General features: G+C 46.6%; 20 protein-coding genes and 1 pseudogene across 29 annotated transcripts; 11 read left to right on the forward strand and 10 right to left on the reverse strand.

The window, feature by feature from the left end:
• The first annotated feature begins 4,901 nt into the window (after positions 1-4,901).
• LOC122613105 (solute carrier organic anion transporter family member 74D) lies at positions 4,902-8,630 on the forward strand. Its single transcript, XM_043787113.1, has 6 exons — positions 4,902-5,728; positions 5,810-6,039; positions 6,112-6,444; positions 6,924-7,786; positions 7,847-8,298; positions 8,355-8,630. Exons 1-6 carry the CDS (start codon positions 5,409-5,411, stop codon positions 8,527-8,529), a joined length of 2,373 nt encoding a protein of 790 aa, XP_043643048.1. The 5' UTR covers positions 4,902-5,408; the 3' UTR covers positions 8,530-8,630.
• Positions 8,631-8,847: 217 nt separating this feature from the next.
• On the forward strand, positions 8,848-11,161 carry LOC122613612 (solute carrier organic anion transporter family member 74D). Its single transcript, XM_043787855.1, is given in 6 exon segments — positions 8,848-9,014; positions 9,073-9,302; positions 9,363-9,674; positions 9,736-10,903; positions 10,960-10,976; positions 10,979-11,161. Coding segments are annotated over 6 exon segments (2,031 nt in total). The 5' UTR covers positions 8,848-8,874; the 3' UTR covers positions 11,143-11,161.
• A 286-nt stretch (positions 11,162-11,447) lies between these two features.
• LOC122613128 (solute carrier organic anion transporter family member 74D) lies at positions 11,448-13,876 on the forward strand. 2 transcript variants are annotated; one of them, XM_043787153.1, is made up of 6 exons: positions 11,448-11,660; positions 11,715-11,944; positions 12,001-12,315; positions 12,377-13,218; positions 13,273-13,583; positions 13,642-13,876. In XM_043787153.1, exons 1-6 carry the CDS (start codon positions 11,479-11,481, stop codon positions 13,817-13,819), a joined length of 2,058 nt encoding a protein of 685 aa, XP_043643088.1. In that variant the 5' UTR covers positions 11,448-11,478; the 3' UTR covers positions 13,820-13,876. The 2 variants fall into 2 exon arrangements, with proteins under 2 accessions (XP_043643088.1, XP_043643087.1); XM_043787152.1 differs by having other exon boundaries at positions 12,377-13,583.
• Positions 13,873-14,950, forward strand: LOC122613129. The gene is made up of 2 exons (XM_043787154.1): positions 13,873-14,299; positions 14,353-14,950. Exons 1-2 carry the CDS (start codon positions 13,940-13,942, stop codon positions 14,818-14,820), a joined length of 828 nt encoding a protein of 275 aa, XP_043643089.1. The 5' UTR covers positions 13,873-13,939; the 3' UTR covers positions 14,821-14,950.
• A 150-nt stretch (positions 14,951-15,100) lies between these two features.
• On the reverse strand, positions 15,101-19,709 carry LOC122612667 (potential E3 ubiquitin-protein ligase ariadne-2). The gene is made up of 3 exons (XM_043786419.1): positions 18,999-19,709; positions 16,199-17,508; positions 15,101-16,138 (listed from the first exon to the last, which is right to left on the reverse strand). The coding sequence occupies exons 1-3, from the start codon at positions 19,075-19,077 to the stop codon at positions 15,992-15,994; spliced, it is 1,536 nt and encodes a 511-aa protein (XP_043642354.1). The 5' UTR covers positions 19,078-19,709; the 3' UTR covers positions 15,101-15,991.
• A 192-nt stretch (positions 19,710-19,901) lies between these two features.
• Positions 19,902-21,194, reverse strand: LOC122614177 (glycerol-3-phosphate phosphatase). Its single transcript, XM_043788695.1, has 2 exons — positions 20,378-21,194; positions 19,902-20,323 (listed from the first exon to the last, which is right to left on the reverse strand). Exons 1-2 carry the CDS (start codon positions 21,118-21,120, stop codon positions 20,140-20,142), a joined length of 927 nt encoding a protein of 308 aa, XP_043644630.1. The 5' UTR covers positions 21,121-21,194; the 3' UTR covers positions 19,902-20,139.
• Positions 21,195-21,455: 261 nt separating this feature from the next.
• LOC122613822 (membrane-bound alkaline phosphatase) lies at positions 21,456-23,715 on the forward strand. 2 transcript variants are annotated; one of them, XM_043788212.1, is made up of 5 exons: positions 21,456-21,489; positions 21,616-21,829; positions 21,880-22,298; positions 22,362-23,052; positions 23,111-23,715. In XM_043788212.1, exons 2-5 carry the CDS (start codon positions 21,685-21,687, stop codon positions 23,611-23,613), a joined length of 1,758 nt encoding a protein of 585 aa, XP_043644147.1. In that variant the 5' UTR covers positions 21,456-21,489; positions 21,616-21,684; the 3' UTR covers positions 23,614-23,715. The 2 variants fall into 2 exon arrangements, with proteins under 2 accessions (XP_043644147.1, XP_043644148.1); XM_043788213.1 differs by having other exon boundaries at positions 21,616-22,298.
• A 1,052-nt stretch (positions 23,716-24,767) lies between these two features.
• On the forward strand, positions 24,768-26,693 carry LOC122613300 (annotated as a pseudogene).
• Positions 26,694-27,143: 450 nt separating this feature from the next.
• LOC122614206 (membrane-bound alkaline phosphatase) lies at positions 27,144-28,966 on the forward strand. Its single transcript, XM_043788731.1, has 4 exons — positions 27,144-27,216; positions 27,278-27,624; positions 27,689-28,709; positions 28,779-28,966. Exons 1-4 carry the CDS (start codon positions 27,144-27,146, stop codon positions 28,964-28,966), a joined length of 1,629 nt encoding a protein of 542 aa, XP_043644666.1.
• A 1,225-nt stretch (positions 28,967-30,191) lies between these two features.
• LOC122613961 (tubulointerstitial nephritis antigen-like) lies at positions 30,192-43,144 on the forward strand. Of its 2 annotated transcripts, none has more exons than XM_043788400.1 (4): positions 30,192-30,339; positions 41,067-41,260; positions 41,365-42,350; positions 42,428-43,144. In XM_043788400.1, the coding sequence occupies exons 2-4, from the start codon at positions 41,095-41,097 to the stop codon at positions 42,569-42,571; spliced, it is 1,296 nt and encodes a 431-aa protein (XP_043644335.1). In that variant the 5' UTR covers positions 30,192-30,339; positions 41,067-41,094; the 3' UTR covers positions 42,572-43,144. The 2 variants fall into 2 exon arrangements, with proteins under 2 accessions (XP_043644335.1, XP_043644334.1); XM_043788399.1 differs by lacking the exon at positions 30,192-30,339 and adding an exon at positions 39,706-39,847.
• Positions 43,145-43,205: 61 nt separating this feature from the next.
• On the reverse strand, positions 43,206-46,829 carry LOC122613957 (vacuolar protein sorting-associated protein 35). The gene is made up of 8 exons (XM_043788396.1): positions 46,673-46,829; positions 46,270-46,459; positions 45,476-46,209; positions 45,186-45,421; positions 44,781-45,119; positions 44,162-44,725; positions 43,918-44,101; positions 43,206-43,854 (listed from the first exon to the last, which is right to left on the reverse strand). Exons 1-8 carry the CDS (start codon positions 46,730-46,732, stop codon positions 43,693-43,695), a joined length of 2,469 nt encoding a protein of 822 aa, XP_043644331.1. The 5' UTR covers positions 46,733-46,829; the 3' UTR covers positions 43,206-43,692.
• Positions 46,830-47,212: 383 nt separating this feature from the next.
• Positions 47,213-49,883, reverse strand: LOC122613958 (mediator of RNA polymerase II transcription subunit 16). The gene has a single exon (XM_043788397.1). The coding sequence runs from the start codon at positions 49,774-49,776 to the stop codon at positions 47,314-47,316; it is 2,463 nt and encodes an 820-aa protein (XP_043644332.1). The 5' UTR covers positions 49,777-49,883; the 3' UTR covers positions 47,213-47,313.
• A 230-nt stretch (positions 49,884-50,113) lies between these two features.
• Positions 50,114-55,697, forward strand: LOC122613963. Of its 4 annotated transcripts, none has more exons than XM_043788403.1 (2): positions 50,114-50,244; positions 54,598-55,697. In XM_043788403.1, the coding sequence occupies exon 2, from the start codon at positions 54,607-54,609 to the stop codon at positions 55,642-55,644; it is 1,038 nt and encodes a 345-aa protein (XP_043644338.1). In that variant the 5' UTR covers positions 50,114-50,244; positions 54,598-54,606; the 3' UTR covers positions 55,645-55,697. The 4 variants fall into 4 exon arrangements, with proteins under 4 accessions (XP_043644338.1, XP_043644339.1, XP_043644341.1 ...); XM_043788404.1 differs by lacking the exon at positions 50,114-50,244 and adding an exon at positions 51,780-52,916; XM_043788406.1 differs by lacking the exon at positions 50,114-50,244 and adding an exon at positions 54,079-54,099.
• Positions 50,359-53,887, reverse strand: LOC122613962. Its single transcript, XM_043788402.1, has 2 exons — positions 53,017-53,887; positions 50,359-51,738 (listed from the first exon to the last, which is right to left on the reverse strand). Exon 2 carries the CDS (start codon positions 51,736-51,738, stop codon positions 50,485-50,487), a length of 1,254 nt encoding a protein of 417 aa, XP_043644337.1. The 5' UTR covers positions 53,017-53,887; the 3' UTR covers positions 50,359-50,484.
• On the reverse strand, positions 53,309-53,881 carry LOC122613964. Its single transcript, XM_043788407.1, has one exon. It carries the CDS (start codon positions 53,879-53,881, stop codon positions 53,309-53,311), a length of 573 nt encoding a protein of 190 aa, XP_043644342.1.
• A 1-nt stretch (position 55,698) lies between the features above and the next one.
• Positions 55,699-58,156, reverse strand: LOC122613960 (F-box only protein 42). Its single transcript, XM_043788398.1, has 3 exons — positions 57,764-58,156; positions 56,327-57,705; positions 55,699-56,269 (listed from the first exon to the last, which is right to left on the reverse strand). Exons 1-3 carry the CDS (start codon positions 57,942-57,944, stop codon positions 55,829-55,831), a joined length of 2,001 nt encoding a protein of 666 aa, XP_043644333.1. The 5' UTR covers positions 57,945-58,156; the 3' UTR covers positions 55,699-55,828.
• A 280-nt stretch (positions 58,157-58,436) lies between these two features.
• LOC122612716 (tRNA pseudouridine(38/39) synthase) lies at positions 58,437-72,430 on the forward strand. 2 transcript variants are annotated; one of them, XM_043786499.1, is made up of 6 exons: positions 58,437-58,793; positions 58,854-58,945; positions 59,002-59,484; positions 59,542-60,102; positions 60,161-60,285; positions 72,349-72,430. In XM_043786499.1, the coding sequence occupies exons 1-5, from the start codon at positions 58,513-58,515 to the stop codon at positions 60,235-60,237; spliced, it is 1,494 nt and encodes a 497-aa protein (XP_043642434.1). In that variant the 5' UTR covers positions 58,437-58,512; the 3' UTR covers positions 60,238-60,285; positions 72,349-72,430. The 2 variants fall into 2 exon arrangements, with proteins under 2 accessions (XP_043642434.1, XP_043642435.1); XM_043786500.1 differs by lacking the exon at positions 72,349-72,430 and having other exon boundaries at positions 60,161-60,381.
• On the reverse strand, positions 60,275-97,380 carry LOC122612715. Of its 3 annotated transcripts, none has more exons than XM_043786495.1 (10): positions 97,342-97,380; positions 96,018-96,271; positions 82,199-82,252; positions 69,504-70,330; positions 68,228-68,458; positions 62,383-63,853; positions 61,116-62,323; positions 60,849-61,019; positions 60,672-60,789; positions 60,275-60,608 (listed from the first exon to the last, which is right to left on the reverse strand). In XM_043786495.1, the coding sequence occupies exons 4-10, from the start codon at positions 70,306-70,308 to the stop codon at positions 60,578-60,580; spliced, it is 4,035 nt and encodes a 1,344-aa protein (XP_043642430.1). In that variant the 5' UTR covers positions 70,309-70,330; positions 82,199-82,252; positions 96,018-96,271; positions 97,342-97,380; the 3' UTR covers positions 60,275-60,577. The 3 variants fall into 3 exon arrangements, with proteins under 3 accessions (XP_043642430.1, XP_043642432.1, XP_043642431.1); XM_043786497.1 differs by having other exon boundaries at positions 97,142-97,373; XM_043786496.1 differs by having other exon boundaries at positions 97,069-97,373.
• On the forward strand, positions 68,642-69,466 carry LOC122612718. The gene has a single exon (XM_043786502.1). The coding sequence runs from the start codon at positions 68,642-68,644 to the stop codon at positions 69,464-69,466; it is 825 nt and encodes a 274-aa protein (XP_043642437.1).
• On the reverse strand, positions 92,887-94,244 carry LOC122612717 (histone-lysine N-methyltransferase, H3 lysine-79 specific). The gene is made up of 3 exons (XM_043786501.1): positions 94,055-94,244; positions 93,649-93,975; positions 92,887-93,599 (listed from the first exon to the last, which is right to left on the reverse strand). The coding sequence occupies exons 1-3, from the start codon at positions 94,098-94,100 to the stop codon at positions 93,049-93,051; spliced, it is 924 nt and encodes a 307-aa protein (XP_043642436.1). The 5' UTR covers positions 94,101-94,244; the 3' UTR covers positions 92,887-93,048.
• On the reverse strand, positions 95,017-95,410 carry LOC122612719 (ribonuclease kappa-B). The gene has a single exon (XM_043786503.1). It carries the CDS (start codon positions 95,354-95,356, stop codon positions 95,039-95,041), a length of 318 nt encoding a protein of 105 aa, XP_043642438.1. The 5' UTR covers positions 95,357-95,410; the 3' UTR covers positions 95,017-95,038.
• Positions 97,381-101,557: the final 4,177 nt, after the last annotated feature.

Raw genomic sequence — 101,557 nt, forward strand, 5'->3', positions numbered from 1 at the left:
TAAAACAGGATGTTTGTCGATGATAAAGAGACTTTGCTTGTCTTTCGGTTTGCCCGTCTCATTGGACACAGAATCTGGTGAGGTTTTCCCGGCTTGGGGTGGCTCGGAAAATATTTACAAACATAATCGCTGAAAAATTAAGTTTCTGAAATTGCTTTTTTTCTGCTTATTACAGCATATTGCCCGAAATTTATCAATGGCAGCCAAGCTTACTTCCAAAATGTTCTCTCCGGCTTATGCTAAGAAAATGTTTGAGACAAAAACGGCATGAAACACAATTAAAACCGAAGACAAAACGTGATCGAAAGAGGTCAAAACCCAGAGCAAGATTAAGCTGCGAGCTTAGCATACTTAAGTGGTCACGGTTCTGGGCTCAAAAAAAAAAGAAAACAACGCAGAAAAGAAAATACCGTGCCCGGTTAAGCTTGGTATCCCGAAAAAGGAGGGAAAAGGACTCTAATTGCGTAAACGCGAGCAGAAAAAAACCGAGGAATTAAAATCGGAAAAACGATAGATATAACGAAGCGCATACACACAATGGAAAAGGGGAAATTGCTGAGGCAGTGGTAGTGGTAGTTAGACAGCGGTTTGTTTTCCATTCCTAAGCTCATTTTCCAGAGCGGCTTTCGCCGAAGTGGCATAAGATGCATCAACAACGGGCCGAAAGGAATCAAAATATAAAAAGCAAAGGAATTAAAAATGTAAAAATGTGAATGGCTGTGGAGGCGGAAAACAATGGAAGTGGCAGCACTAAAAATGCTGGCCAGCTTTAGGACCTTAATCCTTTTTGGCAGCTCCACGAGCTCCAGCTCATTATGCACGCCCAGTGGCCGGGTCGCTTTTAATGACCCAAATCCGGCGAGTTTGTCGGCTGCCCCAAAAGCGGACAGCTTGAGCTTCCATTTTTTGATTAATTATGTGCCGAGAGTGAATGAGTGAGTTTGCAGCACCCGGGTAATTCAGGTAATCTGTGCATTGTCTATTTTGACATTTGCCGAGAGGGGTTTCCATTTCTTTCATTTTTCCCAAAAATTGCCCGCTCAAGGTGTGCCCCTCACCCGGCGGCTTATGGTAAATTTATCAAATGCGTAATGAGCGCACGTGAGCTGCATGCCATATGCCAATTTTCACCCACGACTCCCAATGTTCTTTCACTTTTTTTTTTTGGGGGGGGTTTTTCGGCCACTATTTGGTGAGCGGAGTAGCGAGGAAGGGAAGCAGGGGGAGCCGTCGGTCTGTTAATTACAACTTAAATTGACAGCAAAAATTGGACTGGAAAATTGTGGGTTTTCCATGCGGTCGGCATATTAAGCGCTTACTTCGCAGGAGTAGCATAATTTCGCCGGCCGGAGCAGACAAATGAAGACTTAAGACCTACTTAAGGCCAAGAGCACTGGGCCGTACTCCATTCAAAAACTCCTAAGCTGCCGGGAAAGCATTCCGCAACAAAAGCGACGCATAAAAATCCGAGCAAGAAACAACAAATTAGCTAAGAAGACAGGGGAAGAGATGGGTGGCTGGGTGGTTGGGCGGTTGGAGGGGGAAGCATTTAACCCTAATTTGACACACACGCAACCTTGACGAATGTAGAAGGGGTGTGGATGCTACCGGGGGTGCGGCGTCAGACGGCAAGTCACAAATAAATACATTTACGCTTATCAAGGGTTACAAGGAGCACACTAAAGCGAGTTGGCAATGATCTCGCGTGAAATATTCAACACCCTGTGATGCTCAGCTAAAATAAGAAGCAAATGATAAAGGAAAGTATTCAAAGAGTTTATAGTTCAAATCAGGAATCTTAATAAACTGTGATAAGTACAAAGTTAACTTATGGTTATTTGTTTATTCGTTCGTTTTCGTTTATATATTTGAATCCTGCTACAAGCAAAGTCCTTGCTACCCTTTGCCAGTTCAAGGATAATTCAATCGCAAGTGAAACGTATGCCAACTGCCGTTAAATGCGAATGCAAGGAAGACAACAATATCAATAAACACACACTCACACATGCCGCGAAGGGGTAAACACATATGAAGGATGGAGGGGGGGAGTGGCGAGGATGAGGCGACAGCGGAAACGGAAATCACAACAAAGTGCTGACATGTGCCGCGGTTGGCGGGTGGGGAGGGGCTGAAGTTGGGCCTATGCGGTTGCCCACACAGACACACTCACTCGCACACACACGCGGCCGTGTGGGTGTCAAGTTCCTTTTCACGCGCAAATTGAGTGCTTAAGCGGTTTAGTTGGCACGTCGCTCTCTGCCTCCTTCCCCTCACCTCCCCTCCCCTTCTCCCCACCATCGTTTTTGCCACCGGAAGCGGAAACTCCGCATGGGAATGTATTCGAGTTCGCATTTGGCGTGTTTGCCGCGGCGTCGCTAAGCCGTCTCAGCATTCATCTTTCAGTAGACTCGAGACTGGAGATTCCAGAACTGAGTGGCTGAGTTGGAGCAGCCCGCTTTCCATATCCTGGCGATAAGCAAGTTTCGCATTGGCGTTTATAATTCATGACGATTCACTTGGCGAAACAAAAAATTATTATTTATTGTCAACGCGAGCGGCTGCAGCTTCCGCTTGTTTATGTGTGGCCCAGCGATAAGAAAGGGGGGGCGGGGAAATGGCGAAAACGCGCTGGCAGGAGGGCGTGGCTGGAAGCGGGGGCGGGGGAGGGGGCAGTACACATTTGCATACGTTTTGGCCGGAAATAAAATCGCAAACGGAACGCGTGCCGACGGCATAAAGAAAGCAGCTCGAGTATATAGCATATATAGCATACTTATGGGCGGGCCGCAGCAACAAAGATAAAGATGCTGCATTGTGCGGTCGCTCTGTAATATCTGCCCTCCTCATTTGTTGTTATTTATGCTGAGCCCTTGTGGTATATGGAAATCCCACATAAGAGTCGCGGTCACATTTGCTGCCTTGCTTTCCTTTTTGCATACACACGCAGCTAAAAAATAGAGCGGAAAAGCGAGCGAGAAGAAGGCAGCTGGTGCTGGGAAAAATGGAAAATAATAATAATACAAAAATAATAATAAACATGCTTGGGCTGGCGTTTTATTGCCGCTCAATTGATATCATGAAATTATGCCTTTGATTTTTATTGCCCTCGCGAAACATATGATGTTCCGTTCCCTTTCGGGATATGTATAGTACGAGCACATGTATGTTGTGTTTTTCCGGAAGTGATGTCTTGGGATTATTTTTAAGCCACCATTGCTTGCCACATATGTGGTCGCCGTAATTGCACTTTGAGTTCAATTTAATGATGTTGGGCAAGACATTGGCATAGTGCAGCTTATAGCTGCTTACTGCTTATCGTTTACGATCTAAAAAATAAGTGGGAGCTTTCTCGGAAACCCGATACCCCCCACCCCCACACTGAACATCTTCATGTCTTGGGGGATGGATGGTGGCGCTGGCAACCGCAGGCCTCGGATATCTATATATAATGTAATGCCACAAATTGGCAACTGTTTAGCTGGAGCTGTCGATTTGCTTCCTCGTGAAAATGCTTCATAGAAAGCATGCTGCTCAGTTTTAGTTGATTTCTTGGCAGTGTTTAAATGGAAAGCCGAAATGCGTGGAGAAATGTAATTTTTTCTGTCGCTCTATTGATTTTTGGCTGCTCACTACGCAGCACCGAAAATGATGTGAATATGTAACGAATGCCCTTTGCAAATGCCCATAATTACTCAACGGTTTCACTTTCGTTCACTGTTATTCATTCATTCGTCGATTCAAATGCCAGTATGAGTGGCCAATTGAGGAGAGTGAATATTTAGCTACACAAAAACATTCGGATACATGGCATGGATGGATGGCAACTATTTCGACGGTGAATTGATGTCAGTGACACAGTCCAAATGCGAAGCTCAAGAACCCCATTCCGAACCCGAATCCAAATCCGAATCTGAATCCGAATCCGTATCCGAATCCAAGTCGAAGCCAAAGCCAAGCTTTCTGAGTGGGCTCGACAAATGGAATGAATACATGGGGGAAAATCTTCCTGAGATGAGCGAGCGTTTCGCGGAGCAACCACAACACGCTGCGTTTAGATTAGTTTAGTTTAGTTCGTTTACGGTCTTGTCCGAATTGAGATCGTCTTGCAGGCACACCGTGTCTTGGGAAAACCGAGAAGCGCGATCGAAACAAAACAAATCAAATTAATAGTGCCCCCACTCGTAAGTTATGCAAGGGCAAATAAATTACAGAAATTAGCCCAAACTGTGTGTGTGGTTCCAAATAGCGAATAAAGTTCAAGGGGCGAAGTTGTGGATAAAGTTGTGGAAATGCTATTCAAATCCGTTCCAAGAACAGCGCAATCAAGATAAAGTTCAAGTGATAAGCTGCGCATAAATTTAAATATGCTAAGTGAATTGTGGCGACACATAAGCTCCACACACACACACACCCACACACTCACACACACACACATGGGGGTACACATTAAATAATAGAGCACAAGTTGGGGGATCGCGACAGATTCGGCGGGGGTGTGAAGAAAACGACTGACAATAATAAACGAATTCGCTCTCCAGCTCTCTGACTAAACTAATTTGGCGCTCGGCAAAAGATAGCAATAGTCACTAAGTACATCACATTGATCCCCATCTCCCAGCTCTAAGCCGAAACCAAAACAATGAGCACGCAGATCCAGTGTTTGACCAGGGGGTATATGGCGCGCAGTTCCTTGAAAGTCTGAGGGAATGACTCTGCTGAGATTTACGTGCTCATCAATGTGCAAACCCAGCGAAGATAAGTGCCATCCGCCATCCGCCATCAGCAATCCGCTGCACATCTTCCGTCTGGAGCCGCCTTATCACACACTTTAGCTGTCTATTTTATAATTTTTACCACCCGAACTCAACCCGCAAACAAATTGTAAATTTCGCAGGCATCCACAGCGGCCACATCGTCCACAGAAGCAGCATGAGCGGACACCAACGTGCCTCGCCAGCCCACCAAGATTAGCTTAATGGCCCGAGGGGAGTGATAAGCGTGATAAGGAGTGACTTTGATAACATTTTGATAAAATATTTGCCACAAACTGTCGGAACGTCGCTACTTTTGGGACAAATCTTTCGAGCGTCTGTCTGGCTCTGGCTGTCCGTCGATACAGTTAAGATCAGCGGCTCCAGCGCCACATCATGCCACTCGATCCGCTCCCATCCACGTGCCAGGTCTTCTCTTAGATCTCCGGATACCCCCACGAAGCCAGCTAATTGCCCGCGAAAGATCTGGCGAAAATTAATAATAAAACATATTCCGAGAGACTCTGCTACAGTACTAGTGTGTGTGCGAGCGTGTGTGAGTGTGTGTGTGTTTGAGTGAGTGTGAGTTAGGCACTCGAAACCGGAAGAAACCAATGTGCCAAGTGTGATCGCAATCCGAGTCGATCCGCAACGAGCATGGTGCAGGGCGAGAATCCCAGCAGCCTGGGAGCCGAGAGGCTGGACATGGACCACGGCAGCCGGGAGTCCCGAGACGACTCCGACGTGGAGTCCAGGCTACTGGACAATGGCAAGACCTACGACAAGGAGAGGGAGGCGGGCATCAGCCTGGACGGCGAAGAGGACGCTCCGAAGGCGGGAAAATCCAAAAAGAAGAAACAGAAATCCGAGCAGGATCGCCTCATCACCGCGGAGATCAACAAGCTGCTGGCGGAATCCCCGCTGGAGAAGAATGTTACCTGCGGCTTCTGGATATTCAAGGGGACTTTTTACCAGAGGTGAGTTCAATAAAGGGGAAACTTTTATACTTTTAAAAGTGATTTAATATATATTTGAATGATTTATTTGCAACCCTGTAGATTTGCCAATCAAACTGCCTACGTTCTACTCTACGGAATCGTGGGCTGCATCTTTTCAATGACATACGCCTACTTCAATGGCACGATCACCACCATAGAGAAGCGCTTCAAGATACCTTCCAAGAACACAGGCATCATCTCGGTGGGCAATGATATCAGCCAGACCTTGGTGTCGGCGGTCTTGGCCTACTATGCGGGAAAGGGCCATCGGCCGAGATGGATTGGTTTTGGTAAGATCTATAGAAAGATATATATATGTTACCCAGAACTTTAGGTATAATGGTCACTTTATAACTGTGCAGGTCTTCTTACCATCGTCTTCTTCTGCATTCTGACCACCGCTCCGCACTTCCTCTACGGCCCCGGCGAGGATGCACTGGCTCTGACCTCGGAGTTTGGCGGGGTGCCCGACGAGAATGCCACCATGGAGGCCATCGAGGAGCAGCGATCCAAGACCCTTTGCCGCTTGAACGGAGGTGGAGCGGAGTGCGAGGTCGGCGAGGGGAACTTTGCGCCCCAACTGCTGCTGTTTGTGGCGCAGTTCATATCGGGCATTGGAGGATCCCTCTACTACACCCTGGGAGTGTCCTACATGGACGATAACACCAAGAAGTCCAAGACTCCGGCTTTGCTGAGTGAGTTTAACCAGTTTAAATCAACCGGAACAGAAACGTACAAAAGATGCGAGGACAGGCGGTTAATCTGAACAATATCTTAATAGTTTTAGCCTCTAAGTGTTTACTAAGATAAGTTAAAGATTTCCCGACTATCTGGGTTGACTCATGGCTTGTCAATGAAATGTTACGCATACTGAAGCAATATTTAGATTTATTTCGAAATTCAAACTTAATTTCTTCCTAGATACTCTGCATATCTCCAGAAGACTTCTATAGACTTTCTTACTTCAATATGTTCAACATCAGATAATGGAATAATCTTTTGACAGACTTTGAACATATTTTATTAGCGGCTAGGCAAACTAATGATGAGCATTTTGTATTTTTAACCTAAAAGATACGGCTATCTGTAAGCAGATAACCAAGCTTCAATCACATATGCAATCAAGTGCAGAAGAGGCTTTGAAAATTGCAATATACCCTACATATACTTTAAGGTCTGTCGTACTTCCTGCGAATGCTGGGTCCTGCCATCGGCTATGCGCTGGCATCCTTCTGCCTGCGCCTGTACATCGCACCGCAGATGCATCCGGTGATCAACAACAAGGATCCCCGCTGGCTGGGCGCCTGGTGGCTGGGCTGGCTGGTGATGGGCGGCCTGCTCTCCTGCTCCGGCGTCTTCCTCTCCATGTTTCCCAAGGAACTGCCCAGAGCCGTGGCCCGCCGGAAGGTGGAGGAGAATCGGCGCCGCGAAAAGGAGCGTCTGTCGGTGAAGAGCACGGAGAAGGAACGCCTCACTGCGGAGCTGGATCAGAAGAGTCCGGCGGAGGCGAAGGCCTCCTTCCAGGACATGCTGAAGACCTTCCGCCGCCTGATCACCAACAAGACCTACATGTGCAACACACTCTCGAGCATCTTCTACCTGGTGGGCTATACGCCGTACTGGATATTCACGCCCAAGTACATCGAGGTCCAGTACCGCCAGTCGGCGGCCACTTCATCCATGGTCACCGGCACCGTGGCCCTGGCCTTCTCCGCCGTGGGAGTGCTGCTCTCCGGTTTCATCATCTCCCGCTACAAGCCAAGAGCTCGCTACATGGCCGCCTGGAATGTGATTGTGGGCTTCCTCACGGTGGCCGGCATCCTGGCCTACGCCTTCATCGGCTGTCCGGGAAACGAGAGTTCCGTGATCGTGAATATTCACGACAGCTCCGTGGCGGGCAACACCACCACCTGCAACTCGGCCTGCTCCTGCGACTACGTCCGGTACTCCCCAGTTTGCGGGGAGAACCACATGACCTACATCTCCGCCTGCCATGCTGGCTGCAAGAAGCTGCTCGTCAACTCCGAAGGCAAAAAGGTAAGTGACTAGTTTACCTCGAATATTGTAGACAAATGTAGCAGGCAATTTCTCTGGCAGATCTTCTACGATTGCTCCTGCATTCCCAGCGACGAAAGTGGCAATTCCACGACCCAGTTTAAGCGCCTAACCAGCTTTGATTTGAGCAACGATGAGCTCAGCCAGAACACCTCGATTCATAGCCAGTTGGAGGCTCTGGCGAATGGCCAGGCGATGCCCGGAGCATGTCCCGTGAATTGCTGGACGCAATTCGTGGCCTTTCTGGCCGTGATGTGCTGCCTGAAGTTCGTGGGCGCCAGTGGCAGGGCCTCCAACTTCCTGGTCTCCGTGCGCTGTGTGCCGGAAAAGGACAAGACGGCGGCCATGGGATTCGGAATGACCCTGTGCTCCATGCTGGCCTTCATTCCCAGTCCCATATTCTTCGGCTGGGTCTTCGACAGGGTCTGTTTGGTGTGGGGCAAGACCTGCACCAACAAGGGAAACTGCTGGCTCTACGATCCACTTTCCATGAGGTGAGCTCCCGGGTTAAAGTTGCTGAATATCCATCCGTAAACCTCCTTTATTTTAGATACACACTAAACTTCACCGCAGCTGTCTTTATCGCGATTGGGGCCATTTTCGATCTGGGGGTCTGGTACTACGCCAAGGATCTGAAAATCTTCGACGAGGACGTCAAGGAGGTGGAGATGAAGATCGTGCAGCACGAGGAGGAGGCCAGCAACGAGAAGAATACAGAGATTTAGTCCTAAGTTATTATTACTCCTAAGTGCTGTGTGGGTGAGAGAGTCTTGGTGAGAGTCTTGATTTGTCAATATCCATGTGTGATTTCCAACGTAGAGTCCAGTACCATAATAAACGGTATTGCAACTGTAGAGCTGTGTGTACACATATGGTAATTGCTTGCAATTAACGCCCAGATCCCGATTACTAAGATAAAACTCAGACGGACTTAGTTGCAAACACGAAGGTCGCCGTCTGTTATCTGGAAGCTTATTTTGTTTACCCCGAAGAGGCAGGTTGATTGTATGCAGTTTGCCGCTGAGTTGGGCATTCAGTCTTTGATAGTAGTTCGACAGTGAACGACCAGCATGGCCAGTGAAGCGATCGAAACCTCCAAGTTTCTGAAGGATAAGGAAGCCGGCATAGATGTATCTGAAGCTGCGAAGAGGCAGCATTCTGCGGATACCACATGCGGTTTCTCCATTTTCAGGGGCCCCGCCTTGCAGAGGTATATCATTCGGCGCTCTTTCGAGTTTCTTTCGAGTTAATACCACCTAGATCTGTAGATTCGCGACTGCTCATATGTTCGTGATTGTGTACGGGATAGCCAGCTGCTTTCTGGCCATGGCCTTTACCTATTTCACCGGAACCATCACGACGATGGAGAAGCGCTTCAACATACCCACCAAGATATCGGGTCTCATCACGGTGGGTAATGATATTAGCACGGTGTTCTCCTCGGCCTTCTTGAGTTACTACGCGAGTCGAGGACATCGCCCACGCTGGGTGGCATTGGGTAACACCCCACTCAAATCTCCAAATAACCTTAGTTAGCCAGTCCCTTGCACTCCTTTAGGCCTCTTGATTATAGCCCTCTTCTGCCTGCTCATGTTGACTCCTCACTTCTTCTACGGACCCGGCGAAGAAGCTCTGCGACTCACAGAAGAATACGGATCCTTTGATGCAGCTCTAAATATCACCGAAAAGAACGACTCACTGTGCCACAAAAAGGACTCGAAGTGCATAGAAGGAGCTGGGGACTACACCCCCGTAGTGCTGTTCTTCGTCGCCCAGTTTATCGGTGGAATCGGGTGTTCGCTCTTCTACGCGCCAGGACTCTCCTACATGGATGACAACTCGGCGAGCTCCAAGACCCCAGCTATGCTAAGTATGGGATGAAAGGGGTATCCTTGGGTATCAGTCTCACTTCCATTGTATATTTCCTAAAGGCTGGAGCTCCTTTCTGCGTATGCTGGGTCCTGCCATGGGCTTCTCCATGGTGTCCTTGTGCCTGCGGCTGTACATCGATCCATTCAAGACGCCGCTGATCACCACCAGCGATCCGCGCTGGATGGGCGCTTGGTGGCTGGGTTGGATCCTGCTCACCATCATCCTGATGATCTCGGCAGTGTTTGTGGGCATGTTCCCCAAGGAAATGCCAAGTGCCAAGGCCAGGCGCCTGAAGGCGGACGGCGAGGAGGATATTCCGCTGGCGGAGCGCTCCTTTCAGGATATGCTGGACTCCCTAAAAAGACTAGCCTCGAACAAGGTGTATGTGTACAACATGATGGCCTCGATTCTGTACTTCTTTGGCTACATGCCGTACTGGATATTCACACCGAAATACATTGAGATCCAGTACAGACAATCGGCATCCACTTCCACCATGGCCACGGGTACCGTGGCGCTGGGATTCTCCGCCGCAGGAATTTTGATCTCTGGATATGTGATCTCCAAGTATAAGCCCAGTGCCCGGGCAATGGCAACCTGGAACTTCGTGGTGGATTACTTGACGGTGGCTGGAATGCTGTGCTATGTGCTCGTGGGCTGCGACGAGAGTGATCGGGCAAACTCCCAGTCCATCGTGCCCACCGGTGACAGCTGCAGTGCCTCATGTGACTGCGAGTACGTGTACTATGCTCCGGTTTGCAGTCCGGAAAATGTCACCTTCATATCTGCCTGCCACGCGGGATGCACCGAGAAGGCCATAGATGAGCTGGGAAAGGCATTCTACACAGGATGTCGTTGCATGGGCAACTTTTCCAGCCTGATCTCACTGTCTAATGTGACATCTCTGGCATCCCAGTCGCAGATCGCCATGGATGGAGCCTGTCCGGTGGACTGCGACAAACAGTTCCTCATCTTCCTGGCCGTCATGTGCTTCCTGAAGTTCGTGGGCGCCTCTGGGAGATCGAGTAATCTGCTACTAGCCCTGCGATGCGTTCCCTCGATGGATAAAACCTTCTCCTTGGGATTTAGTAGTATGGTGTACGCCGTGCTGACCTTCATTCCCAGTCCCATTGTGTTCGGTTGGATGCTGGACAGCTATTGTCTCGTTTGGGGCAAGACCTGTGGCTCCAAGGGCAACTGCTGGATATACGACACAAAGTCTCTGAGGTGAGTAGATCCCCAAGGGATAAGTGGACAACAAGTTAAAGCTGTCTTTCCATCAGATACACCATGAATCTCGTGTCGCCTCCCTGATTTTCCTGGGCAGCTTCTGGAACATTGGAGTTTGGTATCATGCGAAGGACATGAAAGTCTTTGATGAAGAGGATAAAACTGTGCACGCCAAGCAGATTGAAGAAATGGAGCTTAAGGAAAAGTCAAAAGAAGTTGTCACCAATAAAATATAAACGCTTTCAGAAACATGTACACTTTTTATCTATTTATTTATATATGCATAATGGGGGGTACGTGGCCCACAAGTGGTGAAATGATTGAGCCAGAATCTTAAACGTTTCCGAAAAAGATACGAAGGAATGATAAGGAATCCCCGTCAATTAAAGTTCTAAAAGTTTAATTTCCATACATAGTATATAAATGTCGCTGGTCTGATCCCCCTGTCTAATCTGACAGACTTGATAAGATCTAAAGCTGTTTGCCCCTTTAATGCAGTTGGGTATATTGTGGAGCGATCTGATTAAGATCGAGCCAGTTCGTTCGAGTTGTTCGGAGGTGAAAGTTGAGACATGACAGAGCAGCGGCGAAAGGACACCTTGGAGACAAGTGAAACACTGCCCTTTATCGAAAAGCCATTTGCAATATCGGATGAAGTAAAGAAAGCTGTTCCCAAAAATGAAACGGAAGTGGAAGATGGTGGCAAAGACACTCACTGTGGTTTCTGGATATTCAAGGGCCCCTCTATGCAAAGGTAACACCTTAGATATCCACCACTACTTCCGTTCCTAGTAATCCCCCTCTCCAGATTTGCCACTGAGAAGATGTACGTTATTCTATATGGACTAGCTGGCTGTGTGATGGCAACGACCTTTGCCTACTTTAATGGCACGATAACGACCTTGGAGAAGCGCTACAAGATACCCACAAAGGTTTCCGGTATTATCTCAGTGGGAAACGATATCAGCACCATGCTAACGGCCGCCATCCTGGGCTATTTTGCCGGCAATGGGCATCGACCTCGCTGGATGGGCATAGGTGAGTCGGGATCTGTGTCACCTGATTCCCAATACATGCGATAGTGTCCCATTTAGGGTTGCTCACCATCGTGGCCTTTTGCCTGCTTACAAGCTCCCTGCATTTCCTCTACGGAGCTGGCGAGGATGCCCTCAAGTTAACCCGAGAATTCGGCCAGGTGAACGAAACGTTGGCCAGTCAGGAGCGGGACAAGAAGTTGTGCCAACCCAGTGCAGGCGGTTGTGTCCAGGAGGAGGTGGGTCAGTGGGTGCCCCAAGTCTTTCTGTTCGCGGCCCAACTGATCTCGGGCGTGGGTCAGGCTCTGTTCTTTACCCTGGGCATAGCCTACATGGACGACAATGCCAGCAAGTCCAAGACACCCGCCATGCTGAGTGAGTAAAGCACGGTACTATATGTATTGGTAAAGGTATCCCATATGTACAACTCCACCAGGCATGTCCACCTTCCTGAGGATGCTGGGTCCAGCTATTGGCTACTCCTTGGCTGCTCTTTGCCTGCGCCTATACATTGAGCCCACATTGGAGCCACTGATTGGGCGGGAGGATCCCCGCTGGCTGGGCGCCTGGTGGCTGGGCTGGCTGGTCCTGGCGGCAATGACCTTGGTCTCGGCCATTCTGCTGTTCATGTTCCCCAAGGAGCTGCCCAGCTCGAAGAAGAGACGTCTGCAACTGAAGCAGACTGAACGAAAGCAGTCTCTGCCACTGAAAGAGCGATCCTTTGGTGACATGATGAAGACAGTCCGGAAACTGTCGAAGAACAAGGTGTACATCTACAACACCATGGCATCCATATTCTACTTCTTTGGCTACATGGCCTACTGGATATTCACGCCCAAGTACATCGAAACCCAGTACAGACAATCAGCGGCCATGGCGACGATGGCCACGGGAACCGTGGCTCTGGCATTCTCTGCCGCCGGCGTCCTCATCTCGGGATACGTGATCTCCAAGTACAGGCCGAGTGCCAGGGCAATGGCCTGCTGGAATGCCATCGTGGACTTTGTGACGGTGGCCGGCATCCTGTGCTATGTTGCAATCGGATGTGAGGGTAGTGACAGGTTGAACAGCCTGACCACCCTGTCCGCCGAGAGCAGCTGCAGTGCGTCCTGCCACTGCGACTACGTGCACTACGCTCCCGTCTGCAGTCCGGACAACATCACCTTCATCTCCGCCTGCCATGCGGGATGTACGGAGAGGACGAAGGATGCACTGGGAAGGACCTTTTACACAGGCTGCCAGTGCCTGGGCTCTTCAAGTTTGAACCCTCAACCAGAGGTTGGTGGCTCTAGTCATTGGTTATTCCGTTTTTATAAGATTCCTCACTTTCAGTCCCAATTTGCCGTGGATGGCACCTGTCCGGTCGACTGCTTTAATGAGTTCCTTATCTTTTTGGGCGTAATGTGCTTCCTGAAACTCATGGGCGCATCTAGTAAGTCGACGAACCTGCTCATCGCCCTGCGCTGCATGCCTCCCGAGGAGAAGACCTTCGCCCTGGGACTGGGCTCCATGGTGTGTTCTCTGCTGGGCTTCATTCCCAGTCCGGTGTTCTTCGGCTGGCTGATAGACAACTACTGCTTGGTGTGGGGCAAGACCTGCTCCAACAAGGGAAACTGTTGGCTCTATGACACGAAATCCCTGAGGTGCGCCCTCTTATTGACTCACATCTAAAACTTGTTAGTAATCCCATTTTCTTTACAGATATGCCTTAAATCTTACGGCTGCGGTTTTTATATTTTTGGGCGGCTTCTTGAATATTGCAGTGTGGTATCATGCGAAGGATCTTAAGATTTTCGACGATGAGCAGCCACCCAAAGGCAGTTTAAAGAACAAGGAGGTTGAAATGAAACCCATTGATTCGAAACCAGTGGATAATTAAAATGTAATTATTTGTTAAGCTAAATAAACGAGCTTTGAGTGAAGCTTCAATTTTTCATTGTTGTTTTGTGTCATTTCAAAATTACTCGTTTTCCGGCTAAAAAATTCGTTGTCCTTCAAAATGTCCGCCCCGGAGACCAGTTGTAGGCGGTGGATACAACAAAATTTTGTTCCAGGCCCGTGCAGGAAGTGCTTTGAGTCCACCTGCGGGCCATGCATCGACTACAGGGTATCAACGCCCACAGCAGCAGACGAGGCTCAGCCCCCGGTGGATGTGGTTAAAGCGGTCATCGAACCGGACGGACCAGTGCGTCAGGAGATCAACATCCGGGCGGAGTGCAGCAAGGGACGTCCGCTGCTCGAATCCGACAAGGACAAGCTGCGATGCTGCACCATGTGCGTGGCCCAGGAGCAGAATCTGCACCCTAATCTTTGCTCGGCGCAGTGCCGGCCGCTTAAAACCTATTTGCACCTGAATGAGGTAGGTGGAAAATGAAGGATAATAATTCCGGACTAATAAGCCTCATCCCGCAGTGGACCAAGCGACCCCTGCCCAAGCCCACATACAAACATTCCATTGTCCTGGACAATAACACCATTGTGGGTCGCTGCTTCCCCATGAAGTTCCAGCTGAGGCGTATGAAAAAGAATTGCCTGGACTGCGGAAATGAACTCTACTACCGGTATCCCATCACCAACAACAGCGACCTGCTGCTGATCAAGAACTGCTGCGAGGTGGAGGTCTATCCCGCCCACAAGGTGGACAACATGAACAACGTGCGGGTGACCAAGATATCGGGCGCGAAGAAGTTCGCCAACAGTGTGCTGAAGGAGCACTCCGAGTGCCGGCTGTTCACCCTGGCCAGTCAAGCGGCGAAGGAGAAACCATCTTTGATGTTCGATACCAGGAAGAGTACCAGAAAGAGCCGGAAGAGCACGAAGAGCCGCAAGAGCAGCAGAAAGAGCTCCTTGGGCGGCAAGAAAAAGAAGGGTTCCAACTAATAGCAACAACATCGATGACTGACCAAGCAGGATGAGTTTGAATATAGCACTCACTCACTAAAAGTAATATTCAAAGTAGTAAATAAGTATCGAAAAATTAGAAATAAACTCGACTCAAAAGCAAACCAAACATGCACTCAAGCTTGAGTGAAAGCTCAGCTTCAAAACACTCAGTCCAAGCTTGGCATAAGCTTTCGCTCAGCTTTAAGCACAAAGCCCACAGTAAGTCGCAAGCTTACAGCCCACAGTCCAATCAAAGGAAATCAGTTGAACAGTGTAGTTTGTATATCTAGTGTAAATTTAATTCAAATTCAGTCGCATAAGCATACATACATAGCGTAATCCTAGATTATAATTTATGATTCAGCTTACAACTTTAATCGAGAATCGAGTGAGAATCAAAAGGAACGGGATCGGGGACGGGGACGTGGAGTATCTAGCTTCGTTATTAATCACGACTTTGCGTTCGATTGATGTGCTGCGATTAGTGGCGAGATACAGATTGCGAATACTTGATGCTGTTTACGCGGGGCTAATACAAGATTTAAAACTTAGGGTCTAACCGATGAGCCGATCTGTTTAGGCGGTCTTTGATCTATAATTGCTTGACTTGCGGCGCTATACATTTAGAATTGTTTCAGTTTCAGTTGCTGTTGCTGTTTCTGCATTTCATCGGGTCGTTTGGGCTAGTTTTTGGAAAACTGTTGGAACACTTGGCCACTGAAATGCGTCTGGTTTGTCAGTTAAGTCAGTTGCTAGATTAAAATTTAATTTTATAGTTATGGTATAGCTACCGGTATCGTTAACGCTAGGGCATTAGCTATAGCTACTGTATATCGTTAACATTCTGCGCAAGGCGTTGTATTGCAGTTACACCGATCATTTTGAGTGATTTCGAATGTCACAACTATAGTTATTATACTTCGAGTAGTCGACTATGCTATATGCTACGTTCTCTAGTCTATATGCACTTGATTATTAGTTTAATTTAAAAATTAGCTACACGTCGTTGGGCCTACTGCTAGATGGATACATGTATGTGTATAATTTAATTTAAATAAGCGTCTCTATACTGTCGCGTCACGTCGACCTGTCAGCAGTCAATCAAAGAGTTTTTGTGCTAAACAAGACTGGCTGTCCGTTCTGGTGGCCCTGGAAGCACGACGGTTGCCTATGCGTCCACTGGGAAGAAGTCTTTCAGTAGCGTGGTGCGGCGCTTTTCGGCGATGTCCATTTGATTCTCGAGATCACCCAGGTCCGTTGTCTCGGCGCGCTCTATCTTCCACGACAGGTTCTCGATCTCGGCCTCCAGTTGTGCCTGCAAGGAATCATCACATTATTGGCCAACCAATTGAAGAATAGCCATGCTGCGACTCACCTGCTGGTACTCAAAGAGATTCTTCCGCGAACCGGCCTCCATGTAGTAGGCGTACGGATAGGTGTACTGCAGCGTGTATCGACACTTGGCCAGCAGTGCCGCCGCGTTGAAGAGGTATTGCCAGTCGATCCAGGTGCCGCTGCCGTTCATCACCTTCGAGTTGATCCGCTGGCGCAGCCGGTCGATCGTCTGCTGCTCGAGTTTCAGGGACTTGGAGTGGTTCTCCCAGCGCTCGTAGTAGTGCAGGTACTTCTTCAGCGCCTCGCGCGCCTGCACGTGCACCGACTCGTTGGCAATGTTGGGGTTGTCCTTGTAGCGGGAGCACTCGTAGTACTCCGAGCCATGTGTCTTCCAGTCGCCCAAGCACATCCAGCAGAAGTCGTGCTTGCAGTTGAAGCACTGCATGTGGTTGCAGCCGCCGTTCTTCTCGATGCAGATGTGACACTTGGGGCAGTCTTTGGTGTGGGCGCTGATGTAGTTGGCCGTTTCGCTGTCGTCGGCGCACTTGGTCAGCCACTTCTTGATCACCTGGCAGTCGGTGGGCGCGTGGTAGTCCATGCCGCACCGGAAGCAGAAGCCCGTGTGGCAAGCCTTGCAAATGGCACGTTTGGCGGAGATCTCCGATGATTGCACAATTATCTGGCAGTTGGGCCCGGGACAGAAGCGCAGTTCCGGGTGTGACTTCACATAGTCCTTGAACGCGAACTGCTGGTACTTGTCACGCATCACGGGTCGTGTGACCAGCGTCAGCACCAAGTCCTCGGGCACTCGAACATTGCACATCTGGGCCATGCAGCCGATCTGCGTGGAGATTCCCTGGAAGATCTGCGTCTCGAAGTATATGGTCCAGCAGTCCTTGCAAAACGAGTGCCCACACGCCAGGCTGTAGAACTTATCCCCCAGCTGCGAGCTGGCACAGACGGGGCACATCTGGCTGCGGTACTGTGGCGCCGTCGTTGCCGTCGTCTTGTACCCACTGCTCCCCAGTCGCAGCAGTTGGGCACTGGCCGCCGCCGCTGCTGCACTCGTGGATGCCGTATCCGTCACTGCCACCGAAGGCGGCTTGATGCGCGCCGTCACCAGCAGCGCATTGGCATCCTGGCGGTACTTGTCCGCGACGGCCACATTGTTCCACTCGTGCTCCAGCAGCAGCACCTTGGCCAGCGAGGGTGTGATCTGCAGGATGGTGTTCAGCTTCTCCACGCGCTCGTTCAGCAGCTTCTCGATGTCCTCGACGGTTAGGCACTCGTACTCAAAGTACTCCGGGTCGGCCCGCTTCGGATCCAGGCGCTCCACATCGCAGTCCTCGCCTGAAGAAGAACATGATATTAGTAAGGATATATACCCAAAATGGTAATACAAAGAAATAAGATATAAATAAATTCTATAACTTCTTTTAAGCATAAACTCTTATGCTTTGATAGCAAAGTTTTAATAGTTTAGGCCTCTTTTGGAGATTTAAGATATCTGATTGTATCTAAAACCAAAACCAGACTTTGCTTACTTGAATACTGCATAAGAGAGCAAGGGTGGATTTCTAGCGAACCTTGAGTTAGTGTAGCAGTTACATACAAAGGGGCACTTTTAATCCCTTATGGTGCAAAACTGGTTCCAGAGTTACAGAGGTTATGGACTTTTGTAAGTTAAGTAATGGCAGATTTACGTAGATCGGGAATGACGGCTTTTCAAACCTACGAGACATCATAAGCGATTATTTTGATCCGACATTTACGGATCAAAAGAGATTACAGTGCATGTAGCTGGTAATCACGTTTGCATTTTGTTAGTCACATTGGCTAATTTAGGAAAACAACCGCACCACAAGGCTGCCATAGAAATGCTCGACGTTGCGATGTTACCGATATGAGGTATCCGATTGAAGGTTGAGTTAGGGGGCGTCTTGGCCAGGTCGGAACAATAAGGGACAGGTCAAGAAGCGGAGACCGAGTTGACGGAACAGCGGCACACAACAGAATGCAACTGCGTACTTGAGCACGCACCTGAGATGGTGTGTGTGTCGTGTGTGTGGTGTGTGTTGTCTGTGTGCATGTGTGGGTTGTGGAGCTACGAAGAGCGTGAGCAGCGTGGCGGGTAATAATGAAGCCAGCCACAAAACACAAGCCTCGCAATCAGTCCCAGCAACTCGCAACTACCAATTGTACTTGCCCATGCACTGAGAGAAATCAAATCTAACGTAAAGTTTTGATTTCTTTAAAGGGTTAATTTATACCAAAACAATAACTAATAGCAGTTGATATCATACAATGCTTAGCTCATGCTCTTAGGAATTAAATTATGAAATTATACTTATGAGTATTTAATTGCTTTGGACAATGTTATAAGTTAATTTGCCCTAGTTGAGAAAACTTTTGAAACCACACTTTTTTAAATCGGACCGTATAATAGTATCATTTGCAAAACAGCTAACCCTTTTCTCGCCGTGCAGCTACGTGCGTGTGTGTTGGTTTCAAGTTCAATTCCATAATTTAAGCTCCATGGTCAGCGCGGAAGGGCGGAGATCGAATGGGGGGCGTGGGGCTTGGACGTGGACGTGGAACCCAAGGCGAATGTCAAGTGCTGAATGCAAATTCCCTGGTCTTGCGGGCCTCCTTCCAAAAAGGTGAATAACCAAACCGAGTGCCCGACGACATGTGTGTGTGTGAGTGCATGTGTGTGTGTGTGTACTTCCTCACAGATACACTCGTACCCCTAATTTGGCCTCAGTTAAATCGATGGCTGATTGTTGTCAGGGGGAATTGCCCCTCTAGATCAGGTAGTACTACTACTAGTTTCCACTCACCTGTGTTGTAGTAGTCGTAGTCGTCGTCGTACTCCCCGTCGTTGTCCGATTCCATATCCATTTCGATGTCCGAGTCCATTCCGGCGGATTGGCGCTTGAGATTTGGGCCTCAGATTCGGGATGTTTGGTTGGGAAATTCGAGTTTCTGGCGAGGACACTCTCTGCTTGTGTGTGTGCGTGTGTCTCTGTGATTGTGTGTGAGTGTGAGTGTGCGGGGTGTCTTCTCTCTTGCTCTTTTGTAACAGTTGTTGCAAGGGCGCTGGTGGTTGTTGGTGTTGTTGTTTTCCCAGGAGGTGGATGAAGGACCAAGGGAGCGGGAGGGGCGGTGGATGCGGATAATGGAAAGTGGCCGATTTAGCGCGATGCAGTGCCACCGATTCTGGGCAGGGTGATGAACTTTGCGGGGTGGCTATTCTTCGGCGGGGGGCGGTCCCTGGTTTTATTTTCGTTTATCCACATGCATGTGTACACACACGCACACGAGCGCACTCTCGCTCTCACGCACACACACTCGCACAGCCGTTGCACTCAACTCAAGGTGTTTTTCCTATTTCGCCTGCAGTTTATTTTCATTTTTCGCTATTTATAGAACAATCTTATGCACCACTGACAATGCACAAACTGCACTGACTTTTTGCGTTTTTAAACGAGCACAGCTTTTGCAGAGAACATTTTGTTCTTTGTCTTGTCCGAACCTATCGGGGTCTATCGTTCTTCGATAGTTCGATGTTTCACAAGTCTTCTTCTTTAAGTGCGACCATTTCGCTATCGAATCATATACCAAAAATATACCAACAACATGTACTTATCTATGTATTTATCCCATTTAATTAACTTATTTATCAGAGATTATTTATGGGATACTATTAGTTTCCACAGAAAACAGACCTTTTGCTTTACAGATAGAGATTAAAAATTTTTTAATTCAAAGTTTACAAAAATACTGGTAACACTGACTTACGACTTGTGCTAAAAGCCACTATCGATATATTTTAGCACACGGAAGAGCTGAGAAACATAACAGCTGTTTAGCTTTAGGCGCTAGACTTTGAATTTTGAATATGATCTAAATTAGTTTTTGCTCGCCTATGCATGTTTTTGGATTCTTGGGCTGCCTTTTCCTTTTCTTGTCCTATGTTACTTAGGTGCTTAAGTACTCCAAAAAAGGTGCAAGACTGGACAGAAAAGCATCTGGAACGAGTTTCATTTTCTTCTCATTTCCGTCTTTTTTAATTTTCTCGGCTTCTTCGAAGGCTCCGCTTTCGCAGCCCACTAATAATGATTGGAAGCCACATATACTTGCAAATAAAATATCCGTTTTTAGCCTAAAGGAAAGATCTTATAATATAATCACCAATCAAACTAATTAGTGAACTTACGAGTTTCCAATGACAAGGGTCTTTTCCGGCTTTATTTCGCCAGACTCCATCAACTTGCCTAAAATTCGAGGATTCGGTTTGCCCAAAACGGTAGGCTTGCGTTGTACAATTATCTCGATGGCATTAGCTAAAGATCCGGCATCTGGGATCCTCTTTTTCCCAAATGGCTGGAATCCATCCAAGCAAGTGGTAAGGAACAAGACTTTGGGATTTTGAAGATAGTTGCAGGCCACAAGCAACTCGTTTGCTATCATGTTGTCGTCCCTGGCCACCAAGACAGCTCCCACATCCGGATCGAGAGTTAAGGACCTGACAAAGTCGATTTTTTTCTTGTCATTTGGCTGCAGATCGTTCACCACGGAACAGAAGCCCGCCTCTTTCAGATCTTTGCGGATGCCCTCGCCACCCAATACGAGGACCTTCTTCGTGAACTTCCGGTCGCTAAGGTAGCTTGATATGGCACCCGATGAACTGAGGATGTCCTGCTGCTTGACATTGAAGCCCAGGCACTTGGCCTTCTGAAACAGATCCTTGTTTGTGAGGCAGCACTCGTTGGTGACAATGAGACATCGCTTTCCCTTTGAGTTCATGGCATTGATCACCTCTACGGACCCCTCAATGGGGGTATTCTCCTGCCACAGGACCCCATCCGTTCTGCATATGATGGTGTCGATCCCGGCCAGCCATTCGGTCACCTTCGTCTTTGGAAGCTTGTCCAGATGGCTTAGACTGCGCCTAAACATTATATAATTTTGATATAATTTAGAATGCGAAATACTAAAATTTGCAGTTGTTTATGACATTATTTTCAATGGCTGAAAATTCCATATTCACAACAGAGACGCCGAATGCAAAATATCATAAAAGAGGCAGGAGTATGAATAGGTTAATTTGGCAAAAGTAAACTGATAGCAATTAAAATTGTTTTCTTCCTAATAAAATCTTCCGCCACGAGATGCGTTCGAAAATACCTCCCACAGTGAAAAAGCACAAATGCTGTGATAAGTTAGCTACACGTTCTGCTAAGATTAGGATCATAGTACTCTTTTAGATCTTTATAACCCCAAACGTGACTGAACTGGTTCAGAAGACTGGCGAAATTCTTTGCACAGGTGAGTCTACCATTTTGGGGATCATGAGCTAGACAAATGGGCAACGTATTTCGAGCTTTTGACGTAACAAAGGTCAAATTACATATCTTAAGGAACCGAAAGATACTTTTTTTTAATAAGTTTCAGATTATGGAAAATGGTTATGTTATGTTGGAATAGCTGATACCCTTTCTTAGCCTGCCCCTTTCCAAGCAGATGGGCACCATGCTAGACAGAGCTGATGTTATGAAAGATACGGCACTCCAGCCGAGATATGCCCAGAGGTCCATAAACCTAAATTTAGGCAACTTTGTCTGGAGCCCAGTAATCCACAGCACACGAATTTCGGCAAGCTATAAAAGTCCGTACTCTTGGCTAAATTCGGTGTAGTTAGTGATATTTCATCAGCAGCACAGCAATTAGACATGGGCTCCTCCCAGCGGCAGTTAGCACTCCCGATGCTGCTCCTTCTGGCCCTGGCCGGAACAGCACTAAGTGGAGTAAAGGAGGTGCACAACGTCCTGGAGTTGACAGGACGGGCAGTGAACAAGCTAAGGTTTTCCACGGACGTGGCTACCGACAAGTACACTCCACCGGAGGAGATGGATCCCCAGTACTGGTACAACATCGCCGACGAGGAGATCACCAAGAGGCTGCAGCTACCACAACCCAACGCCCAGAAAGCGAAGAACATCATCATGTTCCTCGGAGATGGCATGCCACTCTCCACCGTGGCAGCTGCTCGCATCCTGAAAGGACAACGCCAAGGAAACACCGGTGAGGAGTCCTCGCTGAGCTTCGAGCGATTCCCCTACACCGGTTTGAGCAGGGTGAGTGGTGGTTAACTAGCTCTCAGCTAAAAAACCAGACAAAACGAAACATTATCCTTGCAGACCTACTGCACCAACGCCCAGGTGCCCGACTCCGCCTGCACTGCCACCGCGTACTTGTGCGGCGTGAAGACGAACATCGTCAATATCGGAGTAAGTGCAGCTGTGGAGTACAACAACTGCACCGCCAGCCAGGATCCCGCGAACCGTCTGACCTCCATCGCCGAGTGGGCCCAGGATGCCGGCAAGTCCACTGGCATTGTGACCACCACCACACTGACCCACGCCAGTCCATCGGGAGCATATGCCAAGACGGCCAACCGAATGTGGCAGAGCGACACGGATGTGACCAGCTATGGAGAGGATGCCAGCACCTGCATCGACATGGCCACCCAGCTGGTGACCCAGACGCCCGGCAAGAACTTCGATGTCATGTTCGGCGGCGGAATGGGCAAGTTCCTTCCCAACACCATCGTTGATCCGCACGGAAACCCCGGCGAGCGATCCGACGGAGTGAATCTGCTTTCCCGCTGGCAGGCACGCCACGATGGAGGCGTCTTGGTCACCAATCGCGATCAGCTGCTGAAACTGAACGTGTCGGCCGTGTCCAGTGTCATTGGGCTCTTCCAGACCGAGCTGATGAACTTCCACTTGGAGGCTGATGAAACCTACCAGCCCACCCTCTCCGAACTCACCGAGGTGACCATCAACAAGCTCAGCCAGAACGAGAACGGCTACTTTGCGTTCATTGAAGGTGCGTTTATCTCGAAATGATCTCCTCATGGAGTATATATAATCCTAAATACTTGTAGGTGGTCTCATTGACTATGGCAACCACTACACTAAAGCTGGCTATGCTCTGGACGAGGCTCTGGAGTTCGAGAAGGCCATTCAGTTGGCTCGCGACATGACCAACATCGAGGACACTTTGATTGTGGTGACCGCTGATCACGGACACGCCGTCAGCATTGCCGGATATCCTGGCCGAGGAACACCCATCCTGGGAATCAATCAACATGACACCGACATCAACGGAGTGAAGTACTCGGTGCTCAACTATGCGGCTGGACCCAATCAGTATCTGGATGAGACTGGCCAGCGCATTGCTCTGGACGACATCCTTGGCTCGGACGACGCCATCACCCCCAGCTACATTCCCAAGGATCAGGGCGTGCACTCCGGCGAGGACGTGGGCATATTCGCCTCCGGTCCGCAGAGTCATCTCTTCACCGGAATAATGCAGCAGAGCACCATTCCCCACCTGATGGCCTATGCGGCGTGCATTGGAAGCGGAAAGCAGGTGTGCGACAACTGAGATGGCAGCTATGGCATCTTTTCGCCAAAAGCCAAGGAAAAATCTGTTTTTAAAATTAGCCAACAACTTGTTTCTATAATAAACATGTGCCAAGCAATTTAACGAATATGTGTATGCATTTATATCACTTTTTAAGATATTAGGTAGATATTATAGGTAGACCATGGACACTTTACCTCAAGATATAACCTTGCGTTCGTTCAAACATTGGGCGTGGGTTCAAACATTAAAATATGGCAAAAGTTACCTAGGGCTTTTGAACTGGTAGCCAAGTCTAATGGCTAAATTACCCCTTATAATCATAAACCTTTATAAGGTAATTCCTAAAGATTGTTTAAATAGACTCTGAGATCTTTTGGAGACATTTAAGCTATATGGCCACAAAGAGGCGACAGTTAAGATTAAATTTATCTAATTTGGGTCTACAAAGAGACGCGTGTAAAGCGGTTGAAATAGCTAAATCGCTTCATGCTATCTGAACTATATCGAATATATAGAATAATAATGATATTTTGGAAAATTCCATGAACTGGTAACAAGGAGGTGCATGATATAATGAATCCTTTTGTTTGATTAAAAGAGCACAGGTTGCTGGCTATAGGTTGCAGCTTTGAGCTTCTGGCTTTGAGCTCCTTGCTCTGGGATTTTTCCTTTATACTCTTGGATTAGGAATCTTACCAGTTGGATGTAAGCTGTGTCCTTTTACATACATTCAACGAATCTAGTACACCCATATATCCTACCAGTTACGGATGCAAAAGTGCAAGCATTTAAACAACAATCAAGTCACGCGTCACGTTTCGTGTACATTAGGCTTAGAAGTCTTGAATCACGGCCAATATCTTTACGACCGCAAACGTGACTAAACTATTTCAGATAGCTGCAATAATCATTTGCACACGTGATACCATAATAAGCTAAGCAAACAGCCACACGAAAGCGGAGTGCTCTCAAAAGCTATTACTATTTCAATTGTAGTGGTTTTATAGAGGAATAGTGATGCAAGTTGCAGCTGATCTTCCCAGAAGTCGGGAGGACCAACAGAGATAAGTCCAGGGTGCATAAAGTGGGAATAAAGCTAATTTTAGGTAACCCTTGTTTTGAATGCAATAATCCGGTGCAGTGCATATAAGACCAGGAAATTAGACAACTTCGGTGTAGTTAGTTCGGTACCACTGCAGTTGTAAGATGCATTTCTCCCAGGGCCGCCGGCTGCATCCACTCCTTCTGTTCCTGCTAGCTTTTGTTGGCACCACACTCAGTAGAGTCCAGGAGGTGCACGATGTCTTGGAGTTGACGGGTCAGAAAGCCAGCAAGCTAAGGTTTTCCACGGACGTGGCCACCGGCAAATATACTCCGCCGGAGGAGATGGATCCTCAGTTCTGGTACAAGCTCGCCGACGAGGAGATCACCAAGAGGCTGCAGCTACCACAGCCCAACTCCCTTAAAGCCAAGAACGTGATTATGTTCCTCGGGGATGGAATGCCAATCAGCACGGTCACAGCTGCTCGCATCCTGAAGGGACAACGCCAGAACAAAACTGGAGAGGAGTCCTCGCTGAGCTTCGAGAAATTCCCCTATTCGGGACTGAGCAGAGTGAGTCTATCCATAGTATCAGTAATTATGATAGCAAAAACAAACCCTAACTATTCTCTTTATCATGATGAAGTTCAAAACGTGTGCCAGGACCATAAAATCCACCCAAGTGCTTTATTTAAACCAAAGTATTATCTTTACAGACCTACTGCGCCAACGCCCAAGTGCCCGACTCAGCCTGCACTGCCACCGCGTATCTGTGCGGCGTGAAAACCAACATCATTAATATCGGAGTAAGTGCAGCAGTAAACTATAACAACTGCACCGCCAGCCAGGATCCCGCCAACCGCCTGACCTCCATTGCCGAATGGTCCCAGAATGCGGGCAAGTCCACGGGCATTGTGACCACCACCACACTGACCCACGCCAGTCCGTCGGGAGCATATGCCAAGACGGCGAATCGAATGTGGCAGAGCGACACGGATGTGACCAGCTATGGAGTGGATGCCAGCACCTGCATCGACATGGCCACCCAGCTGGTGACCCAGACGCCCGGCAAGAACTTCGAGGTCATGTTCGGCGGCGGAATGGGCAAGTTCCTACCCAAAACCATGAAGGATAGTCACGGGACGGCTGGAGAGCGTTCCGATGGGGTGAATCTGCTGTCCCGCTGGCAGGCACTCCACGACAAGGGCGTCTTGGTCACCAATCGCAAGCAGCTGCTCAATGTGGACGTTTCTGCTGCCTCCAGCATAATTGGTACCTTCCAGTCGGGCTTGATGGACTTTCACATGGACGCTGATGCCACCTATCAGCCCACTCTCTCGGAACTCACCGAGGTGGCCATCAAGAAGCTCAGGCATAATGAAAACGGATACTTCGTGTTCATAGAGGGTAGGTTCTTTTTTAGTCATATACATATACCACTTACTACAAGTTGGAATGCCTTTCAGGTGGCCTCATTGACTATGGCAACCACTACACCCAGGCGGGCTACGCCTTGGATGAGGCCTTGGAGTTCGAGAAGGCCATCCAGCTGGCTCGCGACATGACCAACATCAGTGACACGTTGATTGTGGTGACCGCTGATCACGGACACGCCGTCAGCATAGCCGGCTATCCTGGCAGAGGTACTCCCATCCTGGGAATCAATCAACATGACACGGACATCAACGGAGTGAAGTACTCGGTGCTCAACTATGCGGCTGGACCCAATCAGTATCTGGATGAGACTGGCCAGCGCATTCCTCTGGACGATATCCTGGCCCCGCTGACGCCATTTCACCCAGCTACATCGCCAAGGAAATCGGAGTGCACTCTGGGGAGGATGTGGGTGTTTGGGCTTCCGGTCCGCAGAGTCACTTGTTCACCGGAGTGATGCAGCAGAGCACCATACCCCACCTGATGGCCTACGCCTCATGCGTGGGCAGTGGAAAGCAGGTGTGCAGTAAATAAAGGAGATTTGAAGTGATCCTAAAGACACCGCTTGTCCTTTCTTCAGTATTAAGCATATCACATTTTAATAAATCTTGTTCTAATACTAATACGCTTGAGATTCTTCTTCTACCCAAGAGTTATCACGATCTTGTCGGTAATCTTTATATCCTAAAACAGTCACAGTTATGGTCTTAAAAGCAGTCGGTGCCATTAGCTCACCTTGAATGTGGGAGAGGGTCAGTTCACATGGTTCAGGCTTTTGGTGCCGTGGCCACTTTTGGAAACCACGGGAATGTGTTCGCAAGCCATTGGTCTAGAGTTTTGGATGGCAGCGGGTCTATTGACTCAACGGCCCGTAAAATGCTCATAAACTCTAATGACCAAAAGACCAACTGAGATTTTTTGGGCGCGTTTTCGCCGCCGGGATTATGCCCGGAGATATGGAGATATGGCCAACTAGATAACAGCGATCGCCAAGGGTTAATAAATAGCCGTTTTCAAGAGCTTGGCGGCAGTAGTTCAATCGGTTGCCCTGGGCCAAGCTCATCTAACCGAAAATGAAGACTTACGCAGGCATTATCCTGGTGCTGGGCGCCCTGGTGGCCACCTCCTTGGCTGCTTCCATAGACGGTGAGTGCTGCAGTTGAAGCCAGAACCCGAGAGCTTACTCACCGCATTCCATCTCCCGTAGCCGAGATCCACAATCAGTTCCAGCTGGTGGGAGAATCGGTGAGCGCATCGAAAACCCGCGAAGCAAACCTCATCGACCCCAATGCCATGGCCAAGGGAAAGGCCGGACCGGAGGAGGAGAAGAACGCGCAGTTCTGGTACGATCTGGCCTACGAGGAGATCGCCACGCGCCTGGAACAGCCGCAGCTGGACAAGAGGAAGGCCAAGAATGTAATCCTGTTCCTGGGCGACGGCATGTCCCTGTCCACGGTGGCAGCCGCCCGCATCCACAAGGGCCAGCTGAAGGGCAATCCCGGCGAGGAGGACTCCCTGAGCTTCGAGAAGTTCCCCTACACCGGTCTCAGCAGGGTGAGTGCCATGCTCCGAAGTAGATTATGGCTGGGTTAACTCTTTTCATCCATCTTTTGCATAGACCTACTGCTCCAATGCCCAGGTGCCCGACTCCGCCTGCACAGCCACCGCTTACTTGTGCGGTGTGAAGACAAATATCGTGGCTTTAGGCATCACGGCGGCCGTGAACTTTAACAACTGCAGTGGCAGCGAGGATCCGGCCAACCGGGTGGAGTCCATCGCGGCCTGGGCTCAGGCGGCCGGAAAGTCCACTGGCATCGTGACCACCACCACGCTGACCCACGCCAGTCCATCGGGTGCGTATGCCAAGACCACCAACCGATTCTTCGAGAGCGACACGGATATTGTGACCTATGGCGAGGGACAGAACGATCCGGCCACCTGCACGGACATTGCCACCCAGCTGATCACCCAGGAACCTGGCAAGAACTTCGATGTGATGCTGGGCGGCGGCATTGGCAAGTTCCTGCCCAACACCATTACGGATCCGTTCAACAAGAAGGGCGAGCGTTCCGATGGAGTGAATCTGCTGTCCCGCTGGCAGGGACTGCATCCCGGCGGTGTTTTGGCCTACAATCGCAACCAGCTGCTGAGTGTGAATGTCTCGAAGATCACCAACCTCATTGGCACCTTCCGCTCGGGAGTGATGAGCTTCAATAAGCTGGCCGATCCCAAGGAGGAGCCCACACTGGCGGAAATGACGCGCAAAGCCATCGAGATGGTCAGCAAACGCGATGATGGCTACTTCCTCTTCGTCGAGGGTGGCCTCATCGATTATGGCAACCACTTCAACTCCCCAACCCATTCCCTCGCAGAGACGCTTCAGTTCGAGCAGGCGGTCCAGGAGGCTCTGGATCTAACCGATCCCGAGGAGACCCTGATTGTGGTCACCTCCGATCACGCTCATCCGCTGACCATCTCTGGCTATCCTGGCAGGGGAACACCCATCCTGGGACTCAATCAAGATGACACCGATGTGAATGGAGTCAAGTACGCCACGCTGAACTACGCAGTGGGAACCAACCAGTATCTGGATGAGCATGGCCAGCGCATCGATCTCACCGACCAGATTGGCGCGGAAGGTATGTGACTGTACTCTACTTTTGGGCGTCTCCATAAGTGATAAGCCAACCCATCTGCTTTCCTTCTAGACTTCATCCATCCCAGCTACATCCACGGCACCATTGGCGTCCATGCTGGCGATGATGTGGGAATCTTCGCCACCGGTCCGCAGAGTCATCTCTTCACCGGCGTCATGCAGCAGAGCACCATTCCCCATCTGATGGCCTATGCCTCCTGCATCGGCAACGGACCCACTCTCTGCGACAACGAGGACTAGAATTGTAGGGAATACATAATATAGAGTATTTGGAAAGCAACCTCCTCGCACTTTGATTTGTTTCTGGGGGAGCACTTGGGAGAGTAATCAATAATCAAATTGGACCGACTCGCGTAATTTATTGCATGAGTCTGCCGAATTGACTTCAATTTAAAACGCATCAGCGCATAGGCAGACACTCGCAGATGCAGATACAGATACAGATACAAAGATACAAAGATTTAGATAAATTCGTTGAGCGATCGCATCGATTTGTTGCCAGTGGATGGCTGTCACTTGTGGAGGGGTGGGGAATAAATATGAATTCGCTGAATGTCAGGTTCAAGCATTGGCATTGCCGGCACTTGGGGATACGCCGATATACAGATGGAGATATATAGATGCACAGATGTAGATATATTCGACACCCACACGCATCTGGAGCAGCTCCTTCACTCGCTTTGACTTTGACTTGCAATTGTTTGCTTGTTTATGGGCTGCTCGTTCAACAGAATTTATTTAAATGCGCTTGACATGAAGTGAGTCGCGATGAAGGCGCAGCTCCAGACAATTAAGCTTAATGTCTGCTCGTTTCTTACGCAATTAAGGATCGCTCTGGCCAAGGCGGTGTCCTCGCTCCCCAACGACTTCAATAACTCAATTAGTCTGCATGAACAGAAAACATTCGCATTCGCACATTGAAATATTGAAATTGCCAAAAGCGAGTAATTTAAATGTGTTTATGCTTGCATTCATGATGAAAGTCAATACGACTACAAATGATTACTTTTTTGAGCATTAAGTGGGTTATTTTTTGCTATACATGTGCTGAAGCTACCTATCCCACCTTTCTTTAAACAAACATTTTCAGTAAAGATGCTCGAAACTTAAAGTAAACTCATTCGAGCTCTTTTTCGCTCGTGCCTTGTCCTTGTTTCGGGTTACTAAGAGTCTTCATTTGGGGTCTTTTTTGTGTAAAAGTTCTGAAAAATTCGCTTGTTCAACGTTTTGCTGGCTCGACGAAAAGTGGAAGCCAGGCAGCCAGCGGCTCGTTTACGTATCTAAGTGTTGTGGTCGCAAAACGCGAATCGCTTGTCGGCTTTTAAAGTCGCGTCGTTTCCCCGTTCGCAGTCCTCTGATCGGAGCTCAGTTTGCAGCTCAGCTTGGTCTGCTAACTTGGCTCAGTCGCAGTCTCAGTCCCAGTCTCAGTCTCAGTTTGGGTTCCAAATCTGTCGCGTGCGGATCAGATCAGTCTTTACAGTTTAGGCCCGATTTGACGCTAATTTCAGCTGACTTTCGGCTGGCTAGCTAATAGTGTAGCTAATAGTGCGCGAGTGTATCTTTAGCATTTGAAACTCAGTTTGGGTGATTACCAACTGAACTGTGTGTGACAGGTGAGAATTTGAGGTAGATAAGCTTACAGATAAACCGAATCCAGTTCGCATTGCAACGCAGAGCAAGTGTTGAAATTGTAATTGAATGCGTGGCTCGGCGGGAAATCAATATCAGATGGATTGTCTCCGGATTTGCGGTTAACGAACAGATATTCGAGTCGGAAAACAACAACAGGAGGATCTCGTTCTATGCGCTATCAGTTGGCATGGCACTTGCTAATTAATCAGACTAAGCAAACAAGTTACGACCTTAAATATTTGCTCTACTTTGGGCATCCGTTTGGATAAAGAGCTCACCCACTTAGCCCAACTTTTACCCCTTTCGCCAGCTGGAAATTTGGAAGGCAAACACAAACATTTATCAGAAATCTGAGCAAACTTGCATTTTCCACGGGACGCAACGCTAGAAAGTCTGGAAGATGGAAGATGCTTGTGCCACTTTGGGCCAAGATCGGGTCTGGCCAAAAGCGCTGATGGCGGTTCGTGGGTGCAGAGCAGATGCAGATGCAGATGCATTCACCAGATACGGATGCAAAATCCGCCAGAGTCACGCTATTTATAACAGCAGTAAAAAAACAAAAAATAAACGAAATCTCCACCGACACGACTGCAATCGATCATCGCCGAGGAAAGCGGTGGGCTTTTGGCTCCGAATTCTTACCTAAAACCCAAATAGACAACCTGGGGATTGCGTCTTAATTTTCGATGTGCAGCTGGAATGCCTCCGGCGGTGTTTACTTTCGGCATTAGCTTTTGCTGCCGTCAGGCGAACATGTTATTCTAGTTCTGTGTATTTTGCTCCACTGACCGTGAACTTGAACAAATGGAATTCCGAATGCATCCCATGCAAACAGGCGAATGCACTATCTTTTGGATTTGGAGCAAAGTGCTTGATTCTTTGAGCTTGGAGTTGCGGCACGTAACCCCTCCGAAGGGTCAGGTATCACTTGGCAAAATGTGCCCAGTCAGCACTAATGCTAAACAGATATATGTACATATCTATGTAAATGAAGCAGGCTATGGCTAAGGTTAACCAGAATTCGGGCAGGAAGCGAATTGCTCGAGCAATCTGTAACGAAACACGATTAACAATAGAAAACCAGAGCAGCCAAATATTCGGTATTATATAGTATCGCAACTAATCCCATAAATTTGTTAGTTTTCATCTTTGAGCGGACAAAGCAAACACGCAATCCGGTCCAGTTCCGGCACCTCCCCCTCCGCAGCCCCTAAAAAAACAAAAAACAAACCGAAAGCAAACACACCTGACAAAGGTGAGTGAGCAAAAAGCCAGAGACATGGCTACTGGTCTTGTCCAGGTGATGTCATATTTATCTCTGTTCGCGGGATGGCTGGAGGTTTCAGAGGTTTGGGAGGTTTGGTAGGTTTCGGGGTTGGGGATCTTGAACTGTGAAGCATAATGGCAGCCACGTAACGAATTCCACCTCCCTGCCATACTTAAGATCTTTACGTCGCCGATCCAATTTGCATTTACATAATTCTCAGAGACTTTACGACTCGTTAAGTATTTGCCACAGCCCTCAGGCCTATTTGATTACCTCCGTTACCTGGGATTTGCATAATCAATGATTCGAATGGCTCGAAATCGAGCCGAGAAATGGGGGGGAATGGGTAGTGCTGTTAGTGGGTGCCCACTGTAGACATGGGGAACGTGACGGTGTCATTAGGCAAAGCGCCATTTAAATGGATTGGCCTGGGCAACACAGAACACAGAACACAGAGCACAGCTCAGCTCGAAAATCGGCAATTAAAATGTAAATTGCATCACAAGCAGTTTACATTCTGCCGTCAATTGCTCCGTCATCGTTTTGATATATGGCTCATACGCACCGTTGGCCGACTGCAGCGCGGCGGTTAAGGTTATTTCTGAGAATAGTGAGTGAAAAATATGTTAAATGCACACACATTTATTTATTCCATCGCAATTGACACGCTTCGGGTGTATCGCGTCCGATCTTAGCATATTCTCGTAATTGATTCGAATGGTTATTATGGTTATTACGATTACCACAATGTGGTTATGAGTCGCCCAAGGGGCTTGCAGGCGCTTAATGGACACCCACACCTCTCGGCACTCAACTTTAACCTTTCCCCGTTGATGGAATATGTACATCGGTATTTTTATTTATTTTACCTGCTAGTTTAATTCGCCATTTAACGAGAAGTACGATCTGGTGTTGTCACCGTGCTTGCCACCGCCGTCGAATTTGATTTACGGCACGTATCGACTCCCATTCAATCAGTGATTCAATGGCGCTAAATGCTAAATGGAAAATGCATTTAGCTATCACTTGGCTGTCAGCAGGTTGACAAATGACGTCACCGATGATTATCGTACGCTCCATTGCCAATTGCAAATACGGATCTACGTGACGTCACGGCCCACCTGCACTGCACAGCGCTGGGCATTTCGGCCCGGTTGTTATTTGGCCAAGAAACATGGCCTATTTGCTTTTCCCCGTCGATATTTGTGGCCCATTAGCAGTTCACACCTTGGCGAGCGCTAAAGTGGCGCCCTGCGATCGAAAACCGGGGACCTGTTGGCACTTTCAATTATGCAACCCGTGCTAATTGAACTTGGCCAAAGTGAAACCCCAGTCCAGAAAGTGACAGCCAGTCAGATCGAAAGATAGAGCGAATAAAGCCATATTAGTTTATGAATGAGTACTGGACGTCGCCTAAAGTGGGAATTGCCTATCTATGAGATACTTTCTAGCAAAGATACAGAACCAGAATGGTTGAATTCTGTCGAATTGTATGTATTATATATTCTGTTCAATTTTCTATCTAGTTGATAAAAATGCGGAAATTCTTTTAAGCAGAAATTAAATTACTATTTTTTTGCGACAATTAATTTATGAACTGTTTAGTTTGGGTACTCTTTTGTACATCAGTTTTTATTATTCGGTGGCAATTAATTTATGATGACATATCGCCCATAACCATCACACAAAGTTCTTGGACAAACTGCGCAAAATAATGGAATGGAATATGTAACTAAACAACAATTGGGGCGACATTGTGGGACAGTTGACGAGCGTGAAAGAGGTAGGGAAATATAATTTTTGGGGGTTCGGTTGGAGGCACGTCATATTCACAAATAGCGGAACACGTATCAAAATAGCTTTGCAATGATTCAGGCAAATAGCATTTTTTTTTTGGTCAACACAAAACACATTAAACACGCTGACCGAATGCGTTGTCATCTTCGTGCAGACATTGACACTGACTTCTGAGCTGAGTGCTGAGTGTCACTGACATTGGATGAGGCCGCAATAAAATACACACAGCTCGTACATGAGTCCGCAGACATATTCGGATATTCAGATACAGATACAAGTAGAGATAGAGCTGTATCTATCGCACGCCAAATGATTCGCACTTGGCATTGACAATGACTTTCTGGCCGTAACAATGGCACAAACATCCGCGAAAGCGACAATAGTCGCCAGCTCGCACGTCAAGTGGTCACTTTGGGTTTTGGGGGCTTGCGGATTTCGGTTAGCTCATTAACCCATTTAACCCGCTCAGGATTATGGGGCATGCTACACAGCGATCTAAAAATAGACACTCCAATTGATTCTATCTTTATATAACTTTATGTTTAAGCTGTTAAGTGAACTAAATGCTCATCTGTGAGATTTGCATCAAGAATGTTTAAGGGGTAATCAAAAGTCATTTAAATACCACTCACTCTTCATTGCAATATTTCTTTAAATGTATTATCCCCGTGTTTTTCTCGGATGCAGGCACTCAAAATTTCATTCCCTGTCGAAAAGTAAAAGTAATTGCACGACCACTCAAATTCAACCATCTGTTTGAAATTAAATTTTTGGCAGACCCCAAAGCATTCGGTTGTAGATGTTAGTTCACGGTTAGCCCAATATTTGGCATAGCATGCAAATAGGTAGAAATACATTTCGAGAGCGTAATTTCTAATGAATTCGCTTTAGGCCGTAATTTGCTACCTTTGCGCTTGATTGGCGTATAGAAGAAAGTGCCCAGAAAAGATTCGTCATGCGAATCAGAGGCAAAATCGCAATCAAGTCGGCTATGAATAGAACAGCGAGTGACACCAACGCTCCAGACAGACAAACCGCTTGTATAACATTCGGATTTGGATTCGGATTCGGGTTCAGATAGTGGCTCAGATATATATGTAAGCTATGCCAGGCAAATCGGAGGGCGGGGTCGCTGACGAGATCGCAGATACCAGACTTGTCCCACTGGCCTGCTCGAAGTGGAGACCCATGAGACCGTAGGCGTTGGAATATGGGACAAGCCGTATCGAAAGCACTACTCTCATATAATTAAAACATTTGTCGCGATCGCATATGCTTGGCAATTAATAATAAGTACGATTGAGCCACTGCAAATACCGAGTAATTGAGGGGAGTCGAACTCTGGAACTGGAGCTATCAGAATAGCACTCTTTATCGACATATGTTACTACAAGGGAGCCAAAAATTCCATCTACACTTGGTAATCAATGATTGACAGCTTACAAAAAATAAAAAAAATCAAAGTTTTTCACAATCATTAAAATTCTGTGAACCCAACTTCCTTTGCTTGAACCATACTACTTCTATAACACAATATTATTTTGACGAAAAATCAAAGCATTACTTGGGAAATTCGCTTAATTTCGATTATATAGTTTATACTAGCCCCAAAACTATTAGAACAGCTGACCTGTAAACATATCGTTTTGTCTATTTTGGCCGCCGTTTTATGAGCGCCACAGTTTATTTTTGATCCCTTGGCTGCAACAATCTAGAAATTTGATGGCAAGGCATTTAGCTTAAGTGCCAGCAGCACCGCAAAATTAAACGGCTGACAAAGCGACCGCTATAAACACAAAACTCAAGAAATCCACCCAGTTTCATAATAAAGGCGCCCATTAAAATTCCTCCAGTGGAGCTCAACAGAGCTGTTAGAATAACAGCGCCCCTTAACAGTGCTGTTGTGCTATCAACCAAAAATTCAGCCGCCACGCGGCGCCTACAATTCCCAAGCAGTTAAGGCGCTCGACAAACGGTACGACGCCAAGTTGTTGGGAATTACTTGCGAGAGGTGACGATTGGGTTCTAGCTCGCTATATAATGCTTGAGGGCCTTGTTCTCCCAACCAATATGTTACGACTTACGGGACAGCCTTGAAAACCTCTGATCTCGCCTTTGTTTCTGAATGCATATCTAATATACAACTGGGGAAGAATGATGGGTTTTGGGGGATATGATGTCGGATCTCGGAGATGATGATTGACAAACTGCCCAATTTGGTGGGGAGTAGCAGCTGAGTGACTGACACATTCGCAAATTACTAATCAGCTGCAAACATGCCAAAAAAAAAAGTAGCAACCGTGTTTTAAGTCGTGTGGGGGGCACTTGAGTGCAATTTCCGAGTGTACCTGTGGGTACACCTGCCCTGCGCTAATAATCTACGGGCATAACTCTAAATATAGAAGCTTACACACAGCCAACACCTCTTGAATTGCTTTCGATGAGCGAATTATTAATTATCAACAACAATTGAGGAAAACAAAAATCGATTTCAGTGTTCGTGTTTGGAGAACAGCAGAAGTATCCAGCCTTATTTGTTTTAATAATTTTGGAAGAGTAAACAGGGAAATGATTTTGCGCGATTTAGAAACAGGGGATTTGCAGGCTTTTCAACGACACAACTTAATATTTACGAAAATTCATTCAAGACCAAGGCATCTGAAGCAGCCATAAAGAAATCAAGTGGAAGGCCGATATGTTCTATTTTGAAATTTCCACCTAATCTTTTAGTCAGCGATTATCCAAAATATACGTAAATATTCTCCAGCCAGCCGTGAATAATCCAAACTCATTAAACAATGACGTCGGTCTAAAGTGTTTGCAAATGTTTTAAAATTAGCCGCTTGGCCGCTTCGATTGCTTTCCAATCTTGTGTGAAATAACTCGTATAAATAGCCAACTGCCCCACGATAAGCTGATATGATTTTGAGATAGCGCATCTGAATCAAATGGTAGATCGTAAAATCTAACTACAAGCTATGAAAATGCAAATCTGAGGTGGGGTGGGTAGTGTGTAGTGTAAACGTGTGGGGTTTTGCACCCGGAAACAATTTTGAAACCGTAGCCGATCAATAAATTGGCTTTCAAGCAGCTGGTCGGTAGAAATAATAAACCAATTGTCAAACTGTCAAATTCGCAACACTTTTTTCTGCACTCGCATAAATAAAATACTTTGGCGCACATACAATTGCCGCATTTAATATGCCTGACACCTCTGTCGCCGCATTTTTGTATCTTTTATTCCGTTTGCTTAATTGTTAACATAATAATTCTCTTTCAATGTCAGACAGGCGAACAGAAAGTATGTAAATTGCATAAAAGCAAGTAGAGTGCCCTGCACTCGATGCCCCACAAGTGGAGTGTAATTGAAACGAATCGACAATTTGAGACATTAAACACAAATATGCCAAAAGAAATAAAAAAAAAAAAGTGACCTCCATTGGGTCGTGTTCTCTTCTCGTTTGTGGCTGCCGACCGAGAAATGGACCCAATTGACAAATGAAATTAATTCAATTCGGTGGTATTTCGTCACTACTTGACCAGCATTCCACCCAAAATGGAACTGATGCGAATATTGCGTGCCAAACTGGGTGACCTCGATCTTGAAGACATTGAAGACATATGAAGGCGCAGTTCGATTTATTCGTACAAATTCCTGGCATACCTAGACGAAAGTTCTCGGAAACTGTAATCGCAATCGCAATTGTAATTGTGAAAGACGAAATCAAAACAAATATACCCACCCATACGCACTGCAATCATGCCGAAATTCTCCCCCAATCGATTCGCCCAAGGTTGCAGTTTCGCTTCCAGCTGGTGACCCCGAATGCCAAGGAGAAAGCCGAAATTCCTGTTGGTTTATACTTCATTAATTGCCTGATCAACAAGTTCAAAATGCCCATTCGCAATTGCACATAAACAAAGACAGACCGTTAAAGAGTTGAGCAAATAAATACTCTTTTTAATGATCAGTAAATTGAATATGGATGGTTGAAAATGCCTTGGCAACTCTCAATGAATTCGGGCAAATATTTATGCATTCTTTGTTGAATTTGCCTTGCCTTGCAATCCATTCGACTTGGCAACGATTAACCACAGTTATTAATTTCTGAAAATAGCCTGCTTCGCAGTCCGATAGAAATTTCTTCAAAAAAATATTTACGAATTCGAAAAAATTCCTTTCGATTTCGAGACAGTCATAGCTAATTTAAATTCCACTCACCACTTCCTAGACAATAAACAGGCATTCATTTGGGGGGGGGGACCCCCCTTTTATGACGCCAAGCCAAGCGAACTTATCAGTTGGCGCCATGACGAAATACCGCGAATCTGTCCACCAAATTGAACAATGTAAATCGCGACGATAACATCCGCGATAAGGAAGTTACATGACAGGTGGGATTGCCATTGGATTGGCTTGTTCTTGAACTAGTTTTGAGTATCGAGAATACGCCTCTTCCGCCTGTTACCACCTCAGGTACTTGTGTCCAACAATTTAGCACAGCATATTGTGACTTCAGCGCCATGGAATGCCACCAATCTATACGGCCGGAATACCAATAAAATGCCATAGCACCGCATAGCCAGCCACTCGAAATAATGCTAATCAGGCGGCCAATTAAATAATGGCATAATTATGTTTGTATAAATATCCGCTAATTGATTGCCCAGTTCTAGTCAGGCATTCGCGATGATAAGGCGATAAACTCAGTCGACGACACACTAATGACTTCATTTACCCGCCAGATTGTCATCAACTCCTCACGTTGATGCATAGTTCGCTTTAATTGCAATCCGAATTCGACGACGTTGTCGTGTTGTCACCGATTAGCAAACTTAGATACTTGTGCATCTATAGTAGATTCACCAATTACTCATGCCTTAAGAACATGTGAGCGGAAGTAAGTAGTGCATTTGCAATCAGATAGGTCAAGATAAAGTACTAAGTTTTATATAATCTGCCTTTGGTGTAGGCTCATCCATGTGGTGAATGAATGCACAGGGAGAAAGGAACAGATTCCCGCCTGCTTTTCGACTTGGCCATTAGGCAAATCATTCGCTCCGGTCTCCATTAAGCTCTTTGTGGTTTCTGGTCCGCTTTCGGCCACAGATCGTAATTTGGCCGGCAGTTTTCGGACAGATATCGCTCATAAAACCGAAGTTAATGTCATGCAAATCGCGTCGGGCGACAGGGCGACTTAATGTCGTCTGATGGCTTTATTTCACACATCGCAGTCTGATTTGTGTTGCCCATTCGGCGATGGAGACATGCTTTTAATTAGCTTTCCTATTTTTTTCAGATTGCTTAGTCTATTGAGAAGTTATTTATGATTCACTCTATCGTCTACAATCAAAAGGGAAATGCTTACAATATTATGGGTGATTCAAATTTTACTTCCGGCTAAGAGGAACTCATCGATGAGCAAATAAAGGTTGACGGCATAGTTGGTTTTGTTTTCGTCGTAAGGCGTAATTCGATCATCCCCTAGATGACGAAGCTCTGTTAACTGGAATGATGCGGTCTACTTGGCATTGCAAGTGCTCCCAATGATAATTACTCGTATGCAAAGAGCAGAAGTCCCAGATCGAAAATAAGTGAAATGGCAGACATATTGGCGATGATCGCATACCCCAAACGGCACAAAGTGAGATATAAATCTAAAAGATACAAGACTGCTCAAAAAAATATATTAGATGGTATGCAAATTTCGCACTGATTTGGCAAAAAAAGACATGGCCCAATTAAGTTTATTTGATTATTGGCCAAAGGCCTTGAACTCGAATTGGGTTCAATTATCACATATATGTGCAATATAGATATGTTATCAATTGCGGAACAAAGATAAGAGCAAACAAAAACAAACTAATATTAACTGCGCACAAAAATCCGCCGAGGAATTTGCACATAAAAATGGGACCGAATGATCTCTGACCTTAAAGGTGGGTTATCATACCCAATCCCATGTCACTTGCGTATGCCAAAGTCGGGCAAACATTTTGCCCACCGCCAAACCTTGGGATGCGCTCTGTTAACCCAGCAGATACAAATGACGTATACGCCAAAGTGGCAGTAACAGCAGGACGGCTGCCTCACTCGCCGCTCCCTCTCCCTCCCTCTTTAGCTTTGCCAACCACACCACCTACGCCATGCGATACAAGCTATAAGCTATATGCTATATAGCCAATAGGTCCCGAGATCGGGCGGCAGAGCAGCGCTGCCAGCAGCAACAATAACAGAAGCAGCAGCAGCAGCAACAGCAGCAGCAGCAACCTTATGTGGTGGCCCATAATTCTAACTGAATTCAGTCAGCAAGCAGCCGCGATCGGAGTAAGAACACCGCGCGACGAGGAAATCGAGTGTATATTACGCTTAAATCGGCCACAAAGTGCGGGCATTTGACTTGAATTGTGCAAACGTTCGAAATGTTAGTATTCCGTACGGTAACTGGAAGAGTAAATGGTGCCGCCTGCCCACTTTGTTTACCAGACTGCTGTGTCAGCAAAAGACGAGAGTGTTTGGAGTTCAATTTAATGCCTGGTATTCAGAATATCTGCGGCTCCATCGGGAATAAACATCGAAACGTCGAAATGTGTCAACAATGGGCAACGGCCCATCTGCAAAGAAGTTGATTATGCCCACTGTTTACTGGGCTTCTAATTATAGAGCCCTCGTCACGGCTCAAACTACAATACTACAATTCAATTTGATTCTTTTCGGCTTCGCATTTCGTGCCAAAACTTTATTGCCAATTGACTGGGTCATTAATTATCAACACGAACTTTCAAATTAATTATCACTAAATTAAAAACGGGTTCAGAATTAGCGTACAATCGATAAAAAAAAATCATATATATTCGTATACCATAGGGTGGGGTGTATGTTTGAACACCTTTAAAGACTTTTGTTTGGCAAGAAGCACTCGTGAATCAGAAGATTTCTAGATATATTAGACATTAGACGCTCGACAAAAATGCTTAGCCAGCAGGCGAAACAGGAAAATCTATTTGCAATTTGCATTTATTTATGAAACTTTGGGCCCGCGTCGTATTCTCAAAGATAAACGAGTTTAGTCTTCGTCTTCACCTCCAGAATTATCAGTGGAAGGGAAATATTTGAAAGCGCGAAAACAACATGAAATAAAGGGGCGCTTCGGCGAGTGACTTTGTTGGATTTTTCGATTGGTGTGCGCAAATTTGAATTCGCTGCCGAATCAAAGAGACCAAAACGGACCCAGCACAAAGTGGGGAAAAATAAACGTTTTTGTTTAGACCGCGGATCGCCAAACCAGCTGGCGTCATCAGAATATATTTAGTGGAGCTAACTGTTAACTGTTTGGCTATTTGGCTGTTTGACTGTGCGCGGCCAGCGAATTTCTGATGAGGAGCTACCCGTATCCAAGAGATACACTAATTAATTATCCCACCCAGACCGGACGGGACCGGGTTTCGCACTGCCTGACTAATTTTTGACTGCGTTCCACGGGTCGTATGCGCGATTTGCGAAATAGTCGTGTATTCGCTACGCTAATTGTTGACAAATTGCAAGACGTTTATCTGGCTGTTGATCTAAGCGATAAGATAGTATATTATATAGATATTAAATGGATATGCAAACTTACAAATTCCGCATATTTCCCCATTCAGTTGCAGATTAGAGGTCGTCCGAGGAGCCATGTCCATCAAGTGCGTCCACCTGGTGGGCCTTCTGGTCCTGCTAATGGGCGTGGCCAACGCCATTTTCGATCACACACTAAAGAGGGACTTTCCAGGTCCTTACTGCGCCCGGGAGAACACCTGCTGCAAGGATCGGCACGACGGCTGTTCGGTGCCCATCTCAAGTAAGTATAGATTCATAGAGTAGATTCATAGTATAGGTTCACAGAAATCAGTGATTAAAAGTATTGTATGCCGTGTGTATTTAATCATTGACCACATTTTACAGCCACTCTCTGCTACTGCGATGAGTTCTGCGATCGGGACGATTCCAGCGACTGCTGTCCCGACTACCGCTCCTTCTGCATGAGCGAGCCCGACCCCGTGGTCTCCTGCGAGCACAACGGCGTCTACTTCAGCAAGTACAACAGCACGTGGGACAACTGCAACGAGTGCCGCTGCCTGGATGGCGGCAGGACGCAGTGCGACGAGAATCTGTGCCTCACCGACGACGCCATCATACACAGCGTGAACTCCATCCAAAGACTGGGCTGGTCCGCCCGCAAATATGACCAGTGGTGGGGTCGCAAGTACTCCGAGGGACTGAAGCTGCGTCTGGGCACCAAGGAGCCCACGTACCGCGTGAAGGCGATGACCCGTCTAAAGAACCCCACCGATGGCCTGCCCAGCTCCTTCAACGCCCTGGACAAGTGGTCCAACTACATTTCCGAGGTGCCCGACCAGGGCTGGTGCGGTGCCTCCTGGGTGCTGTCCACCACCTCGGTGGCCAGCGATCGCTTCGCTATCCAGAGCAAGGGCAAGGAGGCCGTCCAGCTGTCCGCCCAGAACATCCTCTCCTGCACACGTCGCCAGCAGGGCTGCGAGGGCGGTCACTTGGACGCCGCCTGGCGCTACCTGCACAAGAAGGGCGTGGTCGACGAGAGCTGCTATCCGTACACCCAGCAACGCGACACCTGCAAGATCCGCCACAACAGCCGCTCGCTGAGGGCCAATGGCTGCCAAACACCATACAATGTGGACAGGGACACCTTCTACACGGTGGGTCCGGCCTACAGCTTGAACCGCGAAGCCGACATTATGGCCGAGATCTTCCACTCCGGTCCCGTACAGGCCACCATGCGGGTTAACAGGGACTTCTTCGCCTACTCAGGCGGCGTTTACCGCCAGACAGCAGCCAACCGAATGGCGCCCACTGGGTTCCACTCGGTGAAGTTGGTCGGCTGGGGAGAGGAGCACAATGGTGAAAAGTACTGGGTAAGTGTTGGCTTAACATCACTACTGCGCTAGCTACAGCCTTGCATGTTATTAATCCTTTTTTATTCCTTGAACAGATCGCAGCGAACTCGTGGGGACCTTGGTGGGGTGAGCGTGGCTACTTCCGCATCCTGCGAGGCTCCAACGAGTGCGGCATCGAGGAGTACGTGCTGGCCTCCTGGCCCTACGTCTACAACTACTACAACGTGAAGTCGGCTTAAGGGGGATTAAGGAGGGCCTACGCCTCGCACCGAGCAATCTCTAGCTATGCGGAAACGAAAACAAATTTATCTCATGCTTCAAAATTTTCCATTTGCTATATGGCACTCAAAGTGAATTAGGCGCTTCTATCTGTAATGTTTATGCTTAGAACCTAGTGACTAAAAATATTAGCTTTAAGTTGCGCAAACGCACCAAGTTAACTGCCCGCAGTACCAGGCCTGTCCCTAACCACTCTTCTCACTCACTTCCCACTCTCCACACTAACTGGTCTCGAAGCAACACGAAACTGCCACCAAACACCGCTCCATCCCCCGAAAACTGCCACACCAACCAGAGGAACCGAACCGAACCGAACCGAACCGGAAGAGCACGTACATCCAGCACCCTTGTAGCGCATGTGATTGATGGAAGGACGAATCGAGGAGCGAGATTCGATCGGCGAGAGTCTGTAGGATATGTACGAGTGCCAACTCATCGTGTATTGTAAATGGATGCTAAGTTAACTGATTGATAGACCGATGAAAGTTAGTCGGCTTATATATTTTTAATAAACGAATTACTTTACATGTTTATCGCTGACGAGTTTTGATTCACTGTAGTCCAGGCCACACATACATGCGAATTGCGAATTCGCGAAAACAATTTGGTCTTAACTTTATTTGTAATACATATTTATACGTAGCGCGTGGCGATTCGTGACCCAATCCAATAATGGTATGTAAGATTGTATAATTTTTGTTTAACAATATTTTCACATTACTTTTTTGGGAAGGATAGGAGATTAAATATGGTAAATTAAAAATTTTCTGGGCTAATTATACGCATATCTATCATACTAAATAAATCGGGGAAATAATCAAGAATGTTTTTACTTTGCACTTACGATTACGATCGAAATCAAATTGACAAATCAAAAGTTGGTCGAAGGCCCACAACTTTCCTAACCATGGAATTTCATTTCACACACAAGCAATTTGAATACTCTCGCAGAGCTTTGAATAAATCTAAACGGTCTACGAGCAAGCTGATAACTAGCTGTATAAAAACGGGCCTGGCCGGTCGTCCTGCAGGCCTTTAGCGCTTGGATGCTTGCTACGGGTATCAGAGTGGGTGCGCTGGGCTAATTGAGAGTTATGCCCGCAAAGGAGACTTCCAGCTCCGAGTCATTGGATTCCATGCGACTGCGGATGTGTGCCAGTGTGTTCTTGTAATGGCTCTCGATCTGTTTGGTCTCCTCGCTGGGCTCCAGGTTGGGCAGCTCCTCGTTCACCTTGGCAATTAGCTGTAATATGGAATTTCATTCCAGTTAAAGGGAATTTTTATTTTTTCAGTGAGCAATAGTAACCTGGTTGAGCATCGCCACAGTGATAAGTGAATTGCCGCGTTCGAAGTAAAAGAGATAGTGATTCAGCAGCTCCACATACAATTGAACTTGCACCCCGGTATCCAAGCACTGCGAAGCGATTCGAGCACCCTTCTTCAGGCAGTCCAGAGTTCGCTTCTCGTCACGCATCTGCTCGCCGTTTTGCCTGGTAGCGTATAAAGTCACATCAGTAAAATTTCAGTTAGGAAAGGGTTTTCTAACTTACTTTCCACTCCAGAAGAGCGCCGCACAGGCCACAACTCCGCGACATTGATCCGGTTTTTTCAGCAATTTCGATGCAGCCAGCGCACAATTCGTTCTGAGCGGCTCAGCGTTCTCTTCACCGAAGCAGGACATTTGTTCGAAAGTGGACATGATTAGCGTTATGGCTGCCAACTGGGCCTTGGAGTCGGATATCTCGTCTTCGTACAGGGAGAAGGCCTGAGTCATGAATTCGTATGCGACAGTTTCGTGATTCGTATAACCGATCTCCCCAATGACCAGGGCACCTTGCAGGTAAAGACGCAGAGCCAGGTCTGCGAGATCGGCTTTGGCCAGCGCACTGATGGTGCTGTGGCAGTACTGCACGATTTTCTGACACTTCTTGTCCCAGTTCTCATCCTGCTCGGCGATTGCCTTGTACTTGAAGGCTAGTTGGTAGGCGGCGAAGACAAGCGGAGGTAGGACATGCTTCAGTCTTTGGCCGCCCCCATTTCCCAGATGCTTTCGGGCGGTCTGCAGCATTTTATACTGCATGTCGGGTTCATCGGAGCGCATGAGGTGAATGAATCTAAAAAAAAGGGAAATAATTTATAAGCATGTCTGGAAAAGAAATTAAGACATACCGTGCCACAACCCCCTGCTCTTCGGCAAACTCCTCGACATCCGGACTCGTATTTCCTGCTGCCGCACCGTTCTCCTTGTTCGTGTCATCATCCTTAATCAACGGCGTAATGATGGTCAGCAGACTATCCGCCTGATCAGCTGTCGGAACTAGGGTCTCGTTGTCCAAGATATTCATAACTAGGTACAGGGCCAGCGATTTACGGGAAGTGTAATCAAACTTTTCAAGCAGCGGGCAAAAGTTATGAAGCTGAATAATGGTCAAGGCGTTGTTGTAAAAGTCGATGCAGATGCGCAGAAGGCGGGATAACTCCTGGTTCACAGATAGCAGATGGGAGATGCTGCAAAGAAAATGTGAAATGTGATGATATAGCAAGCTAGAAGTTTCCTTTTAGAGTTCAACCTACTTGTTCATGTTCATGCGCTGCAGAATTTGTGCGGTTGTGCCCAGCACCTTATCTACATAGTCTACTCGATCAGGATACACCTTCTGAGCCAGGCTCAGCAGAGCAACCTGCAACGATATGGTGTCCTCCAACGGCATGTCCATTCGGGTCTGCACGATGTTTGCCACTTGCACACTGAAAACTTCAAACAGTTCCACCTCGGCGGGTATGATGGCATCGATGGCATTGCCACTAGTCTAAAATAAAAGTAGTTTAGTCATTGTTAGCGATGAAGCGGCGGATGGGGTTACCTTGCCACTTCGCTGGTTATAGGCAGCCAGTCGTTCGATCAGCGAAATTATGATGTTCTTCACATTAACGCCGGTCTCCAGCTGAGCGCAGGACTTTAGGAAGGGGTCAAGTGTCTTTAGGTGAAACTCGTCGGGGAAGACCTGGATGATGCACTCCATCAGGTATTCCTGTGCAATTGCATCCCGACAGCTGACCACCTGCTCGAGAATGCCCGGTAGAATGAGCCGCTGGTAGGTCTCCAGAGTGGCCGACTCCAGCTGCGACAATCGCACTAGATTAGTGCCCACCAGGATCTTCAGCTCCTCTCGCTCCTTCTCGCGTCGCGTCTTTTCGCTGGAGTGCCCCTGGTGCTGCATGCGCACCCACAGCTTGTTCATCTCGGCGAAGTTGGTCAGCACGAAGTCGATGGCATCATAGACATTGCCCTCGTGCTCGTTCTCCTCCACCAACACATCGGGAAGGATGTTGCGGGTGCACTGCAGCAGGTAGTTGCGCAAGAAGAGACCTCGCAGCGGATGCTGGACACCACGGCACATCTCGACCAGATCCTTCAGAATGCTACGCTTCAGCGTAGGGTCATTCTTGATATACACAATGCCTACTGTTATGAGGAGGTACAACCGTGGCACAATAGTGTGCGAGTACTGAACGAGCTCGTACAAATCCGTTTTCTTGTCGATTTTCTCGCTGAGGTACAGCTCCAGGTGGCACAGTTCGTTGGTGACGGCCATGTCTGCGGTTCAATAAATGCAATGAGATCTGGAGGTGAAAATTACAATTTACTATTACTCACACAGCTCGTAGTAACTTTTTGGGGAGAGGACGGAGGTCCGCAGCTCACTCAGCATGGTGCTGGCGCATTTGAGCGAATCCAGCATTCGCTCTTTGTCCAGAAAGTGATTCATCTGGAAGGCCTGCTTCCTCGCCGCTCCAATAGCCTCGGCGAGCAGCTTCTCCTGGTCATCCAAACCATTCGGCATGGTCTGAAAGGACAGATGGTAGGCAATATTATTGGCTAAGGGATACATGGAATGTATTTTAAGCACGAGCAACAGAGACGGCATGAGATAAGCCCACTTTGCTCATTCCCGGATAAAGTCCGGAAGCTGAGCCGGAGGATTGCCCAAGTTGAAGATAAGTGGGTTAGAGATTACACATATCCAAGATTCGTAATCTGGGATTGGTGGAGTATTTACCCGGACGTTGGCGGCACTGGGAACCTGGCCGCCGTACGAGGAGGAGCTCCAGGGATACATGGACGTGGGTTTTGGACCGGGGGGCGTTGCTTCTCACCACAGGCAGCCTTTTATTGACGTCGACAGGGGCGCAGTCAGCTCTTGCTTTACCTCTACTTGTGGCACTCGGTTCTCTAGGAATCCCGACTACTGGCGACTACAGGATGCACCACGATGCACTTACCATTACTGCAGCGTTAGGGCGATGTAAAATTAGCCAATTATTCTGAAAATATCTATTTGCAGAGCAGATATCGATTGCCGACAGCCGACAGACAAATTGTACGTCCTGATATCGATTGGCATGCTAGTGATGCAAGTTGTGCAATATGTTGTTATTGTTGATATCGAACCGTTAGCGAATACACCAACCAGAGCTAACAAATCTTTTAAATTCAAAAACATTTCTTTTTAAAATTGTGATCATGACACTGATTACTTCTATGTGAGATTACTTCTCTGTAACGTTTTCGACGGTAAAAAATAAATACATATGTTGCATATTAAATTTCTGAATCTCTCTAAAGTTGTTAGCCATTATACACTTTTATTTGAAGCTTAAATTATACTTAAGAACTATGGTCATTGCTCATTTAGATTATCTAGTGAACCTGCTTCCAGAAGCCCCCGCAGTGACAGTGCAGCCACTTGCTGAACCACGCCTTGAGGGCCGACGTCTTGGCCACCTTGCTGGCGTTATTAACGAAGACGAATCCGCAGCGGGCGCACCTCCGGATGTTGCTGGGTCGGGCGCCCAGTTGGAGATTGCTTACGCCATCTTTTATGGAGCGGGCGAAGACCACTTCTTCCGTCTCCATGTCCTGCAAACAAGTTGGCTCCACCAGGGAGGTGAACTGCAGCTGTCCCGACTTTACGGCCGCGAATCCTTGGGCACTCAGCAGCGTGGTGGGGTTGAACTTTGTGGGCTGCGGAATCAGCAGCTGCTTGGACAGCAGGCTGCACTCGTCCAGAAGCATTTCGTCCGGCTCCGCAGGATTCTGGGCCAGGCGAGTCAGTAAACGAAACAGAATCACTAGCACATCGATGTTGTCCATTGTCTTGGTGTAGACGGGCAGGCACTGGGTGTTCAGCAGGCCCCAAATGCGGATCATAACCAGAAGCTCGCGCAGACTGCTGATGGCCACGATGTCTCTGCTGATGTCGTAGCTTGGCCGCTTCCCGGAGAGCTTGCTCTTCATAACTTCCTCGGGCAGACGGTGCAGCATGTTAAGCGCCAGGTCTGTGACCCACTGAATCAGTTGCTGTAGACTTTGCAGCATCACCGGCTCCACAGTGAAGTCCTTGGCGTCCAGGTTGAGCATCACGGTATCGACATCCGGAATGGATTCGGCCAGCTTTATGGCTAAGTTATCGGCAGGTCCTTTATCCTGGAAGCCCAGATCAGAGGGCCGCAGGAGGCTCTTGAATGTGGTGGATATTGCGTGTAGAATAATCAGATTGTCAAACTCCTGCTGCTGCACTCGGCATATGTTGGATTTGAGGGCCAGGAAATTGGCATAGTAAAAGTGCCGCACAAAGGACGGTTGCCGCGTAAAGTTGTCGGTTAGCTTTTCCACCAGAGCCTCCAGGTTTCCCAGATTAAGGAGTAGCACATCGCTGGCATCGCAACCTGTAACGATGCAATATTCCAGCAGCAGCAAACCCGATCCTCCTTGCTTCAGCAAAGGTGCTTGCATGGCGTGCAATTGCGCATGGCTATCAAAGATTAGAAGCATTTGGCTGCTGGGTGTCAAGTCGCCGCTAACGAACTTAACTCCACCACTGGCGTCGGATACCTTATCAAACTGGGTGTGATTAAGCTGCTTCATCGAGTTGGGTTCCAGCACCTGGACGCTGTTGTCTTGAAGAATGGCGTACACTTGGCAAGAGTCCGGCGCTGATACCGATAGTCGCGTTACGCTGATATCCGCCAAGGATGCATTTAGCTGTACCTTGCCAACCTGCTCCCAGCTTTCCGATTGCACGAACTCATTTGGCTTGTTGTTGGCACCTCCTCCGCCCTGGAGCAGGGCGTGGACACTTTGGTGCCGGCGTGTCAACGTCCACTGCTCCAGTTGACTGCCAGCACCATCCGGACAAGCGTAGGCTATGAAAATCACATCATCGTTGGCCACCCGTGTCCATTTTAGGTGACTGATCCGCCTCCCGTCAAGAGGACCTAGGAATATGCTGGTCTGGGACTCGGATTTAATGGCCAAGTGCTGCTCCAGACCCAGTTCGCCCTCCAAGGAAAGCGAGACCTTAAAGCATTGCACCAACTGTTGCTGCCAGCCACAGCTGAAAGCGATACTGAGGGCTCCCGTTGGACTTGGCGTCATGCTGCAGTGTTCGATGAAGCTGCGCGAAATGCCGATGCTGTGGAGCGTGGGTGTCAGCTCGACGACCTCGTGGGCCGGGCCCTCAGCTGCTCCTCCCCCGGGAGCTATCTTTTGGATTCCGGGCAGACTAAAGGCGGCCAGCAGGCCAGAGGAAGTGAGTAGCACGAATCCCTCGCTGGCCACTCCGCCGAATCCGCTGAGAGTGGGTCTCTGCTGCTCTATCCGCTCGAACTTTTCCGCATAGTAGGTGTGATCCTTCTTCAGCGCATTGAAGATTACGCCCTTGCCGTTGTGAAAGAACTGTGCCTCGATGATGTCCTCGCTGGGCACGGTGGCGTGGTACTGCAGCCCCCACAGGTTAATGGACTGGTTCCTCGGCCGCCAGATCTCGACGCGACCGCCGACGTATCCTAGCAGCAGCTGCTCGCCGTTGGGACTCCACTGGAGAACACTGATTAGCGACTTGGAGGAGCACACCTTGTAGTATTCCCACGGCGTCACGATGTCACACACGTACACGTGGCTGTTGCTAGCTCCTACGCCCAACCCCGCTCCTGGCAAGGATCCATCGCCTGCATCTCCTCCGTGGGACGCCGGAACAATGGCACTCTGCAGTGCGCTAAACGCAACGATATTCCGCGCGGAAACTGAGCAGAGGACGTTCTTGTGCGGAAATACACTGTCCTTGCTGAACTCCTTGCCCTCCACTTTGTATAAAATCGTCATTTTTGCAGCGTAAACAAAAACCAAAGCGGACTATTATTGTTTTGCACCCGGCGTCTGCCAACACTATTCTGTTCTGATCTTTACAGCACTGTAGCGCGGGTGTTTACGGTCACTGTTTCCACTGCATTTCTCATTCGATTTTTACAGTAAAATGTTTGGTTTTTTATGTTTAGGTTTTTAGGTAGTTCCTATAAATATCTTACTTCTAAGCAGCAAACATTATTGCTACAATGCTGCAATTGTAAATTCATTACTAAACATTGTGGGTTATAAAATAGCCAGTTTCCCACTGTTGATTAATTTGATGGTCGCCCTAATTAAACTTCAAAGTGTTAACCCACCTGGTCACACTGTCTTGTTCAATTTCGCTTTGTTTACATCTGATGAATATAATATAATTTATTATTTTTCCGATGTTTGCTGTTTATTCGTCGAAGCAGGTGTCTTGATCTGTGGCCGCAACAACAGGTGAGTTAAGTTCCCGTATTCGAAGTCGGAACGGCGTTCCTCAATCGAGTTCGACATTCGCCAAACAAAAGCGGCTGCAAACCGGCTTTTCCATTTATCAGCAGACGCCTTGTGTTTGAAGCGATCTTACTCACAGTTTATTGAACTCTGAGGCGGCGTACATTAACTTAGGGCAATAAATACATTCACGTCTTACGAACTAACTAATTTTGGGGGTATCGCGTATCGCGGCTGAAGCGCTTACACCAGATTGGCGTACCGCAGTCCCTTGACGAGACTTCCGCTAAAGCTGTCCTCGTCGATGAACCGGATTCCGTCCGCCTGGCAGGACTGCAGGCTGCACGGATACTCCGCCCCGTAAGCACTGCTGTCCCAGTGGATCTGCAGCTCATAGGTCAGCTCCGGATTCAGCACACAGGCCTCTTCGCGCCGCCAGCCAAGATGCAAATCGCAGTTGTACTTCGTGCTCTGCCCCTGGACAACATGGCTCCACACGGGCGCCGTGGCAGGGCCATCGCTTTCTGCGGGTACCTCGCATAGATCTAGGCGCAGCGATTCGCGGTACTCCAGCTGCTGGACGTGACCCAATCGGTTGGGGGTCAGCCTGCTGTTCAGGACCAAGCCCATTAGTGAGATAAACCTAGCGCACTTAAGACGCAGGCGAGACACCGGAGATTCGGCATCCACTGTGAAGGGCCGACAGGCCTTGTAATAGCAGCGCTCCACCGAAACCACCGGAGTTAGGGCAGGTGATTCCAAATCATTAGCACCCGCAGCCGCTGGCCAATCACTCGTCTTGCCACCCAAGTCGTGCACTACTAAGTCGGCATCACTGGGACCCAGACCCAGCTGCTCGCACTCCTGGCGCGTCCACTCGTAAACATACCAGATGAGCAGCTTGTGCGGCTCCTTACACGCCGCTATGATGGCCTTCACACACTCCTTGGACACGTGCACATAGTGCTCCTTAAGGTGGCTCATATACTGTCCATTATTAACACAGCATCGCATGAAAAAGGTCATGCACACCTCCAGCAGCCCGTCGAGGCCCATGCAAACACTTAGCTCCAGAGCGGGCAGGATGTTGGCGAAGCGCAGCTTGCGGGTGATGGCCATCAGCGTGTCGGCGATCAGCTCCTCCAGCAAATACTTCTCAGCCGCGTAGTACAGCTCGATGCAGGCCACCAGCTCCAGACCATTGTAGTCAACGACGCCCGTGTAGATGTACTCCACCAGCACCTTAAAGATGGCTGCACTTATGTCGGGGATTTCGATTTCCGGCTCGGGCTCGTGGTTTTGCATAGGACCAAAGAACATGGCCTCGAAAACGGGACTGGCGGAGCATAGGATGAGCTTGTGGCACTTCACCTGCTCCTCGCACACGTGGAACACACAATCTGTGTACTTGGCTCCATGGAGCAGCTGCCCATAACGCCTACCCAGAGCGTTGCCCACAGCAGCCTGCTCTTTGCGATCCACCGCTGAGATGCTCATCTGCGAATGGGGCAGAGAAAGGTGGTAATGTTAATGAGCCATTCGAGAACCCGTTTATAATTTGCCCGTGTCATGGGCGTCCATCAATCACTCGAGCATACAATAGAAACTATTCAGGCGCGGGCGAATAGAAAGCGATACGAAATGTAAAATTAAAAAAAACTGAAATGAGAGAGGCATCTGGGGAGATGTTTGGTCAAAACAGGTATTTGCTATGTTTAATGGGTTTTTAGTTTCCTATAGTTTATTCAGTTAGTAACTATTTTTAGTAAGTCTTAAAAGAGCTAGAAGAGTCGTAACACATGATATTTAAAACAAATCAAATTTCACACTTCCAATTTCGCTCGCCATTTTATGGGTATTAATTAAAAGGGCGTGTGCCATAAACCGTGAAGTTTAAAATGTCCGATAACGCAATCCCCTTGAAAACATAATCTGTGGAGTGAAGGAGCTTTGAGTGCCTACAGTGAACGTGACGCAATCGAATTGAATATTATCAATTACGCGACTTGCATTTGATTTCCTTAGTCATTGCCAAGATCGCGCTGAATCAAGATCGCTGAATGCAAATACTCGTATATAAACAAATATATACAGACGATCGCACACATGCCAGGCTTTTGTTTATCAATAAGCCGAAATAATAAAACTACGACGCGCCAGTTTGCCAGCCAGTTGGTGGCTTGGTTATTCATCTATTGCCGGCTCGGGTTCGCTATTTGTTTTCCCAGCGAGTACTATATATAACCGGTTTAAAGTGTTTTTACAGATTTTAGTTGGACAAGTGGGGCTCAGGCTAAGGCGACTTATATGGGGGCCTCTCGAAATCAGCGAGGAGCACATGTCGGTCTTATCTAACGTGTAATTTATGGGCAGCTAGCACGGTGGTTTCGGTGGTCGCCCCACAATTACTGCTAACTGCCAAGCCAAATAACACACAATTATATCTAACTATCTATATAGATTGTAGTACTATGATATGGGGTTTTGCCGAAAAAATACCTGGCCCGAAAATGAGAAGAGTGCTAATTCCCTGCTTTTGAAAATCTCAATCTCTGAGCTCATGCAAATATACACCGTAAATTGCAACGTCAATCAATAATCTGGGCTTCTGCTGCGCACATTGTTGACTCGCCTCGAATCGCGCTGTTCAGTTGCGCAAAGTGAACCTAACTCAGGTAATGAAGGGTTCTCGTGCGACCTTAGCGCTAATTTATGGCTTTTTAGCACATTGGAAAAGTTTACGATTTAAGTGGACATTTCCAAGAAGCAACACACCTTTTGGCACTGTGACAAATTCCTTTTCAAACAAGCGCACACGCGAGATTCGTAACAAAAGCGATCTGTGATCTGTGTTGTATATGAAAATCGAGTTCGGGAAATTTAAAAGTGAATTTCACGCGCCCTCACGGCGAGTCTAATTTGCTGATCGTAGCGTCTTCGTCGTCGTCTGAACTTGACCGATATCGCGTCTTTATGCGCCAGGCCAGACTAGCCAGCTGTTCCAAGAGTTCGGAGAACTTGAGCGAGAACCAGAATAGCGACAACCGTCGAGCGCAACGCGCCACCTTCAACTGATCTTAGTCGGTTTGGGGGAACGTTCTCCAAGCGATTTCGATTTCAGGTCTCTCCTCAGCTGCGTCTCCCAATCTCTTGGCGCTGTGCGTTCCGAGTTCTCAGCGATCTTGGCTCTTTTTTGGCACGCATACATTTGGTAGCCGATCTCATCAAGTTTCCTTCTATCCTGAAAGGTTTCCATCTCATGATGCCGAATACTTTCGGCCAGTTTTAGGTAGGGTCTCCGCTCCTCTTCATCCATGGAGTGCCATATGTGTTGCCCCGAAATTAGGCGGTGGGACTTCAACACATCCAAGTAGTTGAGACCCAGCAAGCCCACTTGCCGAATCCGCTGGGCGAGCAGGAAATTGAAGAAGGCATTTGTGGAGCCCAACTGTTCCAGTTCGTTGAGTTGTAGTTTTCGTATGGTGCTGCGGCTGAATCTCACACGGGATTTACGTTTGATGGACTGAGGTATCGGCGAAGTCGTGAGTGATGGTGCTGAGTCTTTAGTCGAGTCATCATGCTCGTTGTCGCCAAAGAGTGAGCACCAGAAATCCAACGTCTTCTCCCAGAGCCAGTCCATTCTGGGACACACTTAATTTTGAAGTATAAGGCAAGGCGAAAGGGACTGGGAGTGGAAGTGGAGGTCTTGCAGGATGCGACCGGTATCGCCATAATGGCTGCTCTCCCACCTTTGCAGAGATAACAAATTAAGCGTCTGCCTCGCTTCTTGCTCCCAGAGATTGATGGCCAACCTTGAACCCATTCAATTGGCTCTTCTTCAGAACCAAAGTTATTTCTGTAAGTTCCCTCGACGCCATACTCTACGGACCTTGAGGGCTTACCATTCTGGCATACACCCAAAGTTGGTGATAAATGCGATAATGGTATCATAATCTAATCTGCTATAATTATGACCAAGCTGAAGATCCTAAAATTAGAAAGAGCTTAAGGGGGAACTTAAAGATAGAATCTTAGCATTTTTTGTTGCTTTGAGGAACTAATGAACAAACAAATCTGAAAGTACTTTCATTAATTGAAATGTATGACTGCGCTGCTCAATAGCAAATGTAACCTAAGGTAGCGAAAGAGTATAGACGCTTCGTCAAGGTGGCACAGCCAGCTGCTTCTTTGGCTCGGTGCTTAGGTTCGCTTTTGGCGTGTAGCTGCCAAACAGGTAATGTGGTCAGTGGACTGGAGGCTGGGCCCTCACGCACATTTCTTTGGATACATACACGTGTGGCTTCTTCTGTTGTTTGGCAAGCCCCTTCATCCGTTTCCTCGTCTGTCTCTTTGCAGCTCCCTGTGATGCACCTGTCGCCCGGGCAACTGAAAGTGGTGCTCATTTTGGCCCTGCTGCAGGAGCTGCAGGTGAAGCCGCAGCGGGAGGTGTTCCAGGAGCTCTTCGAGAAGGATCTGCGCTTGTGTCCAGACTGTTTCTTCGGACAAAGTGAGATGTGTGGGGAAATCTTTCAGAGAATTGCAGAGCCCTCGGATTGGAGTAAACTTTGGAAAGCCATTTCCTTGCTCGTTGATCGTCGAGCGATTCATTTCCTAAGTCTTAAAAACCAGAATCAGGTGGTGGCCAAGAGAAAGATCATTGATGCGCAGATCGATCAGATCAAAAATGTGAAGAAAGCATTCTTCGAACTAGAGGAGCGACCTGGTGGCTTCCATCTCTGCCGAACTCCGGCAAGGAAACCCCGCTTCGTTTCGTACTTGGAGCAGCGTGGACATGCCTCCGCCAGTGTGTGGTTCTACATGATGCACTACGTCAGTCCGCTGCTCATGAAGGAACTGTATCTGCAAGGCTTTCCAGTGCCTACCACCTACGCCTCCTGCGGTCTCACACATTTCCAATCCTACGCAGGACGTACGTTGCCTAATTACTTCGAAGCCGAAGAAGGTCTGCGTGTGGAGCTGGCTCTCCAGTTGATCCAGCTCTCGCTCAAGCTGACTTTTGGCTTCTCGGACTTTCGCATTATTTTAACCGATTTCACCGGCGATAATTTCGCTTACGACGAACATACCAAAAAGGTGTACCTCATTGATTTGGACTCCGTGGTACTGGTGGACGCTTCAACCACAACAGGACAAGCCGAAAAATACGAGCCTCTGCCCGGCGAGGGATTTACATTCGATGTCTCGGCTTTTTGCTCCGGCCACCAGCTGGATGCCAATATCTACCAGGCGTGCCTTTTGCTAAGGGATTACTTGCTTAAGAATCTGGACAACGAAAGGCTGCAGCTGCTCCTGGAGCAGTGTGTGGCATGCCAAGATGACTTCTGTGATATGCGTTTCCAACATGCTTACGACCTAATAAAAGAGCTCGATAGCAAAAATTAGAGCCAATCGTTGGAGATCCACTAGTAAATAATCGTTTATAATCATAAAACATATTCATTACAATCAATTTAATGCCTAAATGAACCTCAAACGCCGAACTGTGAGGGGTTTTTGGGAGTGGGGTTACCAGCAACAGTCTGCTATCCGAGTAACTTTGGACTAGGACGGGGCGTCGGTTCAGAGCTTAGATAATATCACGTGGCACACTCAGGAAGTGTATGGAATTGGACACATGGTGTGTGATGTCCGTTAGTGTCTCCTTGTGCACGCCCCCAAAGAGGATGAGCTCGCCGTTGCCAGCAATGAGGCTCGACAGGATTAACCGATCCGGAGCACCCTTGAGCACTCCGAAGTTTTTGTATTCCACCCACTCGAGGGCGGGATCGCTGCTGTCCAAAATGCCGGAGATGTCACACACGAACAGGGATTGCACATTGCAGCGCAATCGTTTGGGAGAGGGTGCGCGAAGCGGTTGTGGTTCGACCTGGGCGGCCGCAGGTGCGCTGCGTCGCGAGTTGCGGATGGCGTTCATCTTCTCCTCCATGCGTCGGATTCGCTCGTTGTGATCCCGGGAGGCACTCCGCGATCGTGTGGGCACATTGAAGGCCGCCATTCGAAAGGGATCCTTTTAAAACAAAGAATAAGTACGAGTTCTGTAATAAAAGCGCTAAAAAACACTCACCTCATACAGCTCATCAAAGCGTTTTGGCAGCCTAGGTTCATTATCACGGCACCTTAGAGCTAAATTCCTTTGCAAGCGTTGTGCGGCATCCACATCGCCATCGGCGGGAGACGGTGGAGCATTTGGTCGCACAGGCGGGGATGGCGGAGAAGCAGCTGCAGCCGGAGCTGGCGGAGCATGGAGATCACTCAATCTTCCCGAGCGTGGTTGGTAATTATTGTTATTATTGTTCACATTACTGTTGTGCAGGAATTGCTGCGCTTGCTGCATGTGTTGGTTAAGAATTGCTCTTCGGTTAGCCAAATACTGCTCTTGAGGGCCCAGTGCAGCTGCTGCACCTCCTACACCAGGACGGATGTTTCCTCCACGATTTTGGCCAGGTCCACCCAATCCTCCGCCCAGCCGACGATCCGGAACTGGTATCCGGTATCCCCTGGGAGGTACATTTTGAAGAGGATTCGGCGGCGGAGGTCCTCGGCCTCCGACGACTGGGACTCTGCTCTGCTTCATCATCTGGAAGTCCTGCGGCATGTTGGGCGATGGTCCTACGACCACCAGGTAGTTGTTGACCTTGCAACCGGGATTGCACCACATGTGGACGGCTCCGAAACGCTTGTTGCGCACAGTAATGGACTTCCAGCTCCATACATCCCTGGTCATGTCCAGCAGCCAGGCATCAGTGTACACCCGATTGGCACCGCCACATCCTCCCACGATCAGCAGATGGTTCTTTCCCAACTCCACCTGGATTTGTCCGTATCGCGGACTGGGTCGCGTGTTGCCGACAAAGAGTGGTTGCCACCAGCGCTGCTCCGGCAGATCCAGTACCCATGTATCGTTTGAGTTCACATTGAAGTCGTCTTTGATCTGGTAACCGCCAAAAACTACCATTCGATCGCCATGAACAGTGGCCGAGTGTCCAGCCATTGGTGGTGGTGAGGATAGGGAGCTCCGTAGTAGCCAGCGGTTCTTTCCAAGATCGTAGTAGTGCAGCTCGTCAAACAAACACCAAGGTTGGTAAGGCGGATGTAGCGAGGGGTAGCGCCAGCCGCCAAATAGTATCAGCTGGTCTCGCCACGCCACCATTGAAGCACTTCCCTTGGGCGAGGGATAGGTACCAGTGGCCACTGGCCGCGCCCATCGCATGTGCGTCAAATCAAAGCGCCACAGATCGTTGAAGGTGGTGTCCGAGGAGGAACCGCCGCCGAACACGTACATGGAATTGCCTTGCCGCACAGCCGAGTGAGCAAATCGACCGGCAATGAAGGATAATGGTGCACCAGCACCGCCATTTACAGTCTGCTGGGAGAACACCTCCCAGCGCAGCCGAAAGTCGGTGAGGCCCTTCTCCAGATTTAGCTTGGAACGGCGCACAAGATCTGCAAAGGATTAGAAGATAGTTAAATGATATTACGATCGTAGTTCCCAGATACCCACTCTTCACAATGGCGTGCCATCGCTTGCACACCAGGCTGCAGTGCTCCAAGTCGCCGTACGGTGGCAGGTAGGTGAATATGAACTCCAGTATCTCATCGGGAAGGACATTCAGATTTACAGCGGCCAAGGTCGCCCCGCAATTGTCGTTCTCGCCGTCGACCTTGTGTCTGCTTGCGTCCATCCTTTGTGATGTCCTTGCTGCCTCCTTTCTTCGTGGCGTGCGTGGTGTCCCTCACCTTCAGATGCTGCACCACAGAAGCAGCAACAGGCAGCGAAAGATTGGAAGTCGCTTAACTAATATGCTGGCTTGCACTCCAGATGATTCTTGGTTTTTTAGACAACCAAAATAAATTATAACATAAACAGTAGCTGCGAACAGTGTGACCGTGCTGAAGTCAAGATATATACAACTGGTCACAATAAAAATACCAAAACTATAAGTATATTCTTGAAGAATATACTGCTATTCTACACCATTAACAAAATTGTTATTTCTGATCATTTTTTTAAAAGGCAGTATGATTTAATTGTTCTATTATTTCTAAACATGTGAAATCATGTAGTTTTGCCTGATTAATTGTTTAAATCGCAAGGCATTTAATTATGTACCAGATGCATAAATGACAGTGGATATGCGCTATTAGCAAAGCTTGCACAGCTCTGATGTGCGCGCTTCGCTGCAAATGGCAAAAGCCAAATAGAATTTCACGTGTTGCTTTTAAATTGTTTATTTCTTATTTACCGCGAAAATGAGTGCAACAAATGACAAGAAAATTGTGATAAATAAACGATTGAAAGGCATGCCCCGCGAGGCTCTGGAAAAATTAACCCAAACCGAGCTGATCGACAAGGTTGTCCAACTGGAGGCCTACAATTTTCAGTTGCGAAATCTGCTGCAGAAAAAGTTAACCGAGCAAGATAAACTTGGCGAATACTCTGTACTATTTGGCAACGAAGCGGAGGACAGAGTTACCCAGGTGCCTAAGACGTCCAGCAAAGTGCAGAAGCAACGTAAGTTCGATTGGAGCAGGTAAGTTGCTGAACCATTTCCAGCTGAGGTCAAGATCCATTTACTCATTCATCTTTTCAGTGCCCACAAGCGCCATGTCTTGCTAAAGATAACCTACTTCGGTTGGGATTATCAAGGATTTGCCTGCCAGGAGGATTCCAATGATACTATTGGTAGGTTCTTCACACAACGCTTACACATTTTTGCTGAACTTTTCATATTACCACAGAAGCCAACTTGTTTCGCGCTCTAACTCGCACCTGCCTCATCGAATCCCGCGCCACCTCCAATTATCACCGTTGTGGACGCACAGACAAGGAGGTGAGCGCCTTCTGCCAGGTGATCTCCATCGATCTGCGCAGCAAGCATCCACCCGAATCCCAACTGGATCCCACAGCGTTTTCCACAGAGATCGACTACTGTGGACTTCTAAATCGAGTGCTGCCAAAGAACATACAGTGCGTAGCCTGGATGCCACTGCGTAGTCCAGTTTATAGCGCTCGATTTGATTGCGTTTCCCGCAGCTATCGTTATTACTTTCCCAAAGGTGATCTGGATATTAATGCCATGAGTCAGGCCTGTGATCTCCTAGTGCGTCACGCAGACTTCCGGAATTTCTGCAAAATGGATGTTCACAACGGAGTGACCAACTACATGAGAAACTTGCAGTCAGCCAGGGTGGAAGCTTGTAATGAAAATCATAATAATTCAGGTTGGTTCCTTAAGTAGTGGCTCTAAATGTATAACATTCCAAAACAACATTCCGTAGGCTACGACATGTACTATCTGGAAATTCAAGCAAATGCTTTCCTCTGGCACCAAATACGTTGCATAATGGCGGTGCTATTGCTTGTTGGGCAGAAAAAAGAACAAACCCCCCCAATCAGTAAAATGCTTGATGTGGGGGCTAATCCATGCAAGCCTCAGTACACACCCGCCATTGGATTACCCTTAAATCTATTTCGTTGCGACTTTCGGGACCAGACAACAAGAAGTGTAAACCAACCAGGCAGCGGTGATGCAAATGAAGAGCCCATGGATACAGTCACCGAGGAAACAGATAACATTAATGCTCCCGAACACTCGGAGCGTGATCTGACAACGTGGATATACAATGAGGAAAACCTACAGAAGCTCATAGAAAACACCCAGTGCGAGTGGACGCAATTTAGTGTTAAAAGCACCATGATACGTAATGTTCTTCAACAACTGGAAGCCTTATTAGAAGAGAACTTTAAGCCAAAAGAGAAGGTGCAGGCTCAAGTAATCCTATTGCAGGATTCCGTCAAACCCCGTCAATATCAGCCCCTTCTAGAACGCAAACGATGTGGTAGGTCTTAAAAGTACCCTTTTTTTTTTAGTCTACTCTAATTAATCATTTTTTACAGAGAGTTTGGAGAACCGGATAGAGCATTTTGTAAAAAAGCAACGACTGATTGTGAAGAATGATACGGAAACAGTGTGATTTATTTTAATATAATTGAATTGAAACAAAACGTATATTGCTTTTCAGGTAAATATATTAAGGTTGTATGTAAATAGAACTTGTACAACGTTTCGAGCCTTAGCCTAGTCTAGAATGGGTAAATAATTTAAAATTGTAACTCCATACATTTCTTTACATGCTATTTGGGATTCTAGTTTCTAAATAGAGTCTGTGTATTAGTATAGTTCTTGCAAGGGGCTTTGTACGATTACAAAAAAGGCTTCACTTAATTAGCGAAGCTAACATTTAACTTGGTTAAACGATGTAGGTTGTCCATAATCATGTATTACCACGGGAATAAGTCAAATGTGGGTATACACTAACAACCCATTGATTTTGCCTTCTGCAATCTGCAAAGAAAAGTGGAACGTTAGTTTTAAATTCATACATGTGGCTTGCTTAGCTGAACTTACTTTCTTCTTAAGATCTTGAGCACAATGGTGCCCTCTCTTACGTTTTTAAAGAGTCCTATGGTTTCGGCATGACTCATGCCCTGCACAGAGTTTCCATTGATCTCCACAATCTCGTCGCCTGTTTGGAATGTGTTTTAGTTACGGCTGCTGATATCGAAATGCCTTTGAAAAACTTACCCGCCTGCAGTGTGCCATCATCGGCTGCCTGACCTGAGGGAAACACAGTCTTTACGAAGATACCCATGTTGCCCTTGGGCGAGTCTCGACCTCCCACTATGCTGAAGCCCAACGATTTCAGTCCGGGTCCCTTGAAGAAGGTTATAGTCTTCGGGGTGCAACGACCACTACCTATAATTTTGAACAAGTGTTTAGTATTTGACACGGGAAATGACTTGATTTCGTCTGGTAAGCTATTTAGTAGATTATTGGATTACTGAATCTCACCCTCGCTCATCGACGCACGGATAACCTCCGCCATTTCCTCGTCGCGTATTGTTAGCTTGGCCACCGGTAGCGATGGCCTGTGATGCATTAGGGCAGCGGCTGGCGGGGCCAGGGAAGAGCTGGCACTCGCTGATGTGGATGCCGAAGCTGGTGAGGATGAGGCGTTAACATAGGGATTAGGCGAGAACAATGAGACGCTCTTTGGCGAGTGCTTGATGTACAGTGATTGGTGTGTCTGTTGCTGGTTTGGCTGCTGTTGCTGCTGGTTAGTGAGATCAGTGGTTGTGGTAGCTGTAGAGGATGGGGTGTTAGCGACTCCCTCCCCGACGGTTAGGCTGTTAGGCGGCGCCTGCATGAACAGACTAAGGCGCGACGAACTCAACCGCGAGTGGGCAAATCGGAGCGAGCGGTAGTGCGAGTTGGCCAGATTGATGGAGTTCCTGGCGTAGTGAGTGCGCTGGCCAAACTGCTGCGGGTTGGATGTAGTTGATAGGGCGGAACCCTCCGAGCAACGCTTCCGTGCCAGTAACTGCCACTTCTCGTCGTCCGCCAGGGAGGAGGCCACGCACACGCTTGCCGCCCGATTTGCATACACTGGCGTATAGGAATCGGTGTCGTTAGCAGGGTCTTTCTCGTTATCCAGCAACCGGTGGTTAGGGGAGGAGGAGCAGCTGCTGCTGCCGCTGGCAAAGAGTGGGGTCGGTGTTAGAGCCAAGCTGCGCTGACCTGAGGAGCTGCGTGCCCGTCTCCTGAGGAGCTCATGCTCCGGTCCGCCGACATCCAACGAGTGCCTGGGCGTGGAGCTCCGGCGATGCTGCATCAGCGGCATCGGAGTGGGCATTGTGCTGACGCTGGCCATTGAACGCGCATCGCACTGATCCTCGCCCTGGGCCTCCTGCTCCTGCTCCGTATTGTGACCCTGCATCCTCTCCTGCTGCAGCTGCAGACTCTGCATGCTGCTCAGGCTGTCTGTGCTTTGAGTGCGCTGCACATAACTCAGCCTGTGGCGCTGCGTGCTCATGCCATCGATACGGATTTTGGTGTAGAAATCCGTTACCGTGGTCACCTCATCGTGAGCAATCACCAGGTCGATGCAGTTGTCCACAAAGCTGCTCAACAGGCGTTGCACCTCTGCGAAGGATTGAATGCCTCGCAGGTGTTTTCCATTCACGTTGACAATCTCGTCGCCCAGGCGAAGGCGGCCATCCCTGTAGAAGAAATGTTGAACGTTAGGAAATGAATGAAATCGTAATTTTGCACTACTCACTTTTGGGCCATGCCATAGGGTTCCAGTTCCACGATGAGATACCTGTACTGCTGCTCATTGCTGTTGGTCATCACCGTCTTGGGCGACAGGACAATCCCGATGTAGTCCTCTTGGCACTTGCGCTCCAGCTTCAGCTGCCTGAATCGTCGCCGTATCGTCTCCGTCTCATAGTCGTAGTTGTAGCCACCCAGCGACACGGGAGCACTGCAGATGCTGCTGTTCCTCGTCGATGGGGCCCCCATGCCGAGACTCAGACCCATGCCCATTCCCACGCCCTCCGAGGAGCTGAGGGAGATGAGCGAGTTGCGCTTCAGTGTGCCCGAGGCAATAGATTCGGTATCTCCGCCGGAGATGCTCAGATTATTGCCCAGCCGGGCTCCCGTCGCACCCCCATCGCTGTCGTAGCCGGACTCGTTTGAACTTAGACAACTACTTAATCTTTGGTAAAGTGGTTCCCAGTCCTTGGAGGTGATGCTGTCGTTGCGTGACACATTGTTCAGCATCGCCTGTTCGGGGGATCGGCGCTGGGGAAGAGGCGACGATGTCTGCTCCTGCTGGAGGAGTTCCCTCTGATGCTGTTGGTGCTGCTCCCGCTGCCGCTGTATTTGTTGCTTCAGGTGTCCTGGTACATTTCCGTGATTCTCCTCGGGCAAAACGGAGAGACGTGATCGCAGGAAGGCGTAAGGAAAGGCGCCACGACGCGAGGGATCGTGTTGGCCACTGGTTGCAGTTCCGCCTCCGCCAGCTGCTGCACCACTCGGTGGAGATGCCAAACTGCCGGCAGCACTGCCACTACTTGTACTGGCCGTCAGGCAACTGCTCACCTTGGCTATGTCATCGCAGCTACTGGACTTGAGGCTGGCGATCCGCGGCAGACGCTGCTCGCGCTGCTCCCTCTGGAGGTTCAGACCCTCGGTGGGATCGTCGCACTTCACGTAGGAGCTGCTGGACAGCTGGCTGGTGGAGCTGCTCCTATACAATGTGGTGGCTGCCGGGGTGGCCTGTTGAGCCGCCTCCGAGGCCTTAAGGAGATTGTGGGAGCGATGGTTCAGCATGCCGGTGGACCCGATCCTATGGAAGAAGTTCTTTAGCGCTTTCTGTGGGCGGGCAGCCGCCTGGAACTGATGCGTGGGCGTGGACTGAGCACTCTGGCTCTGTCCCGTGCCCACATCCTGGACCGATTGCTGCTGCTGCTGCTGTTGGTGTCGCTGCTTGATGGTTTCGATGGGCCCCGACTTGCACTTCTTGAGGGTGCTGGTCGTGGAGCCGGAGCTGCTCTGATGGCCGCCAGTGGGTGAGGGCGAGGCCTTCGCCGAACTGGGTCCGCTGGAACCACCGGATCCACTCTTGTGGTGCGTTGGCGAGTGGAACAGACTCCTCAAATCCGAATGCGATTTGTGGGCGGCGGCGGGCGAGTCACTTCGCTTCAGCAAATCCAGTTTGCGACTCATGCGCTTGCCCCAGGTGAAAACTGCAGGAAGGGGGAGAAGGGAAGAACAGTGGATTTGCAATCAGAAAGCGATTTCTAACTTAATTATAACACTTCAATAAATCTCAACGCCTGGCCACAAGTCGGCGCAGTTGCCGGGACAGATGAGAAATGTCCAGGGTTCCGCATGGACTTGATCTTGGACATGGCCAATGACAATCTACTATGCAGCTGGAGCTGCATTGTGGTCAGCCGGCTGCCACGTGCCTGTGAAAGGCATCCGATTTCGCGTACTTGCGGTTGGAGTTCCCCCACACAAAGACACAAAAGAAGTGGTCGGCCTTAAAGATCTTTCGACCTCAACTGACGTTGAAGGCTTTTGACAAGGATGAAAGGACGCAGACGACGACTGGGCTCAGAGTGGAGGGATCAGATGGTCATATTTTATGGCGAAGAGCAATGTTTTTTACGCTGGTAAACTAATTTAGCATTGCTAAAAATAAAGTAAATATGCCCATAAAAAGAATTTATTCGATTGATTTTGAGCATTAGCAGCCCATCTCCTGGTCATCGAAAGATCGTTATTCTGCACAGTTACTGAGCAGTAAACACACCTCAATTACTAATAGAGCATAACCAATCATTATATGGACTCGAACTGGCCATCGCCCAGTGGAAATCTAATAACATCGTAAAATACTTTAACGATCCGGCCTTAACAGCACTTTGAGTCTGGTTAATAAACAAATTTATGCGCTTGTTCCATATTTATCGCCAGAAGATGAGGTGCCGATCCAGCGGGTTGGGGCATTTACAAACAATTAGCATAAAACATGCACATCCAATGGTTCGAGGGATCAAGAAGGCGTCGCACTGCCATTGACTTCAAAGCGCATTATACGGCTCTACCAATAAAATTTCCAAAACTATTTTCATCAAATCGAAGTGGCGGAGTGAGACCCCAAAACCGTGATCAGTGATGCGAGGCGGTGACTCAGGTGACTGACTAAGCCGCTCAAAGAAGTGCTTCAGACTTAAGCAGCTCACGATGCAGTGATGCAAAATCTTGTAGAAGAAAGCCAAGAGATTTCTAAACCATAGCTTAAATTGATTGATTATTGTTACTATTAAGTTACTATTTACTAAGAGAGTAGAACAAGTCTTCGTAGAGTCACTGCACCCAGCCGGTAATCTGTGATCACTGGGGATAGTGTGAGCCATCTCTGGCTTCCTCCAGCTCCTTTCGCTGACTCGTGCCAAAGTTGTTTAATAGCCGCAGCCCAGCCACGGGCTTTGGTCCGTTCAAATTGCCCTGGCTCGGGCCATGTGTGGGCGCAGTGGCTTGGAAGCCGGGATGCGGATGCGGATGAGGATGATGATGCTGGTGCTGGTGCTGATGATGATGATGATGATGAGGAGGCGTTTGAGGGGTGGCCAGATCCAGAGCCAATGCAGGTTGACAGCCGCTCCAAACGGCGAAACTCCACCCAAGGCCTGACCGAGTTCGCCTTTGATTAAAGTTTTCACCATTGCAATCACACAGCCGACGGAAATGAGGGGGGCAGGATTGGATGGTGGGGAGGCTGGTGCAGAGAGGCTGCAGCAGAGTGTTAAACAATAATAGGAAACGGCGCGCGGGCATCAATTATATGACAACCTCAGCCACACTCCAAGAGGCTCTCCGCATCTCTGGGTCTCCCGGTCGCCCGGTCCCCAGCTCCATCTCCATCTGCAGTCACCGCCGGCCACATGCCACAAATTCTACACCCACTTAACTTTCAAGACGGTGTCAAATGCCCGCCAGCCCAAGAGGCCCGTTTCCCCCCATTTCCACTATTTCACCCCTCGAAAGCCGCTGGTCGGAGATGGCTTTGTTGCATTTTTGCCGGCTGACATGCAAGCGATGTTGAGGCACAACCATTCGAGACCCAGAGAGTTGGAGCTGGAGCTGAATCTTAGAGCTGAACATCTGAAGTGCTGCAGAGGAGGAAGAAGCATGGTTCCTGGCGGATGAAGTGGAGCTCTCCAGAGTTGGCAGAGAAAGGAATAGATAGCGCTGGTACTTTTCCCAACTATCATTACTTTGCGTAATCAAGGAATCTAATTTTTTCATATTTATGTTATTAGCTGAAGAAGTTTTTATTTAAGATATTACGTATGCTGTTAGGATGCGCTTTCTCAAGAGCACTGAATAAAAGAAGAAGTCATTTTGAAACCTAAGAAGCCATTACAAACAACGTTGTTTCAACTTCAATTGATATGCATCACAAAAATCGCACTTAAAAGTGTAAAACGGTCAACAAAAGTTCAATAACCAAAAAGCCATGGGAAAGGCGTTTTCATTTATGCAAATGTGAACTCAAAAGTCGCGATTTTGTGCCACTTTCAGATCAAACGGAATCAACATCAACATCAAAATCAACATTGGAATCGAAATCAGTTTGGAAATCGGGGAGAAGCCAAGACCAAGTGCACATGGCATGCAATAGTATCTCACGTACAAATGCGAATTGCTGGCGGAGAATTCTTCTCAGAAGACTTAGCCATAACGGAATGGAGTTGGAGCTTCAGTTGGAGTTCGAGTTGGAGTTGCAGTTGGCGGGCAATGAGAGATCGATAATCGGTTTTGAAATCAAGTCAGGGGGAACATGTAATAAGCGATAATCCACAATAAATGCGCATGCGTGCAGCGCCATCAGAGGAATAAAGAAGTGGAAGGTGAAACCATCCAGAGATCTCAACTGGATCGAAAATTATAGCATTTATGCTGAGAGCGAGGTCTAAAGATTATTGATTTCTCATCGGTTTTTTCGGTCGATGAGTGCCATTTACCAATGTGCAAAACGAAAATATTTACTCAGCTATATCTTTATATAAACTGAAATTGACCTTGGGCCGGCACACTTGGCAAAATTTTAATTAAAACCAATTAAGTGCGGCATTAGAGGCGGCAAAAGCTCAACGAACTTAGAATGTGACTTTGGCATGCAATGCAGCGATGGCGATGGCGATGGCTTTGAATGGCTTTGGAGTGACTTTGACTTCAGGCCCAAGATGAATGAGTCTCGTGGAGCAACAGCTGCAGATTCCGGCGGCACCTGATAAAACCTGCCATATCTTTGCAGCCCGACTTGCAGCTGTTTGGCCGCTTTTGTCGGCCGGCATCTCAGAATGCAATCATCAAACGCTTTGCGGTTGCCGCAGTGGGGCTGAAAAGCATTATTTGAATTGCCGTTGGCTAGAACTCGCGGCCTATAATGATGGCCTGCGGTTGTGCGAAGCAGTCGAGGAAAAGTGAAAATCGCTTGCGCATAGATATGGTATTGATTCTGGCTTTCTTTCGGTGGCTTTCATATTTTCCCATGTTGTTTGCCTGGCATTTTGATTTTGATTTGCCAATCACTTCATCAGCCGTTTCCTGCCCTCGATTCAGCGCTTATCTAACTAGCCACTCTAATACCCATATCTATGTCCCACAACTCCACCCATCTGTACAACCGAAAACCTCAGTCACATATCACATAACCGGGCAGAAATAAAAATAGAGAAATAAATAAAGTGCTCTTTGTGCAAATCATTATAACTAAACTCAACGCAACTCAACTGAACCAATGTAAAGTGAACTCAACTGAACTGCATTGAATGACATATAATGCTCAGCTTTGTCACACTTCGTCGGCTGTTGGCTGTGGGATATTCTACACTGGGAGAATTAAATGGAACCAACATTAGTAGCTTTTAAATACATTTCAAAGAATCTCTATTATTTAAATTCCTTTTTTTTAAGGAAAGGTATATGCAAGCTATCTGAGTAGGATTTCGACAAGTTCAGTGGGGTTTCTCGCTGTGTAGTTTGGGCTTTTGGGGTGGGCTCCTCTTCAAAAACGAGACCACAGCCTGCTCTCCGCACCACCAACTCGTGCCGGTGCTGAAAACAATACAAATTCCAGTTGCAGACATGGGATCGCATTACGGCAGCGATGTTGGCGGCGCGCATTGATGCGAAATCGGGTCAATACGGTATTTTGGAGTAGAGTGTGTGCCATGTGCCATGTGGGATGCGGCACAATACGCATCGTATCGATGACAATTGGCAACTGATTGGCGCTGATTTGCCCGCCCGCTAAACACGGAAGCACTGGGAGTGCTGCTTCCTATGTTTAGCCATGGAAAATTAATTGCTTCAATTAAAATGTGCTCCAAATTGAGTTCCTAATACCTGGCTGACAACACACCCTCTGGCTCCCTATAATTTATGGATTCATTTTCCCCCTCACTCTCAGAGTGAGAATGTGCCCCAAAATAAAACAAACTCCACGGGAAAAGAAAAACCCTCGAGGCGCCGCCACTTGAAGGGAAAATCAATTTCCAGGCATTTGCCCGGATTCGGGTTCTATTTTTGGCCAAAGTACTTACCATTTCTCGTGGTGCTGGCCAAAGAAGTGGAGCTCCCCGAATGCGAGTTGCTGTTGCTGACGTCAAGGCTGTTGCTGTTGCTGCTGCCGTTCATGTTGCTGCTGCTGTTCATGCTGCTGCTGATGTTGCTGTTGCGACTGGCTTCATTCGGTGGCAACGAATTGGATTTGTGCTCATCGTCCAGGACAACAACTGGCATCGCCGTCACCAGTTTGTAGTCGGGCAGGTGACCTACGGCAACAGGAATTGGTATCAGTTGTGTTTAAGGAAATGGTAAGCAGGTCGTTGGCCCAACTGAATATCAAGGGATTATCAAAAAAACAAGCGATAAGCGCCAAATACACGGAAATCCCACGGGGCAAACTGAACAAATAGGGAATCTATAGATCAGTTTAAATAAGATTTTCCATCGCAATGGTCGTTCACATGGCGCTCATAATACTTTTGGGCTCAAGCTCGCTACTGAAACCAGTTAAGGCGGTAATTAGTAGCGATATTTATGGACAACTGATTGGACTTGTGGCCACACATTTAAATGGAAGCCTTTCGGATTTTGACACATGGACTATGGACATCAGTGCGTCGTTAAATGAAGAGGAACAACAGCGAGTGGCTTGGAATGTTCCCTGGTCGGATATTTTAGAAAATCAAAAATCATCGCTATATCTGCAGAACCATCTCAATACCGGAAATCCCTTCAAGCTGCGGCTTTGGATGAGCTTTTATTGGCACCTCAGACGTTCCCGTCTTCTGAACGAGCTTCATCTTTCAAACTTTGCGCGGGAACTGAGGAGCCTCAAAAGTAATCATCCAGAACTGTGTAACAATAATCTGCAAAACATGTTGCAGAGTTTGCCCAGATCTTTGAGGCTTCTGGTGAAGACTCGTCGCTTGTGTCTTGAACACACCAAGGAATTGTTCTACATAACTGCTGGAAATCACTTGGAATTGGGCGCCAATGGTAACTGCAGCATTTGGCAGGCTGAGGAGGAGCACCATGTTCACTGGCTGAGACTAGTGAATGCTTGCGATGATAGGAGCCTTTTCTTTATCAGCATGCTGTCGCAGGGTGCATCACATATCCTTTTTAGTGCGCCCAACAATGGGGCTAAAGCTTTTTGTGTGCTACAGGGTATGGCTTACTTCGAGAAGGCGTTAGATACGCAAAGTAACTGCCTTTGGCAGCTAAATGATTGCAGGTTTTTACCCATGATATTACCGGCTATCAATAAAAACTAATCATATATAAAAATATATGTGGTAGTAAGTTGCTTACCATTTGGGGTCAGGGATCGGCTGCTCTTGTTGCTGCCCGCCCCCGCGCCGGCAGCCGCCCCCTTCTCGTACAAGCAACTGCTGGAAGCGGCGTGCAGTCGCTGTGCCACATACTGCTGGTACTGGGCGGCATGTTGCTGCTGCTGCTGCTGCAGGCTGGCGATGCTGCTGGTGCTGCCATAGCTGAGCAGCAGTGTAGCCGAGCTGTTGCCAGTGTTGACATTGCTGCCAAGTTTCGTTGCCACCGGCACGTAGATGGTGGGTGGCTGGTGTTGCTGCTGCTGCTGATGTTGCTGCTGCTGGCGGTGCAGACTGGTGGCCTCTTGGAGCGACATCACCGATATGGCCGATGGCGTCTGCCGGCCACTTAGCAGACACGTGGGCGTGGCCGTGCGTAACGGCTGCTGCTGGTGTTGCAGATGCTGCTGCTGTTGGTGTGGCTGGTGCTGCTGCTGCAGCGCGCCGGCAGATGTTGCTGCAGTGCCGGCAGCTGTTGCTGTGACCGCTGTCGTGGCGGTGGCTCCATTGCTGGCCAGGGTGGTGCAGCTGAGGATCATGACGGGCGACTTGTCATGCAGATCAGGCAGCGATGACGATATGCTGGTGCTGCTCACAATGCTCTTGTTCAGTCTGTTGCTGCATGTTGCCGGTGTGTGTGTCTTGTTGCTGCTGCTGCTGCTGATGTTGCCGCTGTGGGAAATGTTGCTGCTGTCGGCGGCTTGATGTTGCTGCTGCTGCTGCTGTTGCTGTTGCGCGGCTAGTGTGCTGTAGGTATCCGTGGATTTGCGCGCTTTGAAGAGACGCATACTACGTACTATGTTGGTGTTTCTGCAATTGAACGAAAATTGTGGGTTAATTTTCGGGAAAAGCGAAAATGGAGTAGAGCTGTTTTATGGCCCAAATTTGTCTGCAATTTCCATCGACATTCCCTATTTGTTCGCTGCTGTTGCTTTTTTCGTCCAACGGAGCGTATAATTAACGCAAATTGCAGCAAATTTTGAAGTGTTGCTGTTGCCGCTGCCACAGTAACTTCAACAAACAGCATGGCCAATGGTTAATGGTTAATGGTTAACCATCGATTTCCTACTTTCTTGGCTCTGATTTATATTGTACTACTCCAGATAACAGTTCCGAGACAGTGATTACTTCCCAGCTGAATGTGGTTAATTGCCAGGGAGGTTTGATGAATGACTGATGACATTATTTATAGAGTAGTTAAATGTCTATAAATACAAGCTTATCAGTTGTTCGACACTTCCCCATAAGCTGATGGATCTGTTATCGGTTCAACAAACGGATCAGAGGTGATTATCAGGCAGTAATAAAAAACAACCAAAAACACGCTCAGCACACAGTTTGATGTGTGTGCTTATATAATATTTGCTCTGGCGCTGTGACTTTTGTTTTTACCCACAGCTGGTGGTATCGCAATATTTGCTCGACATTTTCCAACCGATACGTGTAGAAATCAAGGAAAGTCAACGCCAGGCGGCGAAGGTCAGCGAACAGCTGTCGAGTGGGTGGCCGGGTGGCCATTGAACCACTCAGCCGCGGCGCAACCACAACTGGAGATGGCCAATTCGCCCAACTGCCTCTTACTTTTCAAATTAGCCAACCTAGTCAAAGCCAATTTGATGTTTTATGCGCCTGCTAGCTAGCCAAGCTAGCTCAAGTTAGCCAACCTAGCCAACTTAGCCAAGCCAGCTGCAATCGCCACATCTTGTGGCCCTCGGTGCCTCTAATTGATGTGACATTTGCCTGTGCAGCGACCGACGCATAATGTACACAGAGAGAAATCTGCAATAATGCTATCAGAACAGTTGTAGTACAATGTTTCTTTAAGAATATATAGCCTGATGCTATGGTAATAGAAGAAACTGTAAAAAACATGACCTCCGACAGATGGCGCTCTGGTGTTAGGGCAGACCCTTTTATTTTCACTTAACAAACTTTCTAGGCATTAGATTAGCGCTTGTTTAGAAAACGATGTTTTGGAATTTAGTTGTTATACCTGAAAACCGCTGTCCAGTTTGACTATTGACAGCTTATTTCACTTATCATGAAGTGAATGTCTACATATGTAAATATCCCCCTTCATCGCTAAATTGTTTGCTATAGTGCCAGTTTCTTCGGCTTCTATTTATTAACAATTTTGCTAATTTTATCAGTAGCTTTGAACCTTGCCTCGCTGATTTTTATTAAAGCTTTTAAGCAGGGACCTGCGGTTTAGAACTCGGCAATACGTTGTCGTAATGTGCATTTAATTGGTCTGCGAGAGGTCATTGCCGTAAATTTCCTGTGCGTTGTCTAATTAATAGTGCAAAATTTTAATGGCCAGCAGATGGGAATCTGAGGATCAGAGTCAGGGACCGAGTCATAGTTTCCAGTCGCATTATGGACCCGAGTCCGATATCCAGGCAAATGGCCGCCTTGTTTATGGGGCGAAACCAGTTTCAAGGACGCGCCGCTGGCGCAATTCCAAGAACCTCACTTGGCTCATTACCGCATGACGATGATGTGGATGTGGAGTAGGTGGAGTGGCAGCGGGTCGGGATCGAGATGGGCATCGGGATCGGGATCCCGGGAGTGGGCAGCGCGAACGTGACTCTCTGTCCGCGGGGCTGACGATTGCTAAACTATTTTTTAAACGGCCTTTCAGTCGGACAAGGACAAGGCTAAGCCGTTGGCCTTTCCGCCCCCTGGCTTCACTTGTATCCCCCCCTCCGTTTTCCGCGTTTCGCGTATCTCCCACATTTTTTTCTGCACTTAATTTTATTTTAATTTGCCCTCGCTCCGTGATTTTTTTCTTAATAAGCAATAACAACATTTTCTCCTCATCCTTTTAGCCCGACCCGCTGGAGGAGCCAACTGCATAGTTGTAAAATTCCTGTAAACAAGCCGGACTGCCACAGCTGTGGCATGCGGCATGCGGCATGTGGCAACTGCAACTGGCAACACAGACACACACACACTCCTTGGCCAACGCACACCGATTCAAATGATCCCGCCAACAATTGCGGCAGTGGACTTGGCTGCACGGGTTGCCACAGGAATTCATCACTTTTCGAGTGTCATAAAATGTGTACTACTATTAGAAACGATTGTTTCTTGCAAACTAACAAATAAACGATTTGTACCAAAATGTTGAGAAATTGTTTGAGATTTCTGAACCAAGTTAGAGTGTGATCTGTGTGATTTCTGAACTTCTTGACCACCCCACGTGGTGGCTTTATCACGGGGCAGCTTGAGAGTTGTTACCTTTTGTTGCCACAAACTTTTTGAGTTATTTTTCCCGTGCATGCCGTACATATAGAAGGCGCTCGTATATATATCTTCGATGTGGCCTATCTACCGTGCGCCTACATATCCCAGCGTGTGTGTGTGTGTGTGAGTGTGCGAGTGAGTGTGTCTACTACTGGCAAGTCCGCATTCTTTTAAAGGTTGCCAAGTTGGCCAGGCCGAAACCGAAAAAGAAACAGAAACCAAAACGCAGACGCAGACGGATCAGGGCAGGGAGCTTGGCACCGGAGTTTCTTGAGTCTTGGGCCCCAAGACGGAGTGGACCAGTTCAAGCGAAACATAAACCAAAGCCGAAATCCAAAAACCAAAAACTAAAAACCAAAAACCCAAAACCGAAAACCATTTGCCCAGCGGCTGCCTTGAGTGGTGTGTCGGCGACTTTGGCGCATGCGTTCAGTTTTCATTTTCGTTTTAAATGGCCGCGCCAATTGGTTTTTGGCAGAACTTCCGAACTTTCAGCATTTTTCGGGCTTCAATCAGAACTTTAATTGCTTCGCACCGCGAAATCGCAGCCGCATGGCAGATACTATTAAGCCAGCTACTAGAAACCGGCAATCCGGCTGCTGCGATTGGAAAAGCTGCTGACCTTCAGGTGGCACCTGTTTGCCCAGTGCAGGAGGATTATCGGAAACATCCAACCAGCCAGCCAGCCAGCCAGTCAGTCAGTCAGCCAGCCAGTTAGGCAGTGGTCGCTGTTGCAGCTAATTAGGCATATCAATGTGATTATCCCCATGTCGCAGCAAGTGTTGCTGCTTCTGCTGCTGCTGCTGCTGTGACTCATGACTGGAATGTTGCCGACGCTGATGCCGCATCGCATGGCTATAAATAGTTAACCTAATCAAAATGCACGCGTGTAAGCAAACCATTTGCATAGTTGTTGATGTGGATGTTGCTGTTGTCGTTGTTATGTTGCTTCTGCTGTTGGTGTTGCTGCTGCGGCTGTTGCTGTTGCATGTTGCGCGCTGGCAATTAACTGCGGCATGCGCAGACATTGGTCTAAATGTCAAGGTAAATTATGATGCATTCAGCTATTACGTCTAATAGTCCGAAATTCATGCACGTGTGCAACTATTTTTAGTTGTGGCTGTAGCAGTGGTTTAGCCATTGCCGGCAATGACAGATCACTGAAACCTGCTGCAGCTCCTCCTCCTCGAGATGTTGCTGCTGCAGTTGCTGCTGCAGTCACTTGATGCATGTCTTTGGCCAGGCCCTTTTCCACCTTAATTAAGCTGCGACTTGGACCCAGAAACAAGTTCAGCCCAGGAGTTTTATCTTTAAAGTAATGCTGCACATTTTTCATAGTAGACATGCCGGTGCAAATTAGAGCTTGAAAAACATCGATGTTGCTGATAGTTTTGTCGATAAATAACGACGTTATCAATGATTCTAGATATCACCATATTCCCTACTTGTATTGGTACTTGATGCAATGTCGCTTAGTGGTAAACCACATTTAATCGTTTGACTCAACAAAGTATGGAAACAATTACGAATGAATCTCCATCTGTGTTATAATTTTCTGCCCACTGCACTTTAGATAATTAAATATTTGGTGTCTCTTCTTGGAAAATTGCTGGCATGGACACAAACTGAGGCACACACATTAAACGAGAAGTGAAGCAAAGAAGGCTGGCGGAAAAATTCTAATCAATGCTATTAGGAACTCGGATCGGTGATGATGATGCTGCCTGGCTGCCTTGCTGCGGACTGGCAGCAACTTTGTCGTCGCTGCTGCACGTACATGTAATTTTTTTAATTGCTGGTAAACAACATTTTTCAACAGTAGCAGCAGAAGCAGCAAACCTAAGTTTGCAGTTATGATGGCAGATTTTGATGAGTGCTCCTGCATCGCATTATCCACACACCCACAACAAGATCAAGCTCCGAAAATAGCCGATCAATTAGGGAGATGTTTCATGAACAACTGTTGCCGTAAGTCAATACTTTCGCTGCTGTTGCTGTTGCTGCTGTTGCTGTTGTTGCTGTTGCACTGGCGCCAGCAGCATGTGTTGCTGCTGACAAGCAGTGACAGGATGCCACATCCTTGCGGGCTTCGCCACTCGCAACTCGACACCAGCCACATGTGATGCAATAAAAACGAGCAACAGCCATGTGATGCTTCACTTAATCAGGTGTTGCGACTGATCCGCCACGACAATTACACACGAGTGCTGCCAATGTTGCTGCTTGTAGCAATTATGCCTTGAACTTGTTCTGACTGCACAACAGCAACTGCAACAGCAACAGCAATAGCAACAACAACTGCGATGGCAACTGCAATGGCAACTGCAACTGCAACGCTCTGAAATGACAATTTCATTTGGTGCCCAGTGGGCCGGCTGCCGAGGTTGTTCAACCCATTTGGCCATAGTTTCATGGCTTGTCATTAGCTAATGCATGACGGCAGTGGAAAAGGAGTGCTCAGAATGCGGCTGAACCTCAATTATGAGGGCATACATGTGCACTCCGGGAATGTGCTGCATGTTGCAGCTGTGCCTTGGACTCTGCCACTCTGCCACAAGGTGTCAAGTTTAAGGAGTACCCAGGTTGAAAAGTGAAAGGTAAACAAGAGGGCACATTCCCCGCCATTATCCCTGTGGATTAGCACATCCAAGTTTGCTCTGTGTCGGATCTCTGTCAACATCTTTACGCCAATGGCCGCTGAGTGGGTCCAGGTTTATGGCCGCAATTCGGGCCCCTTTCGGTTAGGAAACAAATATATACATATGGGGTCTCGTAGATGTTGTCGCTTACTTTTGACACCTCAATGATTTTGTGTGTCAGGCAAACAGACACAACAGCCAGCTACAAATTCCACGACGCTAAAACAATAAATACGTATTTACGGGCTTTGTCACTTTTCACTTTTGTTCGTTTTACAGCGGTGCGTTGCGGTGCGGTGCGGTGCGAATAGTGTGCTGCTCTTGTGGCCATAATTTATTGGACATTTCTTTGATAGCTGCTCATTAGCTAAGAACACAAATCACTGGCATTGGGTAACAAGCAAAAAGAAGTCTCCAAAGACCGCTGCATGGAACATCATCAGCAAGAACAACAGCAGCAGCAGCAGCAGCAGCAACAGACCCAGCGGCAGTACACGCACCAGCACTCGGGGCGAAAGCAATTTCCTTGGAAAATTGCTGGCTGCAATCTCTCAGGATGCTGGGACAGGCCAAAGTTTTGCCTCCGAGAGGAGCGCTTCATCAATTTTTATATCGATGAAGACCCATTTGGTTGATAACTCCATTTGTGGCAAATGTTGCGCACGCGCGTTTTAGTTGCACAGTTGCTGTGCTGCTGATGATGTTGCTGTTGTTAATGTTGTTGCTCCTGTGCCGTTGCCGTTAGTAAATTTCGCGCGAAAAACTTCAAAGTTGCCTGGCCAAGCACCTTTCGATGTTGCTGCTGCTGCTGTTGCTGCTGCTGCTGCTACTGCTACTGCTGTTGCTGCCACTGCTGCTGCTGCTGCTGCTGCAAAAGGCAAACGCACGTGTTGCTATGCTCGCTATGAGGATGTTACTGCCGTAACAGTTGCAATTGTTGTTGTCGCCGGACTGTCACTGGCCGTTTAGGCCAAACTTGGTAAATTGTTTTGTTGAGCACTGAGCGTTGGCCTTTCTTTTCAGTCCGCTTATATGGCCAACAGTTGCGGCCGCTGTCTCCGAGTGAGAGTTGCATACTAATGCCGCTGCTCACTCGCTCGCTCGTTTTTTTTTTTTTGCTGCTCAGCGATTTTAATTACCACATTCGGCAGCAAGGCTATGAGCCAGGCATTGATTTGGCACAATTTACATATCAAAGCGAGCGAGGCCAACTTCCTGTTGCACACCCAAAACACAAGTGCAACCAGCAGCAGCAGCAACAGTAACAGCAACAGCAGCAGCAGCAATCGCAGCAGATGTTGGCCATGGGTCAAGCCCGAGTTGTTGGCCATTTGCTGCAGCCAGTGACTTGGTTGTGATGTTGATGCGACTGCTGCTGCGAGTCCATTGGCCCTCATGCTGTTTACTTGCACCACTTTTTGTTGTTTCGGTTTTCTGTTTTTTTTTTCTTTTCTGTTTGCCACATTACGTGTTTGCTGCTGCTGCGTTTGCTGCTTTTGCTGCTTCGGATGTTGCTGCTGCGAGTGATGCTGCCAGTGGTGCTGCTGGTGTGCGAGTGCTCAGTGCACTGGGCAAGTTCTTTTTGTGGGTATTAAAATTACTTGGCATGTAATTAGTTTGGCCGTGTTTGTCCCCAGTTGCCTCTTGTCGATCGCTGCGTGTGGCCCCCCTCCGAAAACGAAACGAAAAGGCTCCCCAATGATGGATGCCACTTTGTCTTCGGCTGTTGCTGCAGCTGGAGGTGTTATTTTTATGGCTTTATAATGTGAGTCAGACGGTCGGACGGGCTCTTCCTTGGTTCTTGCCCCGTTACGTGGCATGTCAATCACCTGGACATGGCTTTATAATTTGCACAATGGCCAGGAGTGAAAAGAAGTCGACTTGAAAAGCCACGAACTGTCTGATCGAGAACGAAAGCTTCAACATGAATCTACACTCTACCCTATGAAGCGATTGGGAGAAATTTTCAGAGAAGATGAAAAGTATTCTTTATTTTCAATCAATTGCTAGGAAGTCAACAACATTTTCACAGCCCCAATTCGTAAATGCAACACACTTTTATTGGATAAATAGCAATAAATGTTCAGATGTACAAGCAATCGGCAGAGTTTCCAAATTAATTGCTGCACAAGAGCTACACTTTGCATTTAGCAATTTTAAAGCCTCCATTCACTCTTCTAACTCAAAAGAACTGCTGAGCAGTGGAGAAAGTAAGGCTGGGGAAATCGAAATGAGTGAATAATTCTCGGGCTGGCTTTGCAGCTTCTTATGGATACTAAACCGTCATTAGTGGCAGCTACGGCTTTGCATTTGCCTGTACAATCGCTTTTCTTTCTCAGTTCTCGGTTCTCAGTCTGGATCCAGACCATCCATCAACAATTTGAGGCTTCGATCTGTTCCCCCTTCCCGCTGCTCTCTAGTTTTTGTGGCACATTCTGCGGCACATACTGAGGTTTGGTCTGGTTGTTTCCGTTTGTGCCACTTGTGTCCAGTTGAGTTGAAAATTATTGTGATTATGGTAAACTTGTTGCTCTCTCACATGCTGCTGATCCCCAGCTGCGCACCTGTTGCTTTTGTGGTTCAGACTCGGATTCCTTTGCAGCTTTTCAGTTTTTTAGTTTTTCAGTTTTCAGTTTTGCAGCTTTGCAGCCTGCTTACAGGTATGTGTATGCATATTCGCACTCATGCTGTTTTATGGCCTCAGCTTCCATTGTTAGACTCGTTTGGCCGCTTAATTGCCGCTTTGGATTGGGATTTGAATTCTGTTTGCTCAGCTCTTTTACACCACTACGCCAAGCACTTGGGATGTGCAGCTGCAGCAGCTGAAGCTGGAGATCTAAGAGGCGTGACTAATCAATCGAGGGCTTCAAAGCTGCGGCTCTTCGCCTGGAGATCAAGAAATCGAGAAATTCCGATTTACTCAACATTTATGAGCCCTGTTTTCCCTTGATTGGCACTCCAATGTCGAATTCATCATAGGCTCCATCTTCAGGCATCTTCTTCTCAATTTTGGGTTTACGGCTCAGTCGCACCCAACTCGAAAGGCAGAGGCGTTTAAGAGCGGGGAAACTGCGTGCCACAGCAACATTTGTTTGCTTGAACATTGCACTTGAGTGGGGGCTACAAATTTGGGGGCGTTTACAATGTATATCGACATAAATAGACAAGATCTGCTTTGAGTAACAATAAATGTTACTGCCTTAGATCAAATGTAGCATAAAAGTCAAAAGTTATGTTTGTTTGGATACACAATATAAATGTTTATAAGCCTTGATATTTATGCAATGCAAATGACAGTGTGTTTCAGTGTCAATATAAAACAGAAAATAACCACTGAAAATGCAATGAGCAGTGTAATAGATAAATCTTTAACATAAGTATATCTTTTTTCCCTTCCAGTTGTAAACAACCAAAATTTGATGCTAATAAACAACGTTTTCGGCTCCGGCGAGACTTTCCCAAAAAACCTACACCGCGTTCTGACCTTCAAATTCTGTTGCTCTTGATTACTGTCGTCGTTTCTCCTGCCCCCGATCACGCCCAGCTAACGAAAAAAGTGGCTGCCATTTCACTCAGTCGAGTTTGAAGTCGAAGTTGAAGTTGAGTTCCTCACGACAGACGTGCAATCCATCAAAGTTGTGGCTGCCACCCCGCAGTAGCAGCAGCAACAGCAGCAGCAACAACAGCAGCAGCATGGGCAACATGGCGAAAAAGCATAATACATAATAATATTTGTGCAAAGTGTTAAGGCAACAAAACAGCAGACAGTAGCAGACATAGTCAGACAGCCAGGAGGAGCAATCGCAATCCAGTAGCCGCAGCAGGAGCAGGAGCAGGAGTAGAACATCTAAGCAACAGGTATAAAAGGGGTCTGCGATGGCATGGAATGGGGATAGAATGGGCATGAGTATGGGGATGGGAATGAGGATGGGGGGCAGGATCAGTGGCGAGGCCTGAGGAGCACTTTTAGGAGGAGGAGACGACGACAACGTTTTGTTTTAATTTACTCGACGCCGCCAACGACATTGTGGTTGCTTTTGTTGCTGTTGCTGTGGTTGCAGCCGATGTTGCTACTGCCCCGTTGATGTGTTGTTGTTGGGTTTCCTGTTTAGATAGCTTTTTGTGATTTTATGCGATACACCTTCCATGTACAACTGTTAGGCAGGGAAGTCAGGGGCTAGTCCACTTTGATGTACGTACACTTTGAAATGTTGTTGATGAGTACGCGAGATTTTTAAAAGATTGCAACGCAACCCAACGCAATGCAACGGCTGCGACGGCTGCGACGGCGGCAGATGAAGCTGCGACTGCAAAAGGCGACTCTGTTGGCTTATATAATAAATTTTAATGCACGCCCGCCCTGGACATTCCGCCCGGTTGGCTGGACGTGGTCCGGATAGAGCTGCCAGCTAGCAAACTGGCTCACAGTGACTTCGAACTGCTTTAAAACGGGACTAAATTCTCATTTTTCTATGCTTATTGAATTAAAACTGGGTAACTACTAAACTAAATACAAACTTTAAGCTTCTTGTTACCCATAAAATGGCATCGAGTTTAATATTTATTACTTAACATGTACATAACCTTTGTAGATCTTAAAGACCCAATAAATTATAACATGCTGAGTTATTAACTACTGTTCAGTTAATAGTGCACATTTTATGACTCCACTGTGCAGCAACTGTGTCAAAACAAAACTGCTTTTCACCCGATGTCGGCTGTTAGTTTGCCGGTGTTTTGGTTCCTCACTCTCGGCGGATATATGTGTTTGTCTTGTGTTAGACTGACACTTGACTAACCAACTAAGAGATAATCATTAGCTTGCTGTAATTTATGTAGAACCGGCGGCAGTTGACGGCCAAAACAAAAGACTTAGGACACGAACTTGACGTGGCGAACGTCAGGCATGCAACAAAGAAAGCCAAACCTAAACTGCAGAATTATATCAATTAGGTAAGGGCCTTAGGAAGAGGTAGACGCAATGAAGACAGCAATTTTGGGGGCCGGGCCGGGAGACGCCCAAAAAGTCCAAGTCACTGGCAACTCCTCACCGCCAGCGGCAATTATAGAGCATAAAACATCGATAATCATAATAATTAAGGATGACTATGCAGAAGACAGGCCGCAGGAGCTGGCTGTGACAACGCACAGTAGCCAGCAGATTACAGCCTCCGATGCAGATATGAATCCCCCGCCGATGCGAGGATGATGCATCAAGTTGATGCTGCTGCCACTGCCACAGCCACAGCCACTGCCACTGCACATAAATTGTTAATTAAGGCCTATTTAGGAGTTTCGGAGCCCGAAATGTTTATTCTACGGCGTGTAATTCTTTACCCACTGGCATGATTTGTGCATTTAGAAAGTATTCTGCCGACTGTTGCCCCTTCCTTTGTTCGGGAAAGTCGTTTAACTGGAAAAGAACCCAAGTATAGAACCCCTGAATAGACAATTCCTTTCATAGCTCTCAATCAAGAATCGTTGCTGGCCAGAAAATTGAAAGCTTTTGACTGCGGAATCTATAAATTTCAATGCTCTCAAAAGGCTTATTTCAGTTCGAAACCTAAACAATGCGCGGAGACCCAAAAATAAAACGCCGAAACTGTAACAAATTATTTATGAACTTCGAAGCACAGTTTGCTTGTCTTTTGTTTGCTCAAAAATCGTTTTTCTTTTTGCTTTTATTGTTGTTGCCTTTGATAAATAATTCAATTTTGTTTTGTTTGGGAATTAGCAAAACTGACAAAGCGACAACAATTGGCAATTTGCTTTGAATTGTGTTGACACAATAAGGGAACCTAATACTGAAGTGCGAGGCGAAGAGAACGCCAAAATACAGACGATAGATGTGCGAAATTTGGCTGCAGGCCAAAGTCAAGATAAATATCGAATTAAACAGCGCTAATGAGTCGCACAACATTGTTGTGGAAAATGAGTTTGATTTTTGGCCAAGATACAAGTGATTCATGGCAATCGGAAGATACTCGTATAACCAACAAAAAACAGTAAACTTGACCCAAAAAGATCGTGAATCACTTTTCTTTTGGCATAAAAAACAAGAAAAATATACGAAATCATAAAAATAATATGACTAAGTGAAAAGAAGAGACAAAAACGGTTCGGGTCAGAAATAAATGCCCAAAAATTGTGCATGATTTATTCCTTACGAAAAAAAAGAACCGCCAAGGAGCTTGGCCCCCACTTACAGACCTAAAACCCTCGTTTTATAACCCATTAAAGGCATGATCGCCAACTTTACTCAACCAAAACCAAGAGCCAGTTTCAGTTTCACTTTGGCACCCCTTTACATGCATGAATTGCTAGGAAAAATAAACCACAATTTGAGTAATTTTCATTTTGCGTTTGTACGATTTTATTTTCTCAGATTTTCACTTTTCCCCTGCAACAAAATATTTGACATTTTTTCTTGTCATTCGTGAAGGTTTCGGTTTCGGTTTCGGTTTTGGTTTCGGTTTCTCTGACGTTTTGATTAACAAAACCCAAACTGGTTGTGCAGCTAAGCAAAACCATAAAACGCAGCAGAATAAAGTCGCATCGGTTTGTTGTGGTGGAAAGGTGGCCGAAGATCTTCAACAAAACGCTCATAACTGGAGCATGAATGCTTATTTAAGCGGGGATTTTATGATAATTTTTTTTTTTTAGTTCTTTTGGGAGCCTGTCCATCGAGCAGCCATTAATGATCGCAGGCAGTAAACAGAAACGTTTATTTGGCAGCTTAAATGTTTGACAAATACCACGGGCTGTTAAATATATTTACGTTTTTAGCACTTACCAGTTAATGGGTTTCCAGTGATGACTCCAGCGTTAGAAGTGAGCTGCCCAGAATCTGCAAGGCGAAAGAGAGGAAAAGATTCCAATTAGATTTTCCAAATCGATTTTTGAAAACCACTTCCTGTGGGCAACTGGCGACAGCCTCATAAGCACATAAATCAGCAAACTTCATTAACACGACTGCCAAAATCTACGTATATAAATCTAAGCTCTGCGCTAGCAACGTGCAACGTGCAACTTGCAACTAGCAACTGGCATCGTGCAACAGGTTGCCACTACTGCCACACTGAGTACGTGACCGTTCGGTGCAGGAATAAATAACTCAATTTGGGATCGGCAAAAAAGTGTTAACTTGAAATCTGGCAATAAATCAATGGCCAGGGGACCCGTTGAAGGCAGCTTGTGATTAGCACTCGCCCGATGGCTTATCTACTTCGAAAGTAATACCCATTTCCCCATGCCCCGCGATTCCGGAAGAGTTCTTTCAATAATCAGCGGTACCAGGACCCGAGAAACCCCAAAAAACCAAACCAATCCAAACCGAAGGAAACCAAACGAAGCGAAATGAGAAACCCAAGATTGGGCAGCCGTCACTTGGCCTGACAGGCAATAACTTTGGCAATCTTTTCGGCCGCTTTTTCTTTCTGGCCAAAAGCGTTGAGTTGTTTATTATATTTATATTACAGAGTCGCGGCAATTTTGCATGCTTCACGCTTGTCTCGCCCGCAGATCTCAATCAAGCGCCAATCAAATTGAAATTAGGCTGTGATCCGTTGTGACACTGCCTTAAATTAAATTATTTTGGTTTAAATTGTAAAATTAATTGCCAAAAGGTTGCGGGGATTACAAGACCAAGCCAAGGCAGAAAAACTGTGGCGATTTTATTCTCGGTTCGACTTCAGTTCATTTTGAACAGTTCTTAAATCCAACCGGTTCTGATATGATTATTATTATGCTCCAACCGGTTTGCAAGGCAAACATTTTAATTTTATTCGGTTTTATTTTGCATTGTTCCCTTACTGTGGTCAAATTTTTCGATGGATTTCTGTTTTTTTTCTCTGGTTGTTGTTGTTGAATTTTTAAACGTATTTGACACACACGCCGCTTCTTTTGCCCATCTTGATTTAACTGTAAAAACTCGGTTTATTTGGGTGAAGCTTCCGATTTAATTTTTCAGTTTCTTTTCGCTCGGCTTGGGCTTCGTTTACATAATGTTGGCATAAAATAAACTGCGATACGGTCAAAGATAATAGAGTTTCGTCTATCAGCGGACTTATTAGGATTGTTTTTAACTTAATCAGTGGTTTTGTTGTCTTTGTGCCAACAGCTAGTTGTATTTTCATTAAAATGGCACTTAAGGCGAATGGCTTTCTTGCAACCTGCGGTTATGCTTCCTTCACATTCGATTATATCTTCCGCATATGAAGAAAATAAATTATGCCTACCGCAACTGAAAATGGCCCCCACACACAAAACAGTTTAATTTATTATCCCGGAAAACTCAAGGTTAACTCAACTTGACGGCTTTTCCTCAATGACGCGGAGTTTCCCCGCCAAGCTGCCCACTTTTTCTGCACTGCTCCCCAATCATTTCCCATGCGAAAACATTTGCGAAAAACACAAAACGCAAAACAAAGGAAAATCATTAAAATCCCACACATACGACTGTGTGCAACTGTTGGGCAAAAACGGGCAGAAAGACACACTATAGACATACAATACATATAACCATATATAATCGGGCGAAAGAAGCGGCAGCATCTGCGACTGTGTTAATTATGTGCATTTAATGCTTTAATTAATGTTTTCTATTGAGAGATGAGACAGCGACGCTGCAGTGAAAGTTATAAACACTTAATGGCAATGAAAGAGCGAAATATTTTGCTCATAAATATAATTCAAATGTTAATTGATAAACTTGTTAATTTGTTGTGCGTGTGTTGTTTTTTTTCGAGTGGGCGGTGGCCAAATGTATTTGATTACGGCCTCAAATTGAAATTGAAGCGGGTGAAATTTCAACCCATTGAGACCATCGTGGGATGTCGAGAGCATAATGATATAAATATGGTTAAATGGATTAAAGAAAGTATCTTTCCAAATTTGGCAAGTTAATTTAAGAAGAGATCTGTTTATGGTTTTTCGGTAAAATGCTGAAGGGTTCAAAGTTTTGCCTTTCTATTAAAAAATTGTGCGGAATATAAGTAAACCAATAAACCCTTTATAAACCGCAAAATTGATTTTGCGATGACCATAAAAAAGATATCAAAAGATAGCTCGCCTCTTCAATGAAACGGTAGTTTTGTGCCACAACCTTTGTCTAGGAAACGTATTATACACATATTGTATGCGATTATAAATCAATCCAGCTTATGGTTTTGTTTGAATACAAATATAAAGCGATAGACAGTCAGGGCCAGTCACTAATTCAAGCTGATGTTTTATTTATAAACTCGATTCTGGAAAGCGTTGACACGCAGAATCGCCGAGTTTGCTCTAAGGTTTATCTGGCTGTAACAATGGGATTTGTATCTTTAGTTTGCTGCCGCAAATATTTCTACATCCAGACGGCACCTGCTTATTAGTTTCTGGTCCCATTATCCACACAGGCAGATAAAGGCGGAAAGAAATTTGCAATTTTAATGACGTTCGGTAAGGTTTTGCCGAACCGCAACCTTATGTAACCCGTCGAGTGCGAGTGCGAAAAGAAACCTCTCCGTCGCCCTGGCCGCGTTAGCTCATAATGGCAGGCCACAGTTTATGGCCCAAACCGAAACGTGCACTTGGCTGGCGAGTCTTAAATCGCGGCTTTTGCTTTTCCTCGGCCATAAACTGAGAAACAAGAAATTTCAATTTCAAATTTAAAGCGTCTAACTTTCGCTTTCCTCCGCAAGGAGATGCGGAGATTTCTCGTTTATCGTTTCTCGCCAAGAATCCCGCCTGCACGGCAGTTACCGCATTTTCCGACTTGGCCAACTCCAATTAGCCACTAGGCCCCCACAGTCCACACAAACAATAAATCAAAATCTAATAAAAATACTACGAAAATATGTTGCATGTGCTAATGTTTCGGCGCGCTGTTGCACTAATGCAACCGGTTGCAGTCGCAGTCCGCAGTCTGCAGTCTAGCAAAAACGAAAAAAAACTCAAAATGAAACCGAAAAAAATGGAAAAAGAAAACGCCAACGAAACCCCGAAAACAAAACTGCAAACGACAACCAGACGACGACTTTCCATTTTCAAATGTGTTTGCAGCCTTCGTTTGGCCAAAAGATACGCCGCCAACTGACCACTGCAACTGCAACAGCAACAGTGCAACAGCAACAGTGCAACAGTGCAACAGTGCAACAGCGCAGCAGCCGCATCGACACATCAGCAACAACTTTTCATTTCGTTTTTCACGCGGCACATGCCAAAAAAAAAGAGAAGCAACCAAACTGCAAAGCTAGCCAAAGATTATGATAGGGCATCGGATTGCTGAAGTCGGTACAAGAACTATGGCATATGGTTTGCGATCAATAATAACTAAATCGCTGACTCTAGTTATTAACGCTGCGATTAGTGCAGTTATTCAGTTATTCCAATTGGCACTGAACTTTGGCGTTAGCTAAACCTACATGCATTTCAGGAGCTGCATGTATCTATATACATTCAAACCGCTTTCGTTGCCACTTCCCGGTAATTTCCCGATAATTTCCACGTCAGGGAAGCGTAGGCAGAGTTCGACTATATGGCTGGTTTATTGACGTTTGTCTGAGCTCTGTCTACGCAGCTGGATGTCTGGTAACCCCGCCGAAGCCCCACGAATCGACGAGACCACGAAACTCTGGGGAGTTGTAGGCAAAGTTGTGTGGCAAGTGGCTGGCTGTGCTGGCTGTGTGTTGACAATTTCCAAGTTGACCGGTCTTTGCCTTTCGTGTTGGCAAATAAAACGAAGAAGTTGCCACCGGAGTGCTGCTGCTGTCCCTTTTACTCATCGACTGGATTATAAGTGGGCGCAATTTAAGTGCAGTGTATTGCACTTGTTGTCTTTCCTCGCCTCTCCTCTCTTCGCCACTCCACTCACATTCAATAACAATAATTGTCGAATGCCTTTTTTGGCCAAAAGCAGCGGAAACGCTGCAGTTGCTGTTGCTGCTGCCACTGCAATTGCAGTTGATTGCAGTTGTGCACTTGCCACAGAAAAACGCCGACTACAGGTGGCAGCTTTGGATTTCTAATGGTTTCGATCGTCGTAGCGGTGGTTCTCTGTTTGAAAACGGAAGCAAAGACCAAACAAAAAATAAAAATAAAAATAAACACCAAACACAAAACTCACATCCAAAGCCGCCAAAGTTGCTGTCGATGGATGATGACTCAAGCATTAAATTCTAAAGGGTCTTTACACTTTGTCTGCATGTCTTTGATTATGCGAACCAACGCGAGTCGTGAGTGTACTTCCGTTGAAGTCGACTTTGTCGGATCTTTCCTATATGTACACTTAATATATACCCCCCAAAGTTCAGAAGTGGAGGAGGATGTCTGAGTGCAGCGGAAGCTGGTTAGGTGTTGAAGTATCAAGCAGCGTGAAAATTCCCCTTAAAAGCCATGTTCCGCAAAGCGATTGTGGGATATCCATAATCTTTCCGCACGTAAAAATGACCAATTAAACTGGAGACGACAGGGTTTAATGATGTTCTACCTGCATACTGCCTTTGGCCAAATATGTATGAGCATTCGTGTTTGTTTAATCATTTATCATTTTGGGATAGACGCGTGGGCCAGACAGGCAAAGAAACAAATAAAGAAACAGAACTATTATTTTAACACTCGTAAACAAGAGGAGCTTTAAAATTTACGGAAATATTAGAGTCTATATTTTATCATAACAATTCCTACTCTTTTAGCGTGTACCCAAACCTACTTCATAGTTATTTTTTCGGTGTACCTTTTAGGGTTATCTGCAGTTTGTTGACCCCTATGCAGTATTAACTAATTAACCGTTAGCATACCCATAACCACCAGTTCCAAGTACCAACTTCCATTTCCATTTCCACTGCCAACCTGCAGACAAATTTCCTTATGAGCCGTCCAAGTCTGACAAGTTGACGCCTTGGAAATTGTCAACGTCATCTAAGCCAAGTTAATGTTTATTGCCGCTGCTGTGGGGCACATTTTTTACCGTTTGTAAACTGTCATATTTCTTGTGGCAGCCACGGCAGCCAAGGCAGTTAATTTGTTATTATTTTGACATTTATTCGTTGATGATTTTCGAATGGTTTTTGCTTCTGCCGTTCAGTTCTCCGAAATGTATTCAGCTATTTAAATAACAAAACTGATCATTTTATTTCCCCAAGGCATGCCCAAATGAGCTTGGAGTTAACTAATGAATATTTGGGGAAAAGGTTTTCATTTCATGGAGCCTCAATTCTTAATGACACATAAATATTCAAAGAACTAATTTACAAACAATTTTTAATTAATATAATGTAGCTTAAAAAAACGAATTAAACATTTGCTTATATCAAATCTTTTAGTTTTGTGTACATTTTGATTAATGTTTGTTCTGTCAACGCTCAAGTGCGCAGGAAAACTGAAAAAAATAGTTTAGTTTTAGCCTTACGTTCACCTGTCGAAGGTTATCTAAATTTATGCAATAGTTAACTAATTTATGTGCCACCAAAAATGCACGCAATTTCCTGCCTCGGCTTTCAGCTGCCCCAGAAATGCGAGCATTTTGTGTGGCATGCGACAGCAAAACGTTTTCGTTTTGGCCAACGAGAAATGTTTGTGGCTAATTACGCCACTCGCTATCATTAACACATTTCTTAGTCATCGTTCTTGGCCAGTCTTCCCCCAGATCGCCGCTCAAGTTGACCCAATTTTCCTGACAAATAAAATAACAGTAGCTGTCTGCGCAGCTCACGATCCACGGTCCATTGTGTCCACGGAGCAACTGAATCGAGGCGACTTTTACCCGCGCAATGAAATTAACATTTTTTTGCTGCATTTTTTCGGTTTGCTGACAGTCGCAAGGCGAAATTGCAACTGCAACTGCAACTGCATTTTCCCGCCGCCGAGCACTGCAATTAAATGTGAGTCTAATTTGTGGATCAGCAAGTTGCCGATGCCCAGCGGCCATTCGGCGGAAAATGCAAGTGGATAATACCGGAAAATGAGGGTGTGCAAATGGGTTAAGAAGTGAAAATTGAATTGCGGTCGCTGGTAAGTGGTAACTGGGCTGATTGGGTTGAAATATTTCAATTGCCAAACTAAACCTGAAACAAAATTGTATTTTAAAAGATACAATTTTGTCACAATCCTGTTGAATAGCTTACAGCTTCGAGTCTAGTTTAAGTCTCTGATTTTCCGTGGGTAAACAAAGTTCATAGCAAAGTAGGGAAAGAAATTCGGAAACAGCAAAGTAAGTGCGGAAAAGTATATTTTTTCCTGCTCTCTTGGCTGAAATCTCAACGGAAATCATTAGGGCAAATGGAAATGGCGAAGAAAAACCGCCTTCACTTTTGGCCGGAAAAAAACGGCCCAATCGACTTACGGCGAGGAAAAGCGATGGCCAGGGAAAAGTGTCGCCAAGTGTGGCTTATTGTGTGGTTCGACACGTTAACACTGGGTTCACACGCTTTTTATGGTGGCCACATTAACGTGGCCAACAAATGTTGCAAAATGTTTCTCGGACTGTGGCTTTGGCAGATCATCATCATCATTATCTTCATCAGAAGCAACAGGCGGCGATTAAAACTCGCGCGAAAGTAAAACGTTTTACAGTTAACAAAAGGAAAATAAAAGATATATCTGTATATATATATAGTCATGAAGAAGCTGAAGACTGGAACCCAAGCAACAACAGCAAATTGCGTATTCAAAAGTCATTAACAAATGCTTTTTATTGCACTCACTACCTCAGTCTCTCGCTTTTGTTTGCTTTCGCTGGACAGCAAACGTTTTTCGCGTTGCATTTGCCAAATAAAGTTAATTGAGTGAAAATAATACACATTTGCTTTTCCAATTATACGCAATTAAATGCAAATCAGTTGCATACTCGGAGTGCTCTACTCCTTCCCAATCTCAATTAATCTCGCGTTCGCCGAAAGAAAGATGAGTTATTGAACAGTGTCAGGAGCTTTAATTACTTTATTACCCGAGATTCCGCCATCTGAAGAATGGGCCAAAAAACCAAAAAAAAAAAAATAAAAATAAAACAGGATCGAAGGCGGTGGCCTTAGCGGTACTTCAACTTAAGGGGCCGACAAAAAATTAAGCGAAAGACAAATCGCTTACGCCCCCTCTGCCATTTTGATGTTCCGGGCTTCTTTCTTTGGTCAGCAGACCGACATAACAATTTAGTGTAACGATATCCGTACGGCACATGGGCACATAAATACCGAGGAGATATATGCACGCGAAAATAATTTAATTTATAACAAAGCTCAGTTGCAGGACATGCACCGTGGTACCAGGTGCTGAAAAGTAGTTGGCATTCTATACCTTGAATTTAGTAAATCCTAATGGTAAATATATTTATTTTATAATTCTGGTATGAAATTTCCTTGGCATCTATTATTACACAGATATTCTACTCTCCCATCTCGAGCATTTTCGGATTATTCCCAGGGCTTTGGCTCCACTGTCTCGTGTTTCAATGCGAAATTTGACGATGGCCACACAACAAATAAGCTGGAGCATCTGGACAGAAGGCCCCCTCGAAACCGGAGGCCACACAGAAGAGGCGGATCCGAAGGCCCCGCCGAATTGGAGCCCCAAAAAATGAGAATTAATATGAAATGCTCTTGGGCTGGCAGAGCTCTGAGCTCGGCTCAAAAATAAGAGAGGCTCAGCTGTCAGGCTGGGTCAATGGAAAATTAATTAAAAACCCAGCCCATCCGCTCGACGAGGAAAGTAACTAGAGAAATGGCTCATTACAATAATTACGAATATGAGTGTACATATATACTCGTATACAAATGGGAATACCAAATGCCAAATGCGAGGAGGAGTGACTCAATCTACGTGCACTGCACAACAAGAAGGCCTAGAACAAGTCCCACAAATTGATTGCCCAGAGTGGAGCATGGAGAACTGACCCAATGTGGCCGAGACGGCCATGGAGAATTGGTATAACTGCGCTTTGCTCGGCTAACTGTGGCAAGACCTCAATCCAGATACAAAACGCCGCTTGGCACGCTCGCACCTCTCCGTTCTTGGTTCTTCGTTCTCGGATCTCGATTCTCACCTCCCGATTCTAGCTCTTCATTCTCAGCTCTCAATTCTCCAGCTTCGATTAGCAGCGATTCAATTTGCTGAATAGGCCCCCAAAGGCAGCTCCAAGCCAAATAGCCAAGCAGCCACTTGGCCAATTTGTTTATTTACTGTAACGCTTATCAAGTGAGAGTTCCAATTAGAGTTGGCAGGGCGCTTTCCCCGTCAATGAACTGAATATTCATTGTGAAAGAACTTAAGCTGAAGGAAAAGAAATTGGATTTTAAGAGCTAAACGCAATACAACTTCCTTTAATTTAGTTCTATAAATGTATACTAAAGGGAAGATTCTTCTATAATTCCACTTTATCTGTAGCTTTATTGCTACCATAAATAAAAGGTAAGTTTATAATCTGTAGGTTGTAAACGCTGCTGTAAATCTTATCACAGCCCAGAATCCGGCCACTGATGCAAATATTTACATGTAAGACTCGATAAAGCACGATATAGAGAATAGTGTAAACTCATGAGCTCCGTTGAAAACGCATATTTGCTAGAGATAAATGTAAGATAAATGCTTTGTTTTAAGCCAGGCAGATGGCAGATGGAAATCCGAGGGGATTTTCATGAAAATGAGTTCCAGTTACTTTGGAATTTCGTCGGTCTTAGGCTGCTGCATCCCATTTCCATGGGCAACGCCCCTGCCCGGAAGCTTTCATCTGGCGGTGTTGCAACTGGGTAAATGCAGCTACTTTTACTTTAGACCAATCTCCAGCTCTCTTTTTTTTTTTTTGATTTCGAGCTCTGCTTGCATAAGATACTTGTACCAGGCCGGGTGGAGTAGATACACGCCCCAAATAAACCACTAAACCGGTGACACTGCGCCACTCCGCCTCCGCAGCACACTTCCCCATGTCCAAGCAGCTCCAAGTCGGCTCCATCCACTCCAACCCGCGGCAAGTTGGAGCAAGTTGGGGCCCGCGAGCCGCTAATTCAAACAAATTGCAGCATAAATGCATTATAAAAGGCAGAGGAGCTGCATCGGGCGACACAGTGTGACAGTAATAATGTCACTCGCAGTCAGAAATGGACGATGGGGAGGGGCTGGGCTCGGGGTCTGATATGGATATGGGTATGGGTATGGATATAGGTGGAATAGGGAATACCGAAGCGTGAATGCCAGTGATAAATTAGCTAGCTTCAGCGGACTGGCCATGTGTGGGCCCCGCACAGTGGTAAATTCATGGATTGCTTATTAGGATACAATATATAAATTATAAGTTAATATACATCTAATGCATAACTAGTATTTTCAGTTTAGATTCTTTCCCTAAAAGTATCTATCAACTGAACTGCATTAATTGCATTACGCTTTAGCATCAAAGAGATCTACGACATGTTTGGAAATACAATTAGACCCCATGACGCATTGGAAAACCACTCCCAAAATCGAATAGGAATCACGCTGATTTTGAGATCGCTTCGTCGGGTCAGTGAACTGCAATGGACCAGAACTTTCTGTGCCCCTTGCTGTTAATTGATTGTTCTACTCCATTTGATAAGCTCTCGGCAATTGCTCATTTGTGGCAGAATCGCAGCACTCATGGTAATAGTTAATTACGCTGCCCACTGTGCCGCATTGCCACTTGGAAGATGCAACTGCAACTGGAACTGCAACGCGGTGGCAGACAAGCAAGTGTTTTGTTGTAGTCGCTGCTGCTGCAGCTAATTTGATTAATGATAAGCCTGGCTTAACTGACGACGATTGTGATTCATTATGTGCGCACAAGCCGGCACACTTAGCACAGCAGATACAAATGCAGATACAGATACATCGCTGGTCGGCGGTGCACAGGGGGAAACGCTTTATATCTATCTATCTATCGGTAGCGAATTTTCATTAAATAGATTAGGGGCTGCCAAACCAAACCAAAGCCGAGGCCAATCGGAGAAAGAACCTCACTTTATTGCGACGAACAACAAGTGGTCGTTGTTATGCGAACATTGGATCGCACTTTGATGCGTAATGGTAGCCCCAATTGAATCTACTCTATGTGTATGCTATCTGCGAGATACAATTTCGCTGCTTTTGATTACATGCAATGAGCCATTTCCTCTACAGCTCACTGAGTGCCCGACTGACTCTAAATGCATAAAACATACGTACATGGTCGGTCTTCGGGCCATCCAGCATTTTGTTATTGCACCTCATTTGGTCCGAAACAGAACGCTGGCTATATTGCACTGGAAGTGGCTGCATGTGGCAAGTTAAGTAGTCTATAAAGTGGCAGAACACACATATGTAATTAGACTCTGCCAGGGATCTGGATGGCGCATGATTAAAACTTGAGTGCCTCCAGGCTGGTTAAGCTAAGAAAGTTACGAGCTTCAAAAATTGGATGGAACTTTAAACGAGCAACCAATCTTCTTAGATGAATCTCATCCATATATGATATCATATCATCAATATATGATATTAATACAAAACACCATGTTATCTAATGCAGAACTCAGGCCAACAGCAACCAATTTTGATTCTTTATTGAATAGTATGTCCTGTGTTTCAGGGTTTTGATTTGTATTTGCCCGATTAAAGAATTTTTTAGCTGTTGTGGTGTTACTGCTGGCAAAGTAAATTGAACTGAAGTATAGGGGCATACTATCCGGCCTTTCTGGCCTTTTCGGCCTCCTTGTCGGCCTTCTCCTTCTCTTTTTCCTTCTCCTTCTGCGCCTTTTCACGTTCCTTGCGCGCCTTTTCGCGGGCTTTCTCGCGCTCCGCCTCCTCCTTCTCGAGCTGCGCCTCCTTCTCCTTCCGCTTCTTTTCGCGCTCCTTGTCCCTTTCGGCCTTGACCTTGGCCTTCTCCTTCCGGATCTTCTCGCGCTCCTTCTCCTGCTCCTCCAGCCGCTTCAGTTCGTCCTTCTCCCACAGCTCGAAGGCCTCGCGCTCGGCGGCCAGGTGCTGCAGCTCATCCAGCTCGGCGTCTGTGATGCCGCCGTCCATGTCGCGCTGCATCAGGTCCACCTCCCTCTCCATGGCCTCCTTGGCCCGGCGACGCCGTATGCCCAGCTCCCTGGCCTCCACTGCGTCCTGGTGGCGCTCCTCGCGCGCCTCCTTCTCCTCCCGCCGGCGCTCCTCTTCGATCTCAAATTCCTCCATCTCGTCCTCGTTGTACGGATACTCGGGAATGGTCCAATTCAGACAGAGGATACCTGAGATTAAATGGTACAGAACGCAGAAAACAAGAGTTGCTATTCCCACCTGACGACAAGGCATAGCCCAATGTTCCACCTGCTGCCAGAGCACCGGAGATAAGGATAAGGTTATAGCGGCTGTTCTTGGCCGCCCAGGCCTTCATAAAGTCGCCCTCCGGCTTGGGGCAGTCACTGAGCACCGCGTGCTGACCACCACTGGCAAAGTAGCCCGGCTTGCGTTTCATATCCTTGTCGCCACCCGGACACTTGGGTGGTGGCTTGGTGGACGGCGGTGGCGGCGGTTTGGCCTTGACCGCTTTTGCTGGCGCAGGAGGCGTCTTGGCGGCCATTTGCTGAGGAACAGTGTTGTGGATCAACATCTGGCCAAAGCGCACTGGGGGTTTGGATGGATTTATTCTACGTCGAAGCGAGTTCATAATCCAGAACTTTTTCCAACCGTGGCTTTTACTTACACCCCCTCTGGAGCCGCTCTTTGGTGGCTATAAAAAATCGGGACATGGTACTTGCTCTTCACTTCCCTTCTCTGGACCTCTGTGGTCTTGGGAATACTTTGATTTTCTTGGCCAAGTGTTTGCCTACTAAAATATAAAATTTTTTACGCGTCACAAACTTAAGAATCTCAATTTGATGTCAATGTCAAATGTTCCTGAATTCAGCCACTACAATCTACAATCGTGTTCTAAAGATCTGTATAGAAACACGATTTTGTGCCTCAGTTTGATATTGTAAGATATAAGAACTTTATATTTTCCATGTAAAAGTACATCTGCATAAGAAATCGTAATAATTTAAAAGACCATCCATAATGGTAATTTAGAATACTTCCCAAGTATCTGCAAGATCCCCAAATCAGTTAACCCGAGTTCCCGAAAAAATGCAGTGAACCAGTTTTTAGCAGACTGCACTTGGTTGGTGATAACAAGCCAGATACACAAGCGTACAACTAGAAAATCGTGTACGATAATTTACACAACGGTTTTCGTGTAAGACACAAAAGCCCGGTCGATAAGAACAAGATACATAACCCCGGACTAGAATAGAGTAGAGTAGAGTGGAGTGAAGTAAGGGGGCACCCAGAGTGACCCAGAATAGCCAGAACTGGGAACCCACACCCCATTAGCATGTTTCGGAAAGAGAATTTCACGGAAATTTATGATGCCCAAAAAAGAACACACCTCGGAGAAGGTGTCACGTGCGCTGTCAAAAATCGGTTGGTCGAGACGAATGCATAATACAAAGTGGACAGTCAGAGAGTCGGCCAGACTCGAAAAGTGGCTTGCCGATAAAGAAGTTAAGGCTAATCGCAGAATGCGGTCAACAAACTGGTTCTCTCGATCCGAGCCAACAAGTGGGTGGACGTCGCCGAGTGGGTGAAATGCAATTGGAACCATGAAAATATATAGTTTATTCCGTAACCAATCATTGGAGCACACAAATCAACGACGGGCTCGCATGGCACCGCGCTTGTAGAGACGCTTCCTCCGCTTGTTATCCCGGCGGATGGCCACTATCGCAATGAACACGAATCCCAGATAGACGATGGCGGTCACAAAGCACCGGGTGGACACGTCTTGGAAGGCCTCGTCTGCCTGCTCCTTGAAGCTCTCCATACTGTTGAACTGGTGCTCCAAGGGCAACGACTCCAGGAGCATCAGTGACTGGACGTAGAAGAAGATGCCCAGCACATTCAGCATTATGAAGCCCCAGGAGCTCATGAACAGGCAGAACAGACAGCATGTGCGACCACAAAACATTTTCAGCTCTCTCTCTTTAATTCTATCCGAACTTTGTGCGACAGTGTAGGCGAGTGTTGCTCTGACCGCAACAGGTGCCAAGTTTAACTCGACTTCGAAAGCGAAACCGTAATCGGAATGTATTGGACCGCATACTATGCATGTATCTATGTATCTGCACATGAACATAGGTTCGTACACAAGTACAACCTTGTGCGATTTCAGCGGCATTAGATCACAGTGGTCAGAGTGGTCAGCGTGGTCGGATTATGGGGTTCACGTACCCGGGCCTCTCGCTTTCGACAGCGTTGCGATTGGGTTTGTTCAACTCGAAATGGCTTAGTTTCGATCTTAGCCAATGATGGACAGCTGACAGAGCCAGTCTATATCGTGTCTTCTATATCTATAAGTGAATGATATATGTAGTAGCAGCTCAAGTTGCGGTCAGAACGCAGACCTGCTATATATTTGATATTTCAAGAATAATTCATTACAATTCAATGGCTGCATTTAGTTCGGCGTATTTATATCACAAGTGAATTTTACAGAACTAAATGTAGGCCATCCCAAGTAGCTTTAAAGCTGATTCATTAAAGGGCAGCCTCTCATTTGCATTCCCCCTGTGAATCATGCAGAAGATATTGCATTCAAAATAGCCAACCAAATAATTAGCACAACTTACCGGGAGTTGATGTTCTTAATAAATCCGCAGAGCCACAAAATTTTTGCCGCACTTGCAAAGGAGAAGCAGCAGAAGAATTCACAATAAAGTTTTTTTTTACCAGTTTCTTGAAACTCCGTTACAAAACATCAAGTTGTTGTGAAAATTCGTAAGTCGTTTTCGCGGTTGCTAAACTTTTTTTACACTATGTTGTTTTATTAACGTTTCCTTAATGGTGTTTGTTTATGCGAATTGTCGTTAGTTTTTTGGGGTTACTAAACACGATTAGAGAATCAAGACATCAAGAATTGGAAAAATTAAACTTAATTGATATAATATTTTGTATTTTTTCAGCACATGTTGCAACTTGAGACAAAAGGCCTCAGCTCCCAGTGAGTAAATATGTTTTTCTGGTAACCTAAGCTGCGGATTTCGTACAGCCCCAGAAAATGGGGGTCAAGTCCATTAGGCTAAAACCCGATCTCCAAGCGAAAGACCTTGACATTAGGGCGGTTGCTCACTGAACTTGGCTAAATCTTAAGTGTCTCGAATTCCCTTTGCGCATATCAATCAACTTGTCATTATCTGTATTTCCCTTATGGGAGCACAGAGAGAAATTAAAAAAGATCACTGCATTTACTTTAAATAACATTTTATAATAACATAATAAAATAAGAAATGTTACGATATTGTTAATATCTTTCTAATGGACTTAAAGTTTGATCTTTTATTTTAAGAATTTAATTAAATTCCAAAGAATATTTAATATGAGGGAATATTTTCCAATAAATGACAGACGTCAAAATATTTTTTGCTTAGCTGATTATTTTCCCAGTGTGGGGTTTCAGTTACAGTTATATGTTTGTTATTTGCCTTATTTGCTTAGCACATTCTTCATTGCAATTGCACACATACACTCGTTTTTGTTGTAAGCGCAATTATCAGTAAAAACATTCATAAAAAAATGCAATTTCATCGAAAAAAATGTGTTTAGCTTTCAGTTTAACTTTTAGCTTGAACTTGTTAGTGTCTTCACCGAATTTTATTTGTGCTTTATGAAAATATAATGTACACACTGATAAGAAAATATATAATTGGTTGCTTTATATGTGTTTTATATCACTTCATATTTGCACACTTTATACATTTATTGTGTCTCTCACGTTTGTGATTCGCTTTGGACATTTGTTGTTAAATTTGTTTGTTTCGCACTTTGGAACACTTCTCGATATTTGAACATAACATGTTTTAATGAATTCGCTTATCGAAAACCGGTATGCAAATCCAAAAATCACCGCAACATATTCAAAACTATTCAATTGTATTTATCGAATTCTTCGTTCACCTTTACTTCGAGTTCTCAACTCCGATGCGACCGCCGCGCTACGAAAACAAAGATTGAGCACGAGTTGCCTTGCGATGTGGCTTAAATAGTTCGACGCTCTCGCTCTCTGCCCACTGGGTCTCCTCTCCCACAGAAGTGGCTCTCTGAGAGCAACAAGTGGGGGAATGTCTCCTTCTCCGGTCTCCATCGCGCTCTTGCTCTTGCTGTTGTGGGTGTTAAATACTGTAGGGAGAGAGAGAGAGAGTTGAAGAGGAAAAGATGAGAAGGGGAAGTTACGAGAGAGCATCATGATGCATTAAGTGATAGTATAATATAATATTTTTTTGTTATTAACAAGAAGTAAGAATGTTAATAAGCTTGAAAATTATTTCACGGCCTGCATTAATTATTGCAATTATGGTTGAAAATTTCCGCTTAATTGCATGCATTATGAGTGCACTCAGTAATCGAATAGGACAGCAAATACTTTGACCAAGTGGCATAATCGAGTCAGTCACTCAATTTGCTTCGCTTAATGTCATAGGTAAGAGGGCATGTGAAGGACAACTACTGCCCACGGCAGAGCCACCCACTGGAAAACCACCCACTTGTGAAACGCCCACCCATTGTTTCGGGTGGATACTTCTGACTGCAGTCCGTTTGGCATTCAAATTTAGTGCAAAGGGCAAAGTGCCTGGTGAAAAACTTTCAAATATATATTTACATATGTATATACATACATGTGTAAGGTAGCAATGCAAAAATAGAACTAGAAATCAATAAATTCATATTATGTTATCAATATTAAAATACAAAATAAAATACACCCATAGTTACTTGCCAAGCCAATCATGCTGAAAATGACAGATATGAGTATTCCTGATTCTTAGCAGTGTAATGTCGGTGGTCTATTCATATTCGGCTCTTTAGGCAAACACTTTCCTTAGTTAATGCCTCCCACTCGTCGGCCAATTAAAGCCACACTTTTATGGCGAATTAATCGTGCCCGCTCAGAGCCATTTAAGCCTTATTAAAAGCAGATCTCCGAGCGATTCTGTTCCAATCTGTACGCTACCGAATTGGCCAAATCCGCTTAATAGCTGGCTCTTAAAGGCCGGCAATTGATGTGGGATTGAAGCGAATTGAAGCGAACTATCGATTACCAGTTTGGGCTAACAAAAGTATTCGCATCGCGGATTTCCGCTCCCAAGCTACTACAGTTTCCAAGCTATCCCCCATCGATCATCAAGTGGCGTCTCAGATCAGAAGGAGGTCATTCGATACCGCCGCCAGGATGGGAAAAGGGGCTAGCCCCCGAGTCTGCCGATTAGCATGTTAGGCCAACGGTTCGCGGCGGCTGTTTAAGGTCTATAATTAAGCGACATAAACTTGGGTATTAGGCGCTAAATACACAGAAACACACACAAAAAAAAGTAAAGTAAACCGCTCGAGTGGGAGAATGATAAAGGAGGGGGAGGAGGTGCGCCTCTTCTCGATTTGCATAACTGTTCGTTTAGGCCCAGAAGTCGGGGGATATGGATATGCCATGGCTCTGGCTTTGGGTTTGGGCCTGGTTATGGGTGTTGGTATGAGTATGGGTATTGGTACTGCCATTGGTATATGGGCTGCATTCGAAAAACAGACGGACGGCATATGAAAACGGAGGCAAACACACGCACACGCACACACCTGAATTTACCTGGCCACTGCACCTGTCCACATAAGCGATCTCATCGTTGGGCTTTCATTTGCTGCTAAGAAAGGGTAAATAGCGCGCGTTACTACTTATCCGCAGAAAGTAGTAGTACTATGAACAAGGCATTACGCATTAATAATAAGTTAAGCACTTTAAAATCACAGATAGTTCTTACTTTCCCAAAAGCGTTGACTTCTTTCTTATATTAATTGAAAGGCAATAAGGCAACATCTATTAACCACTTGAAGAAAATGTACTCTAATTTTATATAGAAAATAATCAGTACTTAAAGATTGGAAAAAACTAAAATACTTTAAAATGTGAAAGAGTCAGAGCATTTGAAGTTCGTCAGTTGTCGCGTCAAGTTTTACTTTCTTCATTCCGTTTTCCCCCCGTAAAAACACAAAAGAATTTCCATCAATAATGTCAATAGTGGTGCTGCAACAACAACATTAACACCGCCATAACAACAAAAGCAATGGCAACAACACCTAGACACTCCTCTTGGCTGTTGCCTTCGGATTCTTCCAGCTCTTCTGCGGCCAAAGACGAATTATGGCCATTAAAGCTGCTTGGGGTTTTAAGTTATTAGGCAACTTGAATTTCAAACTGCACTTGACAAACGCACAAGTAAAGAAAAACAATCTCAAATGCGCAGTCAGTCACACAACTGCAGTGGATTTAATCAGTTAATAATCTAGGCTTAAAAGTTGATTTAATCACTGCGAATCGCAAAATAGGGTAGCAATCTTCCACAAAACGGGCTTAAAATTGGATTTAAGGTCAGTGAAGTCAGCGAAGTCCATTCCATCACCCACAAACATAGATATTCCACCCACTGCTAACCTGTTGAATTTTAGGGGAGCATTTAACCCCTTTAAATCGCCGACACCCCAATGCTGTGATTGTGCATTGCTCATACGTCATTAGCTCCAGTGACTTTGATCTATATTTATTTGAGTCTCTGGGTCTTTTTCTATGGAAATGCTGCGAAGGGCAATCGATATTTTTATTTAACAAGGTAGAGTTCGATTGAATGATAGTAAGACTTAAATTGCTCATTCCATATGATTCAATTTTATATGAATGTTAAATATTTGTATATATTTTTATAAAGGTGCTTTAGTTACTATAAAAACTGCCAATACTTATTTCTTTCTGGCCATCTTACATATTTTCCATCTAAAGGTATTCAAGAATTAAGGGTTTCTTTATTCTCGAGCTGCAAAAGTTATAAAATGTTTAGTGTTTTTATTTATGTTTACATATTATTATTTTAATGTAAAATACATAAAACATCCACTATACATGTCACGTCCAATTTCCTCACTTACGCCATCTGTTGGCTAAGAAATTTGAGCAGACCAACTGTTAGATGGCGCCACTTACCCGAGCTTGTCTTTAAGCTGAGACAACTAAAAAGCTAGTTTTAAATTAAAGCTTAATTCAAACCCGTTTCACCTTAAATCGAGCACTACAATAATAATAAATTGAAATATGTTTTATTTTATTAAATATTATTTTCTAATGATGCTATTTAACGTGTACAAAAATCCATAGGCAGGATCGTTAACATCCATAAGCTTTCCACCATTAAGCCAGTCCGCTTCATCTTGACCATTACCATGGCAATAACCATTTCACAACCAACCGCCTCGATGCAGTCATCCCATAAATACACCACTTACTACCAATTCCCGTTGAGGAAAAACAAACAAGAAGGCGACAAAATGGCCAGCTGTCCGTGGAGTAGAAACTGTCATTGGTTTGCAGTCAGTTGGGATTGCTAAATGAAAATTGGACTCGAAATACACCAAGAAAAATATGCCATCCAAAGGCCCATGCCATATTTATGATCAAAGCATATAATAGATTATTTGTTGGTGGCTTAAAATATTATCCAATTCCTTATCTATTAAATAAATTATACATTTTGATACAAATCCACCAAAGTTTGTTCGGTGCATTTCAAAAAACTTCCAGTCACGTCAGAAACAAGGCTCTAAGTTTGTCAGCTTCCAAAGCCGAACTCCAAATCCATTTCCATGTCCACCACGATTCATTCATTAATTCAGGCAAAGCGTCATAAATGCCACGCGGCTTTTATTTGGTTTTTCAGGCTGGTTGAATTTGTCGTTTGTTTTTGATTTAATTAAGCAGCGTTTTTCCATTTTGCAATGTTTTTCTCGGCCGTTCCGCGAAGCATTTGCAAGTCAAATGCAGCGGCGTTAATTAATTGAATGGATCGAAAAATAACGCATACGCAGCGTGCGCCGCGAAGAATTCCGCGCTTGCGATGCCATTGGGCAATCGCTTTGAATTCTCTCATCCATTCTGTGGCCAGTGGCTAATTAGGTCCGTCATCCAAAATTCGCGGCATTTTGCACCCATTTTGGAGCACACGCCGCCCGATCTCCAAATGCGGCTAAAGACTCGCCATTCGATTGAAGCCATAAAAACAAAGACGCGGGTCGAACGGCTGATCGCCTTAAATCGGCATTCAGTATGTGGCAATTTGGCATTCGAGCTTGCCACCCTTCT

This window comes from Drosophila teissieri, chromosome 2R, assembly GCF_016746235.2.
Source record: "Drosophila teissieri strain GT53w chromosome 2R, Prin_Dtei_1.1, whole genome shotgun sequence".
In the NCBI taxonomy this organism is placed as follows: Eukaryota; Metazoa; Arthropoda; class Insecta; order Diptera; family Drosophilidae; genus Drosophila; species Drosophila teissieri.

Excerpts from the sequence above, each read along its gene's own strand:
- LOC122613105 (XM_043787113.1), top strand. The coding sequence starts at position 5,409 with ATGGTGCAGGGCGAGAATCCCAGCAGCCTGGGAGCCGAGAGGCTGGAC. Across the intron at positions 6,040-6,111 it reads GCCGAGATGGATTGGTTTTG|GTCTTCTTACCATCGTCTTC; the intron begins GTAAGATCTATA and ends ATAACTGTGCAG. Across the intron at positions 7,787-7,846 it reads TCAACTCCGAAGGCAAAAAG|ATCTTCTACGATTGCTCCTG; the intron begins GTAAGTGACTAG and ends TTTCTCTGGCAG.
- LOC122613128 (XM_043787152.1), top strand. The coding sequence starts at position 11,479 with ATGACAGAGCAGCGGCGAAAGGACACCTTGGAGACAAGTGAAACACTG. Across the intron at positions 11,945-12,000 it reads ACCTCGCTGGATGGGCATAG|GGTTGCTCACCATCGTGGCC; the intron begins GTGAGTCGGGAT and ends TGTCCCATTTAG. Across the intron at positions 13,584-13,641 it reads TATGACACGAAATCCCTGAG|ATATGCCTTAAATCTTACGG; the intron begins GTGCGCCCTCTT and ends TTTTCTTTACAG.
- LOC122613129 (XM_043787154.1), top strand. The coding sequence starts at position 13,940 with ATGTCCGCCCCGGAGACCAGTTGTAGGCGGTGGATACAACAAAATTTT. Across the intron at positions 14,300-14,352 it reads CCTATTTGCACCTGAATGAG|TGGACCAAGCGACCCCTGCC; the intron begins GTAGGTGGAAAA and ends CTCATCCCGCAG.
- LOC122612667 (XM_043786419.1), bottom strand. The coding sequence starts at position 19,077 with ATGGACTCGGACATCGAAATGGATATGGAATCGGACAACGACGGGGAG. Across the intron at positions 17,509-18,998 it reads CTACGACTACTACAACACAG|GCGAGGACTGCGATGTGGAG; the intron begins GTGAGTGGAAAC and ends GTTCTTCTTCAG. Across the intron at positions 16,139-16,198 it reads ATCTCTTTGAGTACCAGCAG|GCACAACTGGAGGCCGAGAT; the intron begins GTGAGTCGCAGC and ends GATTCCTTGCAG.
- LOC122614177 (XM_043788695.1), bottom strand. The coding sequence starts at position 21,120 with ATGTTTAGGCGCAGTCTAAGCCATCTGGACAAGCTTCCAAAGACGAAG. Across the intron at positions 20,324-20,377 it reads ACCCTTGTCATTGGAAACTC|GCTAAAAACGGATATTTTAT; the intron begins GTAAGTTCACTA and ends TCTTTCCTTTAG.
- LOC122613822 (XM_043788212.1), top strand. The coding sequence starts at position 21,685 with ATGGGCACCATGCTAGACAGAGCTGATGTTATGAAAGATACGGCACTC. Across the intron at positions 21,830-21,879 it reads AATTTCGGCAAGCTATAAAA|CACAGCAATTAGACATGGGC; the intron begins GTCCGTACTCTT and ends TTTCATCAGCAG. Across the intron at positions 22,299-22,361 it reads CCTACACCGGTTTGAGCAGG|ACCTACTGCACCAACGCCCA; the intron begins GTGAGTGGTGGT and ends TTATCCTTGCAG.
- LOC122614206 (XM_043788731.1), top strand. The coding sequence starts at position 27,144 with ATGAAGACTTACGCAGGCATTATCCTGGTGCTGGGCGCCCTGGTGGCC. Across the intron at positions 27,625-27,688 it reads CCTACACCGGTCTCAGCAGG|ACCTACTGCTCCAATGCCCA; the intron begins GTGAGTGCCATG and ends TCTTTTGCATAG. Across the intron at positions 28,710-28,778 it reads CGACCAGATTGGCGCGGAAG|ACTTCATCCATCCCAGCTAC; the intron begins GTATGTGACTGT and ends CTTTCCTTCTAG.
- LOC122613961 (XM_043788400.1), top strand. The coding sequence starts at position 41,095 with ATGTCCATCAAGTGCGTCCACCTGGTGGGCCTTCTGGTCCTGCTAATG. Across the intron at positions 41,261-41,364 it reads CTGTTCGGTGCCCATCTCAA|CCACTCTCTGCTACTGCGAT; the intron begins GTAAGTATAGAT and ends CACATTTTACAG. Across the intron at positions 42,351-42,427 it reads ACAATGGTGAAAAGTACTGG|ATCGCAGCGAACTCGTGGGG; the intron begins GTAAGTGTTGGC and ends TTCCTTGAACAG.
- LOC122613957 (XM_043788396.1), bottom strand. The coding sequence starts at position 46,732 with ATGTATCCCTGGAGCTCCTCCTCGTACGGCGGCCAGGTTCCCAGTGCC. Across the intron at positions 45,120-45,185 it reads CAGCGCATGAACATGAACAA|CATCTCCCATCTGCTATCTG; the intron begins GTAGGTTGAACT and ends TTTTCTTTGCAG. Across the intron at positions 44,726-44,780 it reads GAGCAGGGGGTTGTGGCACG|ATTCATTCACCTCATGCGCT; the intron begins GTATGTCTTAAT and ends CCTTTTTTTTAG.
- LOC122613958 (XM_043788397.1), bottom strand. The coding sequence starts at position 49,776 with ATGACGATTTTATACAAAGTGGAGGGCAAGGAGTTCAGCAAGGACAGT.
- LOC122613962 (XM_043788402.1), bottom strand. The coding sequence starts at position 51,738 with ATGAGCATCTCAGCGGTGGATCGCAAAGAGCAGGCTGCTGTGGGCAAC.
- LOC122613964 (XM_043788407.1), bottom strand. The coding sequence starts at position 53,881 with ATGGACTGGCTCTGGGAGAAGACGTTGGATTTCTGGTGCTCACTCTTT.
- LOC122613963 (XM_043788403.1), top strand. The coding sequence starts at position 54,607 with ATGCACCTGTCGCCCGGGCAACTGAAAGTGGTGCTCATTTTGGCCCTG.
- LOC122613960 (XM_043788398.1), bottom strand. The coding sequence starts at position 57,944 with ATGGACGCAAGCAGACACAAGGTCGACGGCGAGAACGACAATTGCGGG. Across the intron at positions 57,706-57,763 it reads ATGGCACGCCATTGTGAAGA|ATCTTGTGCGCCGTTCCAAG; the intron begins GTGGGTATCTGG and ends AATCCTTTGCAG. Across the intron at positions 56,270-56,326 it reads GCTTTGATGAGCTGTATGAG|GATCCCTTTCGAATGGCGGC; the intron begins GTGAGTGTTTTT and ends TTGTTTTAAAAG.
- LOC122612716 (XM_043786499.1), top strand. The coding sequence starts at position 58,513 with ATGAGTGCAACAAATGACAAGAAAATTGTGATAAATAAACGATTGAAA. Across the intron at positions 58,794-58,853 it reads CGTAAGTTCGATTGGAGCAG|TGCCCACAAGCGCCATGTCT; the intron begins GTAAGTTGCTGA and ends TCATCTTTTCAG. Across the intron at positions 60,103-60,160 it reads TCTAGAACGCAAACGATGTG|AGAGTTTGGAGAACCGGATA; the intron begins GTAGGTCTTAAA and ends CATTTTTTACAG.
- LOC122612718 (XM_043786502.1), top strand. The coding sequence starts at position 68,642 with ATGGTCGTTCACATGGCGCTCATAATACTTTTGGGCTCAAGCTCGCTA.
- LOC122612715 (XM_043786495.1), bottom strand. The coding sequence starts at position 70,308 with ATGCGTCTCTTCAAAGCGCGCAAATCCACGGATACCTACAGCACACTA. Across the intron at positions 68,459-69,503 it reads CCGATCCCTGACCCCAAATG|GTCACCTGCCCGACTACAAA; the intron begins GTAAGCAACTTA and ends CTGTTGCCGTAG. Across the intron at positions 62,324-62,382 it reads CCCTATGGCATGGCCCAAAA|GGATGGCCGCCTTCGCCTGG; the intron begins GTGAGTAGTGCA and ends TTTCTTCTACAG.
- LOC122612717 (XM_043786501.1), bottom strand. The coding sequence starts at position 94,100 with ATGTCCCGATTTTTTATAGCCACCAAAGAGCGGCTCCAGAGGGGGT. Across the intron at positions 93,976-94,054 it reads AGAGCGGCTCCAGAGGGGGT|TGCGCTTTGGCCAGATGTTG; the intron begins GTAAGTAAAAGC and ends CCAAACCCCCAG. Across the intron at positions 93,600-93,648 it reads GGGCTATGCCTTGTCGTCAG|GTATCCTCTGTCTGAATTGG; the intron begins GTGGGAATAGCA and ends ATTTAATCTCAG.
- LOC122612719 (XM_043786503.1), bottom strand. The coding sequence starts at position 95,356 with ATGTTTTGTGGTCGCACATGCTGTCTGTTCTGCCTGTTCATGAGCTCC.